Below are 139,672 nucleotides of genomic sequence, written 5' to 3'. Positions count from 1 at the left end.
ATGGGAATCAGCGGTACGTTCCTGCGTAATTCTGCTAACTAACAAACCCACAAACAAGCAGCGATCACAACAATATACCTCGCCTGGAATCCTAATAAAATGAGCCACTGTAACAAAATTGGACATCTTGATTAGCATCGACTTGGCATTCTATCACACCACATTTTATATGTTGTTAGGCCGTTGTGATCATCGGGCTGATTCAATCTTGCGCTTTACAGGGAAAGAGATCAAGCGTAGCCATTGCGCCGCAATTAGCTTTGCATGCTAATGAGCAGGAATGGTCCATTGGCAGAAGCAGTCAGGTTCATCTCGGTCTTAAAGCCACACCTACTTAATTCATTGTTATTATTATCATCATTATTGTTATTATTGCCTGCCTGGCCTCGCAAGACTTTAGTACAAAAGTAATGCAATTTTATTCGAAGGAAGCCCACACCGTTTTTTTTTTTTTTAAAGCCTGCAACAAAGAACAATACAGCGCTTTGCACTTTTCACACAGTTCCCTACTAAAATGTTGTTATTCCACATTGACGCTAGTGTTTTGGTGGCCAAGCTCCGTGGGGAGGCGGCTGCGTCCCTGCATCCATTTAGCTGCGACACATAAAAGCAATTGAATCTCTCAAGTGATGCAAAGTGCCTCTGCAACTGGCTCGCACCCAACGCGGAAGTTCTCTCATGCGTAAAGGTCAAGACGGCTTATGGCCGCCGCCATTGGCAAAATGCAGCCGGGCTGTACGAGCAGGTAATGGCGGAAGACGGCCCGCTGCGGATGAGGCTCAGTTGGTTGCACTCTGCGTGATAAAGCGATATAACGATTGGTTGATTTTTAAAAGATAGAGAGATGTGTCACTCCCCCTGTGCCGCGTGTGTGTTGTTTATGTGACACATGAGGAAAAACTCATTAAAACATTCATCTGATCTAATGTTTATGAACGAACGGGGATCCTAAATGTCTACGCTCAGTCTGACCAGGACTGTGAAAATAGGCCTTAGCCTAACATGTGTGACTATATACAGTATAATAAAGCTGGATGCTGGTCAAATAATTTCATATATACATGTGATATATACATACAAGTGTTAAAACAAATGAACCCTGTTAATTCTAAAACCTTAAACAAAACACTGAGTCATAGTGGGGACATATTGTGACTTGACTTAAACGAGCTCTTAATACAACCACGACCACGGCAATGATAGAAACCATCGATAGAGTCGACCGCGAGTATGCGGGGGTTGACTGTACGATACAAAAAACACAATATAACAGCACACAACTGCGCCGTCATCATATTCATCTAATAACCAGAAGTGGTCATTTTATTCAATTTTGTTGGTCCCGTCACTCGTCATCCGTCAGCGACCGGGGTACCCGTCTGTCATTTTGCGTTTGTGGAATATAAGTTAAGCAGCAAAATGCACTTGTTTTTAGCCATCTCCGGGGGCGGCCATTTTGTCTTCTGTCGACTGAAAATGACATCACAACTGCTCGTGACCAATCAGGGCTCAGATTCAGAAAACAGGTCAGCCCTGATTGGTCGTTGTGAGCAGTTGTGATGTCATTTTCAGTCGACTGAAGACAATATGGCCCGCCCCCAAGAGATGCTGGCAGATCCTGATTTTTGTATCAGAGCAGTGCGTGTTTGCTAATTTGGTAGCGTGGGCTAAATTGCAATACAGTGAGCATGTTGTGGGAGGAGTTTATGCAAATAAAATAATGTAGCATGTACAATATAACCCCAATCATGTCATAACAGGCGTATACAGTTAGCATTTAGCGAGTACCTTCCTGAGTGCAATACGCATCTGCACCCAACGGCTAATACTTAGACGCTAGCTAAACCGATCTTATTCACTGCATTTGACGTTTTGCGTACCTTTTGAGGCACGTCGTCCTTGGAAATGTCCAATTCATCTGCTTAGCTTTTTTTTTTTTTCATTTGACATCATTGTATATTTCTCGCTTGCTCTGGTAGCAAGTCCTTTTTTTCTTTTTCTTTCTGGGAAATTGTAACATTTCCTCATTACCGCCAAACTAATCATCTCCGGATTTTATGTCGAAAAGTGCTTTGCCCGTGCGGAGGCCTCTGTTTGGACGCTGTGCTTGTGGAGCTGTGTTTCCAGACTTCTGTAGGAGTGGACAGACTGCGGCAAAACTATCGTGGCGACACACGCTTGCACGCACACATCCCTTCTGCACTCCTGGGGGAGGATCCATTCCGTCCCAAACACACACCATCGCCTGAGGGGCAGAGTGACCGTTCAAGCAGTGCCTCACCCACACACACGCACGCGCACGCACACACACAGCCAATTGATTAGAGAATACCGAATGGACTGGACGCCTCGTGATTAGTAGCAAAGCTACGCGGCTCTCCAAACAAAGAGCCAAACAGCAGTAAACGTTCACACTCAACATTTTTAAATTGGAATCAAACAGCCTTATTCAAAGTCACGCCACATGTTCCCGCCGTCTATATTTGCTCGCCGCCTCGTTTGCCTTGCACATCTGCTCCAAGATGCAACATATGCACAGGCGCCGTGCCCATCTTTCTCCATCCTGCTGTTTTATGTCTTTGTGGCACTTTTTTTTATCGTCCCTCGCTACTCCTCACTATTCACCCCGGCCCTCCCTCGACCCGCCTCGTTGCGGGCCTTCTCGCACCTGACGCCACCGCAACCCTCTGACATGCTTCGCTTCATATTATGAGCAATCACATGCCACCTCGACGGGGCGTGCGCGCCTGCGTGCGTGTGTGCGTGAGCGTTTTGCACGGGAGGGTAAGTGTGAAGAATGGAGAGGGCGCAAGCAAGCAGGGAGAGTTTACGCATTTAGCCAGAGTTTGTTAATAATTTATGTGTCACAGGTTTGCAAAATTGCCTCACGCTCCCTCTTCCTCTCTCCCTCTGGCTTTCCTCTCCATCTCCCCCACTCACCGCCACAACCGCCATCATCATCATCATCATCATCATCACCTCCCCGCCGGTGTGGGCTACTTCTCCGTCTCAATCTTTCCCCAACGCATTTTGGCGTCGTGAGCTTTTTAGGCAAGTGAAATGCTACAATGCGCAGCCAGCCTCGGTTGCCCGCATGCCTCCGTCTTCATGACCACCGGCGTTGGCAGGCCTTAGTGACAGCGCCTCGCAAAAACAGCAGGAGGGCGTCACGCTCGTGGCCAAATTTTGACGCCGGCGTCGCGAAAGCGCTCTCGCGTCGACGCGGTTGAGGGCTTGCGTCGTGACTCGACGCTGTAAAAGCCGGCGTAGATGGGAATAGATGCTCAAAAGCCGCCATTAAGAGCCGTACTGTGTTCTCCGCTTGGCTCCCTCTCGCCGCAGTGCCCGTCATGATGCCAGACGCGGAGCGCTTCGGGGTGCTGGACTGCGCAGGCGGCAGGTGACACGGATTTCAATAAAAGGGATTATAGATGTGGCGGCGGCAGCGAGGAAGCACAACACATTGGGGGCAAAACAGAAAAACTGCGCCTGAGTATGTGTGATAGAGTTTGAAATAGTAGAAGGTATATGCTCATGATCATACAGTATGTTGACGAGGATTCCTGTGCTTAACCACATTAGAGGTGCAACGATGAATCGATTAGTTGACAATGGTTTAGCAACTTCATCAAGAATTATTTTTGATGATAACATACATTTGATTTAAAATTGTCCAAACCCTTTGAATTGCAGCTTCTTAACAATAAATATTCTCCGATTTCTGCAGTCCTCCATGAAAGTAGATTGATTGTCTTTGTGATGAATTGAAAATTAAATATTTGCTTTTACTTTGGAAGAAGATGATAAACATTCTTACGGACCAAACCAGTAGCGCAATCATAATGTTCGTATATATTCTGCACAGTGATATAATGTCCTGTTTTTTCATAAAAGGGATCTGAATTTGTACATTGACAGTGATTTTGCAGAAGGTGGCCATTTTCCATCAGGTCAACATTTTGACAGTACACTCTAAAAACAAAAGAAATAACTCAATTTTGGGTCAAAAAAGGACCGATCCACTACTTGGGTCAATTTGACCTTTCTTTGAACTTTCTGGGTGGTTCTCTGCAAAAACAACCTCAAAAATGGGTAGTTGTGTACAAAACAACCCCAAAGACATGAGTGTTTTGTATAAAAACAATGCAAGAAGGTCGGTCAAATTGACCCAATTTTTGGATTAGTCCATTTTTGACCCAAAATTGAGTTATTTTTGACTGTATGTTAACCAGATCATCCGTTTCAGGATTTTTCTACACAGTGAGGCCAAGAGTCAACCATACAAAACTATAGCTTTCCAAACTCGGCTTTCAGTTGCCAGATGCTGGACAGGCGGCCATATTGCGACCTGCGCCGGACTGTTGAGACATAATGAGGCCGGGAGACATCATCTGTCAGATCCAGAGACACATCCAGAACATACCTCTTGCTTTCTCATTCATTATAGGTTAGGCAGTCGCAAATTTGTCAAACTGGAGCTAAACCGCAAGTCTCCTGTACATATTCAGCATTTGGAAAGAACGGCATTTGGGTGGGCTGTTTACCTCACAGTCTTGTGTTCGTATTTTGGCTCAGACCTTTCTTTTTCTTTTTTTCAAGAATATGTTCCCAACAGGCCCATTAGTTGAAACACGGCATTCCTATTCATTTTGTGTTTGTGGAATATAAGTTAAGCAGCAAAATGCACTTGTTTTTAGCCATCTGTGGGGGCGGCCATTTTGTTTTCTGTCGACTGAAAATGACATGACAACTGCTCACGACGACCAATCACGGCTGGCCTGTTTTCTGAATCTGAGCCGTGATTGGTCGTTGTGAGCAGTTGTCATGTCATTTTCAGTCGACAGAAGACAAAATGGCCGCCCCCGGGGATGGCTAGAAACGAGTGGATTTACACTTACTCACCGAACGCAATACTTATCGGAATGCCTTGTTTCAACTAGCGGGCTTGCATAGAACATATTCTTGAAAAAAATCTGTTTGCGTTGACTTCCACTTTAATGTGCAACTCGCGAGTCTATCCTGTTGTTTCATGTTGTCAGTATTGTTGTCAGCACTTCATGTCTTTTCGTCGCAAAAGTCGCTGGAACAAGGCCACTCTGCATGACAAGATTCATCATAGTCCCCAAAGTGTCCGCCAATGACAAATTATGTTGTGATACGGTGCTACTTCCTGCAAGGGGGGGGGGGGGGGAGCTTTGCTGTAGAAGACAATAAAAGTGGTTGATGGTGCTGGCAGGAGCAAACAAGGGAGAACCCTTGAATCTTTATTCCTGCGAGTGAGTCAATGCTGGCAAGCGGACTCCACAGCCTTGTTGAGACGACTTTTGGCTGGCTTAGGGGATTACTTTTTATGTCCTCTCCTAAATGCGTGCTTGATGATATCCATGAGCTTGAGTGGCTTGGTTCCATTCTATGACACAATAGTGCTGAAATATGCTGGTTTTGAAATTCTTCCTTTTTTTTCCCCCCCACTCAAGATAGGCTGCAGAACTCTTGATCGCGCTCTCCTTCAGGAAGCAGACAACATCCTAGTACCATCTCCTGTCACTTGGCCAAAGAGTCCTTCCAATCATTTTGATAATTGCTGTCAATTGAAAATGACATCAAAGTTGCCCGAGGCTTGGGTAACAACCAATCACGGCCCAGCTTCAGATAACAGGTGAGCCGCGATTGATCATTTTCTGAGCCCAGAGCAGCTGTGATGTCATTTTCAGTCAACAGCAAGTGACAAAATGGCCGCCCCCTGAGGATAGACAGAAACGGGAAGATTCTGCTTCTTAACTCGTATTCCACAAATGCAATTGTAATCAGAAGGCCGTGTTCAGACTTGTGTGGGTGCATACAACATATTATTGTAAGAAATTTAGGGGGTTGACTTACACTTAAAAAATCTAGATAAACATGCTGATACATCAATTTGTTTTCGCATTTAGAGTCAGTATTGAATCAGTGAAACAGTCCACCCCCTAGAATCGTAATGGAATCGCCTGTCTATCACCTGTCTGTGAACCAGGAAGTAGCTAGCTAATTGACAAACAGAGCACAAACACATCATCCATTTTTTTTTTTGTCAAAAGTTTGGCCTTAGCTGAGGTCTGCGCTCGAAAATAACAACCGTAATGCCCGCTTACGATGTTATGAGTATTTAGACCCAAAATCTGGTCGAGACCAACGTTGAGTCTGTTGGACATTTTGCCAGTTTGGGAGGTGTTGGTGATGAGGGCAATGACCAGAGAAGTTGGATTTAGCTTAGCTGGGAGAGGAAAGCAGAGCGTTAGAGTGCGAGCTGAATGCAGTATTGCCTGGAGGTAGGTGTGTGTGTGTGTGTGTGTGTGGGCGTGTGTGCGTGTGTGTGTGTGCGTGCATGCGTGCGTGTTGATGGGGTGGGGGCAGCGGTTGACTGCACCGAGCTTTACAATCCATTACGAGCGACCACAGGCAGCCAATGGACGGACGCTGAGTACGCAGCAAGCGTCCGTGTGTGTCGTCAGGCGGCTTCATGAAACGTAGCGGCGGCTTTGTGGCTCATCAACGGGCGCACTGCCTCAACATGGCACATATTTATCACCTTTTCCATAAAATGCACTCAACGCTCCTTTTGTTTGAATTTTTTCCCCCTCCTTACTACACCCACACTCCAAGCAAGTGAAGGTGAAAAAAAAAAATCCAGCATTATTTCCTCCCACATCCACTTTTCCATGCTACCCTAATAAACTATAACCAGTACTTGGGAAGGAGTTTGAATGGAAATTCAATTTATTCTGATTTTATTCCGGGTCAAAAATATAGTCTGGTCCAATAGGATTGAAACGCCTTTGGTGGGCAAACCTTTTTTTTTTTTTTTTGCTTTCAATACTCTATGGCAACATTAAATATAATAAATAGAATACATTAATGAAATGATAATTGTAATATATTATTAGTCAGAATAAATAGCATTTGCTTCATGGGAAAATAGACAATACCTTGTTAGCACTCTGTCGTCCAATTAACCCCACGCAGGGTGTCGTCATTTTTACGACAGACAGGTTGCAAAGTGCAAACACTTTGATTGTTCATATTTATGTCCTACAAGTGGTTTGCACGATTAACTGATTTGTGCAGCGGCATGAAAAAATAAGGTTTGACCGACTAAAACTTACAGAAATTGGAATAAATAAATAAATAAAAATACTTTTGTTTTTTTTTTTTGTTTTTTTTTTTAACGAGCTGGACTCATCTTGCGTTCTGTTGGCATAGCGTGTAAAATCGTAGGCACGCCATTCGTACATAACATAACAGCTTGTAGTGTAAATACCGCCGAGGAAATGCACCCAAATGCACCATAATTCAAAATGCTTAAACTGCATTTTTCCGCGCGTCTTCTGCCGCTTTGTCTGCAACGTTTTGTCCGAGGCAGCCTTTAGCCTCGCCGCCATGCTGGAGCAAAGCGATTCTTTCGCTGTGGTAATAAGAGAGCTAAAAGGTGGAACAGAGGAAGCGCGGCAGAGATGTGTGGCGATGGGAGCACGGGGGGGTGGGGGGTGGGTGGGGGTATGGGAGGGTGTAGCGGGGCGTGAGGCTGCGTCAAAGCTCTGATTAGCGCCGACCACGCTCCGCTCTTATTGATTGGCACAGTGGAGACACTGGGCTGCCTTCCACCACGCTCTAATGAGAAGCCCTGACCTCCACGAGTCAGCAAGGTCACCAAAGCCTACTGTAATTGCACTTTCCCTAATGGCGCCAGTCACGCACGCACTCCAACCCCAGTAATGACAATTACCATAATGTCGGCGGACTCCGCGGGGGGGCCTTGCAATCATCCGTCACATCTACGCGCGGGATGTTAGTCAACCGTTGTCGTCGGGTTCAAAGGATGCAACAACCGAGTGACTGTCAAATATCAAGAAAGCGCCGTGCCTTGCGTACGGTCATTGGCGCAGTTTCTCGTCGCTCTTGGTCAAAAGCAGTTGTCGGACATGATGAAAATGGTCCGCCTGGCAGGTCTGTTTGATGCGATAACGAGAAAGTTGATTTAATTGCTCTATGTTCAACGCTAATCTTTGATGCGTAACCTGTACGAGAACTAAATTACACATCGCGTTCAACCGCACACTCTAATGAGAGCTGTGTTTAAAAAAAAATCTTTTCTTGACAAACTGAAACAGTCAAGTACCAAGGAACTGGTGCGTAAATGTTTTATTTTTGATTTTTTTCAACGGAGCATGAATGTCAAATAGACAAATATATACAATATGAATTTGCAACTTCAAAAGTGACACAGCAATTTCACTTCAAGTCGAAAAAATATTCATGAAATTATTTGAAAACAAGGTAAATGAAAGCAAATTCAGCAACGCCTGCCGTTGTTTTCTTCCACGCTTCAGCTACAGAGTCTTTGTGGAAATGTTTTGTCTGTGTACAGCCATGAAGACTTTGTGCGCTCATTGTGACTTTGAACGTCACAAGTAGTTATGTTGGATTGGTGGAACAGTCATTTGACGCAACTTTCTCCGAAAATAAAAAGGTGCAAGCAATAATAAGTACAAAAAATATAAGTATAGTCAATTGTCTATGATTTTACGATTGTTTTCGATTACCGCAATTATTTTTTTAAAGAGTCAACCCCAAAATTGTCTTTACAAGAATATGTTCTATGCAGCACCACTAGTCTAAACACGGCATTCCGATTGATATTGTGTTTGTGGAGTATGAGTTAAGTTATAAAATCCACCGATTTTTTGCCCATCTCAGGGGGTGGCATTTTGCTGTTTAACTCATATTCCACAACTGCAATATCAATCAGAATGCCGTGTTTAGACTAGTGGAGGCACATAGAACATATTATTGTAAAGAGAATTTTTGGGTTGATTTTCTCTTTAATGTGTGCACTACATTGGCTTTATTATTTCTATTTTTTTATTTTTTGAAGACGTGTCAGTATAACTGATAACTGATTCATAGCACACATCTGGAGGAGTCCTGCTTCCGCTCAGAGGATTTTATGTATGTTTTTTTTTTCTTCACAATGAGGCATTTCTGAATTGTGCCAAGTGGCAAAAATAATAATAATAATAATTGTAGTTGTTGTAATGCATGTAACGTAATGTCATTTTCATTTGAACTGTGTAGAGAAAATCCAGCCCAAGAGAGCACATTTTGAATCAAACAAGTTTTAGCTGAGGTTGTGAATGTGTTTTGGGCTTCCTTCCACACGCATACAATGTTTTGTATCCTTGAAAACGGCAGGATGGAACCTTTCCAAAACTCAGTATTACCATGTGTAGGCCCAATGTAGATGGGAAATCGTTTTAAACACTGCTTCATGGTGAAACACTGCAAGAGCCAATTTCAGAATAAAATCTGCTGCTAGAACATATTTCAAGGATTTACGAGGACTAGTGGTTAGCACAAGCTCAGAGGTGAAAGGTTCTGGGTTTGAATCTTGACATTCTCCATCTACTCAGGCTTCCTGCAGAAAAGTCAAACATTTATTTTTTTTTTTTTAATGTTCAGTTAAATACGATACTTTTATAATTAGAAAAAGTCTCTGCACACAAAAATATTTTCCCCTCTTTTATCAACGCACATGTACTGAGAAGAAGAAGAAGAAAAAAAAAATCACCGGACAGTTTTGCTGCAAGCTAAATTCTTACGAGGTAATCAGGCGTAAACTGACAACAGCAGCTGCATCCAAAAAAGAAAGCAAATTATAAAAACATTTCCAAATTGGTTATTGATAACTGAAGCTGCATGGTGGACTAGTGGGTAGCACATCCCCCTTACAGTTCTCAGGTTGGAGGTTCGAATCTTGGCTCATAGGCCTTCCTGTGTACAATACGCATGTTTTCCCCATGTGTGTTAAGTTCATCCAGTCAATCAAGAAAGAAAAGTAAAGTGCGGATAAGCAAAATACCTGATGTATTTCTTACTTTGGTATCACAAGCACACATTGACAGTTGTTATAAAATCAGTTACTTGAAAATGAGGCCCGTCCCATTTAACATGCATGCATTCATTCTTGCTGAGCTGAGTCAGTTTGGGAGAACGCCGTTCTAACGACATGTTAAACCGACAGCATCTTTGTGCATTAAAGGCAGAAAAAAGATGCATTAAAGGAGGAATCGATGCGAGAGAAGCATGCAGACTGCGCCGTGAGCCGCTTCAGTTTGGGGCTGCAGGTCTGTCGGCGGCCTGCTTGTCATTTGCATGCTCACGCAGGTCACCTGATCGCATGCATGACTGAGTGGCTCCTGTGTGAAGTAGTGCAGGCACTGTTATATCAGCAGTTGGACCTTTTAGACTTAATCTAGCCCCATCTACAGGGGAATTGTGTATTCACCTGTAGATTTGGGGGTACTCTTTAACGCCGACTTATGTTGCGTTTTCACTCGTTTGTTTGGTAGTGAGATTCTACAACCCCAAAAAAAAAAAAAAAAAAGATCTGGAAGAATGTTTTTTATTTTTCCACAACTGCTAACATTTTCCAGAAATGCATGAAAGTGTTCACTTTGCCGCCATTCTACTTCATCAAACTATTGAACAAGTGTGGCAACATATCTGAGGACAAAAGTCAACGTATCAGCAAAAAAAAAAAATAAAAAAATACCTTCAAACGCTTTCCCAGTGTGGTGCTTTAGTTTATGCCCTTTGGCAGAAAACGTGCACTCTGCCCTTCGGATTTACCGCTGTGTCTCTAATTTCAGCAGGCCGGTGTATTTAAGTGAGAGCTCGGGTCATAAAAAAAAAAAAAAAAAAAAAAACAGCGAGCGAGAAAGGAAAAAGTACAAAAAAAAAAAAAGGATGGTCTGGGTAGGTGGTAGCTAAATCAGTGAGCGCACAAAGAAGCAGGCGTCTGAGAGGTATTGACCCTCCATTGATCGCTAGAAGCTGCGTGGCCGTATTGACCAGATAGAGGAGAGACCCGGGGAGGCAGCACACGGCTCGGCGGCTGGGAGAGGGAAAGAAAAAAAAAAAAAAAAAAAGAACGGAGAAAAACAGCCTTATACGCTGACCTTGTGGGCCATCGCTGTCCTCCAGCCCACACTGCTCTACCCCCACCTCGCGTGGCATGTGTATGCGTTCATGCGTGTGTGTGTGTGTGTGTGTGTGTGTGTGTGTGTGTGTGTGTGTGAGAGAGTGAGCGAGAGACCCCTGCAGAGAAGCACGCAGAAAAGCGGGTTTTATCTCATCGAGGCCATTTCCTATCGTGGCTTCACTGTAGCGCCAGTAAACACAGCAGTGAACAGTCCGAGAGGGCCTTGGAAATGTTCTAGTATACAAACAGTCAAAGTAGCACATACTCAACCTCTTAAGTGCGACACTCTTTTGGTTCCGTTCGGTCGGACTTACAATTTCCATTGTCAAATGTTTTGGAAGGTACTAAAATGATAATATGATGCACCTTTAGCAATCTTTGTTCGGGTAGCGATAACAGTGCCGTGGTGCTTAAATGGCGGAGCTTGTCAATCTGCAGTCAGTTGATATAAAATGGTCCAACCGAATTAAAGAATAAAGTTTCGCAAAGCTTGAGGATGATGCTTATTTGAAACACGGCATTCTGATTCATTTTGCGTTTGTGGAATATAAGTTAAGCAGCAAAATGCACTCGTTTTTAGCCATCTCCGGGGGCGGCCATTTTGTCTTCCGTCGACTGAAAATGACATCATAACTGCTCACAACGGCCAATCGCGGCTGAATGTTTGCGTTGACTTCCCCTTTAAGTGCCGTTTTCTGATATTTTTATACTCTATAAGGCAAGCATTGGCAATTTCCCGGGGTCCCGAGATTTCCAGGAGCTCCCAAATGTCTCTTCAAAACGGATTCATGACGAGTTATTCGATTTCAAGCTATTAATCCAAATTCACGCGCTCAAAAGCACATTTAAATGCTCACTCGAGTTTGTTTTGACTGACAGGAATTCTCAAGGGGAAACCGTGGGTCACATGGGGGCTTAGCATTTGAACCCGGCTCCATTGTAGAAAGTCGGACCGAAAAGAAGGATTGAACCTGTCCGCCGCTTCCTGTCCATCTCGCTGTCTCGCTCACAGCGAGGCAATTAATTTGGATGGAGCGTGCCAAGAGTGCAGAGATAAAGCAAGCGGGGATGCGCGCATGCCACAGGCCAGTTTCCGATCCCCGCAGAACAAACACGCAGACTTTCGGCATGGTGAGCAAACTCCAACTCATCATCTCCACCTTGACTCGTTCCAGGCCTCGCTCAAACCTCAACTCCAACACCTTCTTGTTGCCGGAGTAACAACAGCACCAACCTTTTTAAATCCGTATGTAGGGACTTTCTGCAAAGATGTGACGAAGGGATTTTTGTCGATTGATCCAGAAGAACATTTGTGAGGTCTAATGTCACTAATCCTTAAGAGGGCCTTGCTGACAATCCGCAGTTTTAATGAGATTCTTCCACACCAAACTTATGCACGCATGCTTTTCGTTGCGTCCTGGAACAAACACTGACCTTCCAAAATGACGTCAACCAAGTTGCAATTGTATAATGTTTTGGTAAAATGAAGAATTAAGATTGTGATTCAAAATAAGCACTCTAGACAAGCCCTAAAGTCAAAAATTAATTAAAGTGGAAGTCAACGCAAACATTTTTTTTTCAAGTAAATGTTCTATGCAAGCCCACTAGTTGAAACAAGGCATTCTGATAAATATTGCGTTTGTGGAATAAGTGTTAATCCACTCGCTTTTAGCCATCTTTGGGGGCGGCCATTTTGTCTTCTGTCGACTGAAAATGACATCACAACTGCTCACAACGATCACGGCTCAGATTCAGAAAACAGGTCAGCCGTGATTGGTCGTTGTGAGCAGTTGTGATGTCATTTTCAATCGACAGAAGACAAAATGGCCGCCCCCGGAGATGGCTAAAAACGAGTACATTTTGCTGCTTAACTTATCTTCCACAAACACAAAATTAATCAGAATGCCGTCTTTCAACTAGTGGGCCTGCTTGGAACATATTCTTGGAAAAAAATATGTTTGGGTTGACTTACATTTTAAGTAAGCATTTTCCCCCCATAGAGCGTATTTCCTAAAACGGGTAGCTTTACGTATTGGACAAGCAATGATCGGGAAAAGGCGTGGTTGAGTGTGAGTCACGTCCTGGTATACAAAGCACGCAGTATGCAAAGTGCAGAAGGGAGTGTAGCTCAGGGCCAGGGAAGCCATCGATACCCGGGAAATTGATGTAATCAACCAAGTTACAGAGACTGAGCAGGGATTGGCCACTCTCCTCCTCCACCCTCCTCCTCCTCCTCTTTTTCCTTCCGCCATATTATACGCGCATTTCCGACTCAGGTGCGCACATACGCACGGACCAAATAGTAACAAGGTGAAACGTCTGAGATCCCCAAAAGTCACCCCGCGTCCTTGAAAGTGTCGTCTTCTCCACTGCGGCTTGACAGTAGCGTCACATGTGAAGACGGCGGCGTACCTGGCAGCGAGGCAGCGGCGCGAAAAACGCCGGCCCAATTATAGCACAACACCTAGCCGTATGGTTTCCATGGCTGCGCCATGCGTTTTCCCGCGGGACGCGCCGCGGAGAAAACGAGCGTCTTATCAAGCATCACCCTGGTAATAACACTCCCTCAAGCCTTTGCCGCATGTGTCAGACCTTAACGAGAACCCTGGGTGAAATCTCTCTCCCCGTCCAGCCACAGCGATTGATTTGGGCTTAATCTCTTCCTGCGTGTCCCTCCTGCATGTGTGTACGTGTGTCCTTTCACGGTTTTTACGACATGATTTGTAAGTTGGAGAAAAATAACAACCAAAATGTCACCTTGATTGGGACATAGGTACATGACTAATTCATGAATATATATGAATGTGTAAAGAGGATATTCTAGTGTCCTCTTCATAGCGTAGCCTTTTGTCAAAATGCTTGACTTTGGGGCCGAACGTTGTTCTTGCAGTTGGCGTGTCTGCTGCGCAGTTCTGGTGTTCCAGGGCCTCCTGTGTCTCTGCTTGTGTTGTTTTTCTCCAGGTACTCTGGCTTCACCCCGCAGTACAAAAACATACTGATTTGGTTCATTGAAGACTACAAATATTTTGTCACTGTAGGCCCAGTTAACGCAAACTTTTTTTTTCTTCAAGAATATGTTCTATGCAAGCTCACTAGTTGAAACAGGGCATTCTGATAAATATTGCGTTTCTGGAATAAGTGTTAACCCACTTGTTTTTAGCCATCTCCGGGGGCGGCCATTTTGTCATCTGTCGACTGAAAATGACATCACAACTGCTCACAACGACCAATCACGGCTCGGATTCAGAAAACAGGCCAGCCGTGATTGGTCGCCGTGAGCAGTTGTGATGTCATTTTCAGTTGACAGAAGACAAAATGGCCGCCCCCTGAGATGGCTAAAAACGAGTGCATTTTGCTTCTTAACTTATATTGCACGAACGCAAAATTAATCAGAATGCTGTGTTTCAACTAATGAGCCTGCTGGGAACATGTTTTTGAAAAAAAATATGTTTGGGTTGACTTCTCTTTTAGTAGGTTTTTCAGGAAATCCATCTATACTTAAGTACTTATTTTTACAATGACTTTATGCTTTTCCTCCCTACACTTGGAGATATCTGTATTTTCTACTCCTTACTAGGTCATAATAAGCTCACTACTTTTTTCAACCCGCACGAGTGACAGCATGATGTAAAAAAGAGAGAGAGGTCAACTCAACCGTGCATGAGTGAACATCGATTGATTGACATCTTGGGGTCCATAAGGTGGGGGTGAAAAAAAACAAGGACAGCCGCAACATGGTGGCTCGTGGCCCAGGGAGCATTAATGACCATAGCAACAGATTCTGAGAAACAAGTATTCTCCACCCCTGGCCGTATTTAACAGAATTGTTTGATGTTGCCGGCTAAAAAAAAAAATGTGGCGAGGGTGATGTATCTTGTGCCAGCCTAAAACACACGATAGCTTCTGGTGTTCAAAAATTGTCTGTCCTTTGTGAGAAATAACATACTGTACAAGAAAGATATGTTTTGGTTGTTATCATTAGCCAATTTAGCATTTTTTGTTTTTGTTTCTCAGTTCACAACATTAGTAAAGATGACAGATAGCTGTCAATGCTGACTAGCTAACAACAACAATAAGCTACGTTTTTTTTGTTTGTTTTTTTTTTTCACTTTTTGGTACACGCCTTATATAAGTCCACAAAAGAGGGAAAGTATTGTTTTTCCAGTTGTACCAAGTTATTTTTACATTGGATGTAATTGACAGCAAAAAATAGTTTTACTTTACTTTTGGACATTTCAGTCTGCACTTTTGTTTCTCTACATCTCTTTAAGTTGATTGTGAGTACCACCTACTCATGTATGGAATACTACTAATGTTGTTGATTTATTTAATTTTTTTTTTTGCAAAAGTCATACTTTTCATGGTAACAACAGTATAGTATATTTATTATTTATTGTCTTATATTGTGGCAGTGCAGGTGGTTATCATTTCTGCCCTATTATTTCTGTCGAACGGTTCTTGGTTCAAATCTCGATCTCCCGTTTAGGTTCAATCATGGACACTAAATACTCTAAATAGTCCCGAGGTGTGAAAGTGAGTCTGAATGGAACCTGCACTTGTGGCAGGAAAGGCGACCATTTTCCTTCATTCATATTTAAAGTAAGTTTTGTTTTTGTCTGTTTTACACAGGGAGCTTTATCTCTCCCCTCCTCCAAAGACATGCAACAAAAATATGGCACTGATTTGAAGGAGGCCTCTATCTGAGAGGAACAACCAAGTGGCTTTGAAAGGAGGCCATTTTGTTTACATGCATGATGCATCAGGCAGTTAATTGAGGCGTCTATATGAGCAGAGTCCACTATTACAGGATATGCAACATATAAACCAAATGTCTTATGTTTTTCTGTCAGAGTGATTTATAATACAATGTGCTTCACGTATAAAACCGTACGACGCAAATAATGACCGAGGAGTCAAACAAGAGGTACTTCCCATTCTTCAAAAGGTTCAAGCTCCTTGCTCAACTAACTTTGAAAGTTTGAGCGTTTCCTTTCCCATCTAAGTCACGTTTTACAAGCCGCATTCCTCCCTCCAACAACAATTGGGCCACATCGGTTCCTGCTATCTGCCCGTGCGACCAGGCTGGTGAATGCGACGAGCTGGGGCCGGCCCGCGCAGTGGGGGCCTTTGGGTAGGGGGAAGGGCACGTCTGCTGGCAGTGAGGGTGAGTAGATCAGCGCGGCTCAGTGTCTGCGAGGCGCTGATAAGATTCCAGGATTTTCCCGGTGTGACGGGCTTGCTCACCGAGCCCAACGCCCCTTTGCATGGAGGCAGCCGCAAGCGCCTGACCTAGCCACTTATACCCCCGCAAAGCACCCAACACACACACACACACACCCAACCCCTGCTACACCTCAGCAGGCAGGTGCATCCACACCTAAAATCCTCCCCGGACTTTAATTATTAATCTCATTTGCATCTCCTGGCTTTCAGTCAGCGCTCTTAAGGTAAAACTCATTTCTTCTTTAAAGTTGGACGCTTTTGCGCCATGCACGCCGCTTTCTCGCCGACTCTCCTCTCGTTCTTTATCTCAGACCCCCTCTCACCCCCCCCCCCCCCCAACTCAACCTCCCCCACTCCCATCTCCCTTGGATGGCAGGTCAGGCAGTGAGCTGTGCGGGCTCAGAGGAGGTAAGGACGCCGCGGTGCACATTAATAATGAAAGGCCTCAGCCACCCCCCTAGATACACACACAATTCACGCACACACACGCACTCACGCATGCACTCCCCCCCCCACCCCCCATCGCCATGGCGATGGCAGTAGCCCAGCACTGTCATCAGTGGAGGTGGGGAGGGGGATACAGCCACTCTCTCCAACACTCTGCTCGCCAAGCTGATCACGAGCTCATACGCCATACTGGGCCTTCCACCGTGGATGTGCGCTAATTAAAAACACTCAGCACCACGGCTGCAGCAGAGCTCTGCATCACTACCTGGACGTGAGAGAGAGAAAGAGAGAGGAACTGTTGAAGCTGTGAAAAAAAAAAAAAAAAAAAAAACACGCTGTGAAAAAAAAACAACCCCAAAAAAAACAAAGTAAAAAACATCAGCTCGAATCATCACTTAGCAGGAAATGGAAATTCACTCCAGCGTCACAGACCTGAGTCATTAGAATTAGTAATTACACTAAGACCCTTGTGAGATTGGCCACATGTTGTCGCTTTTCACTTGTCCTTAGCCCAACTTTACTTCTTTGACTCCGTTAATGCGTCACATGTGCACAACTAAACAGACAACACTCAATTTGGGCTTCTTCAACATAGCCTTAAATAAAATACATCGGTGCCTCGAAGGTCAGACAAGCCTGAGGTTGTACAATCCCAAAGTTGTCAGGAAAAAAGTAAAGCTGTTCATAATTTTCAAGTCCGAACCACCCGCAAGTCCTCAGCTTACCTCCTGAGACCCCGCCCAGTTCAGCGAGCATTTTGTTTTTTCTCTGACTGAGACACGGCAGCATAGTGGTGCTAGTGGTTAGCATGCCTGCCACAGTTTCATTGAAGTCTATAAATTTTCCATAGGTGTAAATGGTTGTTTGTCTAAAAGTGTATGTATGCCTATAATTAACTAGCATGTTTTGCTTTTTCTTTGGATTTTTTTGTATCACTTGTCATCACGGGATGTAAAGAATATGATGAGAAGAGTTATGCCAAACTGAATCTTATGCAAAGTTATCTCCATTACTATCAAGGTCTTTAACTTTACTTTTAAATTTTAATATTGACAGTAATTAACTTCTTTTTACATTTGTCATTAAAGATTTGGTGTTGTGATGTTTAGCGCGTGACTGAATTGTGGGCTGCATGATGAAATTGTGGTTCGCACATCAGCCTTACAGTCTAAGGTTCACGGTTCGATTCTCAGCTCATGCTTTCCTATGTGGAGTTTCCATGTTCTCCACTGGAAAATGTGTTACTTAGAACCCTGTCCGTACACTCAACAATTTTAACGTTGTAAGAGGTTAACCAAATGTAATATTAAAATGCAATACCCTCAACACTGATTACGGGTGACAACCTAGATTTTGTGTGACTTTTTCCAGAAAAATTAGGGCCGAATTTTGATTTATAGACTGGCTGGACTTTTTGCTGCTCTAGGATATAATGTAGTGTATTTTTTATTTTTTATTTTTTTTTTAATCAAAGGAGTTGATCTTGAAAAACACGAAAAGCTGACAAACATTACAAGTGTACATTCGACACGAATACATGCATTCCTCTTTATTCACAAAAACCAGTCCAATTTTCTAAACAAATACAAAGATTGGTTATTCTTAAGAGCTGCAGCTACCCGGCAACGTAACAAAAATCATGAAAATAGAACAAATAAACAAACAAATACAAAAAAAAAAAATACAAAAAAAAACAAAACTTGTCTCAGTGCGTTCAGTAGGGTAGACTCAGAGCAAGTGCTGTCTCTTAGCGCTATCGGCCGGATAGCATGCTATGGGGCATGCTCAGTAGGGCCAAAGTAAGTAGTTTGGAAATGCAGACGAGGGCTGATGATGACGGATGACATTACAGCGGAGTCTCAGCTTCTGTTTCCTGTTTGGATGTGGAATTTTACAGCATCCGAATGTGAAAATCTGTTGCTAAACCATTTTGTCGTTTGGCAATGGTCAAATTAGACCATTGTTTCGGTAACATAATGGTAGAGAATTACAAGAATGTTTGCCATTAGCCACTAGTTTTAAAATATATAGCTGTAAAAGTACATTCTCTACACAAGTACTGTATCTTTCCACACATGAACAACATTAACACCAAACACAGAAATTAATTGATTGTCCACACTGGGGCCCATCATTTCTGCTTCTGGCAATAAACAGTTCAGTGTTCAGGCGACATGGAAAAAAAGCTGCTGGAAAAGGACAAAAAGGTACCAAAATGGAAACATAGAAAAGGGAATTAAAGTTTCCATAGATGCTTTTCTTCACGCTTCATTTTTGGTTCAAGGAATAAGTAGGCGCATCCATTACCCCACAGATCTTTTTTTCTGCTTTGTTTTTGTTCTTTTCTTTAGTATTTTTTTTTTCTCCTTTTTGTCATTTATTTATTAGCCAGTGTCTGTTTTCCGGAGACAATCCAAGAGTTGGCATTGCACTTGATGGCAGAGCTTTGGGTACGGGAAGGGAGGAGAAGTCCTACTGGAACCACCGGAACGCCGCTCCTGTAGGAAGCATCACCTTCTTGGAAAAACAGAAGAAGAGAAGGGGAGTGGGGAAAAAAAGAAACAGAAGTTTGAAATGACTCATGAAAAGCAATGCACTTTATAGAGATTTACAGTTTTTTGTTGTTTTTTGTTTTCAGGCACCAAATGTGAAAAGTCTACACACCCCTGTTCGGGTACCTGGTATTCGTAATAATTAATACATAAATAGATCAATAATTTCAAAACTTTTTCCAGCATTAATGTGACCTGTGGCCTTTGACCTGTACAACGAAATTTCCTTTCAAGAAGGAAAGTCATGAAATCATGTGATTGCACAAGTTAACACAACCTCGTAGGTCTGGAATGTGGCTCTGCTCAAAATTAAGCAATCACATTCAAACTCTTTTGAAATGAGTCAGCACACACGCCACCATCTGCAGTGCCTCTGATTTAACCCACATCAGCTCAGATGTTCTAGTAAGCTTTTCCTGCTTTTATTTTTTTGTTTTACTTTCTAGCAGAAGCCTGAAGGTTATGTACTAACACTGACTGCAAACTCCACAGGCCCCACATCCAGCCGAAGAAAAACAGTCCCAAAACATGATGCTGCCATCACCATGCTTCATAGGTATGGTGTTCTTTTGGTGACGGGTTGTTGTGTTTGTGTTGTGTGTTTTGAAATGATTTATCTTGGTTTTATTTCATTATATGACAAAAGCCTGGCATTGGACAGGGGTGTGTAGACTTTTTATATTCACTGCATACATTATGATGTTTTTTTAAGGATTACGTTTTATTGTCTTCTCACTGTACACACTACGGGAGGAGCAATTATGTTTTAAATACAAGCCATAAAAATATTATTGCAAACTTAGTGTTTTTATATTTGACTTTGGAGCAACACATTTTTTTTTAACATGCTGGATTACTGTAACTTAATGTTATTGTTTTTGTTGGTTTCAGTGCACTCAGATTTCCAAATTTAGAGAGTCAAACCTTTGCTAGCTTGCTATTTTGGTTTATAAATGACATGCCACTCTCAGGGTGAGTGGTGAAATGTGTATGAGCCATTAGACGCAGGAAAAGGCTTCACACAAAAACCGATAGGCCACATTTATTATTTAGCCACCACACGCGTCGCTCTCCCACGCCATCATTAACGACGATGCCGCTCTCCACCACCGCCGCAACCTCCCTCCGACATCCCTCGCTGTGGCTATCTGCACGACGGGAGTGGCACACATGCACACCGATGCAAGGCTGTGCAAAGGTCCGCCAATCAGGCCGGACAAAGACACTATCAGTATGGCGAGCGTCCGGAAAAGTCTAAGTCACCCGCTCAGCCCGGAGCGAGGCAGGAAGAGCTCCTGCGCCCACACACGCACACACGCTCTCACACCAAAGGCAAAATGTATTCAAGTACAGTCACACACCTCCACACGCTGGCATGATAATACACCCCTGAAGTCACACCATACAGAAATTTTCATGTGTGATGCATTCAGGTTCCCGTTTTTCATCGCTCCCGACAGGGGATGGTTTAAAGATTCTGGCATGCAAATAAAATGATGCGCAACCATGCATTCAATCACACCTGTTTAGTACCAAAAGTGAAAGACCTGGTTCTCATTCAAAGACTCACATTCCATAAGATCGCAACTGTAAACATTAAAACTCTCCTTACTTCAAGATACTTAAACAGCAAAAACCAAATGCATACATTTTTGCACCTATAACTAAAATCAAATTGAATTCAATTTCTCATTTTCCAATACGGGTGGCACAGCCTGTTAGCATATCTGTCTCACACGGTACTGATAAAAAGCTTCAAATCCGGTTTTAAGTTAATTGAAGACTCTAATTTGTCCTTGGGTGTGAATGTGAATGTTTTTCATGTGCTCTGCGATTGGCTGACGGGTGCGACCAGTCCAGGGTGTATCACACCTGTAGCCCAAAGTCAGCTAGAATAGGCCCCAGCTCACCCACAAACCCTTGAGTATGAGTATAAGAGTCATAGAAAATGGATGGATGGATATTCAATATGTTATTATGAGCTGCATGTTTACAGAACTCGCAGATGAACCACCATTCCTGACTGTTGACACGTGATACACCCTGGACTGGTCACCAGCCAATTGCAGGGGACTTATAGATAATATTCACACTAGGGCTGAATGATTTTGACAAAGACTCAAATTGCAATTTTTTCCTCGCCTCAATATAATGATTGATATTAATTATGTGATCATTCTTTCAAGGTTCTCTTGCCATGTAATTTTCTAGCAAACCCAAACAATAAATGAATGTGTATTTCAATCAAGAATCACATTGATTCTACATAAATGTTTTGGTCTTATAGGATAGGCAGAGACTGTTGTTGTTGTTTTCCTATCTTGCAGTCTTTGTGATTTAAAAATTGTATTGTGCTACATTGCGATGTTGATTTGACTTTGATTAATTGTTCAGTTGTTAAATTCAAACCTATGGGCAATTTAGAGCCTTCAATAAATCTAGCATTCATGGTTTTGGGACATGCAAGAAAGCTGGACTACCCAAAAAAAAAAAACAACAGGAGCAGGCAAACCTGCAACATGCAAACAACCCCGTGCGGCCACTTCTAAATCAGTTTGGCAAAGTATTCATCCATCCATTCTCTGAAACGCTTATCTTCACTATTAAGGATACTGCAGTACAAATTCTGCTGATGTTTAAAAATACTTTTTTTCATGCTGAGTACCCTACAAGTTCTCCATTTGTGAAACATCACTTAACTATACTTTGTGGGAGGAGGAAAAAAAGATTGACTATTGTTGTGTTGCTTTCATGTTACATCTAAAAATCCTGGCAGTCCTATGAATATAATCGGTACTCTGACGTAATTATTTCTGTACTGCTAAGAAGAAAAAAAATCGTCTGACTAGAAAAATTGTTAAAATAATTTGCCGCTCAGGCACATACAAAGGCAGCCTTTCCCGGTTGCTCGGGTCCTTTGTCCAACTAAGAAAGAGCCAGCAGGTGAGAACAAATTAGGACAACAATAAGCAGAAAGAACACATTTGCACTACTTAAAACGTTTGTGAATCACATTTCAAATGGTGAACAAAAATGAAGTCACTACCTACAGCCATTTCAGATCATGTTTGACAGAAAAAAGCTGGAAGCTAGCCTTGCCTGCTAGCTGCCTAATCCTGTTAGCTAGCAGTACACCCCAGTCTGTTCTCAGTAATAATAATAGGATGCCCATACTACATTGTGTACTACAATAATAATTCTTTTTGAAGTAATACCTCATATAATTTCTGATGAGTCACTCTTGCTTGCATTGTCACATCAGGTGGCGTATACTTAAATGTTGTGTTGCCTGAAAACTACCTGTTTAGTTCAGCACTTCAAAATGTAATCAAGACAGCCTACAACACTCCATCTAGTCAGAAAAGATTTGTACATTTCAAATACAACACACCACGCCCACATACTTAAATGCAACCAAATGTTACAGGGGAATTCATTTGCTTGTGTTAATCGTTTGAAAAAAATATCACCAACAATATATAGATTAATTCTGGCTAAAGTGATGGTAAATATGAACCATAAGGTAAGACTCTCAGGCAGAATATTTCTAGAATCATTTTATGATCTGTGTTGTTAACCCCTCATGTGTCTCTGCGACGACCTTTCTACAGAAGCACTTAGTCGGTGAGACAGCCAGGAGGACAAGCGGCAACATCTGGCGGCGCCACAGATGTCAAAAAGCCGGTAAGGTCTGGATTTAGTGTGTCGTAATACGTGGCGAGAAAAACACATTCATCAGATGAACTTTAACTGCTGTATTTCCTCATTAACCGTGTGCAATCAATGGGAAATGGCAGCAAATAGGTGGGGGGAATTTTTTTTTCCCCGCTATCGCTGATTGCACCGGTTCAAGCAGATGGGATCTGTGGGTGTGAAGTAGCCAATCACTCCAATCGATGTTTTTTTTTTTCCCCAAACAAGATGAGCACATTTGTCCTAGCATCGCAAAACAATTTGTCTACCATATCACAAGAAAGTGGGCATTACTCTGTATTCTGTTCTCTAATTGCTTCTACAGTGAGCTAATTTCAACTTGTAATGACATTTCAGAGTAAAGTGCATGTTGCTACGCATAGAAATTCCTTTTAGCCAATTAAAGCCGCTGTGAATCTGGCTTTTGGCATTGCCTGAGATTCACAATGAGCGGGAAACGTATAAGGCGAGTGAACAAAAACACAAATTGACCACCAGCTGCCAGCTGTCTTCCCACACATCAACAGTTTCCTCGGTTATGATAGTAGAATTTCCCTTTTTCTTTACACAAGGCATTGCCATGCATGACATATGTGTTTTATAAGATGTGTGTAACGTCACGTCACTGACCACATTACTTAACAATGGCCGAATTCTTTTGTGTGTGTGTGTGTGTGTGTGTGTGTCACGATTGTATGAGGTGAGTGAAGCAAGCCTGCAATGAAAAGAAAAACGTTTTTTCAATATTTTTTTTTTAAACTTTAATCAAGTCAAGACTGAGTGACTTTAAATGTGTACAGTTTATCGGATTTACTATGTAAGAACAGTAGTAAACATAGAAAGTTTAAATGATATTTTTTTTACTTTAATTATTGCAACAGTTTGACCTCAAAACGGATTATTTCCATTATTCTTATCGCCAAACAAATTTTAGGTCAAATTACAACAAATCGTGTTCAACAGTAGAGGTTCCACTGTAATCTTGGGTTGCATGTCTGAATGCTGCAAAGGTTGCAATGTAATATTGGACTGTCAAAAAACAAATGCATGATGAGGATCTTTTACGAAATCAATGTCTATAGTTGGATACGATTTTTTTTTAAATTGTAAACGGTGTTCTTCCTCGCAGCCATCTTTCATCCTCGATTCTTCGTGACGTAACGCATCCCTCAGTCTGCTTAGTAGCTTGCCCAATATGTCCACGTGTCCCACATGTGTCTCGGTGCCAGTCGGCATGCCTGTCACTTTGCATGAGCCTCTGCTGTCCAAGGTTTTGGGCGCATGAAAACTTCCTGACGCTATAAAACCGTTCGGAAGAGAATCCATACTGTCGTCTCATGACGTAGCTGCAAACAGCTAAGATGTTCTATTAGCAACCACAATGCTAATTAATGTCATCATGAAAAGTTGCGATGCATTTAACAGATGAACAGCACTGCAGAGACTGACACAACTGGAAGGTTTTCACATATCCAACACAAGCCCGAACAGCTATGCCTTCCCACATGTCTCTATCAAACGTTGCCTTCTCAGAATAAATCCAGACGTTCTGCGCCAGCGAGCGGCGAGGTGGCAAAGGCCTCTGCATGCAAACTCCCCCTCACTTGCTGATTTTTACGCTCCCCTTTGAGCCGCCGTCAACACCCTTAAATTAAGCACCTCGCTCGCCGGACCGAGCTTGTGTATCGACGCGTATGCCGAGAGGCATCTTGGAGGCACGCTCGACAACCTTTTCATGCAAATGCGGTAAAGTCAGACTGCGACGTTTCATGCAACTGCATGGAAACAATTTCAAGAATCACATCCAAACAACTCACCATAAGGTTAAGTTTGAGTTTAAAAAAAAATCTATCAGTTATGGTTTGGCCTTGACCTTTTAGTTCCCCCTGAATCTTAAAGGGGACACATTATGGAAATTAGGCTTTTAAATTATTTTATATTAATAGTTGGGGGTCTGAGGTGACTGCCCACTCATCAAGTGTGAAATTACACAACCAAATAAATCTTTTATCTTCCTATGTATGAAAATTAGTCCGTAAGATAGCTGTTACGAATGTTGTGCTGGCAGTTTGGCGGGTTTTTATTACCTCTGCCTTGCCGTCAGAAACTACTATGTTGGATTCTTCAGTGAAGTTGCCGATGTGGTGCAGGTACCGTTGCCGATTATTTCACTGCATGGGGCCAAAAGCCAGTGGTTCTCAAACTTTTTACACCAAGTTCCTCCTCAAAAATTACGTAGCCCTCCAAGTACCACAATACTGACTACAATTCATTTAATCATTTACATACCTTTATTTTATTTTTTATTTTTTCTATGTAAAATTGTCAAATCCTGAGCAGTAAAAATGTTCAGATTTCTGAAGTCCTTCATGAAAGCGGACTGATTATCTTTGCGTTGAATGAAAATAATTTGCTCTTACTTTGGAAAACAATGATTAACATTGTTGCCTATTTTACTTTAAGGATCAAACCAGATACTGAATCATCAATAATTTATGTTTGTGTATTTTCTGCACTGTCAATTTGAAATAATGTCCTATTTTTGAATGAACAGATGGAAATGAAGGCATGTTTTTTTTTTTTTTTAATCTGATTCATCAATTAATCAACTGATAAGTCGATTTTTAAAATAAGCAGAACTAGCATACAGATTGAACATTAACACTGTGCTTAAATATAGGAAAATGAGAAACTAATTCAGTGATTCTTGCGCCCCACGAGTGAGCTTGCATAGCAGTAGTGGTCGTATTCGCAGGTCAGTTTTTATGGGGTCGCTAATTGTCAAAGTACTGTAACTAAGTAATGTGTAGTCTATTTTATTGCTTCTCAAGCAAGCACACAATCGCTAAGCAAAAGGTTTATCGTAACTTTACAATATGTAAACTATATCTTGATGTTATGGAAATAAATGACGTATTCATTTCTTGTTTGGATCTTGAGCAGAAAAAGCTAGCTAACGCCTGAAAACCCATTCGAGCAGCCACAGCAGGCAGGGCTTTGCCCTCCTACGATTAGCCTAAAGTTACATTTAATATGTAAAGACCAAGCGGCAATAAAAACAGACTATTCTCCCTTAATGCAGCAACCAGTCATGCGTCTCGTCATTTGACATTGGGCGTGTGCTGATGACTGGCTGCGTTGTGTGATCCAAACACCTGCAGGACAAGAGCTGTTGACTTTATAACAAAGCCAGTTAAGACGATATCTAGTTTTGCCCGCGAGATGCATGCACGCTGACAAATAAAAAGTGCGAAACACCGACAAATGACACAACTGTGGAACAGCTGCTGTTAGCGACGTCTTGAACTAAGAACATTTTGAAAACAGAGTTTTTTCCCCCTCCGAGAAATCATGTGTCAAGAACGCCGATCAATAAATGATCATTAGATACAGTGGTGTAAAATTAAGTTTTGCGGCATGCCACATTGCAGTTATGATTGCGAAAACCACGAATGGACGAATGTGTAATCACCTCATCGTATGATTACAGAGACACAATTGTGAAGCACTTCTATATTATTCACAAACGTAAACGTGACAGTGAAGTAGCTATTTGCGATTTCTTGAATTGTGTCAGAAAACCGTTTGGAATATTCAATACGAGTGTCTGAACTTTTCAAGGCAAATAAAACAAAACAAAACAAAAAAAAAACTACTCCATCAAGGAGGCAACTTTGCGGCTTCTGTAGGTCATCAGGCGCTTTCTGTGTGTGCAAATTGTATGATGTAATCACATCACATTAACTTGTTTCTTCTCTTTCTCACAACAATGTTACCCTCTTGACCCTCATTTTTCATCTTGGGTGACACCGGTGTCTGTTTAGTCTAACTCTGTGCTCAATGACTTTACGGCAGCTACATTGTTTTACAACCGACGCAAGAGAAGTGCAGCCCTGTTAACGCCATGATGCCCCCCCCCCCCAAACCCCCACCCCGTCATTAGTAGAGGATTATAACACAACCTAATCCTTCAATAACATTCATTAAAGTATTGTTGCGCTAAATGTATCTAATTAAATTCACATGCGACATAAAGAGCAACATATGCTTCACAGGTATCCTTGAATATGATGACAAATGGGATTTAAATGAATATAGATTTCTGTAATTAACAAATAAACCCTCATGCTTCCGCCTGTTAGACAACTATTAAACTCTGCAGGTTTATGATATCGTTAAAGTCTATTTCATATCATTGACGCGTCGTTCGACTGTGACGTTGCGAGCGACGCTATGACCCATATCAACATCAGCGCTCATGAATATTCAAGCCCCTTTGTTGGTCTGGCATCACTGGTGTGAACATCAGGTTAATTACCACGACCCCCGTCACTTTGCAAATCATCAATTAAGACGGAAATCCCGCCTAGTTACAGTAAAATAGTCGCACGGTATATGGAAATCGCCATGAGGTGATGTGCCTTTCAACGGCAAAGCACTTGCCAGCAACCGTTTTTAAGGGCACTCGCCATAAAGACAAGCCTCATTATATACAATTTAAACAAAAGGCTTAGGACACATTTCTTAATTGATCAATCAATCAAGGGTTGAACTAAAGTAACAAACGTCCGGCCCGAATGTTAATTCTTGTTCAAAAAAAAAAACAAAAAAAAAAAACGATTCAATGCTCGCTGTCGTAGTGGTTAAGAGTTTTGTAGAGGGCCCCGTTTCTGTGCCGCAGTGCACAAAGCGAGGTCCATAAATGCATAGTTGGATGAGTTTGTTGTCGAAGAACTCGAGAGCCCTGGCCTGAGCTCAACCCCATAAAACATTTTTAGGAGGAACTACTACTAAGGCGTGATAGCCACATGTTCACTTCCTCTACTGTAAGTATCAGGGTCCCGATTCATTTGTCCACATTATGCATATTTAGACTCATTAAATAGCCCATAATCAAGCACTACTTCCTTCGCACAAAGCGGTCTTTGTGTTCTCTCAAAGTAAGTGATTCTCTCATCAGCTGATAAGGAACGTTCATTTTCTTTTTAGATTGGAACATCTGCCAAAATTAATTTCATGATCGGTCATTCTGTCACCGCAGCCATGCTTGGTTAAGCCGCAGAGAGCGACGGAGGTAAAGGGCAGTGCGTTTTTTTTTTTTTTTTTGGTTTCGTTTTTTTGTTTTTTTTTTCCTCCGAGGCCATTTACACGAGCGGGAGTGTCACCGGAGAGAAGGACAGGGGCAGCAAAAGAGGGGGAGGGGGGCACGTGTGCCATGCTGACACCTGGTGCTCCAGATGACAGCTCCAAGGCCAGATGGACCACATTACATGCACACGCACGTACTTACGCACGCATGTACACCTACACACAAACACATACTGTACACAATTACCATCGCGTTGCCAACTAACGCTACATTTTTCCGCGCATTTTGGCCAAAATATTACCATGCATGTGTAAGCAGGACGTGACCAAACTGAAAATGCCCAAAACGGGAGGTCGCTTTTTTTCCAGCCTGTGAATGAACCAACTCAACGGTGGATGATGGGCGAGGTACACAGACCGCACGCCACCTGTCACAACTCCTTGCCCCACCCCGAGGCGCCGCTCACCTAAACCCGACGCGCCATCATCGTCTCTGTTTTGGGTGCTTGTTTACACAAAAATGTTTGGATAACACAAATATTCTTTATTTCCTCACTTTTGGAATGTAGATTCACAGAATCAAAACGTTTTATCACACTTTTGGCCTGTTTTTATTTATTTTATTCATCTATTTACATAATCTAAGACACAGGTGTCAAACTCAAGGCCCGGGGGCCCAGATCCGGCCCGTGACATTTTATGTGGCCTGCGTAGGCAAATCATGTGGGTCGACTTGTTTCTAACAGAAATACTACATTGCAAGATTTCTTTGTTGCCACCCGCCCCCCCCCTTTTAAAATGAAGGGAAAATTGTTGAAAAAACAATTAACTAGCTTTCGATTTAAAAAGCTTCACTCTCCGTCAATTTGTTGTGTATGTGATGGGATAATATAAGGCGATCATACATGTATATGGGTTCATAGTCCCAACGGCCCTCCAAAGGAAAGCATAACTACGATATGGCCCGCGACAAAAATGACTCTGACACCCCTGATCGAAGCGATGGCATATTTAGTGACCACGCCTTCTTACCTCCAAAGCAGCAGAGGGCTTCTTCTTCAGTTCCTCACATTTCCGAAACTTGCAGATCTGATGCCCCGTCTTGCGATTCCGGCAACTGCTACACTGCTCACAGTTAATCCGCCGCCGGCAAGGTGGGCACATGCCACAACGTTTTCGCTTCTTTTTTCCGGAGTTGATCGCAGAGGCCAGCTCGTTCTGCGCCGGGTACTCGGTCAGGCCGGCCATGTGCAGCGCGCTGTCCGCTAGAAACACTCCAGCCGGCGTCATGATGAAAAGACCCGGGTTGAAGGGGAAGCCGCCCCCTACTCCATATGGGAAGTCAACGGGACCACCTACGGCGTCCGTGACAGACGTACCCTCCAAATCGCTCGCCCCCGAGCCCGCATCCCCTCCGCCAACTCCCACTCCCATGCCCCCAGGCAGAAGCATGTGCTCCATACCGGCCCGCTTTAATAACGCGGCCGCCTGGGCAAAGTGCAGCAAGCCATTCTGTCCCTCCAGAACCTGTTCTAGGGTCCGGTCCAACTTGGCCGCCGCCAGCGCCGAGACAGTGGGCTGGGGTGGCGGAGGTGGTGGAGGCTTGGCCGTGTGGCTCTTTGTCTCACGATTGTCTTTGTGTCCATTGGTAGCGGCGGAGGAGACCGCTGTGTACTGCGAAAGGGTGCGGGAGTTCTTAAGGCTCCTGTTCAAGGGTGCGCTGATGATGCCACTGCGGTTCCTGCGCTCTATAACAGGAGAGTCCTGTTTGCAGCTACTCCGCTCCAGGTCCTCAGTCCGGCCCCCCTGGGACAGCCTGCTAGACATGGTCCAGAGCGTATGATCCGCCTGGGTTGGGGGTGAGGGCGGAAAGGGGGCAGGGATGAGCGAGGAGTACTTTTGCTCGGTCCGTTCTGTGCCCCGGTGAGAGCGGTGCCACTCCTTGATGGACTAGTCAGCCAACCGACAACAGACAGGCCTTCTGCCTGCTCGACAACTAAGCCCTCATCCACGTTCTTCCATGGGCCATCTGGAACCTTAACACATGGAGAGAAGAGAGCGGTGTGCTAATTAATCAAAATCCAATTCGGTTCATCAAATGACAACAAATTCAACACATTCTGAAATGCTCCCATTTGAGGTAACGTGACAGCATCCTTGCTGAGACGTTCAACGTGAACCGACCAGCCAAAACTAATGACTACTTGCAGGACGTAATGAGATCCAATACTATTGGGTTGTATCAAATATTCTGCCTTTACTGATAAAATAATGCTCGGTTTTGATTGGCATTGCCAGAAAGATATTCATTTCCCGATAAGTTCAATTTGTGGTCATAATATTGACTTATTTAACTGATTAAAGCGGAAGTCAACACAAACAATCTTTTTTCAAGAATATGTTCACAGCAGGCCCACTAGTTGAAACAAGGCATTCTGATTGATTTTGCGTTTGTGGAATATAAATTAAGCAGCAAAATGCACTCATTTTTAGCCATCCCTGGGGGGGGGGCATTTTGTCTTCTGTCGACTGAAAATGACATCACAACTGCTCACAACGACCAATCACAGCTGATCTGTTTTCTGAATCTGTGCTGTGATTGGTCGTTGTGAGCAGTTGTGATGTCATTTTCGGTCGACAGAAGACAAAATGGCCGCCCCCAGAGATGGCTAAAAACGAGTGGATTAACACTTATTCCACAAACGCAATATTTATCAGAATGCCCCGTTTCAACAAGTGGGCTTGCATAGAATATATTCTTGAAAAAAAAAAAAGGTTTGCGTTGACTTCCCTTTAAGGTCACCAAAATGATATACAGAGCTCCTATTATGATGCAGTCCAGTTCTACACAACTTCAAACTACGATTGTTCAATTCAGCACCTCAAAACTGATCATTATCACGTTTGCAAAGACAGAAAATTTTTAAGAAAAAAAAAAAGAGCATATCAGTATTAGTAGGGATGTGCGTCGCCAATGAAAGACGATTCGATTCGTATCTCGATACATGGGGTGCAATACGATTCAAGGACCGTTTATTTTAAAGTAAAACGATTCAAGACACTTCGATTCAGTAGGATTACGATTCAATTCGACACGATACGGCTCAGTTCGATTTACACCCACGAGTATTCGTTTATCAAGGCTTCGTTTTGATTGTTTCGGATGATTCAACAGTCATCACATGTCAAGTTTAACCTGACCAGCTAGAATAGTTTCAACAATACCTAACATCTATGATTTTTTTTTTGTTTGTTTTTGGTTTGAATTTCACTTCCTGCAAATCATTCCCCATCCCGTCAAATGTAATATAATTTGGCAGTCGTTGGACCAAACAATCGTGAGGGAGAAGACAATTGGTCAGGCAGGTAAGGGCGAGACTCCCCACTGGACACAGATGCATTCATCCACTTGGCTCGAGATTCCTGTGGCTGCTCATCTATGAAAAGGCAAACTATGCTCGTATTCTCCTGACCTGTCCGTGTTCACAAACAATTGCACCACCTCCCACAGAAAAGCTGAGGAAATGGCCGGGCCGTTCCTTATAAGGGAAACAAAGGGAAAAGGAGGGGAAGAGGACGGCGGGCGGGCGGGCGGGCGGGCGGTCGGGGGGGTGGGGGGGGGTGTCTGTGCAGTGTGTGGAAATTGGAAGGCCAGAATTAGTGGGAGGTAAAGCTTCAAAGGCAAGAGCACAGCCCCCACATTCTCACCAGCTCAGGGGGATGTGGCGCCAGCGAACCAGAGCCAGCTCCACAGCCCCTCGGCCCCATAGTTTCAGTTTCTCCCACTACGGCACTGACCAGGGTCCGGTTTCCCCTAAGCATCTCAACACTAATTGCGTGCTCTGCGCTGTTGCGGGCCAACGCATAAAAGCGCTGCAAGTCATCGCAGAGCGATACGTGTGGGCTTTCTATAACGAGAGACAAGAAAAATGACACGTTTAGCGGTCATTTCCGAATACTTTCGTGTAGTTAAAAGCAGCTAAGTAGTTATTGATAGACATTTGAATTTCACACACTCTGACTTGCACTCTGGCAGCTGTGCATCTGTAGAAGTAAATCGGGCGAGCTTGGGCACTTGCCCAGCGCTATTTCTTGATTAATCAAGGCCTGGGAGAATATCCAGCTCTGATCCGGCCGCTTCATCAATGTTCTAAATACAGTAAACGTGTTAAAAGCCTTGAGTGTTCCACAAGATTAATGAATTGGCATATAATCAATCAGGAGAATAAATGAGTTCTCAAGTCATCTACAAAGTGACAAAACTGGCAGTGAACACCCATGAAAACATTTTCAAGAAAATCTCTGATCTCGCGCAACGGCGTAATTCCGCCGGCCGTCCGTTTTGCGCGGCCGACCGAGTGATGACGCCATACTTTTGTCTTCGAATGACACGTATTGTCACTGCGGTTGTTTGAGAGCGTTAATTGATTGTGCGGACGTGACGCAGCACTTTGGATACTGCTGACTTGCTCTGCGACAGTCCAGGCAACACCTTCCGACTGACAACAACAACGCGGCGACACTTTGGCTCGTTTCCTCTGAAGATCAGTAGTAATTTGACAAATAAATGGAACGTTAGGATAGCCACTGGTTTTATACACACACTGTGTAAACGTAATTGACTAACCTTATCGGTCTGAATAGCGATGCGCGTTTCTCATGTGCCTTACGTATTCATTATTTTTAATGGCCAGATATTTACTACCGCATTCTAATTATCTTAAAGAGTTTATGACCTCAAGTGCTCCCTTTTAAGTCGTTTTCAATAGAGAAGCATGCTCCCGCTGTAAATTATGGTCTCATTCACTTTACAGTATAGACAATTTAGAAGATCATCTTTGAGATGGGTGATAATGTTTTTGTTACTGGACATTTGTTAGACCTGAAAATGATACTTTTATAAGACACACTCCCATATGTCATTTGTTTTGATTGAGTGTAGTTGAGTAGTACAATCAATACATCCTAAGCGTCCTTGGCTCAATTGAAAAGTAGTATATCAATAATTAAAATGTTATTATTATTTTTACAGTGCCAATTATCACAATTTAGCGACATTTTGATAAATAATCCACAATGAATCACGGTAACAGCTTCATCCATCATTAAAATGATCTGGTTTATAATTAGTTACATTGCCAACTACTGGCCTGGCATGCATACTACAGCAAAACTGTAGTCTGTTTCTTTATAAGTTTGTGATCTAATTCTACAAGGAAAAAAAACTGTTTAGAAAATACAACACAAGCGAAGATTTTCATTTAAAATGAACTCGAGTTTTATATTCAGTGTTGCAACCAAGCTTAAGCCAAATAGCGACACACCGCACTGGTCTTCAACATCACGTGTTGATGTATTTGTGTACTTTATAAGAGCTTCACGTTCACACCTCATCAGCGGTCACGCGATTCCATCGGTCATAATCTCGGCACCATCAACCTTGAACGTGGTACGCAGTCTCGGGCTAAGCAACCGAGCGTCCTGGCTCTTTCGAGACTCTCACCGCGTCACCAACTGAAGGCGTTGCTGTCCTAATGTGAACTGCCTCCTAAACCACAACCGTCGCTCCTGCGCTTCTGAATGCCAAATGAAACTAGATAATTTAGTGTCGTTTTGTACTCGAGGCGCTTTGACTCAATTTCCTGTGTCACACACTTGATGCCGCGGTTCACGTTTGAAGCTTTTGCATGTTTGAAGGTTGCTGTTAAATTGACAGCTGTGTAATTAGTAGGCACACATAAAGCCCTTCAAACAAACATATCCGCTGTTTAGAACATTTTTCTAAATATTCATTGTCTCTTTCCTGCAGAGTGTGTCAATAGTGGATAACCAATAAGGCGTACAGACCTACTCTCGATATAAAGGCTCCAAATGGTCAATATGGGTCAACGACCGACCCCGCGCCTCCACAATTGCGCAGATGGGTGTGTATGCGTGACGTGACCCTGCGAATCAAAGCATCGCTGCACGTTACACTCATACCCAAGAGTCAATTCGGTCACGCCACGGCGTATTTGTGTGAGTTCTGGTCACTACTGCGGACAAAAAAGTTGTTAGCCAAGTTAACATTAAGACTTCAAACAACTAACGCGGCTCTACCCGGGAGTAGTGACTCCACCCACCGGCGCCCTAATTACCAACTCGTGTCTCAATTATTCCGTAGCGGAGAAGTAAAACGTCAATTTGTTGTTTACGACATTTTCGTGCCAAACCATTTCAGTTGCCAGGCAACCGGTGAAGGCTCCAGAAAGTTACAGCTGGGCCAAGAAATACTCAGGTACATAACCCTTTGTGGATTAACTGCCAGCTTCTGGCAATGGCATCATACTTGCCACATCCAAATAGTATTCGCACAAAGAATATGATTGTGTTTGGCATACGTACCCAAGATTATGAATACAATGTTAAAATATTTTAAATAGGATTCAAAAATGTCACGAGCTTTGTTTATGATTTACTGTAAAAATGACACAGTGGAACATCTTGAAAAATAAAAAGCTATCAATTGGACTATCAGAGGAGATTGTCAACATTAGGCTACCTGCACATTTCATTCCACATTCACCTGCAACTCTCAATCTGCTCAAGAGCTTGAAGATTTGTCTCATTGCAATGTTTTGATTTTTTAAAGACTTTCTTCCTCAGTCTGACGTCATGTACGCATCCTTCCGATCCTCACCGTAATGACACTGCAGCTGTCGTGGGCGTTCAGTTGATGACACGGTCGACTGATCAATAGGTGATGGACAAAAGCGGTGTAGAGCGTGCCCGTGTTTACATCTTCCGCATTTTTGGCGAGGGGTGATGGTTGATCACGTCACTCGAGATAAAGCTAAAATGATCTGGTAATATATGCTAACAGACAGACAATAGACTATCGCCTTAAACTCCCTCTTAATAACCGCATCTTGGTTCAGGTCTATTGATTATATGGGATGTCAATAAGGTACTCTCCAAGCACTCGCATTAAACTGACATTTTCAATTCAAGCTGGGAATCAAACTCACATCCTTCAGGTTAAGCGTCATCATCTGATGTAGTTCTATTTAGCTTGTTACATCTCAGCATATCATAACAATCCCCGATGCCATTAAATGTGCCCCCTAGTGGCTATGAGAAGCACTTAAAGGATGACATCAGAGCAATCATCTCTCCATGGTGTCCCTTTTCAAGTTTTCTGTCGAAATAAGACCAACCAAAACTGGAAAGTCAAACTCTATAAATATGGAGTGTGGGAACACCCAAAAATTAGCACAACCGCATTAGATTGAATCCACGACTTTATCCGTATTCACCCCACTAGACAATTGACCTCCTCCTGCCCACAATCTCTCGAGCATTAAGCAGTAAATGGAGGAACTGACGTCACTGCGGGCGCAGGTGGCGAGTTATCGCAGTCAGCATTTCAAAACAAACAACAGCGTCCCCCCCCCCCCCCCCCCCCTCCTTGCTCCTCGACGCTGGTTCAGTCCGCCTCTAACTCTTGTGCAAGTGATTCAACTTGTGGAGACGCGAGAATACTTTATGCATGAGTGCGTGCGATGCACATATAATGCGACCCCCATCACCCCCCCCCCCGCCTCGCCTCCGCCTTCTCCCCCCCCGCAGACGCGCTGTCGACGACGAGCGTCACATTTTCAATTCCTCCCACCTCCTGCACACACACGCGCATAGGCAGGCAGAGGAAGTTAAAAAGCATGGTGACAACGATTAGACGAGTACACGCACAGCCTCCATCCGGTGCTGCGCCCCCTCCTGCATTTTACGCACACAAAGTTGGAGACCAACAACCTAGAGCTGTGTGAATACCGCACCTCGTGTCGCTGAAAGCTGGCGGTGCGTTGAAGGACACCTGAGAACTTGCTCGCGCTCGGACAAAAGCACACTGAGCCGTAGCTAAGAGAGAAGGTGCCATCTGGAATGCGAAGAAGCTCACTTCCTGGCTGTTTTTACGCACCATTAATGTTGGTTGTTTGTGTTTGAGGTGTGTGTGTGGGGGGGTGGGGGGGCGGTGGGTACTAAACGTTTCCATAACCGTCACATACACAGAGAATCGTTGAAGTTTTCTGTTGCTCCACATCACGCCGCGCGCATCCGTGCCACCGCCGCCGCCACATGGAAATAAAGGCGAGATTGTTCGTGACAAAGTGGGGAGCAGCTCGTCAGTGGCGCCCTGACAACGCACCGGGAGTCGCTGCTGGGAAATGAGCGCGCTTTTGTCTGGGGCACGGAAGCCCATCTGCGGCACCGGCTCCCGCAGTGCCAGCTTGTTCCAACATTTTTAGGGGGGCTTTGTGGAGGAGATGACAGCCAACTTTTTGGACTTTAACAAAGTATAGTCTACTCGTCCGCCTCCAAACATCCATCCCACGCCAGCCGCACTTCCCATTCAATGTTATTATTTGTAAACACAAGCCCGTATTATTGGCACCTACCAGAGCAGATCCGAGTAGAGGAGGGGTGAGGGGGGGGGGAGCTCCCACAGTCCGAGCGTTTCGTTTCTCAGCCTTGTCGTGCGCAATGGTGACAAAAAAAACACCCAAAAGCGGGAAGCAAAGACAAGCGTATCCCCCTCCTCCTTCCACGAGTAGCCTACGGCAGCGTGTCCGTGTGCTCGCAACAAACCATGGGAGGAATAAAGAAACATTCAACCGTCAGTTGTTTGGCAAAGGCGGACTTTCCGTGGGGCTCGGGCGCGTGGGTTCCCCCCCAGCCAGCCAGCCTTCTCCGGTCCTCGCGATCCCACCTCTACAACCCCACTCGCCGAGAGGAACATGCAAACACGTTTCATAGATTTTTGGAGGTTGGAGGAAATCCCGAAGTGGACTTTTGGCGCGGCGCGACACAGGACACCGACTGGCGGTCATTGCAGCACTTTTGAAAATTACCCACTAAAATAAAAAAAATATTTGTTTAAGGAACACACGGTCCACAGTCCACACCACGATGGACTAATAAGAACACATATAGGTTGACGTGAATAGAGAGTATTGAAAGTGCTTTGAAGAAGTAACATGCAAATGGAAAATACCTAATATAATTAAAATCAATTCAAGGTATATGTAAATGGCTAGATGAATAAACAAGCAATCGTTTACACCTTTTAGGCGCTGCGTAGAAATGTAGCAGCATTTTGAAATAGATAGAAAACATACACTAATTTATGCCCCGAGCAGAATCAACTGTAGACTATTTTTTTCATCAAGTTCTCAACTCAAGTGTGCATCATTTTCATTAAAACCGCGAACGAGTGAACTCACTTCAGCCATCAATGCGCTCCAGAAATCCACTCCCCACGCCCAGACCTTCCGTCTTTCTTTCCCAGCCTCTCGCCGGAGAGTCCAGTCCGCCTCTTCGGACTGTCCCGGACGCTTGGCAGGCGTTCAGCCCAAGTGTGTGGACATGACACCGCCAGGGCGGCAGAGATTTTCCTTCGTTTCTCTCCTTCCCGAACGCAGTCTGGCTGACATTGGCTAGAAAGTGGAGCAGCTCGTCAGGGACAATCAATGAGAATCGATCGAGCCGCGCGATGGAGGCTCCACTGCTGGAACATAGCAGCTGAGGAGGGAGAGGGGGTGGGGGGTTGTGGGGGGGGCTGAGCGATACCAACCGTGACAGTGGCCAACCACCCTCCCTGCAAACAAATATTCTCTGTGGCTCGTAAACATGACACTCACTTGGCAAATACTAAAGTCAAAGGCCACCGAGTGCGTAATTACGCGCAGGCGCCGCTTTGCAAACGCGCACACAAAACATGCAGTCTCAACGACTAACTGATTTAACGTGTTTGTGAGTGTCAAGTGATTAAAATCTTTCATGTAAATTCCCAGTTCCAATTCGATACAAATGAGCTCTTTCACGATTTGCCAACTTATTTCCCATAAAATCATTGCCAGTGGTGTTCATTATTAACACGAGCACAACATTCGAGTAGTGAAATCCGACACAAGCTCTTTCAATAATAATAATTGTCACATTTGATTGACAATGTCAGATGGCTATTGTTTATTATACTGTCGTTTGCAGTGGTGTACAACTGAATTATTTGCATTTTTTTTGCCACCAATCACAACACGAATTATTGCTTAATTATTGCAAATATGGCTCCCAACCATTTCCACAGCACATGTGTTGTTCCGTGAGAGATAGTGGGAAAATTATTTATTTACAAATATAGGCCCATTTCTTCAGCTATCAACGACAGCACGTATAGTGAAAGGCAGAACAATAAAATGCTCCTCCACTACAAGGCAGAAGTATACCGAATGTATCCACTTTTAAAAATATATATTTTTGTTAAGTAGTGTGGCTTTTTTTCTTATAATGTAAAATATTTGCCTTGTCTTAAAAAAAAGTTTGGAAACACTGATCTAATTGAATATGATGCCTATATGTTACAATACCACTAACTATAGACATCCACAATAACATTGTTGCACAACATTATCCTCTCTGACAATTTAAAAACGCAGTATTATTGTATTTGAAAATAATATTTGACACAGTTATCGGATAACTTTTGGTTGTGTAGGTGTTTGATGTGTCCAGTGTTTCACAACAGAAAAAAAATAAACTTTCGGTGGGAAAGGATTACAGTATAAGCGACATACTAAGTAGCCAATCAGATTGCTCTGAATTAATTGCTTATACTGCTCACAGCCACTAGGGGGGATTTTGACATGGTGTCCCAGGATTACACAATTTTAAAACTGAAAAATAGACAAAGTCTAAAATATGTAATGTACGCTTATGCACTCTCAACTGGATCTATCAACTGCTGTCCTTCTTTGATTTCCATCTTAGCGTCAGCACCTTGCAGCATCCACATGCAATTTGTAGTATGTCTCCTTCATTTTGACTTTGCCCAAGTCCTTTATCCCAGCTAAGGAAAAGAGGGATATGACATTGCTAAGGTAAAAAGAAGGCAGCGAGTCATGCGTGGACGGGTAAGAGCAGCTAGCTGTGACTCTTGGACGTGTTGTGGTGGGTGCAGTGAACCCCGCAGGCTGCAGCCACACTCGGCTCTTTGTTGTTTTGGTTGCGCGCAGCGAGGCACGGTACTTTCCTTAGCCGGGGAAGCAAGATCACTGTTGCGTGGCCTCCATCCCCAGCTGCACACATGACCGGCGCCGTAGGAAAGCCCCTGACCGCGGCCCAAAGCTGGTCTATAAGGGACGGGGGGAGCGGGGAATGTTGTAGACCGTGTTAACTCCATGTAAACATTTCACAGAGCCTAGCTTCGTCTTTTGTTGCCTGATTCTAACGTGCAACATCTCTCAGCTTTCCATTGTTGTAACGCAACCTGGTTATCTTCATTTCTTGACCTCTACCTACTAACATTCATAACCTCCGACCTGCCGACATTCCTGTGCCTTTGACCCTCAGGCCTTTTAAATCAAACGGCAGGTTCCCATTTAAAATAGCGAGATGAGATATTCAACCCCCACCCCCAGAAAAAAAAACAAGCAGTATAATTACTGTACTGTGTCTACATCAACAGAGAGGGCACATCGTTTGTAAGTGAAACATTTCACAGTGAAATGAACTTGTTCACATCCACCTGAGTAAAACAACTGAAAAAAAAAAACTGTAATATGCATGCCAGGCCAGTAGTTGGCGATGACTATTTTTATAAAGGAGAAACTACGTACATGTGTGCCAAGGGCTCATCCAAAAGTTGATCTTGAAAAACTTTAACTGACATATCCAGGATGTGCTTGTGAATTAACGTTTTGTTAAGTAATGTGACTTGACAGAACACAGTAGAAAAATAATAAATGTACATTTTGCTTGAAAAGGCACGGCAGCTTCATTTATACAGTATGTTTCAAACTCGAGTCATATGTGTGTATATATGCATATATGTATATACGTATATAATGTTCAAGACAACTTTTTATGACTTCACATCATATTCTTTCAATGTAGCTATTTCATATTCATTGATGTTACATAAGCACTGCTGTCATGTAAACAAACAGCCCAAACAACAGAGTTGATTCAAATGCTGACACTCCAAATTAATGATGACTTTGGGATCAATAAAGGCATTCTTATCTTATCTTATCTTTGCCGAATTCTGAACATTTTGGCGGCGTTTGCCTATTTCTGCTGGAAACCAAAACCTGAAGCTGACACATTATTGATCCCAGAGAAAAATATGTAAAGATGAGACAAAATTAATATCAACTCAAGTTCTTGGTTGTTAACTTCAAACTCATCCACTGCCCATGCAATTTTATAAACCTATAACTTCTCAAGTGATGTGTGCAACATGCTTTTAGGCTCAATTATATGACATGAGTTACACATACGGCAACACTGGTAGCCTTCATCTTGTGATGTTGGAAGTGGCCCACACAGTGCACCATTAACTCCAACCACTTTGCCAACGCGCCGTGCCAGTAACAACACCATCACCAAATGCAGCTGCCAGTCATTCACAAAATGTTTTTTATGGCCTTTTTAGAGTCATTTTAGGTAGTTAATGACACTTGCCAGTCGCTCATTAGTGGCAAATTTTGGTTGTAATGAAAAGTATGACGCACGCAGTCATAATGCTGACTTGGACATAAGAATGAGGTCATCATCCATCTTAGTCACGCACTGTTTTCACCCCTAGTTTCATTTTTTTTTATCAGTCCAAGATTATATTGGCACTCTCAAGGACGCACCACATGCACCCATGATGCAATATTGGACAGCCGACTGTCAGCCAAGTCCCCTAAGCAACAGCATGGATCGTCACCGTGAGGTTCGGTTTTTTTTTTTTTCCTTGTAAAACCTCGGATGCATCTCTGAGCTCCAAACTGCGGAGGCCGTCTGTCTGATGAGCAACTCTGCCTCCATTTCTAGAGATTTGTTACTCATCCTCGCGCTCATCACATGCTCAGCCTCCTCACTCAAGTTGTCCCCTTGTGGGATCAAAATGAAGGAGGGCCCAAAAGTATGATTTGATGCCATCAAAAGCTCTGAAGTATGCACTGTTAATAACAAGGACAATTGTCTGTGAGGAAGAACGCAAAGTAGCAAACGCCTCTCACGACAAAGCAACAGATTAGGCGCTCGTGTTGACAGTGGCACAAGAAGAGCGATGGCGTCATCTAGTGGTAAATTTGGATAAAGCCATTTTGACTTTGGGCTGACTATTGACCCTGAACGTCTAGACCGCAAGAGTCTGAAGACTTCTTTCATAATCTTCTCACTTCTCTTTTTAAAGACAGAAAAACCGACGCCCCCCCCCCCGCCACCCGGTGTCTCTGAAACACAAAACAGCCAGAGTTTCAAACAATCCAGACGACCTTTCACTTCCATTTCCCACATGTGCACATTTTATTTTTGTATGATAATTTGCTATTTAAGTTTGTTGTTTTTATTTGTTTATGTTTTTTTTTTAATACTGTTGTCATTGGGATATCTGTTTTAAAAAATTAACAAATACTCTAAGGTTTGATGACTTGGAAATTATAGCTATTGAGTTTAATTTGCTTTGAGTACAAAAATCTGACAAAAAACCCATTTGCATAATAATTTGGGATGTGATGTATTTTAAGTTAATGAAACTAATTGGAAGAATCTACTGCCACAAAAAATAGTTTTGATTAACATGCGTTAACGTAAACAGCCTCAACATATTTTACTACTTTTAAAATAATGACAACGCAAACTAATCAACATTTTTGGAGATCAGTTAACTTATTCCAGTGGTATGAAAACTACAGTTTGTAAGTCAGTGTAGCTGGGAATAATTTGCTTATTTGGGTTTACAGTGCAGCCAATCCTGTTTCCATTATTTCCTCACTTATTTAGGACAAGATCCTGTCCCACTACAAGAGCGTCATATCAATTCGTTTGTATGGGGGCCTCCAGTGGTGACATGTAGGAATTGCAAAAGTAGCGCAGGAAATCGCGTTTCAATATATATTTAATACACTATCGACTTTTTAAACCTATAGGAATAAATGGCTGTCAAGACTCGTTTACCTTGCAGTCCACATGACAGGCTTATCGATCCGTATGATTATAGTTGCGTCAAATACATGTCAGTATTCACATTTCAAAATGTAAAAATCGGGTAGTGTGCAGTCATCGCTCTTTTATAAACAAAGTCACGTGATGCTCGCTTAATGAACACCTCGTGCTTTATCGCGAACATTTTGAATGTTTGCAAAGTATTATATTTCGGAGGGATGTAGCCACCTTAATATTTGGTGCTTAGTTTTATGCATACTGAGAATATGCCAGATAACGACCGCGGTGTTCCGTGTGTTCTCGTGCGTGGGGGCAGCCCCTTCAGAAGGCAGCATCAGGCAGGCTCTGCTGAAAAATTTGCGTGGGAGTTCCCTTCAAAGCCCCCTCCCTCTTCCTCACTCGCTGTCTCTCCCCTCCCTCTACCGTGCATCCTCCCCCACAGCAGCAGCAGCAGCAGCAGCAGCAGCAGCAGCAGCTTAGCACCGCATCCAGCTTTCTCCAGCATCCAGCATCCACCCGAGCCTGGGAAGGAAGCAGCATCAAGTCCTACCCGGGCGCAGCCGCTCCGACCCACGGAGGAGGAAGAGAAGAGGAGGAGAAGGAGGAAGGGGGGGGGGAACTCATCCTCACCATCCGAGTGATGCCACAGCATCAACTGCATTCGGAGCAGCAGCAGCGCTGAGAGTTGATCTTGTATTTTAGCGGGTTGGGAAGAGAGGAAGCGTTTCCACACTCGAAGACAGACGCAAACTGCCCATGAAGATGTCCAACGCTGACATCGTCCAAAACGCCGCCGATCGGGTGGTGAAATGTGAGTAGGACCAACAACAACCCCCCCAAAAAAGCCTTCATTTTGCCTCGAGATATTACATAACATCTTGGCTTTTCGCTTCTTGTGCCTTGGCGTGAACGTGGCCTCTATTTTTTTTTCGCTCCCTATATCCACGTAGTCGTGCATCCGTGGTGCATTCGCGGCCGTCAAGTTGCCTGCTTTTTTTTATTTTTTATTTTTGTAAATGTTGACAAACAATCCAATTTTCTAGGCAACCCACACGAACTCCAACGAGCACGGCTGCGTAGGGAGATATGGGGGGGGTATACATTTTAAAAACGTAATCATGTATTTTTTATGTTTGTTCTCAGCTGTCATAATTTGAATGTGTCTTAGCTCTGTTGAGGGGGGGTGGGGGGCAGCTGAATGCTGAGCTCCTGCTCGAAGATGGGGCAGTGATGCAGCAGGATTTTGACAGGGAGGAAGAACAAGAAGACGGCATGGAATTATAAATTAACATTAAATGCCTCATGTCTTACTTTTATGCTACTGGCAAAAGATGCGTGAGCGTCTGATGGCTGCAGGGCATCACCGTGGATGCAAAGTATGATCAATGGAGGATGATGAAACGCTCACTGTTGTGCCATAACTCATTTAGCCCAGGCTCATTTTGTCCATGGACCAGCTCAGTGTACACCAATGTATTCATCGGCATTATTAGAGCGATGGCTGTGCAGCTCAGTCAGCATCAGCAACTTTTGCACTTGAGGCGACAACGAGTCTTGCACAAAGACTGATCTGAAATTTGGATGACAGCGCTGTAGATGTTCTCAGTCAGTGGTTCTCCATCTTTTTACAAGTACGGCCTAAAAAATAGTTCACGCTCCAAGTGCCCTACTAGCATAATGACCATTATTAAAGTACAGTAATGTAGTAGACCTAAGTGTGCATCAAAACAAGGCAGTGGTTTTAGTCCTGAAAAGAATTTCATGTCATCACTGAAAAAAGGAAACCTCCTTTGTCGTCATCCCTCCCCCCTGATATTTTTTTTAGGGGGGGAGGGGGTGTTAGGGTGCTGCTACAAATCACTCATTTATTATTATTATATTCTACTAAAGGGCACAACCACTGCTTACTGGACACAACATCAGATACATACATTTGCAATGTCAAGTGATCCAATACTAAATATCAAGATAATAATAGAAGCTCAAAAGTCAAACAGTCCAACTGTGGTACAACTGGACTATACATTCCACATTGACTTGGTATCACTGAGCAATGTATCTTTGTGAAGGCAAAAGCTTTACCACATCATTTTTTTTATACAAAGGTTTTGTAAATGTGACGATTTGGATGAATCACTGAATACCATCGTTAGTGGGTAGTATACCATAAAATGGGCTAGCCTACATTGTAACTTGTACACGTCGTCACACAGTTGCTGACACATCGTTATATTTGTGCTCGAGGCGCATGATTCATCTTGTGTAAAATCCCCTCAATTTGATGTTTTGCAGAAGCATGTCTCATTACATCTTCTATTGCATCAAACTTGCAATCTGTTGAGCCCATAATGGGTTCCAGGAGACGAGCTCTGTCAAAAATTGTGCCTTCACACGGATGATAACGTTCGGATTTGGATGACACGATACCAGAGAGGTCTTCATTTAGCAATTTTTATTACTGTGGTTGGAGTTTACAGTTGTGGAGAACTGACTGACATCAGAATCAAAGCAATTTATGATATATTCATATTTGATGCATTTCCAGTTGCTAAATGAATAAATCTGCCTACCATGTAATTATTTTTCGAAGGGCACATTTTTTATTTTTTTATATTACATTGCGTTAAGTAGGTTCGTATGTCGTTAGCCTCATAGCATAGTTGCCTAAGTTGTTTTTTGAATTTCGAAATTTTCTTAGCAGGCACATTGGTATTTTTAACTAATTTGGTAACATACTCTTTACATGTATTATTTTCATCCTACCAATTCAAACAAATTAGAATTGTACTCGGATATAATGTTTTTTTACGTTTTTATTCTGTCCTCCCAGTTTAGTTTCAAAAAGGTATTCAGTTTGTTCTGGAAAAGCTAAAGAAGGATCCAAAAAGCACCATTGTGTCACTTAAGTGATAAAAGCAGATGATTTTGATTAGCCGAGACAGTCGTTGTATGTGGCCCGTGTAGCTAACTGAGGACAAGCGAGTTATTTTTATCCCCGCAAGTGAAACTACTACAAGTTCATAGCGTCTCTTATTTCTATTCCACATCCTAATGTGACAGAAGAAACAGAATCTGAATGCATTATCTGCTGGTCTCCACGCTTTGTTTTGTCAGGCGACGATCACTACTGTGTTGCAGGGAACGGAGAGGCATATTCAGGCCAGTTACTCCGGGAGGTCTTAGTAACCTACTGTGTGTAAAAGAAGGCGTTTTAATCAAAACAGGTCAAGTAGGTCATTATGGAACAATATGAAAGTATTATAAAAAAAAAAAAATTTTTTTTTTTTTTTTTTTTTTTAGAAGAAGAAAATAGATCTCGATTCAACTCTGTGCAAAGTGTCGCATGCAGTACTTGAGCTCTGAAATGGCATCTCTTCTACAGAGGGCTACTCCACAATGGGGCGCAAATTCTCCATACAAATATCAATGATTGACATGTCGTAAACTCGGAGTGCTTTGCTCACCGGCAGCAATGTCGACTTGTGCGGCCGCACATAACGCACATGCCAGAAACCACCACTGGACCCCTTCAATGGCTATGATCCAGCAATACTCAGATTTGGCAATTCACATTTGCTTACTCCCACACGTGTGGCGATGATATCAAGCCGCTCATGTCTGTCTATGTTAATTGCATCCCTCCAAAATGCCTACTGTCTCGTTAGACGTAGCCAAGAAACCATTCGGCATTTCCTGACTGAACTCAAGGTTGCTCATTAGCAACGCAACACTGCCTTACGGTGCCTTTAACTTGCACATTTTCAAAACGTGTCCCACGACAGTGTGACGGCGGAGTTAGTTGAAACTCCTCGATAGGGCCTCGGATACGGTCGTTGATGTGCTTTTTCCAGCAGTGTTCATGAGAATGCCAAATGTAGTTTTCTGCGTCGGCACTGGCTTGACTCCAACAGTCAGCTGCTGCTCGCTGCTGCTGCTGCTGCTGCTGCTGCTGCTGCTGTTGCCCGGCAACATACAGTATTTCATAGTTTTGACTCTGCTGCTTGGGCGCCGAGCTGGAGTCAGCTTCTTTCATCTCTTCACTGTACATCGGCGCTGTGTGTTTGTGTGCGTTGAACGGCATACACAGGCGTGCGTCTGGGTTATTCCTCATGAAAATATGAAATTCTGCATGTAGCCGACACACGCGCGCTGTATTTGCCGTTTTGTGACCAGGGCAAAAAGCTTAGAGAGGTATGGCGGTTGACTTTGACGTGCAAAACCGCACAATTACCCGCAAACTCCAAACGCAATGATGACATCAACACAAGTCAAACTTCCAACGCTCGTGTGTTTTTGTGTGTGCGTGTTGACAGTGCAGACAATGTGTGCCGCTAATGTGTCAAGGCGCACGTCGTCATCACAGATACACACTGCACACTGTGAACCCCCCCCCCCCCCCCCGCCCCCTTCCTCCTCCTCCTCCAATTAAAAACACTTGCTGCCGCTTGCCTCATTATCCCGGGAGCAGCGACTTTGAGACTTCTCTAGCCAAGCATTCATTATTAAAGAGCATGTTGATCATGTTCACTTTAAGCTTTGAGACACGTCCCTTTTTCTTCCCTTCACACGGCACCGCCCAGGGCCCGTGCTCGCCTATGCAGGGCAAAAATCTGCCGGGCAAACTACCGCTGACTTGCTAAATGTGCACTGGCGTGTGCATTATCGGCGGAGGTATTTGCAACTTTGCGATCATCTGTCTTATTTTTCCGTTAATCTGAATTATTTACGGCGGCCTCGCGTAGAAAGAGTCTCCCCGTTAAGCCTGATGAGCTATAGATTAACGTCAATACACGGAGCCTGAAAGCTTGCCGTCACAGCGCAAAGGGATCAACTCCAGATCTAATAAATAACCTTTCCCGACACAGCATAACGATCTCTTTTTCACGGTTTCGCCGCCGGTTTGTTGGCTAGGTGACTGGTGCATTTTAATGCCCACAGGCTTCTGCATTCCAGTGTTGGATAAACTGAGGACATGGACATGTTATCTGATTTTTTTTTTTCTACATGAATGCTCGTACTGCTCATTTCATGTAACAATATGTTTATTGAAAGGTGTTTGTAATATTCCTCTTTATTTACTAAGTGAAGAAGCTAAGTATGTTGCATTGTGGTTTTACTTTTAGGAAGTATCCAGCAGTCTGTTTCAATGCCTGTCACCATTTGAAAAACACATCTTTACTTCGACATATTCTAGAAGAATTATGGTGTCAGCCATAGTTTTGAATAATTTACTGTTTGAGTCTGCAAATGGATTTATTGTCCTTGTGCATATTAAATAAGCCATATTTTTAGAGTAGATTGCACATACCGCGTACAATAAACGTATGTAGCGGCTATGTTTCGCCTTCGGCTAAATGTGCACGAGGTTTCCTCGTGGTTATCCGTCCCGCTCGCTCCCGAGCGGAGTTAGCTTGTGAGTCTCACTTTTCCGATCGCGTTCGACGTCCATATTGATTTGATGTCCCGTGTGTTTGTTTGTCCCTAGCTGTCCCCTTCCCCCTAAGCCACCGTCTTACCATGAAGGAAGTGTTCGACTGTGAAGGGAAACCTCGGGTGGATCTCCTGAAGGCCCATCTTACCAAGGAGGGCCGCGTGGAAGAAGCTGTGGCGTTGCGAATCATCAACGAAGGGGCGGCAATCCTGCGCCAGGAGAAAACTATACTGGACATTGAGGCACCAGTCACAGGTAGTTTGGACATGAAGAAACAGCACTGACACGCGCACAAAAACGTCCCGAATGAGGTAGCCATGCATGGTGAACGCACTGTGTTGGAAATATTTTATGAAGAAAAACGCTCAAAAGTGCCGCCATCCAATAAGCGACATCAACATGAGAACAAGAGACAAGAAACCAATTATAAAGAAAGGGCGCGAGCAGCGTGGTTAATTTAAGGCCTTAAACGGTCAATAGGTGTGAATGGTTGTTTGGCTTTATGCGCCTTGCAATTGGCTTGCGTAAATGAGGTGTTTCTTCCACATGACACACTCACTAAAAAATAATTGAGTCCTGATGCAGGTAACCGTCCATTTTGAGTGAAAATGTCTCCAACAAAGCAGTTCTGCAGACGTTTGAAGCGATGCAGTTGTGCTAAATTTGCTACATGCTAGTCTGTTTTAGTCGCAGAAAATATGTGGCATTTTTATGTCTGTTGCAAGTGCCCGGTTATCAAGTGAAAAGGCGTTTGCTAAAATTGCGACATCTCCAAATGTTGGCAGTGTCTGAGCCTGCCAGTGTCTCCCTCTGATCAACCTAAGTTGTGGCCTAGTTTTATTCCAAGCCGAACATGCCAGAAAGACATTTTTATTCTGGGTGCACAGTCATCAAGGGATATATTTCCTCAAGCTGAGATTTTTTTTTTTTTTTTTGCAGCTTCAAAGTCTGACCAATATATTTAGCTATGTCGATTTAAAAAAAAAAAAAAAAAGAAAGAAAAAAGAAGGAAAGGAATTTTATAAAGGATGGATAGTATCAACTGTGTGCTTTGGGACTGCTAGTAAAATTGAGTGAAAGTTTTGGACTTCAATCCTAGAAAACAATAATTAGTGAATAACCTTTTGAATATAAGGATTCATCATCTCTGTTGTTTGAAGGGGAAGACAACCCCCAAAAATGTCTTTACAAGAATATGTTCTACTGTCCCACTAGTCGAAACACAGCATTCTGATGAATGTTGTTGAATATAGTTTGTGGAATATGAGTTAAGCAGCTAAATCTAGCCATCTCAGGGGGCGGCCATTTTGCCACTTTTGGTCAACTGAAAATGACATCACAGTTGCTCAGGGCTCAGAAAACAACCAATCATGGCTCAGCTTCAGAAAACATGTGAGCCGTGATTGGTTATTACCTGAGTCCTGAGCAACTGTGATGTCACTCTCAGTGGACAGAATGTAATAAAACCAAAACGTGCGTGGACATGCAGCGCGGATGTTAGTTTACATGCACGTGCATACGTGCTGGGGTGTTCATGCGTGTGCGTGTGTGTGTGTGTGTGTGTTTGATTGCTTTAGTCACACAAAGCAGTCTCCCACGCACATCGCTCCAAGCTTTGAGTGGGCGAAGGCCACTGTGGAGCTGATAGGGGAGACGGGAAAAGAGAGAGGAGATGGTGGTGGGCATAAGAGAGGGGGACAGAGAGATGATAATGAAAAAGTGAAGGACACAAGGAAATGAGATGTTGGTTTGCAATGCAGAGTCGTACAGCGTACAATGGAATAAACAAGTACGCATCTCCCTCACTAAAAGTGTCTCGCTTCTCTTTTGTGGACAACGGCCCTTCAGCCCAAAACTGCAAACATCTCTTCACGTGACCCTAAAGACAGCACAAATTTGTGTCATTTTCTTCGGCCCGTTTAAAAGATTCTCTTTTATCATCCGATTGTGCTGAACCCATCAAAGGGGAAACGCGAACCGCTCGGCTCAATTCTTAAAATGATAACATTCCATATAACAGTGCAGTAATATGATTTATGAGAGGGATGAGAACGCAAGTTGAATGATGAAAAAAAAACGTGCAGCAGCAAACGGTGACTAAGCAGCTTCCAGTGTACGTTACAGAAATAACGTTCAGTATAAAATAAATAGCATCCAGCTCAACTATTCATTATTCTAGTGAGCATATGTTTCCATTAAAAAAAAAAAAGATTTCTTGCTTTCTCAGAAAAATGCATTGCATCCCCACATCATTTCACTCAATTCAAACACCTGCAAACATTCAATGTAAGCACAAAACCTTTTAAAGGGGGGAAGACAACCCAAACCTATATTTTTTAAGAATATGTTCTTTGCAGGCCCACTTGTTGAAACACAGCATTCTGATTAATATTGTGTTTGTGGAACATAAGTTAAGCAACAAAATCAGTTTTTAGCTAGCTCAGGGGGCGGCCATTTTGTCACTTCTGTCAACTGAAAATGACATCACAACTGGAAAGACCAATCACGGCTCAACTGTTTTCTGAAGCTGAGCCATGATTGGTCGTTTCCTGAGCCCTTGAGCAACTGTCGTTTTCAGTCGACAGAAGTGACAAAATGGCCGCCCCCCGAGATGACTAAAAACCGGTGGATTTTGTTGTTTAACTCATATTTGATATTAATCATATTGCCTTGTTTCAACTAGTGGGCCTGCATAGAACATATTCTTGAAAAAAATATGTTTGGGTTGACTTTCTCTTTAAGGATTTCTTTAAAAATATAATTTTCCTTGCATTGTTTTCCAGTTTGTGGGGACATCCATGGGCAGTTCTTTGACCTGATGAAACTTTTCGAAGTGGGAGGATCACCAGCCACGACACGCTACCTGTTCCTGGGGGACTATGTCGACCGTGGCTACTTCAGTATTGAGGTGAAGCAAACATTGGGAAATGACGCATACTGTGTACGCTGCACAGTATGTTTGTAACTTATTGAACAAATACTCTGCATTTTTGTCCCGACAGTGTGTTTTATATCTTTGGTCGCTGAAAATCCTCTATCCAAAGACACTATTTTTACTGCGTGGAAATCATGAATGTAGACATTTGACAGAATATTTCACCTTCAAACAAGAATGTGAGTACCCCTCAGTGTTCATCATACACAGTGCATTTTGCATTTGTAATACTAATTTCGCACATGTTATCTGGGGCACGTTTGGACCTGTAGTTCAGCCTTGAGAGAATGCATCTACGCATTCTTCCATTTTCTCCTTTCTTTCATTTTCACTGCTGGGAAAAGATGTCCCAATACATTTGTCCGTCGCGTAATGTCTCCGAGACATCACATGTATGGCTAATTTCCTTTCATTCATTTGGCAGGTAAAATCAAATATTCCGAGCAGGTGTACGACTCATGCATGGATGCTTTTGACTGCCTTCCTCTGGCTGCGCTCATGAACCAGCAGTTTCTGTGTGTCCATGGCGGACTCTCACCTGAAATACACACCTTAGACGATATTAAAAAGGTAAGACTGATCCGGGGGAGCGATCGCAGCGGTGGACAGATTTGCGTCTCGTGAATTGAGCGTCTCTGTCCGCCTGTCGTATTTAAGTTGGATCGGTTCAAGGAGCCGCCAGCTTTTGGGCCCATGTGTGACCTGCTGTGGTCGGATCCTCTGGAGGACTTTGGCAATGAGAAAACACAGGAATATTTCAGCCACAACACGGTGCGAGGCTGCTCCTACTTTTACAGGTGAGCTCAACTGTCACGAATGAGGGTTCAGTCAGAGTTCATTTCTATCCCTCAGAATGCAATCCGCCCTAATATACTCCACAAGGCTAATTCTCGGACTCCAGTGCATCTTTTCCACAGACCAGAAACTGTTCATTCATCTGTGCAAAGTTTCTATTGACCAATTCCATCTTGGCTATGGTCAGGATCTACTTATGTTGCTGGTGGGTTTTTTTTTCAGTTTGAAGATGAATAGAAATGAGTATGGGAATCCAAAAAAATGCAGCGATTGAATGATTAAAATATATGGCACATGAGTTGATTATGCGGCTATTAAGAAGAGCGTGTTCAAGAGAAAGTGAGAGTTGCAGTGGGTGGTGATGAGATTCAGTGGCAGTGGGGTGATTTTTTTCTTCTTTTTTTTTTTTTTTTTTTTTTTTTTAACGGAGGTTCGGAGCAGTTTTGCTCATATCACACAAGGTCAGTGTGTGCAGAATGATTTGAAATTCATATATTCATACAATATATAAGTCTGTAAATTGTATAAGAATATGACTCATCAGATGAAATAGTGGGACAAAGTTAAGTGCAGATATTTCCCTTTGTGCTTTGGAGAACTTATGGTTGCATTTGATGTCAAGGTCGCACGAATTTAGTGGGGAAATCGACCCAAAAGCTAAACTATTAAAACTGAACTGTTTTCAACATGCGCGCCATCATAAAACCTACATTAATCATATAGGCAATCTACATGCATAATTATGATACTCGTAAAAAATAAGTGAACCACTTTTAATATTCAGATATATTAACAAACACACACACACACACATACACACACCCAGGATGACATCTGATGTACAAATCCTCGCCTCCTTGGCGAGTAGCTACCAAAGTATATAAACAATATTTAATAGGACATTTTGTCTCAGCGAGAGGAGCCTTTATGAAGATTATTATGTATGGGGCGGGGGCGGAGGCGGCGGCAATGTAATGCGACCTTTGTAATGTGACCCACCCTGTGACCTTTTACCACCTTTGCTATTTTGCCACCATTAGGACGGAAGAAACACTGCCCCTTGGGCTCGGTGGCCAATGCAACATAATCACTTTCTTAACAAGAAGCCCTTAATGAGAGGAGGGAGAACTATGTGAAAAGTCAATCAATAATACATCTTATGCAATTATGCAATATTGATCTCACCTTCGCCAAGCAAGTTGACCTAGTGGGCGTACATGACCATGACACTCCAACAAGCACTGCTTGCAGTATTATATATGACTTGCAAAAATCAATACACATAAGATCAATTTGAAATAGCCGTAACGTATAACCACTCTACATTTGTAAAATGTCACATGTGTCTGATTTGGCCTTTGCTGTTACACTGTGTTCTTCCTATTTGGACAAAAGTGTGCTTTTTGACATTAATGGAGTGCATTTAATTTGTTTCAGCTTTATTATTCTTATACAACTAAATTTGTGTCAGACGAGTGCATGTGCAGTATAATTGCAATATACAGTATATAATGACTTTTCATGAAAAGAAAATGGAGCTTCTTTATGTTATATAGAAAAAAAATGCCTCACGTTAATATTTGAGCCTGAGGGATGCTGTATACTGAACGTGTCGTGTTAAATGTCCTATTACATATTACTTATATTTGTCAGTGCAGGAATCATGGAAAATTAAGACTCTACAGTAATTGTTTTTTTCTTTGGGATTGGCAACTGATTCTGTCGTGGGTAGTAGAAAATTCAATGATGTTTACACGAGACGAAATAAGTTGAGCGTCACCGCATGAGCAAGCCACACCCGCATGTTGAGTTAGACTGTTATATTTAATAACCAAAAATACTACGTTGACATTTACATGAGAACGCTGCATTTTTCACCTCCATTGAGAGTTGAGGATCGATCATTGCGTTTTGTTCATCGGGACAAACAAAGGCAATGACCAGCTGCCTATCCGAGCAATTTGATGAGGGTGTTTGCAACACAGAACTTCCATCTCTGTCTCTCTCTCACTCATTCTCACTTGTCAGATTTCTCACTCTCACTCGCAGGCTCACCGACACATAATTTCACAAAGGAGGAAAGAAATGTGAGCTGCAGGCAATGCGTGTGTGTTTTCCCTGACTAATCAATAGAAACCGTTGGAGTGAACAGAAAATAATCTAGTACTGTACATGTTGTACTTTGGGATGTTTATTTCCTGCTTTAATAGCCATTCTTTACAGACCAAAAGGCTAGGACAAACATGAGCTCTAATAAATGCAATGTCCTTGTTCCAAATTTTTTTTTTTTTTTTTCAATACTTGTTGAGTCCAGCATTTTGGAGAGTCTCATCAGTGCTCACTGTCAGACAATTGTGGAGCAGTGAGCGTATCCACGTGAGCGCAGCTATTTCTGTCATTTATATATGGGCCACCTTGGGAACGTTCGCCGTGTGACCTAGATAAAAGAGTGATGGCACAGTTTCGCCAGGTGCTCAGGGCACAGCGGCCTCCTTGTTTTCTTTCCAGCGCAAACCTTGGAGCGTTTAAATATTTCAAACACTTGTGAAAGTTTCATGGCTCCGTGGATAAGCGGCGGGAAGTGCTGGAGGAGAGGAAGATGATGGATGGCGTGCGCAACATGCTGCGGTAGATTAGAAAGTGACAAGACTTTAACAATTGATGATGATCATGTGTAAAGTCAATTAGTCACTCGAGTCATTTAGAAGGAAACATTCAGCCAGAATGCTTGCGTTTGTGTGCGCACGTAGCGGATGTTGTTTTTTTTTTTTTAGTCAGGGTTCGTTAAAGGTCGCAAAGACATTCGCCAAACGTTCGCAAACCGATTCGACGGTCGCAAACCGTTTTCTTGTCGCAAAGAAATTGTGAACATGTTCCAAATTTGACGGCGACAAGAAAGGTACATTCACAACCATTTTTTTTTTCCCAGTCCGCAACATGGAACATACTGTAAATGAATGCAAATATAAATATAGGACAAAAAAAAAAGAAAAGCAATGTTCAACTTCTGGCTTTGTGGTTATCATCATTCTTTCTTTCAAACCCAAGGGCTTGACGATGTTTCTAAATGACATAACATCGTTCACAGTGTTGCATAACAGATGTGTTGAGAGCTTCTCCATGGTGCATCATATTCATAATGCAGAATGGAAGCATCTCAATTATCAGACTTCCCTCCAGTAGGAATCTTAAACACACTCTGCAAGTCCTGCTCCTAAATTCCTACTTGAGATCCGCCCATCCGTCATAATACCGTGTTTGAAAACAAACAAGCAAAACATGTTTTTCATGTAATACCTCACTATCAATCCAGACTTGGATGAATATACATTAACCACTGAAAAGTAGTACACGGACCGCAGTCTTTTATGTGTAGTAAATGTGCGTGATTGGAGCGCCTCATTTTGTCTCAAGTTAGCGCTGGAGGGCAGGAAGCTGTGGCTGCCACTTGCTGGGCTATTTTGCTTGTTTGAGTAGCTGTTGGATTCTTTTTTTTTTTTCCACATGCTTGCATCATCCTCTGCAAGTCTTTCATTAATATATTTATGAATGATTCATTTTGTTTTCTCCACTACTGAGTTGATTTATAATCACTAACCTGACATTCTGTTTGCGTGATAGAAGACAACAAAACATTTTCACGTCACCTTAGAGTAACATTGCATGCCTGATTGATTCATTTATTATGGAACGATATGGGATTTGGGGAAAAGAGCTGAATTGGCTCGGAGAGTACAGCCTGAACCGCAGGGTTTGGATATAACGTGCGGTGTCCCCCAAGGATCAATGTTGGGACGAGTATGTTTTCACCTATACATAAGTGACATTTACAAAGTATATGAAGTATTGAAAATTCATATTTTACGCTGATGGATTACTAGTTTTACTATCATTATTATGATGATGTTTTTTCTTTTCAGTTATCCAGCGGTTTGTGAGTTCCTACAGAGCAATAACCTATTATCAATTATCCGAGCGCATGAGGCACAAGATGCAGGGTAAGTTTTCGCAGTGGCATGTGGATGCACATTAAAAGAGTAAACTGTGCATTTAAAAGAGATTTATTTTTTACTCACTACCAGTTACCGGATGTACCGCAAAAGTCAGACCACAGGATTCCCATCGCTCATCACCATCTTCTCTGCACCAAACTACCTGGATGTTTACAACAACAAAGGTGAGCGAATCCGTTGATTCCATTCCAACTGAAGGTCCCATTTGCCTCTTTGACTGAATGTGTATACACTCTCTGTGTCAAAATTGTTTTGGATTTGACAGATGCGGCTCTTGCATATTGTTGCGCTGTACCTAATGTTGTGGCCTTTGTGCATATGCAGCAATATTATGGCTTACAGCTTGTGAACAAGACATAGGAATACATCAGGAAGCCCCCCGTGTGTTGGTGCTCTCAGATCTTGTGCCTTGCTTGCCATTGGCTGTGGGATATGGGGAGCGTGGGAGGGACTGTAGGCAGGCTGACTACAGTATCTCCATGTGGCTTTATGCCTCTTGAAGGATCAGTGTCAGCGGTGCCTGGTCTCAGTTATGCCATCTACTGGCTGTTTCCCGCTTACACGTCGACAGAGAGTTTTGCCTGAACATCGTCTACACAGAATAGTTACTGGCAAATTCCGGCCGTATGTCTCTCGAGTGTGCTATTTACAACCATGAAATTCAACGTCAAGTCATCACATATGTCCTTTAAGGCTTGCATTCCCATCTTAAGGTTTATAGCAGTGATTCCCAACCACTGGGAGTGATCAAACGTCACTCAATTTGGTCATTATTGAGTACAAATAATGTATCTTTGTTCATATCTATCCTTGCGAGGTATAGTGATAGGCAGAACAATGAAATGCCCTTTCACTAGATGGCAGAACGTGCAATTAACCTATGTAGCCACCTGTTGCCATTCATGAAAGGTTGCTACAAAATCCTTTTTTGATCACATATGGTGCAGCAATACACGTAGACGGACAATATAACAATAGTCACTGGTATGTATTCTTTATCCTGTGAGAAAAAGAAAAACTGCTGCAGCCTACCGACGAGTTGAGATTGTCTCCTCCATCTCCATGTAGATTTGTTTGCATGAACGATGTTAACCCCAGGTGACCAAGGTGCACACACCAGAAAGCTGCTGTTTGAATTAATGTGCCGTCGCTTTATGAAGTTTGGGAAATACTGGCTTACTGGTATTATTTTTGGGGCATTGTTAACATGCTGCTGCTTTTCTCCCAGCTGCTGTACTCAAATACGAAAACAACGTCATGAACATCCGACAGTTTAACTGCTCGCCTCATCCCTATTGGCTGCCCAACTTCATGGACGTCTTCACCTGGTCGCTGCCGTTCGTTGGAGAGAAAGGTATGGAGCGTGTGCCCGTTTTCTGCTTTGCGGCTTTTACTCGCGCTTATGTAATAAGCTGCTCCCTCCATGGATCATTGCTCGATTACCAAACCTCTTACCTATGCTCTGTTTCCTTCTCGCCCAGTCACAGAGATGCTGGTGAATGTGTTGAGTATATGCTCCGACGACGAGCTAATGAATGATGAAGATGAGATATTCGACGGTAAGTGTCAAATTTAACATTGTTGGAACTATAATATGCTTGCGTTTTGCAATGGGCTGTGATGCGGATGCAGAAAAGAGCTGCAAATCAGTATGCGGTGCCATTTATGACGTAACCCACGCTGAAAATCTGAGCAACATTTAGGCGCATTTGGCTTTCAACAATGCCCATGTTAAGAAAAATCTACTTGTTAAATCTAAATATAATTTTTAAGTGTGAATCTACGGTAAATTTTAGATGTAAATTTAAAAAAAAATCTAAATCTGTCTTCTAAATATGACACAGATAAGTGTTGTGAACAACTCTGCTAAATTTGAATGATTTCAAAAAGTTTTTTAATGAGGCTTTCAAATCATGAAAATCATGCCGTTGTATCCACTTTAAAATGTTTGGGGCGTATCCACTGAATGAGAGGAATCACACCCAAGTGAAAAACGGATGATATTTTGTCGACCAAGTCGCCGCGGGGCTTTTCCACACCGCTGCAACGTGGCACTTTAAAGCAGCTGCAACAGTGCCAAGTCCCAGTCCACGTCGCCCACACCCCTCTCTTCCACCTCTCTCGCCATGACATACGCACACTCACAGCAGACAGCGAGGCGCTCTAAAGCAGCTCGGCGAAAGCCGCCATCCACAACCTAGCTATCATGTCGACATTTTTCATTTCTCCCGAGTCTTCCTCCTTTCTCTCCGTGACATGTCTGCACTCACGGTCGACTAAGCGCTTTAAAGCAGCCATGCCAGCGAGCTATCCAAAAGAAAGATGCATTTTTGGGGTGTAGGCAAAGCTAGCCTGACGTTGGATAGCCACTGATGCGAACAAAAGCGCTCCACTTTTTGTATAAAAGGGGGAAAGAGAACTCATGTAAAGTTGTCGGTCTTTGTGCTTGTTGTCAGCTATGTATTATATGATTTATTCAGAATAAATCTCTGAATTCACTTTACTCGAGGAGGTCGGAGTGTGTTTGTAGCGTTGAATGGCAAATAACAAGCATCGAGTGGACTCACACATATATTTCCTTACAGCCAACGCAGCCGCAGCGCGCAAGGAGGTGATTCGAAACAAGATCCGCGCTATTGGAAAAATGGCCAAAATGTTCTCAGTCCTCAGGTAACCATGGCATGTAGTCTCGCCTTAATGTATTTGATCCATTATTCCTGTAACGTTGCGCCCTCAATACACTCACCGGTCGCTTCATTAGGCACACCTACACAAATGCGATCCAATACAAGAGCTGTATTAAATATTGTTCCAAAATGATCATGAATAGCGCTCAGTTTTGATTCACACTGTCAGAGAGGTTTTAACGAATGAAATGTGTTGATAATTGTGTTTCCTTCACAATATTATCTCTGTAAAGGCATTATTTCCCTACACCTCTTCGCCACGCTTCTCATTGCATTGTGCAGGTGTACCTAACGAAGCGGCCAGGAAGCGGTATATGTGTTAACAGTCCCCCGAAAAGGACAATATGTTCACCTATCTCAAAGTAGTTCCGATCGTCTGATCTGTCTGATCTGTGATACCTGCAGAGAGGAGAGTGAAAATGTGTTGACGCTCAAGGGCCTGACGCCCACCGGCATGCTGCCGAGCGGGGTCCTCTCTGGGGGCAAACAGACGCTGCAGAGTGGTAAGTACGAGGCTGGAGATAATATTCCTTTCCGTACATTTTCTAGAGCTTTTCTTCTTTTGTGGTTATTTCAACTCAACATCACGCTCTGAAAGAGTCTAAAATGTCTTTGTGGATATCCGTCTCTAAGATCTTTAGTCTAACTTCGGTGAATACTCTTTTTTTTTAACAAGCTAGGATATAGTTAGCATTTTCTCCCCGTGCTCGCGTGCGAGTATGAAATAATGCCATTATGTCTTGCAATTGTGATGAAAATGCCTTTTTATTTGAAACAAATGTTGAAAATCACCAACCACCAACTTTTCTTGAACAGGTGAAACAGGCTAGAAATGGAGTTTGAATGTCAACAAACAACTGCGGCTTTTTCCGAAGAGTCAATAGTTTGTCCGTTAATGGCACACAAAAATAAGGAAAGGTTCCATTCTTGTGTCCTATTTAGTCCTCTAACTCACTTCACTACATTACTTAATTTTACTGCCGGCTCCCATCCCCCTGTACGTCTCCTGCGGGATTCATTCTTTGCCAAATGGACGTCGGCCAGCTCCTTGTTGGAGTGAAGCTCCTCACTGGTATCGACAAATGTCGAAAGCCCAACGGTACCGCTATTCCCTGCTCAATGAAAGACGACAGCTTAAGCTGTGCCACAACCTTAGCACAAGGTATTTGAGTTAATGTACATGGTGTCTCGAGTTGGAACACTATGGGTACTAATTAAAAGTACTGTAAATGTGAGACAACGAAGAACTAAGAGGAGACCAATGGATTACTTATGTGTTGACTTTGAAAGAGTAATACAAGAATGTTTCTTAAGAAGACTATGACCGGTTATAGAACAGAGATCTGAGGTAACAGCTTTTTTTCTTTTCAATGGACTTCCTAAACTCGATCTAAAATCCGAGAATTGAGCAGCTAGGATTTGGTTGGAGTGCTACCGCAAACTAGTTTGAAGTACTTTTAGTCCATTATGTTCCATATTGCTGTGTCCCTACCATGCTCTCTCTTTTCGTTTGCTACTCTCCACGTTTTGATGAGTTGACCTGTAGTCGACACCGATTCTCTCCAATCCACGTCAATGCATGGCGTCCCACCAAGTTTGGCTCCATTGCTACCGAAACATGTGAATTGCACCCGGCCTGACATTGAGCTGCCTTTTCAAGCGGGGCTGCCTTTTTGACATTTGCATGGCTTTATCCGGAGTAACCTGCTCCCCTCCTCCTCCTCCCCCAGCCACCATTGAAGCCATTGAAGCCATCGAGACGAGTGATGAGGACAGAGAAGGTAAACCTGTGTGAGCCCCTCCCCCCGCCCACCCCCCTGTCCTTCCTTCCCAAATCCTCCCAGCATATGGGTTCCCTTCCTTCCATCTTCCTGGTCCGCCTCTCACCGACGCAAGCGGCATTTCACACACATTATTGATTGAAACATTGCTCCTGAATGGGTGCTCGCACATATTTGGGAAGCAAAAAATGTCCAATGTAACAGTCAGCACACTTTGAGTTCAAAGACTTGGGGAAAACATGGTTTGGATATATACACGACTGTTTCCATGGCAGCCTCATCCGGGATGTCCATTACTGCCATATTGTGTGTGAAAACACATAAGACGAAAAAGTATCTTTCATTATTATTATTTTGTATCTAAAAGGTGTTTGAAATGTATTGCAAGTATCTTTGCAAATAGAGAATAGAAATGAGTACAGGATACATACCTCGAATAGAGGACAACTCAGAACGAGTTATACTTTAGATGTACACCCGAAGGTACGCCCGCACAATCTAATAAAATCCAAGAAAGCAGCCTTTGCAATTAAAAGGCAATGGGGTAGAGGGCCACATTGTATTGCACTGGGAATCCTTTTTTTTAAATTGATTTATTTTTTAGTAGTAGCAGTAGAATCATTGCAAGGTATACACTCATTTAAATCAATGGGCCAAACTAAATGTAAACTAAAATCAACACCGTATTTGTTTTGAACTCATCTTCCATATTATTGTTCAAGAAAATGGCTCAAAAATTGCACTGCAAATGCATATGTACATGCGCATGCGGATGGATGACTCTTCATAACTTCCACTAACAACCCAGGCTAAACATAGCTCCTAAACAGGTATCAACAACAGCAAATATCTGCAATAAATGTGTCATACAAAATGTGAGTCTGACCCCTTCCGTTTGTGTGTCGTGTTCCTCTCCTCCTCAGCCATCCGTGGCTTTTCCCCCCAGCACAAGATCACCAGTTTCGAGGAAGCAAAGGGCCTGGACCGCATCAACGAGCGCATGCCCCCTCGCAGGGATGGCGTCAACCACGTGGGCCACTCCATGGGAAAGATGAATATGTCCGAGGCGAACGGCACGGATGACAACAGCAACATCCAGTGAGCCTCGGTTGGTGATGGTGGTGGTTGTGGTGGAGATAGGGGGGTGCTGCGACTTTGCAGATATTCCCTCCGCGCAGTGAGACATTGCCAAATCGAAATTCAGGCCTCTGAACATAGAAACACAAACGGGCCCACAGCAGACAGACAGAAGGTGATCTGCAGCAAATGTTATACGAGCTAAAAGGTCATTTATTTGGCGACAGAATGTGAAGGTTGAGACGGGGCTGCGGGGGGCTGCAGTGTGGTTAAAAGTTGTCTGCCTGTTGTTCCCTCCCTCTGCTCAATTACAGACTGAACTAAGTCGGACATCGTGTCGGTGGCACATGATCGACAAAAAGGCATCATTTTCAGTATCCGTGCCATGCAAAGGATTTTATTGTTTGTATTTATGTTTATATCAAGCCACTCACAGATTCACGGCTTGAGGATATTTATCTTGTTTTGAGAGTATTACATCAGAACACCTTGAAAAAAATAAGCAAAAAAAAAAAAATGGTGTTTTCAGAGTGGGATTAGCACCGTTTTGCAAGGAACCACATTTGGCAACTTCAAAATGTGCCCATGTAAATTTCCCTAACCAATCAGCAAAAAAAAAAAGAAAAACAATGATAAGGAAATCTTAGAGATCATGCTGTGTGGTTGTACACTTTATTTGGCTGCAAATCATATTTGGTTACTGACATATTTGGAGACGACAGATTTTGAAGAGGATAAAATTGAAAAATTGATATAAATAATATTCCCACAACATAACATTGGAGTCTAATCATGAACTTTTTGAAACATTGACAAACGTAACAAATGCACTCCAACAATAGGGAAATCCCAAGTAATTGAACGGCTAATCCGTCAAGGTGTTATAAAGTGAATTCTCTTATTTATTTACCTTATATTGATATTTTCTTGAAAGATGAGCAGTAAAAAGTCACTGCAGTGTGAGATTATACCTCCACATGACTCGCCGCCAGTCATCTCCTAGCAACTCGGAGGAGTTGAGGGCAGAAAAAGGGGGGGATGGGAGACGTAATCTCTTCGATATTTACACTACCTATTAAGAGAATGTAAAAAGGGTTGAATTTTTATTTTCATCAAGGCCGTCCTCAAAGAGACGTTTCTGCCTCACTGCATTATTTGTGCTCACGTTGGCAACGCATGGCATTACCTCGCACATCCTCACTTTCTGGAAAAAATGAATTTAAAAAAAAAAAAAAAAAAATCACTCGAGCATCCTCCTCCACCGAAGAAGCTTCAGCAATCACGCCTGCGTTGCTATAGGACCGGATAACAGAGGTGAACAAGAGAAGAGATTTGGGTATTTGATAATATATCCTGCTTGTCCAGCACTGCCCGAGATGTGTGCTGTCACTCAGGTGTGCATTAGCCCCCCCATTGTTTATTTTCCCCACATTTGAGTTTTAAACGTGTGATGGAGAAACAAATTTATAAGTACGAGAATTCAATTTAAAGATGCATACATGTATAGTATCATCTTAAATTATATGGGCGCGGTCATTTATTGTTGATGACAAATCTGACAGTGAAACTTCTCTAGGGTGTCCACACTGTGATTAAATAAAACATTTTTTTCAGCAATTTAATAGCTATAAAAGGACTCACTGATTGTTTTTTGGATGAAATGTGGAAAGTCGCTAAAGTAGGAAGCCCAAACCTTAAGTAACATGTTTCCTTTCACACATCTTAAACATATTTTTTGCTCCATTATTCTAAAGGTTAAGGTGCAGTATGTAACTCCAGGATGGACAAAACAGTGATTTTAAACACAGCATCTATGGTACGGAACGCATCAATGCATGCAGTTAAGTTCCTAATTGTAATGTGAGATTATAATTGTGATACTGTAGTCGTGATTCAAATAGTAAACTTGAATTATTTTATAATTAAATTCAATTTGTTGTTTCATTTGTCTTGTTTTATAAATTTGATAAATAGGCTTCCTTCTTCTTTTTGTCCATTTTTTTTTTTTATTATTTGTTATTTATTACCACTGCTTTTAATTTTATATTGAGTCATTGTATGCAGGGATGCCCTTCACAGGTGTGAAGCCTTGTTTACATTTCTGTTGTAATGATATACAGAACATGTTTAATAGTGTGAATGAATATAATCTCAGTGAAAAGCTACTTTCAGGCTGCCAAAGCATGATAGCATGGTTTTCAGATGTAAATTAATTGGACACCAAGAAAATCACGTGTCACACTTGCGTTGAACAAGAAACTGTACTGGTTCTATTTACTGCTGATATTACCATTATTGTTACAATTTAATCTTATGGTTCTTTTATCTTCCTCTTGTTCTGGTTCTTGTATGGTCTACATGCATATTTCGACAAATATAATGGATTTTACCTTGCAACCTTTTTTTTTTTTATATATCTTTAGAGATATGTTTTGGCATTTGACTTCCTAAATGATACACACATTGTAAGCATGCCCTATGGGACAAATCTCTCTCTCTCTCTTTTTTTTTTTTTTTTTTACTCTTGAATAAAATATGCATGAACAAAATCAAGTCATATAGTTTCTCTTTCGCATAATCCTGACCAATTGCACTTGGCTTGGGAGAGAAATCAGGTTTAGAGCTGTATATGTAAATTCAGCCCTTACAAAGACTATATATATATATATATATATATATATATATATATATATATATATATATATATATATATATATAAATTGTCTCATTTGTGTGCCTGTGCGGTCTAGAGCCTGGCACGTAATCGTGTAGTTATTACATTGTAGTACTCTTCCATACCAGTAGGTAGCAGTAGCAGCAGGGAGCTAATTGTCTTTGTTTAGAGACAAGCGAATTAGTGACGCATGTTTATCCAAACAGGCCCATGTTTCACACTGAGTAAGTATCAATATGAAACATTATAAAATATTTGTTTCGTTTATTTAACTCCTATTCAAGGCGTTATAATATCACGGCATTATTCAATGTTAAAAAATGCTTATATAAAGGATATGATACATATATTGTTATAAGAAGCTTTTTTCAGATGGTGGTGTGCCGGATATTTCAGTAAAAGTAACGTCTTGTCTTGACTCGAAAAAGTTTGAAAAACACTGGGCTAGTGTATACTATATTTCAGTGTTTTTCAAACTTTTTTTTGGGTTAGTGTATACTGTATTTCATTGTTTTTCAAACTTTTTTGAGTCAAGACACATTACTTTCATTGAAAAAATCCCGCGGCACACCATCGTGTATTTAATAGGAAAAAGAAGTCATAATTTTACAAGCTTGAAATTGTCCTTTATCAAGAAAAGGGATGCAAGAAAAGTCTTTCCCACAGTATTTTTTTCTGAGGAGGAGGAAAGTGGGCTCTATCATGGGCACAGAATTGTATATCTATCTATCTATCTATCTATCTATCTATCTATCTATCTATTCGTCTAAATACAGGAAGTGGCGTCACGAAGCTCTTGCAATCCACCCACTATCACTCCAAGCTTAGCAGGTGCAAACTGACATTAAACTGCTTGTTCGCGTTTAGTGGACGTCACCGCGAGTCAGCAACAAAAAAATGTCCCGCGTCCTTGAGTTTTTTCATGCTGTCGACAATCGCCGCTACCAGCCGGTCGGTTAGCGTCAATTCTTTACCCGCTTGAAGCTAACTAGTTAGCTTGCTAGTTAGCTAGATAGCCTGCGAGCTAACGTTACGCAGCTGTCAGCCAGCGAAGCTAATTGGCTATCAAGGTGCAGTGCCACCGGCTTGTACGGTGTGTGACGTTTTTAGCCCATTACAAGCCACCGAAAAACAACAACGAATGGACAAAGACGAAGCGGACCGGCTAATAGAGAAGGCGAAGCTGTTGTTACGGTCAGGACGGAAGGACCGAGCGCTGCAGCTTCTCTATGAAGCCCAGAATGTGTACCCCAGCACCCGCGCTAGAGGTAACATAAGCAGCCGTGCATGGAACAAGCCAAGACTCATGCTGGACATTATACGCATGTAATGTCACCTAATTATAATGATTTATTTTTGGCACACGTGCATCTTTAGCTGCAACAGCTTTATATAGTAGGAGACCTGACTGAGCTGTTGAACTTTTATGCTGTGTAGAACCGAAAACCTTCAGTATTTTGTATTAGATAACAAATATTGTGCCTGAAGTCGTGCATTTTGTCCATTTTCTACATGAAGGTAAACAGGTGGGCAGAGTAGCCAAATACTATACTCTAATTACCTGACTAAAAGCAAGTGCGTTTTGTATGAAAATCTGCTCACTCTTGACAGTACCGTAGCTTTATTTATTCATTTTTACATCAGAGAATGATCAGCAAATAGAGTAAATTTGCAGTTTAGATTTTGCCCGTCATTATAACGTATGCAGTTATACATTTTGATTAAATAGCATAAAATAAGGCAAATTCAGCCACAAGGCAAGGTCTTACATTAATTTACACTACACTCATGAAACTGCACAGGAGTTCTTTTAAGCTGAAATGTGGATATATCTATGCAGATGGCTGGTGGCATAGCTGTTCTTTTTATAGTTGGAGTTAGGAAGTGAAAAGTGAACATAGATTAGATGTGACGCCTGGGGGAAGGACTGAAAAATGTCTACAACAAATATATTTTTTGTTCATCTATCTGTGGTAATAACATATACTGTAGTGACAAGTAGAACAATTAAATGCTCTTCCACTAGATGGCAGTGCACAAAACTAGTAGAGGAACGCACATGATTTTGTTGTTGTCAACCAAGACGTGTCCAATTGCCATGATTAAACTTTTACGGGATAGTTTGATGCGGATTACTAAGACTCGACGCAGACACCACTCTTTATGTTTTTGCTTTAATGCTCTCCATAGTGCTGATTGACGCCATAGTAAAAAATGGAAGCAACGCTGCTCCTGAAGCGAATCACATGCCCCCACCCAGAGGCTGGAGAGACGAGGACTGTGGAAGCGCAGAGAAAAGTCACGTGGGTGCCGATGACAGGAAGAGCTACACAGAAGAGCAGCGCCAGGGTGTTCTCGGGTACTGGTATTGTTCGTATGCCCTCGTGATATTCAATGCCCACATCATGTGAGCTTGTATTTGAACACCCCGCAATGTCACTGCAGGATTAAAAATTGCAGAGACTTCTATGAGATTCTCGGCGTTGCCAAGGATTCCAGCGATGAAGATCTGAAGAAGGCGTACAGAAAGCTGGCCCTCAAGTTTCACCCAGACAAGAACTTTGCTCCTGGAGCCACAGATGCGTTCAAAGGTAGAGCGGATGACACGAGCAGCTTTAGAACATCTCAAAACAACACACACACACACACACACACACACACATTAGACTTTTGTGAAAGATGTCCTCCAGCAGCATCCACATGGTTGCCCTTCCCCCAGCAATAGGCAACGCGTACGCCGTTCTGAGCAATCCGGAGAAGCGGCGGCAGTACGACCAGTACGGCGATCAAGCGGCCGCGGAGAGCGCACCCCAACACACCACCCACCATCGCCACTACCGAAACTTTCACAGAGACTTTGAGGCGGACATTTCCCCCGAGGAGCTCTTCAACATTTTCTTCGGAGGACGTTTCCCCACAGGTGGGTGTGTCCCATGACAGTGAATGTCCTCGCACAGCAGCATTACCGCTATTCTCCGCTTTTTCCTCAAAGGTTGAAGTGTGGATGTTTTAGATGCGTGCCGTTGTCGCCCCCAGGAAACATTCACGTGTACACCAACAAGGGAGCCTCCTACTCTCAGTTCTACCAGCCTCGTCGACGAAGGGCTTATGAGAGACGCGAGGATGCGGCGGAGGACAACCCGAGTCAAGTCAGTGACTCACGCGTGATGTTTGTTGTGATCTCGTTGTGATGTCTGTTTCCAGAAATTACGCGTGAAGTGTTCCTGTTGTTTGAGTTACCTTGTTTATCACAGGACTAGGAGAAACCGTTTTGTTCCATATGATGAGTGCATGTCCAGAAAGCGTTGCACCCTGTACACTGCAGTAAGAGCACACCTACTCACAGTCTTGTGATGTGGACACAGAACACCTTCACAGCTCTGCTGCAGCTCCTGCCTGTTCTGGTGCTGATCCTCATCTCGGTGTTCACTCAGATGATGGCCACCAACCCGCCTTACAGCCTCTTCTATAAGCCGTGAGTGTGCAGGAGAGCCGTTGTTCACATTTGACCGCCAACGCCGGACCACACGCGGGCTGTGTGCTTGCAGGGGCATGGGCCTGGTGGTTTCCCGGGAAACGCAGCACATGGGCGTGCCGTACTACGTGGATAAAGGTTTCGAGAAGGAATACCGCGGCGGCGCCCTGGACGAGCTGGAGAAGACTATCGAGAGCGACTACATCGAACACTTGCAGAGCAGCTGTTGGAAGGAGAAGCAGCAGAGTAAGACAACAGCGGGTGATGATCCCTTTACCCCCCCCCCCCCCCCCAAAAAAAAATATATTTGTTTGACGTGTGAAACCCTGTCCCGCTCAGAGTCGGATTTGATGAACCTCGGGCAGCTGTACCGAGACGACCGTCTCAAGCAGAAGGCCGAGTCCATGAGGCTGGACAACTGTGACAAGCTGCACAGACTGGTGGGACGTCAGCGAGGCAAATGAAGGACGGTTTGTTTAAAGAGGAGCGCCGCTCCGGTACATTATTATTTGTACGATTATTGAGGTCATTTATCCACTCGGGCCATGCTGGCAAGAATCATGCAGCAGAGTTGGGAGAAAAAAAAATGTGCCTTCTCTCCTCCGGGATGGTCAGAAATACGAGTTTGCATGTTAGCTGCTTTGGTGGCCACAGCACTGAGGCTCCGCCCCTTTTCAATTTTTTTTTTTTTAAATTCTAGAAATGGTCTCTGTCAGAGGTCATTGTATTAAGATACGTTTATGTCCATACGCTTGGATATGATTATTTATTTTGCTAATTGTCCACTGTCCTTGCCAAAATAAGTGTGTTTCATTAACATAATTATTCTTTGGACAAATCTCAGCACTGTTGTACTGTGAATTCATGGACTATATTTGTATTTATTATTTGAAATCAAAACAAATCAGGCAAATAGGAGGTGACATTATTTATTTATTTATTTTTACACTGTGCTTTATCGCACAATACAGTATAGAGCTTCATCCTCACTGCTTATATATTGGATCCGTTATCATGGCTGTTGAAAAGCATCAGATGATTGCTATGTGATGACTTTAAAAGGCTGTTGAGCGCGGAAGTGCTCTACAAGATTGTCCTTTTTTAAACCAAAATGGAAAAATATGGACGTGACAGGATTTACGCTGGTGCCGTGTTACCCTAGTTTCTGGTGACATGTTCAGGTTCTTCTCAAGCACTTTTATTTAACATCGTTCTATTGTGTTCATGTTGCATGCACCCTAGTTAAAAGATTGTTTTGGTACATATTTATTTTAGCAACATTTTTTCAGTCAAAATTGACTGACCGCATTGATCAATTCGGTGTCATGGTCAACCCATTTACTTAAAATCATAAAACACTAGTTGGGCTTTTTTTTTCTTTCAAACAAACAGCCATTTTTCAAACAAAACTATCAGAAAATTAAAAGTAAAATGGACTGTTTTGTGACTCATGTCTTGTTTGTGTTTGTGGTTTTGATTCTGAATGCATCATAAATCGATCACGTTGAAGGTAAAATGTGTCGGCGATTTGAACAAATCTGTGTCATTATTCCACTTCAATTAGCAAGACCAGGTAATAGAGCGACTCACAAGAAGTATACAAGCCAAACATGAGTTTATTGTTTAAAAGTATAGTTTCCATTATTGTTACATCCACAAAACACAGTGAGATTACCACAGTACTGTTTCACTTAAAATATAGGTAGGTATGCGCAAAACAACCACAAAATATACATTTAAAATTATTTAAAGGTTGTTAAAATAAGGAAAAAAAATGTTTCTTTTCCCCTTAATGCAAATAAGGTTTCTTTTTTTTCCCCCCTTAATGCTTTTCATAACGTAACACCACCCAAAAAAAAAAAAAAAAAGTCAAGCAAATCAGAGTCTTTGGCCTCTGGTTTCACACATTGTTTTTACGTACGTATACTGTAGTGCATTTATCACAGTCGGTCACACTAATGTGGACCAGACGCAGCCTGCCTGTAGGATTAGTTGATTTTGAGGCTTTATAGACACTTATACAACCTGATGTTCTTGCCTGCGAGCAGGCTATGAGTGATGTGCAGCTATCACAGGCTTTGACCCACTCTTTCGGAATCCCCTTTTGTAATCTGGGATTACACGTAATCCATTTCTGCAAGATAGGAGCTTCCCCGTGTCGCGGTAAGCAGCTCGTTGGAATACGGAGAGCAAGTTGGGGATTACGTTGCACAAATGACGCAGATGTGGTGGGGATGTGGGGGGGGGGGACTTTATAAATTAAATCTGGGAAGTATTAACACTTTTCACTTACAGTGTCAGACTCAAAATTATTCTGCCTGTTTTTGTTCACTTCTTCATCTTGAGGTCAGCTTCAATGGCACAGCGGCGCCCTCTGGTGCCTCCGTCCTGCACGGACAGAAGAAATTGTGCAGTTGTATGATTTAACTGCTTCAATAGCAACAGTTAAAGCTCTAATTTACTTGACTGACTCCTTTGGATTACAAATGGGAATTATTTTGATTATCTTCATAACGGCACAATGATTGATTCAGATCCAGTAAATGTATTTTTCCAATAACTGTATTCATCCCTCCATCCCTTGTCCTGTTCAGTCACTACTACACTCGAGTGGAGCCTATCCCAACTGACTGTGGTCAAAAGTCACTATACCCTGGATTGATTGCTAATCGATCACATGGCACAGAGTTACCGATCCCATATTGGCGGCTGTGTTTCTCTACACGATCAGTGACGTCAATAACTTGACTTTTGTGTGTGTTTTTTTGTTTTTTGTTTTGTGTACTTACAAAAAGAGACAGCAGAAAAGCAGGAGAAGACATGGAGAAGGTGTCCTGTGAGAAGCAAAATTACATCAGAACCGGGATTCAAAAGAAGAAATGAGGCAACTATTGGTTAGAGCTACTTTACATTTGCTTTCTTGTGTTTTGATGACTTCAGTCCAGGAGAAGAACATGCATACATGACTGAATTTAACTGCTGTGATCCCATTCTGGGATAATTAATCACTTCTTTTAATTCTAGCGATGCACCTTGTCTGTGGAATCCTGCCGTCGCAAGCCCTCACGGCCCCTCAGGCCCTTGGCGGTAATACCAGACTCGGACGTCTCCATGATGAGCTGGGTGGCTAGAAACTGCTGGATCTGCTCCAGGACGTCACGCTGCATCTCCACGGCCATGTGGTACACATCATGATCCAGGCTGTTGTACATGACGGCGTTCTGAAACATCAGCATGATGTCCCGCTGGAACTCGGCCGTGGTTCGCATGGAACCGCTTTCGATGTTCTTCTTAATGGTTGCCAGGTCCATGGGCCTGCACAAAGACACAATGTGAACTGAGAGCATCAGATCTCACCAATATCAACGCCATCTGCACAAATCAGTTCAGGTCAGTGGGTTTAGTGTTTTGATTATAATGTTGTGAACAGTACCAACTATTTCTATCAATGTGTCACAGACGCATGTTACCATGTCAAGGTAGGGAAAAGAAAAAACAAGTCAGCGAGTTGAACTCTAGTGCAATCTTACCTGTGCACAATGCTATGATATCCTGGTGCAATTTCATCTGTCACCGGCTGCAGGAAGACATTTGCATATCTGAAAGTAGTCCCATAAAAGAGATGAATGAAATCTCAAAGAATCAGACTCTGAAAATGCGTGCTCGAGGGTCAAAGGTGAAGGAAAGGATCACTTTATGGTGGCATTCGCCGCTAAAATTGTAGAGTGTAACTACATTTTTCATTTACTCACACGTGTGGCCAATAAATTAGCTGATGATTTTTTTTTTTTTTTTTTTTTTAAATTCTGTTGCAGACAAACATCTGCACCATACTTCAATTTTTCAGTCATGGTTAAAATGAGTCTGCTATACATTTAAAAAAAAAAAAAAAAAAGAATATCCTTGTACAACTGAACATGGCCTAAATATTAAAAAGAAAAAAAGTGCAGTTTTCTAAGAATTCACATATACCTGCTAGTCTTACCTGTGATTGGCAGCGGCGCGCCATACCAACATAATGGCCTTCTTCCAGATCTTGTGAGCCTGTAGCGCCTCCAGGTCCTCACTGCACAAAGAGCTACACAAGAAAGTCATAAAAATTGTGCGAGCTAGCAGAACCTTCAGAGACACAATGGAACTCGGAAGTAGACAGAAATGAAAAGAAAAAAACTATTTGTGTGCAGGAGAGTAACCCCCCCCCAACCCCCACCCCACCCCCACTCACAACTGTGACGATGCGGGGCTGCTGGGGATGGAGTCGGCCGCGGTGTGGAGCTGCAGAGATGACGAAGCGGTGTGGAGGCTGCACGCGTCCTCGCTCTCGCTGGCCACGCGCTCCATCTCCATCTCTCCGTCGGGCTCTGACGAGAACCCCTCGGCGCCGTCTCCATCTTCTTCTTCCTCCTCCTCCTCCTCCTCGTCCTCGTCTTCCGGCCCGTTGACCTCATTGTCCAGATTTGTCCCTGAGGCGTTTTCTTTACTATCGACACTTCCTTCGCTCTCGTCCTTTATCTCCTGCAAAGATGGCGAATGCGGGAGATGATGCAAAAACGTTGCCTCCAGCACAATCACACAGTTAGAGGTACTATGACAAGTTTGATGCGGTGGTGTACCTCCTTTACACGTCTTTCTGTCACGGGGAAATCGTCTAACACTGATTCTGCAAACAAATGCACTTCTTTAGGGTTTGCCGGCGCAAGCTAACGAGATCAAACAAGCGCTTTAGCTGCATGTTATGAAGCCGGTGAAACCCCACAATGTATTTATACAATACATGCGTGCGCTTACCCTGACTGGCGGCTTCAGGTTTTTGCCTTGCCCATCTCTCTTCCAAAGACATGTGGATTTTATGGTGCGCCGCGTCTCTCGCGGCCTCGGGCTGTGCAGGTGCTCCACTGTGGCAGTGCACAAAACTCCTGGAATTGCACGAGGATGAGGAGGTTGGCGGAAGGCCACTCAGTCCCACTGGGGTTGCCGCATCGCAGTTATCTTGACTACCGCACGCGGAGGACAGCTCGGCTGAAGTTTTGCCCTGAATATCTAACTCGTCTGCTTGATTCCTTGTCGGGCTACAGTGGAGCGATGAGGACTGAGGAACCCCCGGGGGGTCTTGGGTATGGAACGTTTCAGCCTGCCAGGCACCGGGAAGAGTGTGGCCGTTCTCTTCGCACAGAAAAAGAGCAGCCTCCACCGCAGCCGCATCCAAAGCATCTGAAGCCTAGGTAGAAGAGAATTTACGCAGTTCTCCTAAACGTTTCCCATGTCTCGTTGCGAAATACCTACATTGCGAAATCATTTCACTTGATCCAATTTTCAGTTTACTGCATTAAAAGTGAGCAAAGGTAGGTGCCCAATGAGTTTTTGATACAAGTTGCCTGTCCCCAATCATCATCATCATCACCTTGTCCTCAATGATGGCGATGATGTCCCCGACCGTCTTCAGATCCAGTTCATCTGCCATGTAGGAAACTGTCACATCCTCCTCGCTCAGCTCGGACACTTTCACACCTGCGGTGGCAGGCTGGCACCCGAAGGACGCAGATGGCGTGATCACGTCCACCTCTGCAAATGAATGACACATCACGGCGTAGAAAATCACCCACATAAAGTAGCTGCAATTAAGACCATTTAACCAATTGTAGGTAAGTGCAGCTGTAGCGTTATTGATATCCAACACTAAATTTTGTGTAAAAATTTTGTATACAATACCGATTAGGGATATTGATTTAACAAGTTTATTACGGTGGTTGCATGTTTCCAGTAGTATAAAACTGTGATGCATCATATTGAGTGGCATTTCTAACATTTTGGTTACGTTTATAATGCTTTGATGTCGCGGGCGGGTGTGTAATCAGGGGGGGGGGGGGGGGGGGAAACGTATTTTATAACCTGTCGACCAAGATACAACTAAACAACTATAAAAATCTACGATATTTTGTTAAGAGATTAATTGTTTCAAGAACTTGTTTATCTTGAAAAATAATCAACAGATTAATTGATTATTAAAATAATCATTTGTTGCAGCCCTACTTGTGTCATAATTCATTAGTGATCAAAAAGTATTTTTGTTGAAAAAACTGAAAATTGACAGCTAATCCCAGATTTTTTAAATCAGACCACTGCGATTACAAATATGATAATAATAAAATGAATGTCTTGGATAATTTTGGAAGAAACAACCTACAGAAAAATGTCAGCGCAAAGATATAAATTCCTAAGTATTTTATATAACAGCACGTTGTGCATGTATGCGTTTGGAACCTGAACATGCTGAGGCAGCAGATTTCACTGGAGCAGGGGTGGTGCCGGAGGCGGAGTCTGTGCTGACCATGAATCCTAACTGGGCCGAGAAGTGTGCTGGTCCCGCCTCCAGGAGTCGAGACAACATCGGAGCACCTGCCAATGGAGGTACCGGCAACATCAACGCAACAAGTGGAAGATTTTTTTTTGCTTTACAGCTATCGGTGATCGTATGCAGTAGATTGTGCAGGTGTAGCTCCTCAAATGTCCAGTTTTTTTTTGTTTTTACCTGATGCTGGAGAGAAGGGCAGAGTCAACTGCAAGTCATGTGCCGCCGTCATATTACCGGCGGACATGTCACGCTCTCCAGTCTGACACACATACGGTACATACTTTTGCTTCCAATACAAATGATGAAATTCACTTGCATTGTTAATTTGAACATGTTCCGCCTACCAATCTGGATGTCGTGGCCAAGATGTTGCCTTTCTTCAGCAGCTCGGAGAGGAGTGGAGATGGGGGCGGTGTGCCTCTCTGGGCCAGGAGCTTCTTCTGGGTGGGGTCATCACCCAGCGGCGGGTTCTCGTTACCGGAGCCGGAAGAGTCGGCAAATGACATCAACCTGACGCATCCTGAAGCCTAAAGACAGGCAGGGAAAGAATCAGAAACGGCGGGTAGGAACACACACTGCTGTATAAACACACTGTTGGACTTACATCTTTTGTGGACGAAAAATCGGGATGCAAGCACGGGAGAGGGTCACCTGATGGAAACTCAAGGCTGGTTGAGTTACAACCCGTGGGCGAATGCATGGTGGCGCCTGCCACGCGCCGAGGTGTGTTCTTTGCTACCTGTCTGGCTGAAAGAGAGAGGAACAGCATTAGGATTTGTTTCTTATCAGCGGCACCGTCACAAATAATAGATAGCTCGATGTCTGCGGTAAAGGCGATACCCTGATAGGCAGCGTCTGTGACTTTTCTTTTCAACTCGCCTTCTTCCTCTTCCAGTTTCTGTTTCCTACCCGACACAATACATTTATATGCACTTAACAATGGCTGTGTGCAGGAATGTGTAGAATGTATTCATTCATTAAAGCAGAGCATCATCGTCATCTTATTAACTTCGTAAAGGCAAAAAAATAGAGATTGCATCTTTGGGTGAACAGAGAATTTGCTGCGTCTTACCGCTGGATTTCCTTCCATAATTCTTCCAGTTTGGAATCTAGATGACCGGCTTGAATGAGTTCCGACTCTCTCTTCAGTGTCCTACGGGTTGCAAACAGGGTTTAAATACCATGGATGTGTCCTAATATTTCACGTTTTATGATAACTGATTGCTGTATTTTGTTAAAAGGTTAAAAAAAAAAAAAAGACTTAAGACAGTACTGTACTGTATATTTACACCACCACCACCACCAAAGTTGTATTGGTGTACCTGTGCTCCTCTTGGGTTTGTTTGATCAACTTTTTTAATTCATCAATCCTTTGAGCCGTCAGCCTGCGCACTATCACATCCCCCACTGTCTCTACCACCTCCCCCTTCTCGCCTCGCTTCCTCCTGCAAACACAGGATGACAGTGAAACCTCGCCGTGTAGGGAACTGCAGTCATCCAGGTGTCATATTGTTTTTGCCTGCAATACATGCTTGGTTTCCATCACTCACTTTGGGGCTTCAGTGGTTTCCAGTAGCTCGGAATACTTGGAGGCACAGTGCTGTGAACAGAAATAGAGTCAATTGTATATAGTGCATAAAAGCCTTTTTTCTGCAGTGAAGGACATTGGTGGACATGTCATGCCTTTTGAGAGAACCAGTCAGGTGGCCGCCCGGGTTCTGCAAATGGTTTGATGCCTCGACTGACAGAGACCCTGCAAATTTAAAGATGAAACACGTGATTTTTTTTTTTTTTTTCAAGGTCAGAATTCAGCCATTTCTCAAGAACTTTTTAAATCAATTATATAGTGACACAAACTCACATCCTTAATGCGCAGCACACACATTTATATTATTTTAATTGGGTTCCTGGTACCATTTTTTTTTGCATGCCGGTGTGCATTTGTCTGCATTACGTACACTATGTCAGTACAGTTACTATACATATAACACAAGTTGGGTAACTGTACTGTATGCATACCCTTGAGATGATTCATCATTATCAGTAAGTCATTGACTATTAGCGAAGTCGAACGGGCAAATAAAAATATGGCTGGCCATCATTTTTAATTTGGGAAAATTGAGTTTAACACTTGTGGGTTGAAGTGCATAGAAAAACTGTTAAATACCAGTTCTGGTCTCCACTCTTCATGACCGATGTGGCCAAACACAGCTTCTCCCTGAGTGACCATGCTTCTGTTGGGCCAATCACAAGCAGCTTGTGTTCTGCAGATCACAAAAAAAAAAAAAAGAGTAAAGTAATCCCAGCTCATGATAAACCTGAATATTCATTTTAAACATAGGAAAGTGCTGCCATTCCCCGGCCTTTCCCTACTGCATGCTAACTCAACCTGAAATCCAAATCCTTTGTACTCATTGCACGGCTGAGTAGCAGCACACACACATGTTCACGCGCACACACACAGAGTGTGTCCAGCTGAAGTGTCTGTAAACAGAGGTGTCAGCTGGAGAGACCTGCAGGTTGAGCGGCGGTGCAGCCAAACTTTGTGGCCCCAAAAAAAAAAAAAAAAAAAACCAAATTCGGCTAGCACATAGCAAGTCACAGCAACATCTCCCGTGTGCCGACATTACTCACTTCCAACGCCGTTTGCCATCTTCCTGTCATCCCCACACGCCGCACATCCTGCCACACGCAAACCCCGTCAGTTAATACCACTTGGATTATCGCGACGCGACGCGTGAACGAGTAAACAAACCACAAGCGTGCCGGTTACCTTAACAAAAAAAAAAAAAAATGTGAACACTCCCCGAGGGTTTCCTCGTTGACGTTAGCTCGCGCGCCCCATCCTCATATTGTGCGCCTTAGCTTAGCGTTAACTTCAATATCAAGTCGCTCCGTCACAATGCTGCATTTGCTTCAGCGTCCGGGCTTGATTCGAAGCACGACTCGGTCCACGTTCCTGACCGAGCAGTCGGACAAGAGGAGAAAAGAGAGCTAAGTGTTCGTACGAGTCACCGTCGTCATTTATCATTTAAAAGTAGCTAGCTACATGCTGTGTGCCGTGTGCACGCCCACTAACACGGGCACTCAATGATGATGGTAGCGGGCGCGCGCACGCACGCGCACACACACACACACACGCACGCACGCCCACGCACGCACGCACAAAGCTGTGTCTGCTTCAACGCTTCAATTAGAAGGATGAATAAAAATGACCGTTTTCATGATAAATACGTGGCAAGTATTGTGCCACCACAACCCTTGTGACAAAGTAACTAAATACATATAATTTTGTGGCACTTTATACAACCACTCAATTGGAATCCCTAATAACCACTTTATAGATGCTAGCCTCAAATATTTATGGGTCAGTATCACTGTAACGCACTCTTGGCGTTCACGTCAGATTCACAGAGTCGTCATGAAAATGTAGCAGAAATTGCATGCTGTCCACTCTGTTAATAGTAGGTAATTACACCCCTTACAGGTTCCGTGCCATTAAAATCCAATTTCCCCCATTGTTTTATGCAAAACATTGTCAAAATGAGTCCTGTGACCTGGTTTGAACTTGACATCTATGCGATTTTCTCGATGTATGCAATCGCCGTTTGAAACGCAAAAGGGGGCAAAACGAACCGATCAGAATCGGGTCTTGTTGTGACGTAGGTAGGCTACGCGTTACGCAAGGTTATTTGTGGTTGCTACGCTCAACTCGGAAAAATTGGCTGCGCCACAACACGGCTGTGGCACGTGCAAAGCTTTACTTTTGCATCACCTGCCAGCCTCCGAAAAGTTGAGGAGTTAATGACTTCAATTTACTTGGGGAGAAACTCCCAAGCATTTCAGAACCAGAGTTGTGCTGTGTTCGATCACATTTCTTGGAGGTTGACTTTGATGCCCATTGAATATTATGTCGAACATCATTAGGAAGGACGCTATCGTCTCGAAGCTTTCTACTTCAAATGAATACAACATGGGCATATCTTCACTGTATTGTGAGGCCCTTGCCGTGACACTGACAGACAACAGTGAAACATTTGCAGTTCCGTCTTGGCTCTTCCACAAAGAGAGCCCATTGATTAGTGGGATACAAATGGTAACGAGGCACCTGACATTTAACGCCACAACACTGACACTTGCCCCCCCCCCCCCCCCCCCGTGCTTTGTGTAATAACTGAAGACTCTTTGGGAAAGACTGCATCAGACATTGAAGCAAAATCGTTGTCATTTGCACTGTCAGGCATATTGATTTCAGATGTAGTTTTCAGTTTGAATTCATCAATTCCAAACAAAGAACAGTTTTCTATTACACTTCATTAAATTGTGCAGGTGTACCTAATGTTGTGGCCGGTGCACGTAGCTAAAAGCCATTACGTGTGGCAATTTCATAAATAATGCATGTACTTGTAAGGAGACTGACTTCCGATCAGGCAGTGTTGGTTCATTTCCCACTCAGCGCGAGTGTGAATGGTGGCATGTGCGATCAGTCCGGCGTGTAGAAGCCAACTGGGATAGGTTCCAGCTCAGCGTCACCTTGAATACGATAAGCAGTTACAGACAATGAATGGATATGTAAATGCATTCGGAATCCAATGATTTTTGTACTAACGTCAACGCTGAATCCAAAATTGGAAATGCCAAGAAAACAAGGTTGTGAGCTTTTTAAAAAAAAATTTTTTTATAAATAATCTCCAAGTCAGGTATAAAAATGTGCTTTTCATTAGAGCACCCCACCAGCTTGAGTTCATCCACTGTCATCCATGTTGGTCGGTGCAGCACCGCATGCTGCCTTGCACCTCTGCACTGAGCCCACGCTGGGGGCAGAACCAGCGCTAATTAATTGAAGGAGGGAACCTGTTGAGGCTTCCCTCCTCATCTTTGCCATTAATCACACTTCATTTGATGCTGCAAGTTGCTGCTCGGGACTCAAGCACACTTCTCCAAAAAAAAAAGGAGCGTCTCGCGGTGAGTGATGTTTGTGATTTGTTTTAATTAGGACTAAGGAGAAATGTCTACTTTTTATATTTGAGTGGAGGTTATTTAAAACATCCTTAAGAAATGCAGCACCTCTTATGTTATATATATATATATATGTATATTAGTGTGCTGGTTGAACATCTACTGAAGCATGTGTGAATTATAGATGATTATTATTGAACTCATTTTCATTGCATTTGGCATACACAGACTGAACAAAAATATAAAAGAATATTGTTTGTTGTTAGTCCGATATGGGTGAAGAAGCTCATTGTGTCTACTGAACCATTAATTACATATATATACCCCGTATGTATAACACCTATAAATGCGAAACCGCACCTCGGTTTTGTACAACATAAACATGTTAATGTTAGATTTATTTACATGTCTCATGTCGCGCCCATCAGGGGAGCATCTCTGCCCTCCTCCTCTGAGACCCTCGCTGCGACACGTGCAGCTGAGACCCAGGGCGAAGAATTAATGAGCAAATTGAAACAGACTCAATACTCACGGCCCAGTTGCCTTCAATTATCAGTCGCCGAAACACACACGCTGCCGTTTTCGCTGTGTAAAATGGCCACGCTGAATTTCTCCATGCATGTCTTACTGCAGGCAAGGAAGCAGCAGGATGTCCAACAACATGGCCAAGATTGCGGATGCGCGAAAGACGGTTGAGCAATTAAAGCTCGAGGTCAACATAGAGAGGATGATGGTATGTGTACTTGACGTTGGTACAGAGCAAAAAGGACAGTACGGTAGAAAAGAAGCACATTTCTTGTTACATTTTGAATGGGCCTACTACAAATACTTTGATTTCAGCACTTTGGGAGACGTGCTAATTTGTGTTCAGCAGATTTCCTGAATGAGCAATGACTTAAGGCAATTAGCCACTCAGTGTACCAACAATTTCCACCAATCTTGCATAAATTTCAAATACAAGTCCTTTATTTTTTCGTGGTTAAGTGGTGCTGAATGAGTTAAACAAGTGTTTTTGTGTGAGGAATTTTCAGTCAATCCGATTTTTTGGGGTGAGCGACTCTCCCTTTAGTGTAATAATATAAATTATTATTTATTTAATTACTACATTTTCCATTTTGTCTTTCTCCTTATTATTGCGTTCAACAGTTTTATAACACATCATGTTTTGCTTATCCCAGGTATCCAAAGCAGCAGCGGATTTGATGGCCTATTGTGAAACTCATGCCAAAGATGACCCTCTGGTGACCCCCGTACCTTCCTCAGAGAACCCCTTTAGGGAGAAGAAAATATTCTGTGAAATACTGTAAACAGAGTAGCTATCAATGTATTTTTAGATTCGTTTTAATAGGAATGTCTTCCTGGTTGTGTGTTTTGTTGTTATGTAGTACGCAGAGGAATTTCCATGTTTGAAGCTGATAAAGACGGCAATAAAGACTTTCTGCAAAATGAGTGCAAAAGTTCATTTAAAAGAGCCTTTTACTCCCAGTGTTACTTCAGTTTGACTCCATGCCTCTTCTCTGGTCTCTTTCTTAATTTTCTTATTTATATTTTTGTCCAGTGATTGTTACATCATGATAGAGCATGTGAACATGAATAGCCCAGATTTGCTTATCTTACATGCAAGCCCCAATGTTTGTATTGTGCAACAAAGGATCCTGCAGTTACAATAACTGCCGCTAGGGGGCGAGGGGAGGCGGTATTTGCTTGGTATTGGGGATGTAGATGTTCGTTTTTCGGGCAATGCCTCATAGTTCTGAGGTTTGATGTTCGAATCTGGGTTCTGGCCTTCCTGATATTTTAATGCAGAATATTTTCTATTCTTATTATAATTGCGTCATTTATAAGGCTACTTATCAGCGGTTTAAAAAAGAAAAAATCAAAATGCTTTTGTTTCTCATGGTCTTTTTTTAAATTGACAATATACTGTACATAGATTAATCCAGTTTTCATGATTTATACATTTAATGAACACAATTATCAATATTACAATCCAAACAATGCTCTTGCTCTGACGTCATGCCACCTGTCTGGGTCATATTCTGGCACATGCTATGCTATGTTCTTTTTGTTGACATTTTGGTTACACATTGGCAAAGTGATTTGCAGTCTTTAGTCTAATGCTACACATTGAATTTATGTCCATAACCTTTGAAAATGTTGTCTTTTATTCGAGTTGGGAGAGGTTAGTCACTGTTGCAAATTGTCCCTAGTGTGTGGACGCGTGCAAGTGGGAGAGAAAAAAAAGAAAATGTTGGGTGTGGCCATGGCACACGCACACTTTTTTTTTTTTTTTTTTACAAATCGTGTGACAGGTGGCAACGTTCGCACATTTGCAAGCGAACCTCTGTCTGTCCCTCGAGAAGTGGAGGCGGAAGTTAAGGTATCGTACCGACCTTTTGTTCATCCTAACATCGTCGTTGTTTTGTAATTCACATTTGTGACATTTGCCATGTTCGGCGAGCAAAAACTCGTCTGACCAGTTCGATCGCGCTGTCCACAAACAGGCAGGTGAAAACGAGCTCCCGCTGAGTCGTTAATGCATGCAATTAATCAAATAAGAAAAAAAAAAAAACAGATTTATTCAACTGTATTCGTCTGCGGAAGCAGATTGAACGTCCAGTGCGTGGAACCGGCTGACTTTCTCAAACAGGATATCCTAGACCTGCTGAGGTGGAACCTTTGATATACTTCATCACTAAATGTTTGAGACAAAACTTGCCACTTAGGGAAATCAGTATATGTTGCTGGATTTCTTGATCGAAAAAGATCATATTTCGAATTTATTTGTAGAGTAGATTTTTTTTAAGCAGTATTTTCAAGGGCGGGGAAAGCAGTCAATTTTCAAGAAAAGTAAAAGTGCAATGAAAGAAAAAATTATTTCAGTAGTTCATCATGAAAAGCGAAACATATATTATACAATTTCATTAAATACAGGCCAATTACTATCTGCTGTGATTGCTCGAGAGATTGAATTTGGCGTTTCTGTAAGATATAAAGTAAAAGTAAAATCATGAAATGCCTCACTTTGTATGTAGTGAATCTCTACAATGTATGTTTCACTTTTTGAATTGAAAGACTGAAATCATTTTCCGTCATGTTCTAATATAGTGAGTTGCACTTGCATTTGATGTCTTAAGCACAACATTCTCTTGTTCACACACACACACCTTTGAGTGATGTGTTATCATGAGAACTTGACAAGCCATCAGAATATCATAAAATGAAAGATTATCAGTTTGCACTTTAAGCTCTTTTCAAAACAGAAAAACTAACTGGCTTCCTGTTTCTGTTTTTAGGCCTCGCCATGGCCAACTTTGGGGGCCACGCCATTCCTGGCTCATTCTTCTTGCTCTTTGGCTTATGGCTGACGGTCAAACACACTCTCCAGCACTGCTGGAGGAAAAACCAGCCCAAAGGCAGAGCTGTTTTGCCTCCTTTCTTCAAACGAATGGACTACATCGAGGGAGGCTTGCAAATCTTTGCCTCGTTTGTCGGTCAGTCTTCCCTCTCGACGCATCATGGCAACCCTCCAAATCCGCTCTAAGCGATGTGGTCCTGTCTCAGGCATCATGGTGGAACAATTCGTTGTGGACGGGCCACATGCCCGCCTCTACGACGCGCACTCGTGGGTCAAACTGATGAACTGGCAGCACACCACCATGTACCTCTTTTTCGGCATCTCGGGAATCGCTTTGGTGGTGAGCACCGTGTCCAAACTGGTGCCAGTCGGCGTGGACCGCCTTGCTCTCTCCTTGGCTCTTTTTGTGGAAGGTAAGACCACTTTGGGCCTTTTCAGTTGAAACAAAAAGCTGTGTTGTTGATTGAAGGATTGTCTCATGGCCAGGTGTCCCCAAACCTTTTGATGATACAGAATATTGGTGTTCCGCATGCAGTAGTCATGCACTTAGTGAGCTACATGTTCTTGTTTTGTGACCCAGGATTTCTGTTCTACTACCACGTGCACAGTCGCCCCCCACTGGACGCCCACATCCACTCCCTGCTGCTGGTGGCCGTGTTCAGTGGGTCGGCCAGCACCATGCTGGAAGTGTTCATGAGGGACCACTTTATCCTTGAGATGCTCAAAGCGTGCTTGTTCATCCTGCAGGGCTCGTGGTTCTACCAGGTAATGCTGACAACATGCTGATGCAAAAACTAACACTGTTCAACAAATTTGTACAATTTTTTTTTAATTTAAAAAATCCGTTCCAACTTTTCAGGCAGATTTTTTTTTTCAGCAAATGATCAACTCCATAACGTTTGGAGGACGATGATCAATTGTAGTTCATTATGACCTTTCCTAAAGTGCTTGTTGTTTACCGCAGCGTTTGAACCTCATTCCAGATCGGTTTCGTTCTTTATCCGCTGAGCGGCCCGCAGTGGGATTTGACTTTGCATAACAACATCATGTTTGTCACCATGTGCTTCTGCTGGCATTTGGCAGTGGCTTTGTTTGTCGTCTCCTGCACCTCGGCTGCTGTTTGGATGTGAGTATCCCGTCTTTTTGCAAGCTGCACAATTCAACTCGGGATTATTCATTGAACAATCTTTATTACACTTGTAGAACTGTACTGAGAGTAGTGCCTAATACTGGAGGACTTTTCCATTCAACTAAAATGCATATTTAGTTTTTATTCAAACTACCCTTTAATGTCAGTAAAAAAAATAAAATGATCTTTTTTTCTGGAATGATCAGTTTCAAATTAAGCTTCCTTCATCAAGTGTTTTGTCCACGCTACAAAAAGCTTGCTTGTAAATGTGTAACCTGTTTTTGTTTGTTTGTTCCCAAAGCACCATAAGGAGATTCTCCAAAAGGGCACGAGACATCGAGATGGTGATGCGAAATAAAATGTCCACTGCAAACTCAGAGAAAGCTTTGCTCGAAGAGTCAGAGGAGGAGTAACGACTTTAAAATGTCAACATTGCTTTGTTGAAAACACGTACTTTATTTGCAGCTATCTTAACTGAATTTACACCCTTTTAATGATTTTTAAATCTGATGTTATTCTGGTACAAAATGCTCACAGTGGGTCCTGTTGCAAAAACACCCATCCATCCATTTCTATCCTGCTTGGCCTTATTAGGTTCACAAATGAGCTGGTGGGGTACACCCCGGACTTGTCATCAGTTAACTGATTGTCACATCTAGACAAACGATATTTCCCACTCCCATGGACAACTGAGAGTGTGTGGTAGGAAGTCATAATACCTACAGGAAACCAATGTACTAGGCTGGCCCTTGACATTTTACTAACATTTACCATACATGTACCGGTAATTAAAAAAAAAAAAAAAGAGGTTGTGTTTAACCATTTTTTCTTGTCAATCATTAAAATGTAATAAATGCAAACAATGAAGTTGTGAGATTTAATCAGTACTCATAATTTAACATCTTCAAGATTAAGGGGAGTGGAACTGATGAAATGTAGATGAGGAAGGTTTTTTTTTTTTTTTAAATGTGGTCAAAGAGAACTAAACATGAACGTGATTTTGAGTTAGACATTAAAAGATTACACACTGAAAAGCCACTATTACATAAACACAAATAACGGAGGACAAAAAACGGCAAGCTCATATCACTGAGGAGGTGCAGGTGGGAGATCGGGCGGACATTTTGGCGAAGGCGCCGTGGTGACGACGACCGTGGAGACAGATTTGGGGGCAGCTGTCGCCATGTGCTGCTGGAGCTGCTGCGCCTGGACCGTCTGGATACGAACCTAGACAAGCGGAAGGTGAGGGTCAACACCGGATAAGGAAGTGAGCTACTACTGATGTACACTATGACTTGTAATTGCTGCCACGCGTGGGGAAAAAGTGAAGCACTTGCGAATACTTCCCTAATGGACTGTCTGTGCATGGTGCTGCTGCGACAAATGCGCCGTGTCAAGTTCCTGCTACCAACCTGTGTGGCCTGTCCTTGCTGCTGGAGCTGCTGGAACTGTTGCGCTGTGACAAAGCTGACTGGTTTGTTCCCAGCAATCAGTTTGGTGCCTGCAGGCATTGTGGTTAGGATGATGTTCCGACCCAAACTGCTGATGCTGCACGGAGAGCGGAGAAGCGGGCGACAGGCGACATCATGTAAGTCTATCGGAACAATATTGACTACAGTGCGTCTGTTGAGACTTACTTTGTGTTGAGACTCCCCTTCACAATTGGTGTGGTCACCACACTTTTACTTTTCAGTGGTTGGTTGAGGACAGATAGCGGGACTGTGATGCGGGCAGGTAACTTGCCCTATGATGAGGTAAATAGAGCATTGTTGCCATGGTCTCTGTGTGTTTAGGCAACGTAATAGATAAAGAGCAACATAAACACGACCCTTCTCGTCTTAGATGAGTAATCTTGACCCAAACTCAACATTAGGGCCGCAACTAACTATTATTTTAATAATCGATTAATCGGCCGATGAAATGCTATACACGATATAATATGGCCCATAATGAACTCTCTTACCGTCTGTGTGTTGACCACAGGAGCAGGCACCTGGCGCATGGTTGCCGTAGCTGCCCCCAGCTTCAGAGGAGAGGCAGAGGCTCCCGAAGCCACCGTGATGGCCTTGGCGCCAGCAACGGTCATGACGTTGCCGCCGGTGGATACCGTTGCGGCTTTGCTGCCGCCGGCCGACGTCATCGTGATGGTCTGACCTTGTTTCTGCGGGATCACCCCGAGGCCCGGCATGATACGGATGGTGGTGCCGCTCTTGTCCGGGGAGCTGACGGTGGAGAAAGTCCGAGATTTCTGGTCGGCCACGGTAACGCCCAAAGTGGGCATCAGGCGTATGGCAGCGTCTCCCGCAGCCTTCAGCAGGGTGGAAGTGATGGGCGCGGTTTTGGCAGCGGATACCTCCCCCGTGCAGGACGCAGGGGCGGAAACGGACGGGTGAGGGGGCGTGACGTGGAGAGTGGCCGATATGCTCTTGCTACCGCCGGCGGCGCTCGTGCCCAGGAAGTCGGGAGTGAGTTTGACTGTCGCCACGGGGGATTTGGTGAGCGTGGCCATCATGTCCGGCGTGATCCGGAGTACAGTCTGGCCTTTGGCGTCCGTGGTGATGGAGGAGGGTGGAAGGCGCAAAACATCTTTACCCTGGATGCGGAGGTTTGTGGCGGTAAGTGGAATTCCCGCTGCTCCTGTGGTCTTCACTCCTAACTGGCCTGTGATGGACACCTTTGGAAGACAAAATACAAACGATAAAGCAGGGGGCGGCCATTTTGCCACTTCATGATGACCAAAAATGACAGAAATGGCCAAGGCTCAAGTAACAACCAATCATGGCTTAGCTTGTGAAGGTCACATGACCAAACTCAGAACACCCGAGCAACTGTGATGTCATTTTCTGATGACAACAAGTGGCGAAATGACCACCCCCTGAGATGGATAAAAAATGGTCAATTTTGCTGCTTAATTCATATTCCACAAACAATATTTATCAAAATGCCGTGTTTAGGCACACGGAACATTACCCTTTAATTTAATTATTGCAAATGATTGTAAAACCAAATTCTAAAATGACACCAATTTCACATAGCGATGACTGTTTTGGTCCTCTTTTGGCAGCAATGAAATGTTCCCGTTTAGAAAAAACATGACGTATGGTTTACCTGTTTGATGTTTTGGCTGGCGACTCCTTGCAACACAGCCGGCGATGACGCAGGGATGTTGGCTGGGCTGCCCGGTGACACAGTCCGAGGTTTGGGCACGGTTGTCGTGGAAACCGACAAGGTGTTGGGCACCTGCACAGGACTGGCGGACTGGCTCCTCAAAGGCACCGACACAACTGCCTGTTTTGGACAAAATACACCCACATGGAGGTAATTGCATATTAAAAGAACACATGACCTCTTATTATTTCTCATTTTACCTGCGAGATGCCCTTGGTTGCCACAGACACCGGCATCCTGATCTGATGAGGGTTCTGATGGACCAAAGCAGCTTGCTGACTTCCCGACGGAGAACCCAGTCCGGGCTGAGCAGAGACGACCCGCACCTGAGGGAGGGAGCCTGCCGCCAGGTGGCTCACTATTCGGGCCGTGTGTTGCGAAGCGACGGGCTGAGATGCGGCTGGGCCGGCCTGACTGGCAGGTAAGACTGAGCCCAGCTGGGGCAAGGAGGGGGGAGACACCAGGAGAACGCTGAAAGAGACGAGTTGAGTTCATGCCAAGTGTTGTTGCTACACAACAGTGAGGAGAAGAAACACACCCCGGGCTGGATTTGATTGCATCAGGGACTGTGGTCTTAGTTGGTGTAGTGACTGTGCAAGGCAAGGGTGACTTTGGGGTCGGCGTAGAGGGTGTTGGCGACATGGGACCGGAACCTATATCCTGTCCTGCTTCCAAACATCCGGCGGTTTTACCGCCTCCTTCTTTATTGCCAGATTTCTAAAGGAATAAAACGAGATTTTAGGGCCTTAACCAAAATTTGCCACTCAAAAATTGGGACATTGAACAGCGACATGAAAATGTACTGTAAATATAGCTGAATAAATGACAGGGTCGTCATCTCACAGGCTTGGATGAAGGCTTCGGCTTTTGCTGCAGTGCCTTTCTTGCTTTTGCGGCAGCCGCTTGAGCCTGGTGGATCCTCTCTAGATGGGAGAGGAGAAAACATTCGCAGCAAAAAAGTCAAAGCCGCTAGTCTGATAGCCCAATTCTGATTTAGTGCCTGAATTACTGCCTATTGACATTTTACATTTACAACTGGCACGACCCATATCAAATATTACTGTTTACGCCCAAAGTCATGTGATCATGTAATCAACTGCACAAGTGGAAATAGAACAATTATACAAACATTACATAGCATTTAGTTGGCCTACTAGGTTGACTCTTCCTATTGGTTTGAAGGTAAGCTCAATTTTACTCTGTCACTGTCAGCAATTGCTTTCCATATCTAATGGTGACAGACGTGTGCAGTTCACAATCAATTCGAATACTGTACAAAGATGCTTCATTTACCCCAGTCTGTGCGACCCCGAGAGCAACCCCGCGAAAAAAAAAAAAAAAATGGTGCCCTTCTAGAAAATAAGCTGCCGCCTCCACGTTGTTGCTCACCAAACTCTTCTTGACTGCGGTTGCGGTGCAGGTAAATCCACAGTTTGCGACCGATGTCGTACTTCACACAGGGGTCCTTCTCGTAGTGTAGTCTATCCAAAGCCCCGCTGACAACCGTGTTCACCTAGGCGGCGCAAGAACGAGCCTCCGGTTTAATGAAGGGGATCGTCAAAAGGAAAAAAAAAAGTGGTCAGAATGTTTCGGAGGACATAGCCTCAACCTGTGCGCTTGTGACGTCGGGGGCAAGAAACTGCGAGTCCTTCAGCAGCTCACAGATTTCCGCCCGAGTTCCCTCTCCGTTGGGTAGCCTGGCCGCCGCGTCCCGCACTAGTCGGAAGAAAAGGGGCTTGAAAGCTTGCCTTTCTTTGGGTTTCACACACACACGCAAATGAAGCAACAACGGGGGCAAAAGCGCTAACCCAGAGAGAGGATGGTGACGTATGGCGGGCGGTTGGAGCGCAGTAGCGTGTGCTCCCGAGCCTTATTGAGAGACATTTCCTTATCGAATACTCCCTTAACGGGCCCCACTACCGATTCAAAGCCGTGCATGCGGAACGTGAAGGCTTTGTGGGGTTGGTTGTATCTCTGCTGCTCCTAATCAATGGAATCAAATGGAATTATTAGCACAAGTGCTTTTTATAAAAAATACACACACACACACAAAAAAAAAAAACAACAATAAAACAAATAAGAAAAGAAACCTGGATTTGGAAGAGTTGTCTCTCATCTCCCGTGCTGGGTCTCACCACATAATCAGTGGAACTGTTAAAAGATATTTCAGCACTTCAAAACGATATAAACACATGAAGTTTTTGAATTAGATTTGCATAGATTAAATCTTACACTCGTGGCATGGGGGGCGTTAACTCGGATAGCTCTTCGCTTTCCGTCTGTGGGTGACACACACGTTAATTTACATTTAGAAACAAACCATGTGCGCGGGTACAGACGTGTATTTTTAGCTATATATCGTGAATAGATTTGTAATACCTTCACCACAAAATCTTTAGAGTCCAACCACAGCTGACAGAGCGCAATTAAGTCCTTCTCTGCATCCTGAGCGGGGCCTAAAATAAAGCAAACAAACAATCTTCAAAAAGACCAGCGGGGCCTCGATTAGGACTGTCAATCATGGATCACTCTAACCGATCCACTTCCACAGCTGCGTTTCATCCACAAATTCCACGAATGGCAGGAAGCCGCTGGGGAGCGCCATGACGCCTTCTGTAAAACATTGAAGCAAAAAACAAAACGTGAATTGTGGGGCCAAAAAAAAAAAAAAAAAAAAGGGAAAATATGTATGAAACAGTTACTTTGAAACCTGTCTTTACATTTTAACAACGACATAACCTTAATGTCCTCACGAGTAAGGAAATTCAACGCACTAGTGAAACGGTAGATGTTACCGAGTAGAATGATATCATGTCAAATGGCTTTCCATCGGACCGCCTTACCTTTGCTCTCTCCTGCAAGAAACTGCAAGGCATGGAGGACCAAGTCAGACCAACAGGAGGCAGATGAAAACCAGGCGTTGAGTGAGCTGGCAGGAGACATCTGCCACATTTGGACTTTCTCCTCCAACTGGAGCGCATCCGCAACGAGCCATCGCAATCAAACTTTGGGTTTTCAACTCACACCGGCGAATAACGGAAGTACCAGTGAAGTGCCGGCGAGGTGCTCCGCCCTCAAGATGCTCTCCAACAAGCTGAAGAAACTGACGGCTAGTTCTTCCACGACAACCGGGCTGCTCGGAGGCTCCTCCAGGATTCTGCAATGACGACGGTTACGCATATTGATAAGGTGCGTTCCCATTCTTGTTCTTAGTGCTACGCCAAAACGTACTCCTCCTTGATGTTGGCCAGTGGTGTCAACGGCGCGTCTGGCATGGCGTTGATGATGTTCGCCAAAGGGGCTGCTGGGGCGTCGGAATTTAGCGCATCGCAGGGATCCTCAGATTCGACTTTCACCGTTCTCATTTTCTTTTTTCTTCTCTCTTCTTTGATTTTTTTCTTAGACAGAGACAGCTCAAAAAGTGCTGGAAGAGGAGAAAAAACAAAACAAAAAAAACGCTATTAGTAACAGAAGAAAGAGTTTAGTGTTAGTTATTGAAGCAGATTCACTCACGTAAGGCTGATTTGCGACCGATATTTGCCCTGGAGAGTATATCACTGAGGTGGATGTCGGAAGTCATCAAGTCCGGATGATCCTGAGGAGAAGAATCGCCTGTGATACGCTGCACAAGTTAACACTCGATCCATTTGAATCGTATCCAAACACCGCTTACCGGCTGTCGCTTCCTTTTCTCCCGATGGTTTTGTAGCATGGCTTTCAAGTCCCGCTCTCCGAGATGGATTTTTTCTGAAGGAAATGTCTTATTAAAATGGCCACGGAGAGTACTGCAATCCCGTGCTGTATCACAGTTCACCTATCATGGTCCCGCTATATTTAGGATTTTTCTGTCAACTGCCGCCAAGCCATACCGATAAACCAAAAATATCCATTCACTATTTTGTGCGTATTACAAAATAAAAATACAACTCACCAGTGGTCTTCATGTCTTGGGTAGAGAGGCTGGGCACAACTCTGAGTGAGACAGTGGGTGTCGGCGAGGAGGGGGACTGTGGTGCTGGGGTCCACAACGTTAGATCTATATGCATGTGCAATAAAGTACAGATACAGGTAAGTGAATGTATATGGGTACTTTTTTTTTCCCCCCCATCAAAACTTCCTAACATCCAAGAACCAGCTTGTGAGCTTGGAGAAGCGCATGAAGAAAAAAAACCCAAAACAGATAGTAAGAGATTAAGAAAAATACTGACCGTCATCATCAGATGAAGCATTACTGTCTCCACATTCTGTTTTAACCTCCTTTAAAATACGTCTCAGTCTTCTTCTAACTTTTTCTTCTCGTATTTCAGCGTGACTCCTCGTCTGTACCTTTTTCTTTGGTGGAGAGTCCAGACCATTGTGAACCGCAAAATCCAATAACTCCTGAAACGAGAAGAAATATTGAGACCAACGTATTGGTATATATTTTTTTCTATTGTTGTATTTTCAACATTTTTTTTTTTTGCAGAACTTACCTTTCGGGAGACGAGGATTTGTTTCAGCAGCCTGTGGTAATATTGCTGAAGAGAGTACAACTGTCGTCTTTGCTGAGACTTGGCACACAACTGTCTGTACTTGACAACTTCAGGGTTGAAGTAACCATCTGCGTTTAGATCATGAACAACACCATCACTGAGCAATGTTATGTTTTTGAAAAGTGACTCATCTGTGGGTGTGCAAATGACCTCTGAATAGTTTTTGTGCAAGATGAAGAGGATTTCCAAAATGAAAATTTCTGTTGTTGAACAGGTCGTCGACGGCGCTGCCCTGCTCTGCTTTGTTATTGTCGGGGAATTGTGGCAAAAATTGACTGAGGTGTTGCCGTTGGGAATCGGACAGCACTTCGGTCCAAGTGCTTTCACTCATCACAGAGAAGAAGATTTCAGGCTGATGACAAAACAGGAATCTAAGCCATCAACGTTTTAACAATCCACACAGTGTCAAAGCAGCGCTCATCACTTACATCTTCAAGTAGTTCCTCGGGCAGGCTGACCCTGCAGTTACCCAGCATGCACTCCTCAGTGATCTGACCATCCTCCTCCTCTTTAGGTTCAAGAGGGCCTGTAAGTATGTGAGTCAGGACATCCATCCTCCTCCTTCGCTGCCCCCTCACTGTTATTGAAATATCACAGCATCATTTAATACAGCACGTGTGAATAAAAGCCATGTCATTATTGCACGGTTAGCCTTTGAAATCTAATCTAACAGACGGCTTTCCGTGATACCAAACAACTAAGGAGTGTTTTTTTTTTGTAGCATGACTGATAGCACACAGCTTTGTGTTAGGAGCTACGACGTAATTTATTCTACCGAACCTTCAAACGGAAGTACCTACGCTGCACCCGCACTGCATGTTGCAATATATGCCTGTCTAAGCAGAACAGCACTTTTTAAAGCCACCAAAAAGTTCTCGCTTACCTGAGCCCACCCTATCTCTTGATGTGCCGAGGGGACTGTTTTATCGACGTACCGTTTTCTTCTACTGTAACTGAAATAACGTCGTCAAATGGAGCGCTCCGCTCTTTGTTCCCCCCTACAGGCGGCGAGGCTAACAACAGTAGGCACTGTGCTACACAAACTTGGCTTTCCCCCCCCCCAATTTTTGTGTAACAAGTTTTACTACAAACTGACAGTCTACGACATTAGTTAAAACGGTATTTTATTAACGAATATTAATAATAGATTAATGCAAATTAATTACAAGCAAATTACTTTCTGAAGTTAGTTTTGGGCAACGCAATTTGGTTAATGAAATACATAATGTGCGTGTTAACGATTTTTTTCACCATTTTTTTTTTCTTTCTTTTTTTTTTTGTGCCTTGTGATTGACTGGTGACCTGTCCAGGGTGTACCCTGCCCCTTTTCCAAAGCCAGGAAGGATAGGCTCCAGCTCATATGGGACCCTAATTAGGACAAGCGGGTGGCTACAGTTACATGGCGTACATACCCTCTTCTTCAGGCTGTTTAAATTCCAACTTGCAGTTGTTCATTTTAGCACGTTAATGTTCAAAATCTCTCCTCTAAAACACTTACCCCAACGATACAAAGTAGCTAAAACTACTGAGAATAATGGGAAAATCAACTTGAAATGCAAGGAAGAACTTTTGAAATGCTGCCTCCTTCAGTTGCTCCTCCTCTCCATGATGCAGTAATGAATGAGCAGTCAATCCCCTTGGCTGTCATATAACAGTCCAAGAGAGAAAGGGGCTGAGACCCCCATCGCCCTTCAGAAACCCTTCAGCAACATTTCTCTAGGAAGTCACCGGGAGAACCCTAAAGCCCGATTCTCTCTCAGGGTGGTGCTCTTAATGCCTCAGCAGAATGGCAGAAGGTGCCGATGGAGAGGAAGAGATTCAGTTCTTGCGAACAGTAAGTGATGTTGTCTCTTGTTTCTTCTGGAATAATAACTAAAAAAACAAAAAGTCATTCTCCCTTCAACAGCCATTTATAGATTAAGATCCTTAGCGCCTTTGCTTTGTTGGATGTATTTACTATACAGGACACTCAGATTGACAAGAACAGTTGACTTTGTTTACAGGCATTGTTATCTATTCATATCCCTGTGGATACTTGATATTGTACTGGTTTATCACTGAGGAGAAATCATTACCACACAAACAGTAGTGTGTAAAGTAGCAGGACATTGCGCTACATTATGCTGGTTACGAGGCCAAAAATGTACGGCTAAGCAGTGGCAAAGCAGTACTTGGGCTTCTTTTCTTTCAGCTTCATTTTTGTTTGTCTTAATCCTGCCGTTTATTCATTTGTTATTTTTAATTTTTTTGTAACAGTTCATCTGTGTTTTTTTTATTTGTGGGCCTTGCATGGTCCACGGGCCTTAGGTTGCCTACCATTGGTTTATAGGGTCACAATGTTTTGGATCACAGCTATGATTTACTATGGAATAAATGAAAGGGGCTAACATTTTAGCTCATTTATTTTCTGGGCGACAGCAGTTATGTCGAAAAGTGTCAACTATTATGGTCAATATCACATCTTTAAAATCACAAATGAGATGTTGCTCCAGTTGCTATTGTTATGCAGGACTGACGTAAAGTATGCTCAAAATGCTTCATAAAGTTTGCGTCAGTTGCTGCCTGGGGTCTATATATACTGTGCGAGGATTAGCAGCTTCAAAGTCAGGCCCGTTTCAGCACCTGCTTACTTCAGTCCTTGTGGGAATTGGGGCTACTGAGGTTATAGAGCCATGTTCAATATTAGACACTGGTTCCAAAACACTGTGTATAAACATGCTGACTTGATGTTTTGCAGCTGATTGTCAGTCCTGAGATGTCGTAAAATGAGTAAACAGACGTCCTTCTCGGTCTATCGTCAGTCTGTCTGGCGGCCGCAGTGGCACAACATTACACACATTAATTTAGAGATAGAACGTCATAGAAACCCGACACGTACATCTGCCATTTGCTCTGTCAGCACGACAGCACTGTTTAAGGATTGGTGTGCCAGCACTTTAGACCCATATTGGTGACACTGACAGTTATTGTAAATTGCAGAATTAGCATCTTTTTTCTGCAATTATGCGACTTATGTCAATGATAAAAAAAAAAAAAATTAGCCATCATCATTCTTATTAATACCAATTGTACTTGCAGTAATTTCGTTTATCACTGAGTAAATGTGTGCATTTGTTTCACCTCATCACCAGTACGTCAATACAGTATGATGAAAACTCTCTTTTATTTTTTCTACTTTGTAAGTCAAATCGCACTATTACATCAAGTTATTAAAAAAATGATGGCGACTTGGAAGTTGGTCAACATGAATTTACTCAGCTTCTTGTTGCCAGGCAGACTGCACTCATTAATAATCAGTAGAGATGCACTAATACCACATTTTTTTCAGACGGTCAACTCAAATCAAGTTGATTTTTTTTTATGGCCCTTAATCACAAGAGAGTCTCAAATGGCTTCACAGGTCCACTGTTGACAAAGATTGTTAACATCCCCTGATGTAAACCTAAAACCTCCATTTGGGGAAAAAAAGAAGAAACCTTGAGAAGGGACCAAAAATGGAGATGCAGCAGGTTGCAATGGATGCCGAGTAGGCAACATTGATCAGCAAAATGTTAATTAAACCAGCATAAGAGTCCATTTAATTACATGGAGCACCACAGGTGGTTGGTTCTTTCTTAGAACCTGACCTGGTCGGCCGATACAGAATCCTCTATCGGGTCTACTTCAAATCTTGTCCCAGGCAGTCAATACAGCAACAACCTCAGATTCGATTATTGCCATCTCCAAGCAGGAGAGGAGGCAGTAAAACAGGCCACCAACCAAATGCGAAAGTGTAAAAAAAAAAAAAAAAAAAATCAGTCTTAAATCACGATTTCAACATTTCCACTGAGGCAGCTGTTCTAATTTCAATGGGTAGGTTATTTGAACCCAAATAGAGAATGTCCAAGAACCTGCAGACTTCTTTTTAGCTTTCAGAGTTACCAAAAGACCAGTATGTTGTGAACGTACGTTCTAGTGTATATCTTACATTCAAATATAACACTTTTACAAAAGTTTGAAATTATTTTGAAAGTTTGTGGAACATGCTGACATTAGGATAAATGAGATAGAAATGCTCATAGCTCGGTAGGCCGCATTGCTAAATGCTCAAACAATATTAGGTAACTCATTAGGAAAAATGTGCAGGGAATTCAAATCTGTTTATGATTCTAGCTTCAAGTATGTCATTAATACAAAAGTCAAATGAAATACCGTATATGACATAATGATTTAACCTAGCAGACACTGACTGGACTGTATGTCTGTGTGAGTCTTATTACCAAAATGATATCTGCAGCATTTCCCCCTGGCCTGCGTCCTGGCTCAAGGAATTCAGGGTGCAAATTCCATCATGCGAACAAGCCAAACTAATTGGATTATTTGGAGCAGGGCAATGCGGGACGCTCTTTCTCTGTGATATCCGAAATATCTGGTGAGTTCCAAAAGAGGACGCGTGAACAGCAGGTGCAGTGGCTTGAAATAGAGGGCTTATATGAGCCGGGGAGCGGCCAAATTCACGGAGCCAGTGATCTGAGGCCAATGACGGCATTGAAGATATGCTCGAACAATCAGGGCTTTAAACAACAGCTATGGTTTATGTGTTTTAATGGACACATTCCAACCTACCACTAATGTATATAGTAAAATCCATAATAAAACACAGAACATACAGGGTTTATCACGCTATAATATTAAGACATTAAATGCCCAATGTAGTCTGAAACCCACCACAAATGCATTTTATTCACTTGACACTTGCGTTTGTCTTTGTAGGATGATCATGTGGTTCTGCAGTGCACCGCCTCCATTCTGAAAGAGCAGATCAAACTCTGCCTTTCATGCGAAGGATTTGGGAATCGTCTCTGTTTCCTGGAGACCACGTCCAACGCTCAGGTAGGGTGCGGCTCCATTTTTATCCTAGGCTTAGGTATCTCCTGGTTTTGTTACAGAAAATGGCTTGTTGTGTTTCAGAATGTCCCGCCCGACCTGGCCATCTGCTGCTTCATACTGGAGCAGTCCTTATCTGTGCGAGCGCTACAGGAGATGCTGTCCAACACCTCTGTGGATGAGGTGTTTATTCTTTTCCATATCGTCTTAAAGAGGAAGTCAATCGAAAAAACAAATTCTTTACAAGAAGATGTTTTATACTGCTCCACTATAGTCGAAACGTAGCATTCTGGTTAAGCAGTAAAATCCACCCATTTTTGTTCATCGCAGGGGGCGGCCATTTTGCCACTTGCTCTCGACGGAAAATGACATCACAGTTGCTCAGGGCTCAGATAACAACCAATCATGGCTCAGCTTCAGAAAACAGGTGAGCCGTGATTGGTGGTTACCTCAACCCTGAGCAACTGTGATGTCATTTTCAGTCGACAGAAGTGACAAAATGGCCGCCCCCTGAGATGGCTAAAAACGGGTGAATTTTGCTGCTTAACTCATATTCCACAAAGGCGATATTAATCAGAATGCTATGTTTAGACTAATGAAGGTGCATACAACATATTATTTAAAAAAAAATAAATAAATAATAGTTACTGCCTGCCATATGGGATATCACTTTATAAATGAATGTTGTATTTCCCTCCCATAGGCTGTTGATTTGGATAAATGGGTAAGTTAAGTTCACATTTTCTCTCGTCTTGTCTGCTTTGCTCCAAGCGGTCGCAATTTAACCACCCTTTCTACCCGCTCGTGCTCTAGTCGTCACAAGGCGGGGGCCATCGAACTCTGCTGTACGGACATGCCATCCTCTTGAAACACACTCACTCGAGCATGGTGAGCACGTCTCGACACAACATTCAAAGATCGACATAGCGTATGTTGTCTTTCTGTCTTTGTCACTCTCCGTTTTGAATTGTCCTCTCCAAGTACTTGAGCTGTTTGACAACGTCACGCTCACTCACGGACAAGCTGGCGTTTGATGTGGGCTTGCAGGAGGACTCCACAGGTGGGTGTAATGGACATTTGAAATTTCAGCACATGAACGCAATACACAAAGCCTTGTGCGGGACTTTTTAAGAACCTGCTAGACACTTGTTGTGGCAACCTGACTACGAAAGTACATTGATTGTGGCGTCTGTTTGTGTGCCATAGGAGAGGCCTGCTGGTGGACCATCCACCCGGCCTCCAAGCAAAGATCTGAAGGCGAGAAGGTCCGAGTGGGAGATGACCTCATTCTTGTCAGCGTTTCTTCAGAGCGATATCTGGTAAACACAAATTGTATCCACCTGCAGTGTTTGTTTGTCGACAGTTGTTAATTCCTAGCTTGCACCGCTTCTCAGCATCTGTCCTATGCCAGCGGTGACTTGATGGTCGACGCTTCCTTCATGCAAACCTTGTGGACTATGACCCCTGTGATGTCGGGTTGTGAACTAGCTGAAGGTCCGCTTACCTCTTTGTATTTTTTTTTCCATCTATAAACCTACTTGCTCTCCTACAGCAGTGTGACTATTCCTCTGCAGGTTTTCTGACTGGAGGGTATGTGCTCAGGCTTTTCCATGGTCACATGGACGAGTGTTTGGCTATCCCAGCGGCTGACCAAGGGGATGACCAGCGCAGGTGAGCAAGACCGCTCAAATCGAATTCCCGTGTGGGCATAAAATGGCTGACAATAGTTGTGTTTCTGTCTTTTAAGAGTTGCTCACTATGAAGGAGGAGCGGTATGCAGTCACGCTCGCTCCTTGTGGCGACTTGAGCCACTTCGTATCGCGTGAGTCTCCTGAAATCCATTCCATTCCAAGCTTGCATTTTGAGCGACTTTGCAGTTTGCCACATGCGCTCTTTTTGCAACTTTAGGTGGAGTGGGGGTCACATCAAATGGGGCCAGTCATTCCGAATACGTCACATAACAACAGGAAGGTACCTTCTCCTGGATGAGGAAAGGGGCCTTCTATTGGTTGACCCTGAAAAAGCCAATTCAAAAATGGCTGCCTTCTGCTTCAGAATTTCCAAGGTAAGTGAAAATAGCTTGTGTGGTTGTTGAGTGGATTCCTTGCAGCTTTCATGAGGAAATCCCTCTTTATGTGGACCACAGGAAAAAATCGAAGTCGGCCAGAAGCGGGATGTGGAAGGCATGGGCATTCCAGAGATTAAGTATGGAGAGTCCATGTGCTTTGTGCAACATGCCTCATCTGGTCTCTGGCTCACATATGCAGCTGTTGATGCGAAATCCGCCCGTTTAGGTCCCCTAAAGAGAAAGGTATTCCAGATTAGGGAAAGTGTTAGTGTGATAAATCTGTATGCATATTTGGATTTGAGCATATATCATTCCAAGATTGCCTTTTTTTTTTTCCAATTCATAGGCCATCCTCCATAAAGAAGGTCATATGGATGACGCACTGACAGTTGCACGCTCTCAGACTGAAGAGTCTCAAGCCGCTCGGATGATTTACAGCACGACAGGCCTCTTCAACCAATTCATCAAGTAGCATTTCACACACAGTTCCCCAAGATGGTCCGTGTTTTTCCTTCTGTGTAATCGCAGTATGTTCTCCGTATGTCAACAGAGGTTTAGATGCCTTGAATGGGAAAAACAAATCGGCAAACCCGCACAATTTGCCAATGGACACGGTGGTGCTCTCACTTCAGGACCTGATCTTTTACTTCCGCCCGCCGGAGGAAGAGTTGGAGCATGAGGATAAGCAGTTCAAGCTTCGTTCCCTCAAGAACAGGCAAAATCTTTTTCAAGAGGAGGTTTGTCTTCCCTCCCGTATTTCGTGTTATTCAAGAGCTCTCCTACATCCGTCCTTGTTTTTTGTTCTTGACAGGGGATGATCACTCTCGTTTTGGATTGTGTTGATCGGTTGAATGTCTACAACACAGCCGCTCACTTCTCAGAATATGCTGGGGAAGAAGCTGCAGAGTCATGGAAGGAGATAGTCAATTTACTGTATGAGTTGCTAGGTATGACCTTTGGGGGATTTGCCCTATTTTTACGTATCCTTTATGGCAGATTATTATAATCCCTGATGCTTTTTCTTCCCAAAGCGTCGCTCATCCGAGGCAATCGTTCAAATTGCGCGCTGTTTTGCGATAACCTCGACTGGCTGGTCAGTAAATTGGATCGTTTGGAGGCCTCTTCAGGTACTTGAGAAGCTCTTTCATCGAGCCAAAGGAAAAAACTCTGACTCTATCACATTTACTATTTGGACACTAAACTTTGCCCGTGCAGTGTAATTGCTCAAGCTTTTTTTTTTCTCTTGGAAGTCATACTTTGATCTGTTCTTATAGGAATCTTGGAGGTGTTGTATTGCGTTCTGATTGAGAGCCCGGAGGTGTTGAACATAATCCAGGAAAACCACATCAAATCCATCATCTCTTTGCTGGATAAGCATGGACGCAATCACAAGGTGTGTAGCATGTAAGGGTGCGTGCGAAGAACGCTGGAAATTACATATGCTATGGTATCGAGGTGCAAGGCAGCACCTGAACATTCTTCTCGGCTTTCCATTATCTAGGTCTTGGATGTGCTCTGCTCTCTATGCGTGTGCAACGGTGTGGCCGTAAGGTCAAACCAGAATCTGATTACAGAGAATCTGCTCCCTGGCCGGGACCTTTTACTCCAAACCAACATTATAAACTATGTCACCAGGTGGGTGGTTTTATACGGCCAGATGTCAGTAGAATTAGTATGATGATGAACTATTGTCTAAAAGTTGCTTGTGTTGTGACCTTCCTCCATCCAGCATGAGACCCAACATTTTCCTCGGGACATGCGAAGGGTCCACTCAGTATAAAAAGTGGTATTTTGAGGTGATGGTGGACCACGTGGAGCCGTTCCTCACTGCTCAGCCGTATCACCTGCGTGTGGGCTGGGCTCTGACAGAGGGATTTAGTCCATACCCCGGTGGAGGGGAGGGCTGGGGGGCCAATGGTGTTGGGGATGATCTCTACTCATACGGTTTTGATGGACTTCACCTCTGGTCAGGTAGAGTAAATATTGTACGGACACTTGGGAAATGTTACAGTTTTATTCAACAATATGCATGTGCAGTTAAATGTGTCCCATTCTGTTGTCAGGACGTGTTCCGCGTCATGTTGCCACACCCAATCAGCACATTCTGGCAGCAGAAGATGTCATCAGCTGCTGTTTGGACCTGAACGTGCCCAGTATTTCCTTCCGCATCAATGGTCATCCTGTCCAGGGCATGTTTGAGAACTTCAATCTGGATGGCCTCTTCTTCCCTGCTGTCAGCTTCTCCGCAGGCGTGAAGTATTGGACACTAATTCTGATATGATAGGTCAACTGTTGTTCATGTGGGACTAAATAAGCAATTTTCCTCCCTTAACTGCAAGGTTCCGATTTCTTCTGGGAGGTCGCCATGGTGATTTCAAATTCCTTCCACCACCGGGCTACGCTCCGTGTTACGAGGCCGTGCTGCCCAGAGATCGCTTGCGGATCGAGCCCATTAAGGAGTATAAGCATGACTTTGATGGTATCCGTAACCTGTTGGGTCCAACACAGTCCCTGTCGCACACAGCCTTCACTCCTTGCCCTGTGGACACTATACAGGTAAAGTCCTTCAAAAGCGTCAGCAACCTTCAAACTCAGCTGCCAGGCTCCAGAATTGGACAGATGAGCCATGAAAACTTTCAAACCCGCAATGAAGCACCCAAAGCTGGCATCTAATCACACTTTTGATGTGCCCTCACACTTCATTAATTTCACTCTTCATTATTATTATTGTTTTTATTCTTATTTTAATCTTGCCAGATTGTACTTCCTCCCCATTTGGAACGTATTCGTGAGAAGCTAGCAGAGAATAGTCACGAGCTATGGGCCGTGACTCGTATTGAGCAAGGGTGGACCTATGGACCAGTGAGTTCCTGTACATTAAGTCATCTGAAAATGTTTATTATACAATGGAACACTTGCTGAAATACCCCTTCTGTTTCCATTTCAATGGCTCATTCAAGTTTCGTGATGACAACAAGAAGCTCCACCCTTGCCTGGTTGATTTCCAGAGTCTGCCTGAACCTGAAAAAAACTACAACTTAGCAATGTCAGGAGAGACTCTCAAGTAAGTCACTGCCTTATTTTAGTTCTAATAATAAACACGTTTACCCATTTCCTTCTCTAACTCCATGTACGATTATTTTTAAAGGACTTTGTTAGCACTGGGGTGTCATGTAGGTATGGGAGATGAGAAAGCAGAGGAAAATCTGAAAAGAACCAAGCTTCCAAAAACGTCAGTCACTCTTTGTTTTGAAATGATTCTTGTAGTTGTCTCAGATATCTTTAAAACACAACACTTTTCTTTAGTTACATGCAGAGCAGTGGATATAAACCCGCCCCTCTGGACCTCAATCATGTCAAGCTGACTCCTAATCAGAACACTCTCGTGGAAAGGCTGGCGGAAAATGGACACAACGTGTGGGCCAGAGACCGGGTTCGCCAAGGCTGGACATATAGTATTGTGCAGGTACATTTCTGCAGCTAGCACATCGCTTTCATACTGTGTATAATGTAAACATCAAACAACTTGTGCGACTCTTCAATTTGTGCAAATTTTTTCCTGAACAGGACATCATGAACAAACGCAATCCTCGTCTGGTCCCTTACATCCTATTGGATGAAAAGACCAAAAAGACCAACCGAGATACAGTTTGCGCGGCAGTTCGAACCCTGATCGGATATGGTTATAACATTGAACCACCCGACCAGGAGAGCAGTAAGTTTGTGAACCAGTCTATAAGAGAAGAAAAACATGATTTCCTGTCTAGCAGCACCAGGATTAAACCCTAAAAAGGCTTTGTAGAATCACCGCTGCTCTATTTATGTTCATGCAGGTGGGCCTGGAGCAAGCAGCACTCGTGGAGATAAGATCCGAGTGTTCAGAGCAGAAAAGTCTTATGGTGTCACACAGGGCAAGTGGTACTTTGAATTTGAGGCTGTGACAGTCGGAGAGATGAGGGTGGGCTGGGCCCGACCCAGCGTTCGAGCCGACACCGAGCTCGGTGCGGATGAGTTGGCTTACGTCTTCAATGGCTTCAAGGTGGGAGCGAGGAACTCTTGTCAAGTAGTCGTGAGTGAAGAGCCACATCAACTGCTGTCATTTTCAGGCCCAACGATGGCACGTGGGAAACGAGTCGTTTGGTCGACAGTGGCAATCTGGTGACGTGGTGGGTTGCATGATCGATCTCACCGAGATGAACATCATGTTCACGCTCAATGGAGAGATGTTGATCAGTGACTCGGGCTCAGAGATGGCCTTTAAGGACATTGACATAGGAGAAGGTAAGCGGAGTAACAAGCCATGATATGGACATTTGACGCAGCCCATGGACAGAAATATCGGGACACATTGTCATTCAAAGTAAAGAAAATATCAATTGAATGGTGTTAATGGAGTTAGGTAAGGGCTCTGTTCAGCTTCGATTTTTCGACACTGAAATTGTCAACATACTGACTTTGTTGAAAAGCAGACTCTCAGACTTGGGTCCCTGGAAACCGAGGGTTTCATTTCGGGCTCTGTAAAATAACTTGTCATATCCTTGAAAAAACAATATTCCCTCCAATAAACCAAACACACTATACCACTCACTAGTCACTATCTTAGCTTTGGGACAATTAAAAGCTGTGATGTGAGTATGACGGGGGGGCTTGGAAAGGTTTCTTGCTTGTAAGGGATCCGATCCATGCCTCTGGTCTATAGGGTGTATGAGTTTTTGTAACACTCTTGCATGCTAATTCCAATTCATTTACAAAGAATGTGGAACATCCGTAGGCTTCATACCAGTATGCAGTCTTGGCCTGTCCCAGGTGGGCCGGATCAACTTGGGTCAGAACGTCAGCAGCCTCCGCTACTTTACTATATGTGGACTGCAGGAGGGGTTTGAACCTTTTGCCATCAACATGAAAAGAGACATCACAATGTGGTTCAGCAAGAGCCTCCCTCAGTACATTCCCGTACCGACTGATCATCCTCACATTGAGGTTTTGTGCATTATACTACAATGTTTGGTCGTGGTTTTCATATTCATAGTATTTAGCATGGTTATTTACTATCATTGTCTACATTCTAGGTGTCCCGTGTTGATGGGACGGTGGAAACTGCTCCTTGTCTCAAGGTAACCCACAAGACATTTGGATCCCAGAACGCCAACACGGATTTGCTGTTCTTAAGGCTCAGCATGCCAGTTGAATTCCACGAGACTTTCAAAGTGCCCGCAGGCACCACCCTCCTCACTCGCACCCTCACCATCCCTGAAGATGAGGTGGTGGAGGTGGACCCAGACTCTGATTTTGAAATACTCAAGAAGTCAGCCACTCGCAAAGAACAGGAAGAGGAGAAGAAAGAACCTTCAGTGCCCAAGGAGATACCTGCCATCAAAAATGGAGAGAATGAGAAGGACGCCTCGACTGAGAAGAGCAAGAAAAAGGGGTTGGTGTTTGCTTGAGGCAGGTTATTTGAGGGAGGGTCCAACTTGTCATACACAGTAATCACACTTGTTATTTATTCCAGATTCCTTTTCAAGGCCAAGAAGGCTGCATTAATAACCCCACCACCTGTTGTTCCCACCATGCCCCGCTTAGTGGAAGACGTGGTGCCAGATGACAGGGATGACATGGACGTCATCCTCAACACCACCACAGTATGAAATCGTTTCGACAATCCATGGCCAATATTCAAACGATCGAGCCAGACATTTATTTGAAACTCTTTGCTTCACCAGTACTACTATTCTGTGCGAGTGTTTGCGGGCCAGGAACCAAGCTGTGTGTGGGTGGGTTGGATCACGCCTGACTATCACCAATATGATCCTCATTTTGATCTCAGCAAAGTCAGGAACGTAACGGTCACCGTAGGGGACGATAAAGGCAACATCCATGATAGGTAAAATATCATTTGATCCATCAATGTCCACTTTTCATGTTCACTCAACTTTTCTTTTGCGGTTGTCGCCGCAGTATAAAACGCAGTAACTGCTACATGGTATGGGGAGGTGAGTTCAGCAGCTCCCAGCAGACCCGAGTAAGCCAGGAAGACTTTGTGATTGGCTGCCTTATTGATTTGGACACAGGACTCATGACCTTTACTGCTAACGGGAAAGAAATCAACACCTTCTACCAGGTTCGAGAAGGTGCAGTCAATTGTCCATGCGTTTCAGTGGTTAGTTTAACAGTGCTATATGTTTCAGGTGGAGCCCAACACTAAACTATTCCCAGCAGTCTTTGTCCTGCCTTCTAGTCAGAATATGATTCAAATTGAGCTCGGCAAACTCAAGGTCAGCTCCAAAGTCATAACTTTATTCTCAATTTCTTACACGGTCTTTCTCTACTGCATAATTAACATTTTCTTGGCAGAACATTATGCCCATCTCGGCCGCCATGTTCCGGAGTGAACGCAAGAACCCAGTGCCCCAATGCCCTCCCAGACTGGACGTCCAAATGTTAACCCCTGTCATCTGGAGCCGCATGCCCAACCACTTCCTGGCTCCAGACACAGGTCGCATTAGCGAGAGACTGGGCTGGCTTGTTCAGTGTCAGGAGCCACTCACCATGATGGCCCTCCATATTCCAGAAGAGAACAGGTCAGTGTCATTACGCTCCATGTAAAGGAAACCTTAATAGGTACAGCTGTCTCGAAGATTGTTGTTCAGTGAGACCACTGAACTGGTTCTCTGTCAAGCAGCCTCAAATTCCATATTTTCTCTAGCAACTCTTGAACCCAAGAATCTTCAGTCCCTAGATTAAGACCCTTTTTGTTGCCAATCCTCTAGGTGCATTGACATCCTCGAGCTTTCGGAACGAATGGACCTGCTGAAGTTCCACTACCACACTCTGAAGTTGTACGGCTCAGTGTGTGCCCTAGGAAACAACCGTGTGGCTCACGCTCTGTGCAGCCATGTGGATGAATCTCAGCTCTTCTACGCCATAGAGAACACCTACCTCCCTGGACCAATGAGGAGCGGCTTCTATGACCTTCTCATTAGCATGCACCTTGAGTCTGCTAAGAGGAACCGGCTTGGAACCAACAAGGAATTCATCGTTCCAATGTCAGATGAAACACGCAGTATCACCTTGTACTCTGTCAAGTCACATGCTTTACCTGGCGTTGGGCTTACCACGTGCCTGCGTCCCAAACTCCATTTTTCTTCCACTGTATTTGTTGGAACAGATCCAGACATCTACACGCTGAGTCCAGCAGTTCCCTTACAGGTGAGATGAAACATGGGGACAACAGACTGTGAGTTCAGCTATTACTTGCGTAATTTTTATCTTATTTTTTTTAATTTCCAGGTGCTCAAGACCAAAGCGCTCACCATGCTCATTGAGGCTGTGCAAGACGGAGGTCAAGCCATGAGAGACCCTGTAGGGGGCAGTGTTGAGTTCCACTTTGTTCCAATCCTGAAGCTCATCAGCACCCTCCTCATCATGGGCGTGTTTGACGATGAAGACGTCACCCACATCCTGAAGATGATCGAGCCGACGGTCTTCAGTGGCAAGAAGCCGGAGGAGCCAGTTGAGGAGGTTGTTAAAGTGAAGGAAGAGAAGGAACCTAAAGCACAGAAACTTCAAGTGGAGAAAGATGAGGAGCAGGGAGATGTGCCGGAAGACCCGGAGGAGGAGTTTGATGATGACGGCCTTGGAGAAGAGGAGGAGGAAGAGGTGGAAGAAGAGGAAGAAGAACTGGAGATGGCGGAGTCTATCATTCCACATGAAGAAATGGCTGATGCGACTGAGCCAGTGAATGGAGAGAAAGGAGCCGAAGAAACAGAGAAAGACATCAAATCTTGCGAGGCCAGTGGTGAGGCTAAAGAGGAACATTTAGAGCAAGGACTGTTCCAGATGAAACTACCAGAGTCCGTCAAATTACAGGTATGTTCCATATCCTCCAAATGAATGCAAGAAACCAAGTTCATTTGAAAAGTAATAACACGTTTTCTCTTCTTCAGATGTGTACTCTACTGCAATATTTCTGCGATTGCGAACTTCGACACAGGGTGGAAGCCATCATCGCATTTTCGGACAAGCTCGTCAGCCAGATACAGTCCAACCAGAGGCAGCGCTACAATGAACTCATGTTGGCCTTCACCATGAGTGCTGCCGAGACCGCGCGCAAGACACGTGAATTCCGCTCGCCACCACAAGAGCAGGTACTCTCAGATAAATGCGCACTTGAATGCATTCAGCTGTCGTTTACCTGATAGAAATTATACACACTTATTGGCCACAACATTAAGTCTGATTGGATTGTAACAATGCCCTGGCGGTAGCTTCAAGACCGCCTTTACATTTTCACAAAATGATCCCGCAATCAAAATCTTTTGAAAATGAGCCACTGTTGCGTATACCTTTGCACTGCACCATGTAGGTCAACATGCTGATGAACTTCAAGAACTGTGCAGAAGACGAAGATTGCCCGGTTCCAGATGAAGTCCGCGAGGCTCTGCAAGCGTTTCACAATGCTCTGCTGGGACATTGCGGTTAGTTCTCTTCTAGCCATTGAACCCACAGATTTTGAACCATTTAAGTGAACACCACAGGGGTCACAGATGTTTATGTCTGTTTTTATATCAGGCGTTCATATTGAGGAAGAGGAGGAAGAAGAAGTAGTGGATTATTCCGTGCGTGGACGACTGCTCCGGTTGCTGGAAAGGGTCAAGAAGATCCGTCAGAAGAAGGTGGAGGAGGAGCCAGAGCCAGAGGAAGATAAAAAACCAAGTGAGCATTATGATTATGATTATGAATAAGTAAAGTTCATATCGCACTTTTCTTGAGACTCAAAGACGCGGTACAAAAAGTATACGATATACTGCCTATAGTACAGACTACAGACTATGTTTTCCTCTTCTCTGTCTTTTGGTTGTGCAAAACAATAGCAACTGATCCAACTTTGTCACAGGCACACTGCAGGAACTCATTTCACATTCCACCATCCACTGGGCCCAAGAGTCCTTTATCCAGAACCCGGAGCTTGTTCGTATGATGTTCAGCCTCCTCCACAGGCAGTATGATGGGCTGGGGGAGCTCGTACGTGCCCTTCCCAAGGCCTACACCATCAATGCAGTTTCCATTCAGGACACTATGGATCTGCTTGAGTGCTTAGGACAGATACGCTCCCTGCTTATCGTCCAGATGGGTCCAGAAGAGGAGAGGCTAATGATTCAAAGCATTGGGTGGATTTTTATTCCTCGTACACCTTGACCATATCCAATGCTCAATTCTTGATTCACACATGAACTGTCCTCCACAGGAATATTATGAGCAACAAAGTTTTCTATCAGCACCCTAACCTGATGAGAGCTCTGGGCATGCATGAAACCGTCATGGAAGTCATGGTTAATGTACTGGGCGGCGGAGACTCCAAGGTACTTTTTTTAAAGTCTGCTCAAATCGGCCGCAAGCACGAATATGCGCATAGCTTGTTTTTATGTCCGCAGGAGATCAGATTCCCACGGGTGGTGACAAACTGCTGTCGCTTCCTGTGCTATTTCTGTCGCATCAGCCGTCAGAACCAGCGCTCTATGTTTGATCACCTCAGCTATCTGCTGCAGAACAGCGGCATCGGCCTCGGTGATTGCATTTACCGTGATTCATCTTGACAGTTTTGCCTTAACGCCGGACGGAGTGTGTGCGTGACTCATCTGTTATTACCGTAAATGCCGTTGTGTAGGAATGCGGGGCTCCACCCCCTTGGATGTAGCGGCAGCTTCCTGTATTGACAACAACGAGCTGGCGTTGGCTCTACAAGAACAAGACTTAGAGATGGTAAAAGGCAACCAGTACTCAGAGAAACTAGAAGCAATACTTGAGTCGAGTGATGCCTTTCTAGGTGGTGAAGTATCTGGCTGGATGCGGGCTACAGAGCTGTCCAATGCTCCTCTCCAAGGGCTACCCCGACATTGGCTGGAATCCATGCGGTGGAGAGAAATATCTTGATTTTCTTCGTTTTGCCGTATTTGTTAATGGTCTGTTGTGTCTTTTCGCCTCAGTTCATTTGCAGTTTGTATCTGTTTTCAATAAACGTTCATGATTTTGGTTTCGCCAGGAGAGAGCGTGGAGGAGAATGCCAACGTAGTGGTGCGCCTTCTCATCCGTCGGCCTGAATGCTTTGGGCCAGCCCTCAGAGGGGAAGGTGGTAATGGTCTCCTGGCTGCCATTGAAGAGGCCATCAAAATATCAGAGGATCCCGCTAGGGATGGGCCAAGTGTTAAGAAAGACAGACGCTTTCCCATGTAAGATTCTAAGCTCCACTGACGATGTTGAACGAAGAAAATGATACGATATGTAAACCAAATAACATCCGGTGTCATCCGTTGTAGGTTTGGTGGAGAGGAGCAGCATGAAGAGAACCGGGTGCACCTGGGAAACGCCGTGATGTCATTCTACTCGGCACTTATTGACTTGTTGGGACGTTGTGCCCCAGAAATGCATGTAAGCTATTTGCTTGACTTATCAAACAGGTTAAAAAAATTCACGTGTGCGAGAAACTTCACTAAACCGCCAAATTTTTGTTTCCTGCAGCTGATCCAGGCTGGAAAAGGCGAGGCCCTGAGGATCCGAGCCATCCTTAGGTCACTGGTCCCCCTTGAGGATTTGGTTGGAGTCATCAGCCTCCCGGTTCAGATTCCTTCTTTTGGAAAAGGTAAGCACTCGGGGAGCAATCGTCTCTTTTACCATCTTGCCAGCGTTACTGCAAGCACGCTGCTATGCTTTCGTATTTCTTTCTTTGGTTTTCTGGCCAAGTGACATCATCTCTTAGCGCTAGCAATTTCGGACAAAATTACAATTTCTTCTTTCTATTTTAGAGTGCAAGTATAACTCACAAAGGCAGGCTGTTGTTATCATTTTTTTTTTTTGCTGACTGTGTCCTTGTAATGCGCCGTATCTCCCATTTAGACAACAGCATCATAGAGCCGAAGATGTCAGCCAGTTTTGTGCCAGATCACAAAGCCCCCATGGTTTTGTTCCTGGACAGAGTGTACGGTATTGATAATCAGGATTTCCTGCTCCACGTGCTGGAGGTGGGCTTCTTGCCTGACATGAGGGCCGCTGCCTCTCTTGACACGGTGATGTTTAAAGACACGGTGCTGCTTGTCCTTTGTTGAGCGCAGTGCATGTCATTAACCGTTGGACTTTCCGTCTTCTAGGCTGCCTTCAGTACTACCGAGATGGCGCTAGCTTTGAATCGTTACCTGTGCTCTGCTGTGCTACCACTCATCACCAAATGCGCCCCGCTCTTCGCTGGCAGCGATCACCGAGCCATTATGATTGATTCCATGTTGCACACAATCTACCGGCTGTCTCGCGGGCGAGCCTTCACAAAGGCCCAAAGAGACATCATTGAGGAATGTCTTATGGCTTTGTGCAAGTATGAAGAATCTCATTACAAACTTTTAGATTTTTTGATTTTTTTTAGTTTGATGGTTAAGCCTTTCGTTTGGTTCTTCACTGCAGGCATCTTCGTCCATCCATGCTTCAGCATCTGCTACGGCGGCTGGTTTTTGATGTCCCCATTCTAAATGAATTTGCCAAAATGCCACTCAAAGTAAGGGGACCTTTTAACAGTTTCAGAACAACAATTCAACACATTATCTTGACACGTGACATCTTTTGAACGTGTCGCAATATTTAATGTCATCAAGCAGTTCAAAAGTCCTCACTTCATTTCTTTCTTTCTTTCTTTATTGACTTATTTCTTGTGCATGTCAGCTCATCTCCAGCATCACTAAGAATTAGCTCGCAATTTATAAGGGTAATTTTGTGTTTGTGTGCGTCGTGCAGCTGTTGACCAACCACTATGAGCGTTGCTGGAAGTATTATTGTCTCCCTAATGGCTGGGCCAACTTTGGAGTTGCATCGGAGGAAGAGCTGCACCTGACCCGCAAGCTTTTTTGGGGCATATTTGAGTCTCTCGCACACAAGGTACTGCTGTGGCAAGTCATTCCCAAATGTGGTTCAGAGCACTAACATCTCCCTATTGTGATTAACAGAAATTTGATGCAGAGATTTTCAAAATCTCAATGCCATGCATCTGTGCCATCGCCGGTGCCATCCCCCCGGACTACGTCGACGCCAGCTATTCTTCTAAGACCGAAAAGAAGGCTTCAGTGGACGCGGAGGGAAACTTTGATCCAAAACCGGTGGAGACCACAAAGTGAGCTTATTGTTGTACTTTTTGTTTTCCATTCAGGCCTTTCAATACAATCTCATTAAAATTGAAGTAAACCTCAATTTATCAATTGTCTCAAACAGCACAATCATCCCTGAAAGACTGGATGCCTTTATCAACAAATATGCTGAATATACCCATGATAAATGGGCCTTTGAAAAGGTAAGTATTTTTTTCCCCCACTATAATAAAGTGCAGCACTGTGTGTGTGTTAGCTCACAGGCAGGGAGAGATTCTCTCTGGGTTTGAATCTCCAAACTGGCCCTCTGTGTGGAGTTTGCATATTCTTGCGTCTCTTTTCTCCAGGCAGTCTACTTGGCCCCCCTTTCCAAAAGTCAGCATGTTTCGTTGATTGAAACTCGTAATTTCCACAGGTGTGAATGTGATTGGTATATGATGTGTGGCAACCAGTGCAGGGTGGACACAGCTTCTCACCTAAAGTCATCTGGGATAGGCGCAAGTTCCCTCATGGGGGCAAGTTGTGTAGACGATGGATGGATGATTTGATTAAGAAGTACATTCTAAAGAAGACACGTTTGCCTTGGTCTCATCAAACAGTTCCTTTCGACAATTCAAAAACATAATTGTTTGAAGCTGAGGGAAGTGTTTGCTATTTTCTAGATCCAGAATAACTGGTCTTACGGTGAGGTCCTGGATGAAAATGCAAAAACCCATCCTATGCTGAGACCATACAAGACCTTCTCAGAGAAGGTAAGTGTGTTAAAGCGGAAGTCAACCCAAACGTATTTTTTCTCAAGAATATTTTCTGATTCATTTTGCGTTTGTGGAATATAAATTAAGCAGCAAAATGCCCTCGTTTTGAGCCATCTCCGGGGACGGCCATTTTGTGTTCTGTCGCGTGAAAATGACATCACAACCGCTCACAACGACCAATCACGGCTCACCTGTTTTCTGAATCTGAGCCGTGCTTTGTGAGCACTTGTGATATCATTTTCTGTCGACAGAAGACAAAATGGCCGCCCCCAGAGATGGCTAAAACGAGTGCATTTTGCTCCTTAACTTATATTCCACAAACACAAAATTAATCAGAATGCCGTGTTTCAACTAGTGGGCCTGCCTGGAACATATTCTTGAAAAAAATATGTTTGGGTTGACTTCCGCTTTAAAAATTGAAACAATTTAAAAATTCAAATTGATTTGATGATTTATTTTACATGTCTCTCTACCTGTGACAATGGTGACCCTCTTGCTTGCAGGATAAGGAGATCTACCGCTGGCCCATCAAAGAGTCAGTCAAAGCAATGCTCGCTTGGGAGTGGAACATAGACAAAGCGAGAGAGGAGGAAGAGTCCGAGAAGAAGAAGGCCGCATCACGCAAAATTTCACAGACGGCTCAGGTACGCAACAGTACAATGCTGCTTGTCACGCTTTTGCTTTATATTGATAATATGTGACAATTATCCCCTTTCAAGGCCACCTATGACCCAAGTCATGGTTACAGTCCGCAGCCCATTGACATCACTCACATGGCTCTGTCAAGAGACCTGCAGGTATCGACCAATATCATCTCCGTTTGAACTCACATCACGTGGTCTTTATTAAACAGCGTTTTCCTTTCTCTTCAGTCAATGGCTGAGCAACTGGCAGAAAACTATCATAACACTTGGGGCAGGAAGAAGAAGCTGGAGCTACAAGCTAAAGGTAAGACATTTATCACTGAACAGAGTGAGAGGGTGCTTCATTTTTTTTTTAAATTTTCCTGGATTTCTTCAAGGCGGTTAGTTCTGTTTTTTTTGGGGCAGGCGGTGGAACACATCCTCTCCTGGTGCCATACGACACCCTGACAGCAAAAGAAAAGGCTCGAGACCGAGAAAAAGCCTACGAGCTGCTTAAGTTCCTGCAGTTGAATGGATATGCTGTCACAAGGTAACAATGCATTCATGTTGATTTTACATATCGTCGCTGTGCTGGGAAAAACACTCATGTCCATTTTTTTTCCAATGTTCTTATTTTTACGTGAATAGTGTTTCCGCGTTACAGACATCGCATTAATGTGAAAATGAAAAAAAAAAAAAAAATTGGACATACGTGTTTTTCACAGGACAGCGACGAGATAATATTTTATTTCGGAGTATTTTGTGTTACCCTGGCAGAACATATCCTCAGATAACATACCCTATTCAGACAATAACATGATTAGAGCGCTGGAGATTACCTTTAGGCTGGTCACATTGGTAGCAATACAGGCACGCATGTTTATGCAATCGTTATTACAGTGACAGAAAAGGTCAAGCTACTAATATTTTTCACTGAACAATGAAAACAAAGCTTTTTTTTTTTTTTTTTTTTTCTGCTAATGCTGGACCTCGGAAAATTGAATTGAATTCATTTCTCTTCAGGGGCCTGAAAGATATGGAATCTGACATTTCGTCCATTGAGAAAAGATTTGCCTATGGCTTCCTGCAGAAACTCTTGAAATGGATGGAAATTGCCCAGGAGTTTATTGCTCATCTCGGTACTGAAAAAAAAAAAAAAAAAAAGGAAACATTCTGTTACATAATTATAAAGCTTGGGTAAGACACTTGTTAGAATCATGTTTTCAATGTGGTTTCCAGAGGCAGTAGTAAGCAGCGGACGAGTGGAAAAGTCTCCCCATGAACAGGAAATCAAATTCTTTGCAAAGGTGTGAATAATCTTACTAAACTACTGTAAACATAATTTGTCTGGATAACGTTACTAAAAGCGATAGGTATACGCTTTCAGATCCTGATGCCTCTGATCAACCAGTATTTCAAAAACCACTGCCTCTACTTTTTGTCCACGCCTGCTAAAGTCCTGGGTAGTGGCGGCCATTCATCCAATAAGGAGAAGGAGATGATTGCAAGGTGACGTCCCTCCTGCAACAGTGACGCTTTCTTTTCATACGCACACTTTTACCTTCCGTCAGCTTTCCCTGTTGTTGCATTTTCCTTTCTTTTTCTTCCCTTTCATTCATTTCCTTCGTTCCTTTCCTTCTCCTCCTTAGTATCTTCTGTAAAATGTCCGCTCTGGTGAGACACAGAGTTTCTCTCTTTGGTAAGATGAAAGTTTGCCCCCAGCAAACATGATGTCATGATGCAAAAGTCATTTATTAGAGAACTGAACTTGTGTGCAGGAACGGACGCGTCAGCCATTGTTAACTGTCTTCACATTCTGGCCCGGTCATTGGATGCGAGGTTTCAGTGTTTATATAAATCCACGTGCTTTCAATAGATTTTATTCATTGTTCTTTTCGTTAACATTTTTTTTTGGTTTGTTTTAGGACTGTAATGAAGTCCGGCCCTGAGATTGTCAAAGCGGGGTTGCGGTCATTTTTTGAGAGTGCTGCTGATGATATCGAAAAGATGGTGGAAAATCTTAAACTGGGCAAAGTATCTAAAGGCAATCAGGTATTGCACGATGCATTCACGGGCACAATTATTGGGACACACATTTTTTTTATCAATTGATTTATCAATCAGGTCAGTCTACTATGATGCGTTTTCATTTTCTCTTATAGCAAGTGAAAGGTGTGTCCCAGAACATTAATTACACAACCATTGCCCTGCTCCCAGTCCTCACTTCCCTGTTTGATCACATTGCCCAGCATCTATTTGGAGATGATGTCATGCGTGAGTAATTTTACATCAATGTCTGTCTTTTTATTTTTATTGTCACATGTATACTGCGACATCACTGCCATTTGTTTCTCGCACACAGTGGATGACTTGCAGATGTCATGCTATCGCATCATGTGTAGCATCTACTCTCTTGGGACAGTCAAGAATCCACATGTCGAGAGGTAACGGCAGAACTGCATGATATTTATGTCAACCCTGACATATTTTTTTTCAAGAATATGTTCTATGCAGGCCCACTAGTTGAAACACGGCATTCTGATTAATATTGAGTTTGTGGAATATGAGTTAGGCAGCAAAATCCACACGTTTTTGGCCATCTCAGGGGGCGGTCATTTTGTCATTTCGGTCCACTGAAAATGACATCACAACTACTCAGGGCTCAGGTAACGACCAATCACGGCTCAGCTTCAGAAAACAGGTCAGCCGTGATTGGTCGTTACCTGAGTCCTGAGCAGTTGTGATGTCATTTTCAGTCGACAGAAGTGACAAAATGGCCGCCCCCTGAGATGGCTAAAAACGGGTGGATTAAGTCATGCCTTGTTTCAACTAGTGGGTGGCATTTGAACATATTCTTGAAAAAAATATGTTTGGGTTGACTTCCACTTTGATGGCACGATCTGACCTTGGAAGACTTTAGAGATGCTCATTGTTTGTATTTACAGACAGAGGCCAGCTCTTGGCGAGTGTTTGGCCCACCTGGCAGCGGCTATGCCAGTGGCCTACCTGGAGCCGCATCTCAATGAATTCAACGCCTTCTCTGTGTACACCACAAAAACGCCCAGAGAAAGAGCCAGTGAGTCTGTTCAACTGTGAATAGAAGTCATTATGCAAAAATGAAGAACTGACTTGAACGTGTTTCTTTCACACCATCTCCCCTCAATACAAAAGTATTGGGCCTCCCCAATGAAGTCCAGGAGCTATGCCCGGATATCCCAGAGCTCGATTCTCTCCTGAAGGAAATCGGGGATTTGGCGGAGTCGGGCGCTCGTTATACGGAGATGCCTCATGTGATTGAGATCACCTTGCCCATGCTGTGCAACTACCTGCCCCGCTGGTGGGAACGAGGACTGGAGAACTTCCCCGAGATGGAGTGCCAGCTCTGCACTGCGGTTACATCAGAGCACCTCAATCAATTGCTGGGCAGCATCATGAAAATCGTGGTCAACAACCTGGGGATAGACGAGGCCTCCTGGATGAAGAGGTTGGCCGGTGAGTCACTTTTTAACGTTTACATTCACCCACACACACGTGACAACGAGCAGCATCAAAACCGCAGCTCATCAAACAAAGCGTTGTTATTTTTGGTATTGGCTTCTTCCAACTGCAAAAGTCCATCAATTGAAGTATCCGATGAGTGTCGACTGCATTTCTCCGAGGTGACACCCTTTCGCTCCCCTTCGCAGTGTTTTCACAGCCCATCGTGAGCCGGGCGAAACCAGAGATGCTCAAATCCCATTTCATCCCCACAATGGAGAAGCTAAAAAAGCGCACATCCAAAGTGGTGGCCGAGGAAGACCATCTGCGAATGGAGGGCAAATCAGAAGGGGACGAGGAAGACGGCACCATACGGGATGAGTTTGCCGTCCTCTGCCGGGACCTGTACGCGCTGTACCCGCTCCTCATTCGCTACGTGGACAATAACAGGTGAACACCCGGAAAGTCTGTCAACCGGGATTCATCAAGAATTCACAGAACCAACTCTTATCCCGATTTTTGGGTTTTGCCCAACCCCTCCACAAATTTCTGATTAACGGGTGAAGAGGGTGTGCTAAGAAACAAACACTGATGTGAAAATTGGGTTGTCAGTGTCAATAAAGGAAATGGACAAGCATATTATCTCTTTTTTTTTTCTTGCAGAGGCTTGAAGTTATTTCCTTTTTTTGCAGAGCAAGATGGCTTACCTGCCCGGACCCAGATGCCGAGGAGCTCTTCCGCATGGTCGGAGAGGTCTTCATATTCTGGTCTAAATCTCACGTGAGTGCAGTATACATATCTGGCCTTTGACACGGACAGCGGTTTGTATGAATTTGTTTTTTTAAGTTTCCCTGATGCTGCTGCAGAACTTCAAGCGGGAGGAGCAGAACTTTGTGGTGATGAATGAGATCAATAACATGTCATTCCTCACCGCTGACAGCAAGAGCAAAATGAGTAAGGTGAGTTGATGGAGTTTACTTTTTTTCTTTTTTTTTTTTTTTCAGTGTGACTCAGGCAGATCCAGTAGTGCAATATTTCCGTATAAATCGTGTAACAACCTTTTCCTCCTGTTTATCTGTCATGGGTTAAAGTCATGTTCGTCACAAATGAAGCCAATTGTAAATGTTTTTGGGTATGTTCAGATAATTTTGGATTTGTTTTGTGGTGTTTTTTTTTTTTTTTTTTTTTTTTTTTTGAAACCTCTAAGTTAGTTAAACAGTTATGTTAACAATATTTTCTCTTTGGCTGTCCCTTTTGTCCTCATGTTGGGTTGCGGCTGGGTTTTCCAGGGCGGGGACTCAGAGGTTAGACCTTGTTCCTGCACGCCCGCTGTGCTGACCGCATGGCACCTCACTTTGGGGGCGCTTTTCATCAACCTCCCCAGCACACTGGCACATCTGATCCACACTCAGTCATAACATATCAAGTACATTCTCATGAACTCCTCTATGGACAAAAGTATTGACACACACGTTTAATCTACCAGGGGCTTCAAGCGGAAGTCAACCCAAACACATTTTGTTTCAAGAATTTGTTCCCAGCAGGCCCACTAGTTGAAACATGGCTTTCTGATTAATTTTGCGTTTGTGGAATAAAAATTAAGCAGCAAAGTGCACTCGTTTTTAGCCATCTCCGGGGGGCGGCCATTTTGTCTTCTGTCGACCGAAAATGACATCACAACTGCTCATAACGACCAATCACATCTCAGATTCAGAAAACAGGCCAGCCGTGATCGGTTGTTGCGAGCAGTTGTGATGTCATTTTCGGTCGACAGAAGACAAAATGGCCGCCCCCGGAGATGGCTAAAAACGAGTGGATCAACACTTATTCCACAAACGCATTATTTATCAGACTGCCCTGTTTCAACTAGTGGGCTTGCATAGAACATATTCTTGAAAAAAAAAAAAAATGTTTGCGTTGACTTCCGCTTAAGGAAATCTGTTAGTTTAATTCCATCAAATATTTTTGGGAACACATATAGAGCTTTGCCTTTTCTCCAGTCCAACAACAGTGTCATTTGACCTGAGGTAATGCCCCAAATCCACATAACATTCCCACAGACACCCACCAACATGTTGTTAAAAGTCTTGGCGGAAGAGTGGAAGCTTGTTATAACCATTTTTTTTCAAATTTCCCATAGGCACCATAAAGTGTTCCAATACTTTTGTCTATATATTGTTATAAGTATACACATATAGATGCGCATATAGAGTAACATCCACATTCCATCGGGCATGGCCTGACATGTCTTCAGTCACGGAACCTTTTCAGCACGGGCAGCTGTGTCCAATTTGTCAGCTGATATTTTGTCACTGCTATAAATACCGATTTGATTTCATGAATAGACATGATGAGGAAAATCCTTGACGGAGCAGCTCGGCTTTGCTTTCATTTAAAACCGTCTACCTCCTGCCAACGTCAACAACATATATTGTAAGATAGTCGGACATGAACACGACTGCCAATGAAGGATCACCGGACATCAGGGCAGACAAGCCCAGTCCTGCCAGTGTGTGACGGGGGGAGTCTGGAGGCGCTTGATGAAAGTACTCAGCTGTAGAGTTGGGCTCATGGCACTGAACTTTGCACCAAGCCCACGGCGGCAGTGAGAGCCCAGTGCCATCATGCTGTCAGTTTGCTCTCTGTCGATCATTAGTCGAGTTGGAGTCTTGTAGAATGTCTCTTGTTTCCTTTCCTAGCTGGTGGGTTGACCTGTAGCTTGTGTAATGCAGCTTTCTGCCACTAGAAGATGATATTAGCCTTCTCTTTGAGGGGCTGTCCGGGACATCGTTCAGGATTACCTCTCGCGTGCGCGACCGAAATGCTCTCATACACACTAGCGATTTGTGAGACACTCTGGTGAAAATACTCCCACGCACGTTAATGAAGTACAGTATAGTATGCAAGCGTTTTTCAGCATCAGTACCGTGTGTGAGGGCGTTTCACTACAGTATGCGAACGGGGCAATTTTGGTGAGGCAATCCTGAATCAGGTCCTTGGCGGCCTCTCATACTTCTCTGTGCTCTTTCTTCTCTCCTCCCCGCAAATGCCATGGAGCCTCATGGTTGACTTGCCTCTAAAATCCCGAAGAATGCCAACCCACTAACACACCTGAGGCTTAACATGACTGAGGCCTATACGTAGATCCAGCTTTGGGGTGGCCATGTTAGAATGTGCTCCAAACGGCCATGGTTTTTAACCGATACATTAATTCACACTTAATGTCTAAATTATTCCCCGGAACGCTTTGCAGCCTGTTCCCATAACACTTTTCCATCAGAAGCAGAATTGAAGGCGTGGCTGATACGTGTAAAAATGGCACCGGGACAAGGCTTAATTACGTATGCATCTATACATATGAATATGATGAGCTGTGTCAAAAATTCTACCTTTACAAGGATAGTATTTTTTTTATTTTATTTACACTGTCAGAGAGTTATTAATAGATAGATAGATAGATAGATAGATAGATAGATAGATGTAGGTTGTACTTTGCAGAAGTGCACTGAATTATTTATTTCATTGGGTAGAAGAGCGGGACAGGTATTTGAAACACTTCTCATAAAATGGTATGCAATCTTTTAATATAGTGCGCAATATATACAACAACAATAATAGAGATGATGGTAGTTGCACTGTATTTTTATCAACTGTAAACTGTCAAATCGATGCGATAGTTTGACTTATATATTATTCATCATGACCAACTAAATTGCAAAAAAAAAAAATGCCGTTATCACTAGTTAGCATACAGTACATAACCCAAATAAAATCATGTATTTTATATTTTCACATGAATGAAGATCATTCATCAGAAGGCCTGTACATAAAAACTGGAAAGGAGTGCAGGAGGCAAGCACAGGGACTAGCTCGATCCTATTTACGGTCTGCAACTAATCCATTAATTTCATTGTGTTTTGTTTCTAAAGCAGCTAACACATAATAATATCTTCGCCTTCAACTTATTCTGTTCCATACGTCATTATATGTCATTTTGATTTTAAGAATGGTTTGTCTCTCTCAGTTTTCACTGCACGCTGTGTCAAACCATTTTTACCAAACCCCCTTTAATGCCCACTCCCTTTCACAACAAGCCAGCGAGACCCTCACGTTGCCCCCCCCCCCCCCACACTTCCACCACACCCTCTACTTACCACTCTGAGCTCAGAGAATTTCAATTAGGTTTCTGTCTTTGGCCATTCACATTGATTGAGCCACCTCCCCCTTTTCTACACATTTGCGACATATAATCTCTCCGTGGGTTTATCGAGCTACAGTATTTGCAGGATCCTGCTGTCATTACATAATAAACGGAATGCTGCGCTTCGAAAGGTATTCAGCAGGAGCAATAATCACCATGGTCTTTGGTCAACTCCCGAGTTTCACACCCGGCAGTGTCAGTTGTGGCACGTTATGAGATACTGTGAATACTTGCCTGTACTTTGTGTCAGGGCGGAGGCTCGGATGCGGAGCGTACCAAGAAGAAAAAACGGGGCGACCGCTACTCAGTGCAGACTTCGCTCATTGTGGCCGCTTTAAAGAAGATGCTCCCCATTGGCCTCAACATGTGCTCCCCTGCCGACCAGGAGCTCATCAACTTGGCCAAGATTCGATACTCTTTGGTAATTCAGTGAGATGTGGTGAATACGCTAGCAGCTTTGAATGAAAAGACATGAAGTGTTGTCGTGTCTTTGCTGCACAGAGAGATACCGATGAAGAAGTGAGAGAGTTCCTGCAGAATAATCTCCACCTGCAGGGAAAGGTCTCATCCCATGCATGTTCCAATGTTCCAGGCAGGTCCGGTTTCAGAAACATCCGTGTTACTGTGTTATGTACAGGTGGACAATCCGTCCATGCGCTGGCAGATGGCCCTCTACAAGGAAATGGCGGGAAAGGCCGAGGATGCTGATGCGCCAGAGAAAGTGGTCAAGAGGGTGCAGGAGGTCTCCGCCGTCCTCTACCACCTTGAAGTGGTGAGCAATTTCTTTCTTATACTAACAAACTATTTTAAAGCGGAAGTCAACCCAAACATTTTTTTTTCAAGAATATGTTCCCAGCAGGGCCACTAGTTGAGCCCTGAGCAGTTGTGTTGTCATTTTCAGTCGATAGAAGTGACAAAATGGCCGCCCCCCTGAGATGGCTAAAAACGGGTGGATTAACTCTTATTCCACAAATGCAATATTTATCAGAATGCCTTGTTTCAACTAGTGGGCTTGCATAGAACATATTATTGAAAAAAATATGTTTGGGTTGACTTCCGCTTCAATCAACAAAATCCACACTTTTTTAGCAATCTCCGGGGGCGGCCATTTTGTCACTTCTGTCAACTGAAAATGACATCACACACCCTCAGGGCTCAGTAAACGGCCGATCATAGCTCAGCTTCAGAAAGCAGGTGTGCCGTGATTGGTCCTTTTATTTATTTAGCTGCTTAACTCATATTTCATATTAATCAGAATGCCTTGTTTCAAATAGTGGGACTGCGTAGAGCATATTCTTGAAAAAGATATGTCTGGGATGACTTCCCCTTTAAGTGAGAAAAATCGGATTTGTTTCATGTCCATTTCTCTTTTTTTTTTTTTCCATCTATAGACGGAGCATCCATTCAAATCCAAGAAGATGGTGTGGCATAAATTGTTGTCCAAGCAGAGACGCAGGGCCGTTGTTGCTTGCTTCAGGATGACACCATTATACAACATCCCAAGGTAAAGATGTCCTAATGCTCCCTCGCCGCAGTTGTAGGTACATCTGTGCACTCTAATGTCAACCAAGACAGGAATTGTATTCACTCACCACACTTCACAATAACAACTAATGATCGGAAAAGACGCCATATTCCCAAATAAATATTTCAAATCAAACACATTTTTTTTTTTTTTTTTAACCATTGCAGGCACAGAGCTTCCAACATGTTCCTTGAGGGATACAAGCGCAACTGGCTTCACACCGAGGGTTACGCGTTTGAAGACAGAATGATAGATGACTTGTCGGTGAGCGTCAACTAATTCTTTCATGGGTTTTGCTCTTTTTCTGTCGGCTTACTCGGCGCTCACCTCTCTGTGTCTCGCAGAAAGCGATGGAGCAAGAGGAAGGAGATGAAGAGGAGGAGAAAGAAACCAAGCCCGATCCCCTCCACCAGCTAATTCTGCATTTCAGTCGCACTGCTCTCACAGAGAAGAGGTTTGAACGGTGAAAAGTGGTCAAGACATATCAAAACTTCACAACACTTATCCCCCTCTGGCGTCTTCTTTTATTGCAGTAAACTAGACACAGATCATCTTTATATGGCATATGCAGATATCATGGCAAAAGTGAGTCCGTATCGAGGGGGTGATTTGAGGATTGGAAATGTGCCGCATCCAATTGACGTTTTTGGTTTCCCTGTCCTTCTTAGAGTTGCCATATTGATGAGGAAGAAGAAGGGGGAGAGGAAATGGTGGAAGAGGCTGAGGATGAGATGTCCTTTGAGGTGCGACAGTCAGAACTGGTAATGGGCGGCGAGGGGCTGGGGACCAGGAACACAGCGGAGCGGTAGCTCTCGACGCATCGAGTGCTCTCATCATCACCGCATTTCACCACCACCGTTGCCCTCTCTGTCCCTGCCACGTCCGTCCCTGTTTGTTTGTTGTGCTTCACTCACTTCCCGCCGCTTTGAGTAGGAAATGACGACAAAAATCCCCAATCCAGATGTTTGCTCGCTGTCAGCAGGCACTATTTTGTACATCACTTTGTTTTTCTTTTTAAAATTGTGGAATAACTCGGCAAAACAAGAAAAACGCTTGCTGTAAGACACCTATTCAATCTGGCTTGGGTCTAATTAGATACAATCGAAATTCATGTCAGTTTAACAGCAATCTAATAATACTAATGTGAATAATTATCATCTGTGTATTCATTTATTTTTCTGCCACGCTAAGCCATAATTTGGTTTAGCAGCTATGATGAACAATTAAAGCATTTTAAAGGGGAAGTCAACACAAACATCCAAATCCACCAGTTTTTAGCTAGCTCAGGGGGCGGCCATTTTGTCACTTTTGCCGAGTGAAGATGACGTCACAGTTGCTCAGGGCCCAGATAACGACCAATCATAGCTCAGCTTCAGAAAACAGGTGAGCCGTGATTGGTCGTTATCTGAGCCCTGAGCAACTTCAATGTCATCTTCAGTTGACAGAAGTGACAAAATGGCCGCCCCCTGAGCTAGCTAAAAACTGGTGGATTTCCCATATTCCACAAACGCAACATTAATCCGAATGCCATATTTCAACTAGTGGGCCTGCATTGAACATATTCTTGAAAAAAAATATATGTTTGGGTTGACTTCCCCTCATACAAGCGCAGTCAGATGTGCACTTGTGGGGAAAAAAAAAAAAAAAAAAAACGACTGTTATTGCAATTTAACACTACCAAGCAATGACTTTGCTGTCCATTCTTCTCTCTCTGTCGCTCTTGTCTTTCCCCATGACTTCACGTAATCGCTCCCGCCTTCCTAACCGCCATCTTTCTTAACCGAATGCTGCTGATCAGTGTCTCCCCCTTCCCCACTCACATAGCCTACTGACAGACTACAGTGCAGAAGCGTTTGAAGAGCTAAACACTCACGCACATAGCCAAGACCGGCCGTATCGGCGCACCGCGTCGTCAGGTACATGATCATACATGATGGAGGCTAAAGGCGTGCACAGCATGACACATAGCGGGTAACGCTTCGGTTAGGCATACGCGGGTGGCGGGAGGTTGGCTCGGTTGTGGTGCGGGAGGTTGGGCGGTTAAGGATGCGGGATGCCCCGCGCTCATTTTGTGATGTGGCTGAAGAGAGGAATGTCTCTTCTGATTCAGAGATATTCATTCAATGGCCATTTTCTGCATTTAAATGACATTCTGCATCCAGTTGGCTATACTTTATACTGTCAGAAAATAAGTGCAGCAGTGGTATCTTTAGGGGGGGTGGATACTTCTCACTGGGTTTGTAATCTCAAAGTACACTTTACATTGGACCTGTATGTGAATATTTTTGACTCGGGGAAAAGTGCAATTAGTCATATGCTGGGATGCAATTTCTACCTCGAGGTTCATAAACGGACTGAAATGTCAACTGCGCCCCTGTTTCTGACAGTGTAGAAATTCAATTATTATCACATGACCGTAAAATGCCAACGAAATATCTCCGACACAGAGGGATTGCAGCTCTTGTGCGCACTGTCCGGACAAAAGCTGCAAGCTTCATGGCTGCAATGTTGGGCCCTTGCTACTTCCTGTAGTCTAACGCTTGCTCCAGCCAGCAAACGTGAACAAGTAGTGTTTGTGACTCCACCACTAATAAAGTGAGCTGGGAGAGTGTGCGTATGAATCAAAAAGATATGTCGCAACCCGTTATTGTCACATATACTCATGAATTCAATCCAAATTATGGACCATTTCAGATAAACGGGTAAGTTTATGCTGCATTAATGTGGCGAAATCATTACGGACTCGAATGAAAGGCGCATGGATGTGAGTTTTAGCAAGAATATAAATGGATGGAATGAATTTCACCCCTGTGATGCAATGGCAATTTGAAGGCCCACCCACCCTGAAATAGATGCAGTTACATTCAGGATGTTGCGGTATTATTTTTTTCTATCCATTTACATTCTAAATGTGCAAGTTGTCAAACGTGGCGCATATTCATCATGTTGTCGGCCACAGGAGAAAGAAATGGAAAAACAAAGACTCCTTTACCAGCAGTCCAGGCTTCACAATCGTGGAGCTGCAGAGATGGTCTTACAGATGATCAGCGCCTGCAAAGGTGGACCTTCTCTGCCCATTACTTTAGACCATCACCCCTTGATGAATAATGCCGCCCTCATTATGACTCTCTTATTTTCCCCTTGTAGGCGAGACTGGCCCGATGGTGTCTACAACCCTCAAACTGGGTATCTCCATTCTTAATGGTGGAAATAGCGAGGTTCAACGGGTAAGCCCTCGTTTGCGTTCGGCATTGCATACTTTCATTCACAAAAATCGCCACTTTTTGTCGACCCGTTCCCAGAAAATGCTGGAGTACCTGAGGGATAAAAAGGATGTCGGTTTCTTTTTGAGTGTCCAAGCCTTGATGCAAACATGCAGGTTTGTTTTCAACGACTGAATATAAAGTCATCCATACGGACATTGTGGGGATACATTGCTCATATTGTCCACAGTGTCCTGGATCTGAATGCTTTTGAGAGGCAGAACAAGGCTGAGGGCCTGGGAATGGTCTCAGAGGAGGGCACCAGTAAGTCTCTTTCTCCTCTGATTTGCATTTTAAAAAAAATTTTTTTATCAGTGAGTTCAGCAGGCAAATCACCATTATGCATATGTATTATCATATGATTGTTATTTTTAAAAAATTGGACTTTCTAATGACATCTAATACAGAGTGCAAAAAAACAAAATCATGCCATTATAAAATTAATAATGTTCACTTTTGATTGAGTATTTATGTAATTTTGCACAAAGGCAATGAAAAGTGTTAAGTGTCCCTAATATAATGGCCAGTTTCCACTGCGTTTGTTCATCATTGAATGCCACACTTAATCTGAAATCTGCACAGCTTCAAATGTGTCAATTAAAAAATAAAAGCATGACTATAATGTCTTAAAAACAAAGTACTGTAAAACATAACAGAGCAAGTGGAAATGCGTTCATATAGTTTCCGAATGAATCTGAAGTAGGACTTACATAACATGCTTAGTGGCATCCAAAAAAAAAAAAAAAAAACCACATCCGCCAAGCATCTCAGTCGAGATTCAATTCATATGATGCATAAATTGAAACCGCAGGTCAAGCCCGTAATCATCTTACATTGGTGGCAGGCACATGATTATTTGATCTGATCCCTTTTTTTCATAGTAAAGGCATTGTAATATTCTATTTGTGCAAAATATTATTATTTTTTTAAATAATGTACCGTATTTAGTTATAATTTGACCGAATGCAGCACAACATTCTAAATAAGACTTCAATAACTTTGTCAGAGGTTCCCCACATGTGGCATTCAGTTGATCAAACCTCTTTTAATTGAATGATTTGTTTCCTAACCTAAACAAAAATATCATTAATACTTGAATAAGTGTTAATGAATTCAACATTTTTGGGATCTGTCTGGTTGTTTTTCTGGTACTTTCCCCGCAAGTCCTCACCTGCAATTGACTCGTCATCAAATTGTGGGACTTCATTTCAAACTGTCGTTGGGTGAACTTTGCCACGGGCTGTTGTTAATCTCCCCCCCCCCCTCCTCATCTGTCAGTCCTCTTCTGTTGTCAACACACTGATCCTCTCTCCCTATCCCCACCATCACTGCCACCTCTCCCCCGTCCATCCTTTCATGGTCCTCAGAGTTGAGCCGAGATCGGGGTAAATCATCGTCTGTCCATCTGCCTCCCCGTTTCCTCTCTTTTTTAAAAAAATGTTCTCCCCCCACCCCCTCCCTCCGTAACACTGCATCCCCACTAAGAGACGATTGAACGGATGTCGCTCACGTTAACAGCTTGCGCCCATACTCCCATTTTGTGGTCATTCTAACAGGAAATGAATGTAATCTGGTTGCGTTTGCTCATCTTAATCTGCATTTGTTCTGTGGGTGGCACCTAACTACGTCCTGGTACGAGTTCTCATGACAATTCAGTTGGATTTTGTATGAAAAGTGAAGAGTAGAAAGAACATGTTTTGTATTACATCTGTCAGTGAAGCTCAGCTTTTTTTTTTTTTTTTTAATGAACAGAACAAAACCATCTATACAGTGTATATATACAGATATATTTTTTTCCTTAATCTTTCATAATAATGAATGATGCAATAAAATCTACTTTCTCGTTAGTGAACGCCACGTAACACTCTAAAAACACTTGAGTTAAAAATAACACAATTTTGGGTCAAAAATGGACCGATCCACGACTTGGGTCAATTTGACCCACACTCTTATGTTGTTTTGTAAAAAACAGCCCAATTTCTTGGGTTCGTTTGTACAAAACTACCCACTTTTTGTGTTGTTTTCTGCAAAAACAACATGGAAAGTTGGGTCAATCCGACCCAAGTGGATCGGTCCATTTTTTACCCAAAATTTTGTTATTTTTAAACCACCTGTTTTGAGAGTGTAAGCCCTACCTCTTAACAGCTTCTAGAAGATGGCAATATCTCTTACTACTCGACGACAAGATCATTTCCTATTTTAATCTTTTGATGCGAGACTGTTGGCGTTCCAGAAATGTAAAGTTATGGCCCTCGTAACTGGAAAGCAATGCCGACGTGAGCGCGCTCACTCAACTTTTCCTACAATTTCCCGCCAGGTTCTTGTGAGAACTCGCTCCGACATGCATAGCGATGTCACGGACAGCCTCTCATAACTTCACGTACACATTGTAAATCACTTCCCCTGTTCAAATCGCATTCTTAGCTTGCCATACATACCAGCCAAAGATGACACACCCAAACCCCAAAACATCCTGTCGTTCTCGTCTTTAACGGCAAAATGTCCGTGTGTGTGTGTGTGTGTGTGTGTGTGTGTGTGTGTGTGTGTGTGTGTGTGTGTGCGCACTATTACATCAGTATAGCCAACGGTGCACCGAGAGTACTTTCAGGAAACATATTTGGTGTTATTTTGTGTTTCTATATACATTGCAGTATTTCACTGAGTGGCCAATACAGAATGTAAAATGCTATGAAATTTGCGATGCATTTTTGGTGGTTAAAATGATAATATGATTAATCTGCCGCAAATGTTCACCGCTGAGTGCTGCAGTGTTGTGCTGTTAATTTTGCCTGGTTAAAAAAAGGGGAGTTCATATTTTCTTCTGTGTAGACATGCGCTTTATATGCACTGTATGTTCTGCAGCTACGACCTATAAAGTAGTGCCATTCTGACATTTTTGCAAAGCTGCTTACGCACTAGAAAGGTCTGTGTTTAATTTCCAAACTTTTCATTGATTTAGATGAGAAAGTCATGGCAGATGACGAATTCACCTGTGACCTCTTCCGCTTCTTGCAGCTGCTCTGCGAGGGTCACAATAATGGTGAGCTATTTCTTAGTTGTGGTTGCATCCTTGTGAGCTGCTACTAAAATGACCCGGCGTCCTGTTTGCAGACTTTCAGAACTACTTAAGGACGCAGATAGGAAGCACAACAACCATTAACATCATCATCTGTACTGTGGATTACCTGCTCAGACTGCAGGTCTGGAAATAAAGCTGTTCATCCTTGTGTTTAGCTTTTCTTTTTTTTTTTTTTTTTTTCTAATCACGACATTCCACTACATGTCATTATTATGCCATTTTTTTCTCTGCAAAGGAATCAATCAGTGACTTCTACTGGTATTACTCTGGCAAGGATATCATCGATGAGCCAGGAAAGAAGAATTTCTCCAAAGCAATGACGGTCGCCAAACAGATTTTTAACAGTCTAACTGAATATATTCAGGTAAAAAAAAAAAAAAAAAAAAAGCCAGTGTTTTCTTTACTTTTTTTGTTTTTTGCATGAACAAAAAAAAAAAAAATGCCACATTAGTGTTTTTCTTTTTTTTTTTTTTTTTTTGGATTCTCCTGTGTGTAAAAAGAAACTTTCTCTCTTCAGGGCCCGTGCACGGGTAACCAGCAGTCCCTGGCCCACAGCAGGTTGTGGGACGCCATTGTGGGCTTCCTCCACGTCTTTGCTCACATGATGATGAAGCTGGCTCAGGTACGCTCTTGTCACTTAAGTCTCATCGGCTCTATCATGATCCTTGTTGCCTTTATGAACCACGTGCCTAGAGGTAGAACAAATATATGTATGGGTATTTAACATCGCACCACTACTTTTAGTGCACGTGTCCTAATGACATCTGATACAAGGGGCATCAAAAATTCTGCCTTTGTTTTTAATGCTTCCAAATTTCTTTTTTTTTTTTTGTGTAAATGCATTTTTTTTTATTTTGATGCAGCTCTGGTATTATATCCCATTAGATTTGGCAGGTGTACCTAATCTTGTGCCCGCAATTGCAACATTCATACTGTATATGTAAGAGACCACGTGTCGTGTGTTCTGTGTGCTGCTAGTGGTTGTTTACCAGGCTCGAGCTTACTGAGTATGTTCCCTGACCAACCTACGCTCGGCAGATGACTGTGTGACGGAACACGGATTCGAATCAATAGTCGGCACAAGCGCAAATAGTAAAATCAATGATGGCTGGATTCCATTTAACGGCTTAGGTGTCAGCATCTTGTTGTGCATGCAGCTCACTGTCACACTCATGGCTGTCACGGGTCACTTGAATGCAACGCAGCCATTGTTGACGTTATTAAACGTATTATAATCTCGCACATTTCCGTTTTTATGATTCAAACCTAAATGGCGTTTTCTACCATGTTCCTACGTTTGTCTTTTTTAACTATTATGTTGCGTAATGACTACGAGGCAATCTGCACTTCCACTGTTTCTTTTAAACAGTAAAATATCAAATAAGTCAACAGTTTTGATTCAATAAAGTGCTTGTTAAACTTAATTTATCTAATAGAGACAAGCGACTTTTTTCATTTTTCTTTTTTTTTTTTTCCCCCTCCATTTTCACATAAATGACATTGAGACTATCATTTCGAATTGACTGACATGACTGCAAGAGCAAGATGACTCTGCACCCCTGCTGTTTTTTGCAATGGCGGTTCGGTATTTGATGTGCTGTGTTGCATCAGTGAACGCGAGGCATTTAAATTCAACCAGTTATTAAAATAACAGAAACAATGTTAGGAATTCACCTGCAAATAGTTCAAAGTATATATTTCAAAATATATTCCGGCAGGCAAGTTTTTTGTTCATGCACAAGAATGTTGTCATTGTTGAAAGACTGACTCTTTTATTGATTATTTAAAACTGTCTTCCACATGTTCAATGCAGGGTAAAGTATGTATTCACTTTATTTATCTATTGATGTGATAATGTGTTTGTTATTGTTGGTTTCACCTCTCAGGCTGCTTTTATACGCCTGCTTTAAAAAAAAAAATGGAATAGTCTTCCTTGTGGAATTTTTGTATCACGGGAAAAGATTTGAATACAACGAATGAATCACAATTTATATGCAGTATCCCTTTTCCCCTCCACATGTAAGTGAGAAAAAACGAGACTACGCCTCTCCACACAATGTTAAGAATTTGCCTAGAGGCAGACGTGTTGTCGCACTGTAAATTATCATAAGGGGAGGCGGTTGACAGGCATTGTACCTAAATCCTGAAAGGTTTTCAAGAACAAAAATCCAAGACAAGCAATTTTCCAAAAGCGGAAATCAAGCCAAACATATTTTTTTCAAGAATATGTTCTATGCAAGCCCACTAGTTGAAACGAGGCATTCTGATAAATATTGCGTTTGTGGAATCCACTCGTTTTTAGCCATCTCTGGGGGCGGCCATTTTGTCACTTCTTTCGACTGAAAATGACATCACAACTACCCCCTGAGCAGTTGTCATTTTCAGTCGACAGAAATGACAAAATGGCCGCCCCCCTGAGATGTCAAAAAATGGGTGGATTTTGCTGCTTAACTCATATTGCACGAATGCACTTTGAATCAGAATGCCGTGTTTCAACTAGTGGGCCTGCATGCTGGGAACATATTCTTGAAAAAAATATATTTGGGTTGATTCCCTACTTTAAGAACACGACAGAGAATACTTCACACACTTTTAGACTGAACAAAATCATTGCTTGTTGCCTTTTCTGTGATTTACATTAACAAAATATCTTCGCCGTGATGGATGGATGGATTATAACGATTTATCTTAAAAACTCTTCAGGAACCCCTCCCCCCTTAGATTTTTATTTTTAAAAAAAAGACAAATTTTCAAAGAATTCTCACAAACGCAGTACAATGTGGCCAATCATTACATAACAGTATTGCTTGTATTATGATTTAGAAAGTGCGACTACCTTAATGGATTTGAACTGAACAATTTCGGACATTGAAGCAGGCGGCGACAAAACTTCCTGAGAAAGTGACTCCCTTTTAACCACCACTGTTCCAGTCCACATTTTAATATACTTTAACATTCTGCCGTTGGAATATACATTGGAATGAGACATCCGCTCTGCGTGTGCTCAACATTTAACCAGCTTTGCAATCATGTTGCCATTTGACTCCACTAATTATTAACCTGCTGGAAAATGCTCTTTATTCGTGCTGTGATTTTGTGGCGTCTTCTTTGAACTTAACTCCACTTGAGTGCACCAAAGACGTGCCTACTTCAGCAATGGGGGCCACCTTTATTGTCAGATAATTCTCTATAATAACTGGTGGAGGATTTATACTTGTGTTTTTTTTTTTTTTTTGCTTTCCCCGTCCCAGTGGCTAATTCTGAACTCCTAATATGTTACGAAGTGATGCAGTCACATTTCTAATTAGTTTCCTGTTTTTTTTTTTTTCTTTTCTTTTTTATTCTCGCAGGATTCGAGCCAGATTGGTCTACTGAAGGAGCTTCTGGACCTGCAGAAAGACATGGTGGTCATGTTGCTTTCGCTGTTAGAGGGTAAACAGTGCAGATGTTTCAAGTCGGTCAAATCCTTCTTCCTAAAATGGCTGCCTTGTGTCACGCAGGGAACGTGGTGAATGGCACCATCGCCCGCCAGATGGTGGACATGTTAGTGGAGTCTTCCAGCAACGTGGAGATGATCTTAAAGTTCTTCGACATGTTCCTCAAACTGAAAGACATCGTGGCGTCGGATGCCTTCCGAGACTACATCACAGACCCTCGGGGGCTCATCTCCAAGAAGGACTTCCAGAAGGCCATGGACAGCCAGAAGCAGTACAGCCCTTCGGAGATCCAGTTCCTCCTGTCTTGCTCGGAGGCGGATGAAAACGATATGATCAACTACGAGGAATACGCCAGCCGCTTCCAGGAGCCCGCCAAGGACATCGGCTTCAACATCGCCGTGCTGCTCACCAACCTGTCCGAGCACGTCCCTCACGACACCCGGCTTCAGAACTTCCTGGAGCAGGCCGAGAGCGTGCTCAATTACTTCCGCCCCTTCCTGGGCCGCATCGAGATCATGGGCGCCAGTCGCAAGATCGAGCGCATCTACTTTGAGATCAGCGAGGTCAACCGCCGGCAGTGGGAGATGCCTCAGGTCCGAGAGTCCAAGCGGCAGTTCATCTTCGACGTGGTCAACGAGGGCGGCGAGTCGGAGAAGATGGAGATGTTCGTCAACTTCTGCGAGGACACCATCTTCGAGATGAATATTGCCTCGCAGATTTCCGAGCAGGAGGAGGAGGAGAAGGGCGAGGAGGAGGAGGAGCTCGAGGAAGCCGCCGGGGAGGGAGGAGCGGCAGCAGCCCTCGGAGCGGGAGAAGAGGACACCAACGGCGAGGAGGCGCCGCCGGAGTCCAGCTCGGCCTTCGCCGACTTCATAAACAGCACGTTGAGCTTCTTCGGCATTTTCACCTTCCGTAATCTCCGCCGGCAGTATCGGCGGGTGAGGAAGATGACCCTCAAAGAGATCGTGGTCGCCCTGTCCGCCTTCGTCTGGACCGTCCTCATGAGCATCCTGCACTTCTTCTACAACGTGTGCAAAGGATTCTTTATGATCATCTGGCACGCCCTGTTCGGGGGCGGCTTGGTGGAGGGGGCTAAAAATATCACGGTGACAGAGATTTTGGCCAGCATGCCGGATCCGACGCAGGATGACGTGCACGGCGATGGACCGGGGGAGCCGGGCGTAGGGGAGGAGCAAGACACGGGCGGGGTTACGGACACCGGAGAGACGGGTAGTGGGGAAGAGGAGGAGGAGGATACCCAGGAGAAGGAAGGGGGAAGGGTACCTGGAATCGATGCCCCTGGTGGTCTTGGTGACATGGGGGTGGAGGCCCCGGTTGAGCCGCCAACCCCTGAAGGGACGCCTATAACAAAGAGGAAAATGGTAGGTGTTTCTCCTTTCGGTGAGCCTTTGTCAATGTACGGCGAAGACCTGTGAGTTTTAGGACTACTTTGTGCGCTTTTCTTCGATCACAGCAGCCAGAAGAGGCCGATGGCGGCCAGAAGCCTCCCGAACCGGCACCTGTTGACGAAGCGCCGCCAGAACCGGAGAAGGCCGAGTATAGCGCTTCATTTCATTGTCTCTTTGTTTGTTTGTCAGGGCATATCTTAAAACCTCACAGGGAAAAAAATAAAATAAAATAAAAAAATCAAGTGATACTGTTGATAGGTTGCGGACCTCCACTGAAACAGATCATCGTAAATTGGACACCGTCTTAGATGCATGAAGCACAATTGTACTAACACACGAATGGCAATAAAATAAAATGTGTTTACAGTGTTGAAAATGGCGAGAAAGCAGAGAAAGAATCGGAGAGTCAAGCAAAAGTGGACGCCGACGAACCGAAGAAATCTGCCGTGAAAAAAGAAAAGAAGCCCAAGAAGGGAGGCGGATTCCAAATCTGGACCGAGCTGGAAACACAGAGAAATAAATTCATGGTGAAGTATATTTTTTTATTTTATTTTTTTCCATTTTCTCACACCACTGCATTTTATTTGTTATTACATCATAATGATATACTGTTGTGTATATTCCGTTTTGTTTGGTATACAAAATGGATGATTTTAATGAATCTTTTCTGTCTCCTTTCTAGAACTACCTTTCCAGAAACTTCTACAACCTGCGATTTCTGGCTCTCTTCCTCGCTTTTGCATTGAATTTCATTCTGCTCTTCTACAAGGTCAGATATTGTATTCTAGTTGTTTCCAGCACAATATTTTGTCTGCCTCATAATACGAATAGTGAGTGCATGTCAATGTAATAATACTTGACGTTGTCTTTTTGGCGCAGGTGTCTGACAGCCCGCCTGAGGGCGAAGACACGGAAGGATCCGGGCTGGGCGAGGGAAGTGGCTTCTTCCAAGGCTCCGGTCTCTTTGAGTCTTCCGGGGATGAGGGCGACGGTTCTGGAATGAGCGACGGGGACGAGGATGAGGAAGATGTGCCCCTGTATTTCTATTTAGAGGAGAGCACCGGCTACATGCAGCCCACGCTGTCCTTCCTCGCCATTCTGCACACCGTCATCTCCTTCATCTGCATCATTGGCTACAATTGCCTCAAAGTGGGCGCAACTTCCCCGTTGGCTTCAATTTGATGCCATGGAATTGTCCCGTAACACAATATTTGGCTTTATTTTTTATTTTTTTTCCTCCTCCAAATCAGATTCCACTGGTGATCTTCAAACGAGAGAAAGAACTTGCGAGAAAGTTGGAGTTCGACGGCCTCTACATTACGGAGCAGCCGGAGGATGAAGACATCAAGGGCCAGTGGGATCGACTGGTGCTAAACACGCCGTATGTGCAAAACCACAGCCGTTAAACACGTATAAAAAATCGACGTGAATATCTAAACTGAATTGATGTTTCTTGTTCCCCTCACAGCTCTTTCCCCAACAACTACTGGGATAAGTTTGTCAAACGAAAGGTGAGTTGATTTTGCCTTGCTGTCAATACGCAATTCCGAACCTGTTGCTCGAGTCCAACCTGTCCATCCAGGTTTTGGATAAATACGGAGATATTTACGGACGGGAACGAATCGCTGAACTTCTGGGTGTCGACTTAGCGTCTTTGGATGTGAGCCAGCAGCATGAAAAGAAACAGGAGGGGTCAGACAACTCGACATTTGCGTGGTAGGCAAATCAAATGAAGAAGATTCTTCAGATGGTGCAAATGATAATGAGATGTGCCCTTAGCGTGCGTTTGTCTTTTCAGGGCTACTGCCATCGACATCAAGTACCAGATCTGGAAGTTTGGTGTTGTGTTCACAGACGGTGTAAGCACAATCAACTTGTGTTCATTCAGTCAAACATGGTCACACAAGATAATGATGCTCGGTCACACGTTCCATTGCGCAAAACCACAATAATAAAGATATGCTTTCGTATATGCCGGTGTTATTTCTGTCTGTCCAGGGGGCCAGAACCGGCCCGCTGCATCGTTTAAAGTGGCCCACAAAAGCAAATCTTGTGTGTCAACTTCCATGACACTGTCTAAAATCTGGTCCAAATTTTAAAATAATTATAATGTTGAGATTTTGCAATCACTTCTTTGCTAACCTTTTTTTTTTTTTTTTGGATCGGCGACAATAATTGAGCAAACTACTATCCTTGACTTCTGATTTCAAAACGAGCAATCTATCAGTTTATGTATTATGTACTAATATGTCGAGTTGGTAAAACATTTCTTTGGGTTTCACTGTCCCCTCTGAGTGAAGCTTCATCAACAAAGTGGCCTGTGACAAAAATGATTTTTTGAGCTCTTTTTTTTTTGGTGTGTGTGTCTTTCAGACCTTCCTTTACTTGTGTTGGTACATGATTATGTCCCTGCTTGGCCACTACAACAACTTCTTCTTCGCATGCCATCTGCTGGACATCGCCATGGGCGTCAAGACCCTGCGCACCATTCTTTCCTCGGTGACGCATAACGGAAAACAGGCAAGTGGGGAAAAAAAAAAAAAAAAAAAACACAATATACAGTATAGTGTTTTTTCTTGAGTTGGACTCCATTTTGTATTTGCACCCATCTTAACTGGACTCCTTATGTCCCTTCTAGTTGATGATGACGGTGGGCCTGCTAGCGGTGGTGGTCTACCTGTACACGGTGGTGGCCTTCAACTTCTTCCGCAAGTTTTACAACAAAAGCGAAGACGAGGATGAACCCGACATGAAATGCGACGACATGATGACCGTGAGTCGTTGCCGAGCTGCGACGAACCTCCACGTGCGCTGCCCACGCCGCTTCGGGGACGCGTGTCAATATGTTTTTTTTTTGTTTTGTTTTTTCATCTACAGTGCTACCTCTTCCACATGTATGTGGGCGTACGCGCCGGCGGGGGCATCGGAGATGAGATTGAGGATCCCGCCGGAGATGAATATGAATTGTACCGAGTGGTTTTTGACATAACGTTCTTCTTCTTTGTCATCGTCATCCTGCTGGCCATCATTCAGGGTAAAAAAAAATTTAAAAAAAAAACACTGCTTAACTTACGGTGGTCAACATTAGGTTACACTTGAGTATGTGAGCACGTCATGACAAATATTTGTGCGCCGCAGGTTTGATCATTGACGCATTTGGAGAGCTCCGAGATCAGCAAGAGCAGGTTAAAGAAGACATGGAAGTATGTGAATGAACTACTATGGCGGCACCGATATCAGTACAATGTGTCTGAACTCCTTTTTTTGTTGTTGTTGTTGTTGTTGTTGTTTCTCTACAGACTAAATGCTTCATATGCGGCATTGGGAGCGATTACTTTGATACAACGCCGCACGGATTTGAGACTCACACACTGGATGAGCACAACCTGGCCAATTACATGTGAGTGCGTGCGTGTTGTGTGAGAGCAGGCGAGGATTTATACGCAGACAATGAAGAAGCCTTTAAATATGTCATGCCTTTCAGGTTCTTCTTAATGTATCTTATCAACAAAGATGAGACCGAACACACTGGACAGGTGAGCACTATTCCTTGTTTCAATTTAGCCCGGATTTTAGTTGAACTTTCTCTGATCATTCTAATCCACGCCTCCTCTTTATTTGATGTATTAGGAGTCGTATGTGTGGAAAATGTACCAAGAGCGATGCTGGGACTTCTTCCCCGCTGGGGACTGCTTCCGAAAGCAATATGAAGATCAGCTGTCTTAGTCTTGAAGTAGAACACTTTCGGAAGTTCTTTTTAGCATTGTGGACTGTTTTGGCATAAAAACGCCAAAGTGGACGAATATAAAGTAACAGCGATTAAAACGGTCGTGGTAATTTTGTGTCACTGTAAGGTGATATATTTTACTATTGATTTGTTTGTTGAAGGTGTTTATATAGGAAAGGGTGAAACATTTGTCATTTTAATAGTGCCTTCATGAGAACCCATATTATGCATCAAAGAAACAAAAAATATTATTTATTCAAGTCCACACATCATGTTCAGATACTATTTATTGCTTTTTGAATATGTGTGTTTTTTTTCCGTGTAGATGTAGTATATTTATTGAATTCTCAAATGGTGATCAATGAATTGTTGTCATCTTCTCATCTTTGGTTTTGTGTACTCAAATGCGGGTCCATATGGCTGCAACTCATCTGCACTAGTACAGTAACCAGTAACCAGAATAATAAAAATTGCACTTTTTTCATGTATTTGCTTTCATCGTGATTGCGCTGATTTGAGCGATGTCGACGCCTCAACAGGTTATTCGCCGCCCGGGGCGGCTTTGGATGAGAAACGCGCCGAATGGGGTTTTAGAGGTTTAGCCCAAAACAGAACTGTAATTACATAATCACAGCACTGTACAGACTCAGCGGCTACTTTGTTAGCTACAACTACAATTTTCCAATCAATTCCTATAATGAGACCCGATACAAGAGTTCCATCAAATCTAATTCCTTTATAAAAACAAGAATGCTATGATGTTGGACTTGAGAGAAGGTCTGAAGGCTTTGAGGTCTGGGCTCTGGTTCTGCCGTTTTGCCGTTGTGATATTATGAAATGAGAGGCGAGGGAATATGAGCGCTTGTGCGTGCGAGCGTTCCAACCTCTTTTGATGTGAAAGCGGCGGAGCGTGCCATCTGAATGAGGATTAAGGCATTAAAACTCACATTGAGCCTCATGTGCCTACCGCCCATCCTGGACTGTCAGTCAGTCAGTCAGTCGCACTGGGCTGCTGTCAACATGAGCGTCTCCGGGATCCATCAAGGAACACTCCGGATGTACGGTGAGTCCGAGTATTGATGTGTACATTTATTGGACATTGGGATTATTATTATTTATCTTTTTTTTTTAACATTTTTTGATGATTTTATGTTGATGCGCATGCTTACATTTTTTTTTTTTTTTCCCTGATTTCTCTCATCAACAAAATGAGTAATTTGGCGCATGGATAGAATTGTGCACTACAGTCACGTCCCAGCACAAATTTAGATTAGGCTGCAGTTGTGTGTCATAATAAGCCACTCGTCGGAATTTTTTTTATTTCATTAAGCGCAATATGTTTTTTCCTGTACGTGCGCTGCATATCCAGATGCGAGGGTGTGATTTTGATGGAGGCACGCGCTTATTTTTACAATCTGATTGGTGCAGTGCGTTGATCCGCCAAACATCTGACTGCCTCTAATCTTTTGACAGCGTGTTCATGCTGTAATCCAGCAGCTCCTCATGCTCCCATCATCCATGCCAGCGTTTCCCAAAATGGACTTTTATCTCTAAAAATGTCTGAAACGAATTATCCCAGCTCATTTATTGATTGATTGATTGATTGATTTATTTTGACCCATCTTGGTTTTTGGAGCAGCGTGTTCGTGCTGCAATCCAGCAGCTCCTCATGCTCCCATCTTCCATGCCAGCGTTTCCCAAAATGGATTTTTATCTCTAAAAATGTCTCAAATGAATTATCTCAGCTCATTTATTGATGGCTTGATTGATTTATTTATTTTGACCCAGCTTGTTTTTAGAGTGTCTTTAAACGTATGCTTTTGAAGAGGACAAACTGAGATCGGGATTGTTTTCACCTCTCCTGTTAAGGTGGATTTCTGTTCAAACAATGGAAGAAGAGGTTCCTGCTCCTGACAGCCGAAGGCTGCCTCCTCGTGTGTCACCATGCATCGGCTCCACCAGACCAGCTGGTCCTCTTGCAAAGCACCTGCGAGGCCATCGTGGAGGGCAAGGAGATCCTCGACCTGCCGAAGCTGCCCGCCGGAGGGAGCCGAGATTGCTGCTTCGCCCTCATCTTGACCCAAAATAAATACCTGCTCCTTCTGACCGACACCCCTGCTGAGTGCAGGTCTGTTAGCCACTTGTGTGGGTACTAGAGGACAGAAGTACAGTATTTGAAAAAATGCTATTGGTTGTTAAAACAATTAGATGTCCTCTCTATTGTTATGCTCTCACATTATTACAGCTTTTTCCAAGCCCAGTACCCTCTACGGTCATCAATTAATTATTGCGTGGGTGATTATAATCCTTTAGACACGCATCCTATTACGCACCCCTAAAACTTTTTTTTAAACTGCATTAATGGTAGGAGACAATCATTTACTATAATGATAATAATACAGTAATAATAAAAAAAAATTGGACAGGGAATCAATGCCATGGAAATCTTGAAAGATCATAGCACAAGTATACCACTCACGGCCACTAGGGGGTATATTTTCATTGTACTTTGATATGCTTTGATGTACCAACCGTCTTTGCAGTGCTCAACTTTTTGATCCATCAATAAAAAGTAGAAATATTTTCCACACTCCCAATTTTGACACCACCTGACATCTGTTTGAAATGTAAGAAGATAATAGTCCCTTTTTTTAATTTGTTTGCAGTCAGTGGCTGAATGTGCTGAAAAAGGTGAAACAGGTGAGTCCAAGCTTCACAATAACAGTCACGTTACTATTTCACCATAGATGGTGAAGCAGCATAGGATGCCGTGTCAAGTCCGTTTTTTTTATATCGCGTCATTTCGTCATAGATGTTATCTCAAAGGCACTTGACACATTGAGCAGGTCAAGAACCGCACTTTTCTGCGCTTGTACCACGCCCACAAATTCAACCTTGTGCTTCTTTCCCCGCAGAGTGTCTCGTCACCTCGTGGCCTTTGCAAGCGACATCAGGTGCCGCCGTTGTGCATCGCTCTCAAAGACCTCGTCCCCGACCAGATCCAGGACAAAGACCCGCCGACTCTGCCGGTCAGCAACGGAGAGGCTCCTTCTCCGGGGCCTCTGAGCGGCTCCCCGAATGATAAAGGTCAACTTGACCCGTCGTTAACAACACTCTTCTCCATGGTGGCGAGTTTCAAACTCGCGTTCATTTTCATAAAGAACATGCCTACGTATGTCTAAACAGGCAGGAGCTCCCCGGGTACAAAATATTACAAAGGAGGGGGCCACTCAGCGGGGTGCCTGCGCCACGGCACCATCAACAACGCCCAGGCGGTGAGGGCCGTGTACCTGCTGATGGGAGGGGCTGCGGCTTCCTCCGCGATGGGCTACTTAGGCGCGTGCTCGCCCTCCGGCCTGGACGCCAAAGCAGCCGAGCTGCCCCTCAACGCAGACTTCTCAGATATCGGGGGACCGGCGGGGGTGTACCACACGGACAGCCCCGCCATCACCTCCCCTCACTTCAACAGCTTTGACTTTGAAATGGCAGACGCCGACTTCAATGCTTTTGATTGCGGTGGTTTCACTTTTTGATGAGCTGCTGCTCGCTGTCGGATGATGCTGGGAGAAGGTCATCACAGGCCCCTCCTGTATGGAACACTAGTAGGCCGTACTAGTAGGATGGCTATTTTTTGCAATTTTATTTTTCAGTTCCAAATAATGAGGTACTTAGGGAATGTGTATCAGAGAAAAAGTATCCTTTTTGTACAGGAAGTGGAGTAAAGTACCGATGTAGAAATTCTACTTGAATATAGTAACAAAGCATTTGTACTCTTAGAAAACTGACTACATGTTACTAGTGCGGCATAACTGTGCGAGTTGACACCTGCCACTGTACTAAAGGCATTATAAAATTCTAATAGGTGAATTCCAGTTCTAGCAGCACACACCGACTAAAACGGTTTGCCGTGCTCCTGTCACCAAGAAAACTATCATCAGCACTGTCAGTGATTGTGAATACTATTAGAATTAGTTAACTGGTTAGTTAGTTATTCCTTAGTTAGTTCTTATTTTCTTCCAACTCTTGTAGATCCCACGGCCACGTATTGCTGAATTGTTCCAAAACTTTGTCACCATCTATTGTTTGTCCAAATGTGCACTCACACCATTTGTACATTAGGTTAAAAGAAATCATATTTTATCCATCTGTACACATTTTAAATGGAATAAAATCGATGAAAGGAATTATGCTGCATGTCTCTGTTGGAAGCAAGAGGCCACATCGTATCGTCAAATTACGAACTAACAGCGACAATGCGATCAATCAATCCGAACTGAGCATTACTATGATGGTAAAGGCACATTTGATATGACGACTATTTTGCTGCCTCATAACACTGAGCGGGTGTATATGCATCGAATGTTTTGGCCGCGGAACGTGACATCCCAAATATGGGCTTGACCCGTCATGAAGTACTGCACAGAGGGTCCAACAAACTAGTATAGCGCAGTAGAGTAAATAGTAAGTAGCCAACTGGAATGAGTCACCACGCAACACAAGAAAGCATGCTCGGTTCAGTTCAATTCAGTTCAACAACTGTCTTCCCAATGATCATTTGTTTGTTTTATATTCACGGCTTTGAGGTGTTTTTTGCGTAAATATTTACTGCCATGACTCATTGCGTAGGTTAGTGATAGACTATTGCACGTTGCTGCTTAGGTACACACATTTGGAACGGAAATGGAACTGTGTTGCAAATTAAGAAATGGACCAAATGTTGACATAGTAGATTTGGTTTGAGTATTTATTCTGTAATGTTGGTA

General features: G+C 43.4%; 9 protein-coding genes and 1 long non-coding RNA gene across 22 annotated transcripts; 7 read left to right on the top strand and 3 right to left on the bottom strand.

The window, feature by feature from the left end:
* Positions 1-18,215: 18,215 nt before the first annotated feature.
* cxxc5a (CXXC finger protein 5a) lies at positions 18,216-37,552 on the bottom strand. Of its 3 annotated transcripts, none has more exons than XM_086012242.1 (3): positions 37,281-37,552; positions 29,053-30,056; positions 18,216-19,204 (listed from the first exon to the last, which is right to left on the bottom strand). In XM_086012242.1, the coding sequence occupies exons 2-3, from the start codon at positions 29,845-29,847 to the stop codon at positions 19,160-19,162; spliced, it is 840 nt and encodes a 279-aa protein (XP_085868368.1). In that variant the 5' UTR covers positions 29,848-30,056; positions 37,281-37,552; the 3' UTR covers positions 18,216-19,159. The 3 variants fall into 3 exon arrangements, with proteins under 3 accessions (XP_085868368.1, XP_085868367.1, XP_085868369.1); XM_086012241.1 differs by lacking the exon at positions 37,281-37,552 and adding an exon at positions 36,456-36,799; XM_086012243.1 differs by lacking the exon at positions 37,281-37,552 and adding an exon at positions 36,456-36,799 and having other exon boundaries at positions 18,216-19,201.
* Positions 37,553-42,414: 4,862 nt separating this feature from the next.
* On the top strand, positions 42,415-63,263 carry LOC147133510 (protein phosphatase 3 catalytic subunit alpha-like). 2 transcript variants are annotated; one of them, XM_086012238.1, is made up of 14 exons: positions 42,416-42,802; positions 47,477-47,677; positions 50,206-50,330; positions 50,425-50,536; positions 50,782-50,927; positions 51,015-51,154; positions 55,073-55,150; positions 55,235-55,329; positions 56,394-56,519; positions 56,647-56,724; positions 57,751-57,835; positions 58,258-58,355; positions 59,583-59,633; positions 60,557-63,263. In XM_086012238.1, the coding sequence occupies exons 1-14, from the start codon at positions 42,748-42,750 to the stop codon at positions 60,733-60,735; spliced, it is 1,569 nt and encodes a 522-aa protein (XP_085868364.1). In that variant the 5' UTR covers positions 42,416-42,747; the 3' UTR covers positions 60,736-63,263. The 2 variants fall into 2 exon arrangements, with proteins under 2 accessions (XP_085868366.1, XP_085868364.1); XM_086012240.1 differs by lacking the exon at positions 59,583-59,633 and having other exon boundaries at positions 42,415-42,802.
* A 294-nt stretch (positions 63,264-63,557) lies between these two features.
* On the top strand, positions 63,558-68,300 carry dnajc18 (DnaJ (Hsp40) homolog, subfamily C, member 18). Of its 3 annotated transcripts, none has more exons than XM_086056973.1 (8): positions 63,558-63,608; positions 65,575-65,743; positions 65,830-65,975; positions 66,104-66,304; positions 66,421-66,533; positions 66,750-66,859; positions 66,933-67,120; positions 67,199-68,300. In XM_086056973.1, the coding sequence occupies exons 1-8, from the start codon at positions 63,575-63,577 to the stop codon at positions 67,321-67,323; spliced, it is 1,086 nt and encodes a 361-aa protein (XP_085913099.1). In that variant the 5' UTR covers positions 63,558-63,574; the 3' UTR covers positions 67,324-68,300. The 3 variants fall into 3 exon arrangements, with proteins under 3 accessions (XP_085913099.1, XP_085913098.1, XP_085913097.1); XM_086056972.1 differs by lacking the exon at positions 63,558-63,608 and adding an exon at positions 64,174-64,652 and having other exon boundaries at positions 66,933-67,105; XM_086056971.1 differs by lacking the exon at positions 63,558-63,608 and adding an exon at positions 64,174-64,652.
* Positions 68,301-68,457: 157 nt separating this feature from the next.
* LOC147133507 (bromodomain-containing protein 8-like) lies at positions 68,458-76,315 on the bottom strand. Of its 2 annotated transcripts, XM_086056968.1 has the most exons (21): positions 75,985-76,315; positions 75,846-75,893; positions 75,379-75,475; positions 74,895-74,964; positions 74,762-74,811; positions 74,534-74,656; positions 74,284-74,364; positions 74,052-74,116; positions 73,816-73,958; positions 73,556-73,738; positions 73,389-73,470; positions 73,121-73,255; positions 72,261-72,421; positions 71,648-72,077; positions 71,473-71,519; positions 71,085-71,374; positions 70,845-70,937; positions 70,390-70,458; positions 69,892-70,174; positions 69,649-69,693; positions 68,458-69,247 (listed from the first exon to the last, which is right to left on the bottom strand). In XM_086056968.1, exons 2-21 carry the CDS (start codon positions 75,862-75,864, stop codon positions 69,188-69,190), a joined length of 2,526 nt encoding a protein of 841 aa, XP_085913094.1. In that variant the 5' UTR covers positions 75,865-75,893; positions 75,985-76,315; the 3' UTR covers positions 68,458-69,187. The 2 variants fall into 2 exon arrangements, with proteins under 2 accessions (XP_085913094.1, XP_085913096.1); XM_086056970.1 differs by lacking the exons at positions 74,762-74,811; positions 74,895-74,964; positions 75,379-75,475; positions 75,846-75,893; positions 75,985-76,315 and having other exon boundaries at positions 73,816-73,954.
* LOC147133508 (uncharacterized) lies at positions 69,112-72,720 on the top strand. Of its 3 annotated transcripts, none has more exons than XR_015090291.1 (5): positions 69,112-69,753; positions 69,884-70,249; positions 71,935-72,081; positions 72,177-72,201; positions 72,303-72,720. It is a non-coding gene; the product is annotated as an uncharacterized LOC147133508 (long non-coding RNA). The 3 variants fall into 3 exon arrangements; XR_015090290.1 differs by having other exon boundaries at positions 71,044-72,081; XR_015090292.1 differs by lacking the exon at positions 72,177-72,201 and having other exon boundaries at positions 71,044-72,081.
* Positions 73,628-83,524, top strand: tmem45b (transmembrane protein 45B). 3 transcript variants are annotated; one of them, XM_086056975.1, is made up of 6 exons: positions 73,628-73,773; positions 81,467-81,664; positions 81,735-81,941; positions 82,109-82,293; positions 82,512-82,654; positions 82,959-83,524. In XM_086056975.1, exons 2-6 carry the CDS (start codon positions 81,475-81,477, stop codon positions 83,068-83,070), a joined length of 837 nt encoding a protein of 278 aa, XP_085913101.1. In that variant the 5' UTR covers positions 73,628-73,773; positions 81,467-81,474; the 3' UTR covers positions 83,071-83,524. The 3 variants fall into 3 exon arrangements, with proteins under 3 accessions (XP_085913101.1, XP_085913100.1, XP_085913102.1); XM_086056974.1 differs by lacking the exon at positions 73,628-73,773 and adding an exon at positions 80,415-80,550; XM_086056976.1 differs by lacking the exon at positions 73,628-73,773 and adding an exon at positions 80,627-80,840.
* Positions 73,642-79,616, top strand: gng8 (guanine nucleotide binding protein (G protein), gamma 8). Of its 3 annotated transcripts, none has more exons than XM_086056978.1 (3): positions 73,642-73,773; positions 78,804-78,903; positions 79,349-79,616. In XM_086056978.1, exons 2-3 carry the CDS (start codon positions 78,820-78,822, stop codon positions 79,475-79,477), a joined length of 213 nt encoding a protein of 70 aa, XP_085913104.1. In that variant the 5' UTR covers positions 73,642-73,773; positions 78,804-78,819; the 3' UTR covers positions 79,478-79,616. The 3 variants fall into 3 exon arrangements, with proteins under 3 accessions (XP_085913104.1, XP_085913105.1, XP_085913103.1); XM_086056979.1 differs by lacking the exon at positions 73,642-73,773 and adding an exon at positions 77,353-78,176; XM_086056977.1 differs by lacking the exon at positions 73,642-73,773 and having other exon boundaries at positions 77,353-78,903.
* nfrkb (nuclear factor related to kappaB binding protein) lies at positions 83,090-91,302 on the bottom strand. Its single transcript, XM_086056967.1, has 26 exons — positions 91,241-91,302; positions 90,786-90,934; positions 90,508-90,709; positions 90,298-90,425; positions 90,034-90,205; positions 89,757-89,861; positions 89,499-89,572; positions 89,339-89,420; positions 89,057-89,249; positions 88,871-88,982; positions 88,669-88,795; positions 88,361-88,438; positions 88,205-88,281; positions 88,058-88,104; positions 87,916-87,976; positions 87,634-87,808; positions 87,435-87,541; positions 87,215-87,338; positions 86,669-86,748; positions 86,364-86,542; positions 86,026-86,296; positions 85,766-85,945; positions 84,621-85,331; positions 84,295-84,401; positions 84,070-84,205; positions 83,090-83,884 (listed from the first exon to the last, which is right to left on the bottom strand). The coding sequence occupies exons 2-26, from the start codon at positions 90,909-90,911 to the stop codon at positions 83,744-83,746; spliced, it is 3,795 nt and encodes a 1,264-aa protein (XP_085913093.1). The 5' UTR covers positions 90,912-90,934; positions 91,241-91,302; the 3' UTR covers positions 83,090-83,743.
* An 841-nt stretch (positions 91,303-92,143) lies between these two features.
* Positions 92,144-135,389, top strand: LOC147133503 (ryanodine receptor 1-like). Its single transcript, XM_086013185.1, has 105 exons — positions 92,144-92,191; positions 95,110-95,229; positions 95,308-95,406; positions 95,927-95,947; positions 96,037-96,111; positions 96,205-96,283; positions 96,430-96,542; positions 96,618-96,717; positions 96,798-96,894; positions 96,971-97,045; positions 97,132-97,288; positions 97,370-97,534; positions 97,638-97,759; positions 97,842-98,028; positions 98,103-98,238; positions 98,323-98,418; positions 98,566-98,684; positions 98,793-98,926; positions 99,021-99,262; positions 99,355-99,547; positions 99,631-99,847; positions 100,049-100,153; positions 100,252-100,355; positions 100,440-100,523; positions 100,598-100,757; positions 100,859-101,006; positions 101,125-101,330; positions 101,398-101,572; positions 102,063-102,271; positions 102,361-102,719; positions 102,801-102,930; positions 103,012-103,172; positions 103,247-103,409; positions 103,477-103,563; positions 103,643-103,869; positions 104,059-104,497; positions 104,579-105,157; positions 105,235-105,435; positions 105,654-105,765; positions 105,860-106,003; positions 106,185-106,458; positions 106,536-106,650; positions 106,723-106,855; positions 106,956-107,050; positions 107,115-107,250; positions 107,331-107,517; positions 107,605-107,716; positions 107,807-107,927; positions 108,182-108,351; positions 108,433-108,653; positions 108,740-108,830; positions 109,067-109,207; positions 109,276-109,439; positions 109,538-109,616; positions 110,076-110,165; positions 110,672-110,812; positions 110,888-110,965; positions 111,041-111,116; positions 111,218-111,341; positions 111,815-111,930; positions 112,031-112,098; positions 112,179-112,300; positions 112,441-112,490; positions 112,570-112,630; positions 112,717-112,843; positions 112,954-113,065; positions 113,154-113,235; positions 113,737-113,867; positions 113,963-114,283; positions 114,478-114,718; positions 114,961-115,048; positions 115,135-115,227; positions 118,720-118,890; positions 118,971-119,030; positions 119,107-119,241; positions 119,861-119,973; positions 120,162-120,258; positions 120,339-120,448; positions 120,528-120,579; positions 120,663-120,737; positions 122,954-123,053; positions 123,142-123,221; positions 123,297-123,373; positions 123,448-123,521; positions 126,217-126,297; positions 126,369-126,457; positions 126,572-126,700; positions 126,854-126,958; positions 129,687-129,768; positions 129,837-131,155; positions 131,248-131,330; positions 131,550-131,709; positions 131,865-131,951; positions 132,062-132,331; positions 132,433-132,563; positions 132,651-132,693; positions 132,765-132,898; positions 132,981-133,041; positions 133,556-133,702; positions 133,821-133,955; positions 134,060-134,216; positions 134,321-134,385; positions 134,482-134,582; positions 134,667-134,718; positions 134,813-135,389. Exons 1-105 carry the CDS (start codon positions 92,144-92,146, stop codon positions 134,906-134,908), a joined length of 15,219 nt encoding a protein of 5,072 aa, XP_085869311.1. The 3' UTR covers positions 134,909-135,389.
* Positions 135,390-135,812: 423 nt separating this feature from the next.
* LOC147133502 (uncharacterized) lies at positions 135,813-139,384 on the top strand. The gene is made up of 5 exons (XM_086012642.1): positions 135,813-135,972; positions 136,779-137,037; positions 137,576-137,609; positions 137,825-137,996; positions 138,096-139,384. Exons 1-5 carry the CDS (start codon positions 135,831-135,833, stop codon positions 138,440-138,442), a joined length of 954 nt encoding a protein of 317 aa, XP_085868768.1. The 5' UTR covers positions 135,813-135,830; the 3' UTR covers positions 138,443-139,384.
* Positions 139,385-139,672: the final 288 nt, after the last annotated feature.

The sequence above is a fragment of the Filicampus tigris genome, chromosome 17 (assembly GCF_054856515.1).
Source record: "Filicampus tigris isolate MCC_2025a chromosome 17, RoL_Ftig_1.0, whole genome shotgun sequence".
NCBI lineage: Eukaryota > Metazoa > Chordata > Actinopteri > Syngnathiformes > Syngnathidae > Filicampus > Filicampus tigris.
The sequence above is the reverse complement of the archived record's forward strand: the minus strand, read 5'-3'. Positions and strand labels throughout refer to the sequence as shown.

What these genes read in the sequence shown, in the direction of transcription:
- cxxc5a (XM_086012242.1), bottom strand. Translation starts at nt 29,847, where the DNA reads ATGTCTAGCAGGCTGTCCCAGGGGGGCCGGACTGAGGACCTGGAGCGG. An exon ending in AGCCCTCTGCTGCTTTGGAG is followed by an intron (nt 19,205 to 29,052) that starts GTAAGAAGGCGT and finishes TGTTTTTCCAAG; the next exon opens with AAGGTGATGCTTCCTACAGG.
- LOC147133510 (XM_086012238.1), top strand. Translation starts at nt 42,748, where the DNA reads ATGAAGATGTCCAACGCTGACATCGTCCAAAACGCCGCCGATCGGGTG. An exon ending in CGCCGATCGGGTGGTGAAAT is followed by an intron (nt 42,803 to 47,476) that starts GTGAGTAGGACC and finishes GTTTGTCCCTAG; the next exon opens with CTGTCCCCTTCCCCCTAAGC. An exon ending in GGCTGCTCCTACTTTTACAG is followed by an intron (nt 51,155 to 55,072) that starts GTGAGCTCAACT and finishes TTTTCTTTTCAG; the next exon opens with TTATCCAGCGGTTTGTGAGT.
- dnajc18 (XM_086056971.1), top strand. Translation starts at nt 64,526, where the DNA reads ATGGACAAAGACGAAGCGGACCGGCTAATAGAGAAGGCGAAGCTGTTG. An exon ending in CGGAGGACGTTTCCCCACAG is followed by an intron (nt 66,305 to 66,420) that starts GTGGGTGTGTCC and finishes TGTCGCCCCCAG; the next exon opens with GAAACATTCACGTGTACACC. An exon ending in CGGAGGACAACCCGAGTCAA is followed by an intron (nt 66,534 to 66,749) that starts GTCAGTGACTCA and finishes ATGTGGACACAG; the next exon opens with AACACCTTCACAGCTCTGCT.
- LOC147133507 (XM_086056968.1), bottom strand. An exon ending in TGCTGCCTCAGCATGTTCAG is followed by an intron (nt 72,422 to 73,120) that starts GTTCCAAACGCA and finishes ATTCATTTGCAG; the next exon opens with AGGTGGACGTGATCACGCCA. An exon ending in CAGAAAGACGTGTAAAGGAG is followed by an intron (nt 71,375 to 71,472) that starts GTACACCACCGC and finishes CCATCTTTGCAG; the next exon opens with GAGATAAAGGACGAGAGCGA.
- gng8 (XM_086056977.1), top strand. Translation starts at nt 78,790, where the DNA reads ATGTCTTACTGCAGGCAAGGAAGCAGCAGGATGTCCAACAACATGGCC. An exon ending in TCAACATAGAGAGGATGATG is followed by an intron (nt 78,904 to 79,348) that starts GTATGTGTACTT and finishes TGCTTATCCCAG; the next exon opens with GTATCCAAAGCAGCAGCGGA.
- tmem45b (XM_086056975.1), top strand. Translation starts at nt 81,475, where the DNA reads ATGGCCAACTTTGGGGGCCACGCCATTCCTGGCTCATTCTTCTTGCTC. An exon ending in AATCTTTGCCTCGTTTGTCG is followed by an intron (nt 81,665 to 81,734) that starts GTCAGTCTTCCC and finishes GTCCTGTCTCAG; the next exon opens with GCATCATGGTGGAACAATTC. An exon ending in AGGGCTCGTGGTTCTACCAG is followed by an intron (nt 82,294 to 82,511) that starts GTAATGCTGACA and finishes ACCTCATTCCAG; the next exon opens with ATCGGTTTCGTTCTTTATCC.
- nfrkb (XM_086056967.1), bottom strand. Translation starts at nt 90,911, where the DNA reads ATGGATGTCCTGACTCACATACTTACAGGCCCTCTTGAACCTAAAGAG. An exon ending in ACCTCGCCGGCACTTCACTG is followed by an intron (nt 88,796 to 88,870) that starts GTACTTCCGTTA and finishes GATGCGCTCCAG; the next exon opens with TTGGAGGAGAAAGTCCAAAT. An exon ending in CTAAAGATTTTGTGGTGAAG is followed by an intron (nt 88,105 to 88,204) that starts GTATTACAAATC and finishes TGTCACCCACAG; the next exon opens with ACGGAAAGCGAAGAGCTATC.
- LOC147133503 (XM_086013185.1), top strand. Translation starts at nt 92,144, where the DNA reads ATGGCAGAAGGTGCCGATGGAGAGGAAGAGATTCAGTTCTTGCGAACA. An exon ending in ACAAGACCTTCTCAGAGAAG is followed by an intron (nt 110,166 to 110,671) that starts GTAAGTGTGTTA and finishes TCTTGCTTGCAG; the next exon opens with GATAAGGAGATCTACCGCTG. An exon ending in CCAAGATTCGATACTCTTTG is followed by an intron (nt 118,891 to 118,970) that starts GTAATTCAGTGA and finishes TTTGCTGCACAG; the next exon opens with AGAGATACCGATGAAGAAGT.
- LOC147133502 (XM_086012642.1), top strand. Translation starts at nt 135,831, where the DNA reads ATGAGGATTAAGGCATTAAAACTCACATTGAGCCTCATGTGCCTACCG. An exon ending in TGCTGAAAAAGGTGAAACAG is followed by an intron (nt 137,610 to 137,824) that starts GTGAGTCCAAGC and finishes CTTTCCCCGCAG; the next exon opens with AGTGTCTCGTCACCTCGTGG. An exon ending in CGGCTCCCCGAATGATAAAG is followed by an intron (nt 137,997 to 138,095) that starts GTCAACTTGACC and finishes ATGTCTAAACAG; the next exon opens with GCAGGAGCTCCCCGGGTACA.